This window comes from Musca vetustissima, unplaced genomic scaffold (genome assembly GCF_032173495.1).
Source record: "Musca vetustissima isolate MV318-11 ecotype Yass unplaced genomic scaffold, APGP_CSIRO_Mvet_v1 utg47811, whole genome shotgun sequence".
Lineage (NCBI taxonomy): Eukaryota > Metazoa > Arthropoda > Insecta > Diptera > Muscidae > Musca > Musca vetustissima.
In genome coordinates this window covers 100,431-244,609 of record NW_026879147.1, presented here as the reverse complement: position 1 = coordinate 244,609, position 144,179 = coordinate 100,431, and the positions used below count along the sequence as shown (strand labels likewise).

General features: G+C 34.9%; 7 protein-coding genes across 7 annotated transcripts; 2 read left to right on the top strand and 5 right to left on the bottom strand.

Moving 5' to 3' along the window:
• The first annotated feature begins 1,917 nt into the window (after window positions 1-1,917).
• Window positions 1,918-27,366, top strand: LOC133323948 (uncharacterized). Its single transcript, XM_061532848.1, has 3 exons — window positions 1,918-2,002; window positions 22,704-22,877; window positions 27,149-27,366. Exons 1-3 carry the CDS (start codon window positions 1,948-1,950, stop codon window positions 27,361-27,363), a joined length of 444 nt encoding a protein of 147 aa, XP_061388832.1. The 5' UTR covers window positions 1,918-1,947; the 3' UTR covers window positions 27,364-27,366.
• A 4,796-nt stretch (window positions 27,367-32,162) lies between these two features.
• Window positions 32,163-33,329, bottom strand: LOC133323958 (coiled-coil domain-containing protein 97). Its single transcript, XM_061532859.1, has one exon. It carries the CDS (start codon window positions 33,327-33,329, stop codon window positions 32,163-32,165), a length of 1,167 nt encoding a protein of 388 aa, XP_061388843.1.
• A 1,123-nt stretch (window positions 33,330-34,452) lies between these two features.
• On the bottom strand, window positions 34,453-41,329 carry LOC133323957 (tetratricopeptide repeat protein 7B; the record flags this gene model as incomplete). The annotated part of the gene is made up of 9 exons (XM_061532858.1): window positions 34,453-34,585; window positions 34,644-34,840; window positions 35,508-35,621; window positions 35,700-35,827; window positions 39,078-39,626; window positions 39,694-40,621; window positions 40,685-40,796; window positions 40,860-41,139; window positions 41,206-41,329. Coding segments are annotated over 9 exons (2,565 nt in total), but the record flags the coding sequence as incomplete, so codon positions are not given.
• A 2,405-nt stretch (window positions 41,330-43,734) lies between these two features.
• Window positions 43,735-51,699, top strand: LOC133323956 (ATP-binding cassette sub-family C member 10). Its single transcript, XM_061532857.1, has 10 exons — window positions 43,735-44,095; window positions 44,319-45,038; window positions 45,102-45,820; window positions 45,882-46,073; window positions 48,728-48,845; window positions 48,909-49,148; window positions 49,225-49,367; window positions 49,436-49,615; window positions 49,682-50,092; window positions 50,248-51,699. Exons 1-10 carry the CDS (start codon window positions 43,735-43,737, stop codon window positions 51,697-51,699), a joined length of 4,536 nt encoding a protein of 1,511 aa, XP_061388841.1.
• A 7,979-nt stretch (window positions 51,700-59,678) lies between these two features.
• Window positions 59,679-64,481, bottom strand: LOC133323955 (regulator of G-protein signaling loco). The gene has a single exon (XM_061532855.1). The coding sequence runs from the start codon at window positions 64,479-64,481 to the stop codon at window positions 59,679-59,681; it is 4,803 nt and encodes a 1,600-aa protein (XP_061388839.1).
• Window positions 64,482-68,196: 3,715 nt separating this feature from the next.
• Window positions 68,197-72,709, bottom strand: LOC133323954 (protein mitoshell). Its single transcript, XM_061532854.1, has 7 exons — window positions 72,682-72,709; window positions 72,183-72,455; window positions 70,825-71,265; window positions 70,541-70,586; window positions 69,287-70,472; window positions 68,264-68,416; window positions 68,197-68,205 (listed from the first exon to the last, which is right to left on the bottom strand). The coding sequence occupies exons 1-7, from the start codon at window positions 72,707-72,709 to the stop codon at window positions 68,197-68,199; spliced, it is 2,136 nt and encodes a 711-aa protein (XP_061388838.1).
• Window positions 72,710-78,155: 5,446 nt separating this feature from the next.
• Window positions 78,156-104,990, bottom strand: LOC133323953 (ATP-binding cassette sub-family G member 1-like). Its single transcript, XM_061532853.1, has 11 exons — window positions 104,884-104,990; window positions 86,936-87,053; window positions 86,672-86,852; window positions 84,864-85,009; window positions 82,139-82,377; window positions 81,779-82,068; window positions 81,554-81,722; window positions 81,389-81,489; window positions 81,161-81,316; window positions 78,360-78,568; window positions 78,156-78,294 (listed from the first exon to the last, which is right to left on the bottom strand). The coding sequence occupies exons 1-11, from the start codon at window positions 104,978-104,980 to the stop codon at window positions 78,156-78,158; spliced, it is 1,845 nt and encodes a 614-aa protein (XP_061388837.1). The 5' UTR covers window positions 104,981-104,990.
• Window positions 104,991-144,179: the final 39,189 nt, after the last annotated feature.

The following is a 144,179-nucleotide window of genomic DNA, read 5'->3' as shown; positions in this document are numbered from 1 at the left end:
GGTCTGCTCATATTTATTTGCCGTCGGAGCATGGGCGAACTTCGCTTTTATACGGATTATAGCAATTCGCTTTTCTACTGAAATGAAACGAGGTTTTTATTGTCCTGTTAAACATAAATCCGCAGCCAAATTCATGTATCCTTTCATGTCAGCTGTAATACAGTGCGTAATCGTCTGATTTACTTACGCATCGCATTTCCTGTAAGGCAATAATATCGGCTTTGTACTTCTTGAATACATCCACCAAAGCGTGCACATTCGCAGATCGTGATTTTCGGTTTTCTTTTTCTTTGCTTTTTCATAATAGGTGGAGACGCCTCAACTCATTTTTTCATAGTTCTTATGGGTAAACTGATTTTGAATTATCATTATGTCAATATTGGGCCAGGGTTTCAGGTAGTTCACATATATTTGTACCCCGCATTAGTCGATATTTGGGTTGCTTTGGAGACGTTTTTCTACCGAAATAGCTTTAGTTTAGTATTATGGGATTTCATTGGTTAGAAAATTTTCCTACCAAAGATCTTCAGTATGGCTCAGTATATAGTTGTAATTTGGTATAGAGGGTTCTTAAAAGATGATATACATATGTACAGAAAATTATCATAATAGAATTTTGCATTCCGGGACCTTTCATATAACCCCTACATAAAGGTACCGCTCCGTTTTCAGTAATATTAAATTTTTAAGCCAATTTTCTCAGCATAGTGGATTGCTATATAGGTCCACAGTTTGATAAATTCACACATAAAAGTCCCGCCCCATTTTCCCCGCCCATATTAAAATTGTTTCCAATTGTTCTTATCGAAGTGGCTATATTTGACATTTCGGATTACTGGTGAATTAAACACGTATTTGAACATTATTCAACATAAGCCCCCATACAAATGCCCATTTAATTATCGGTATATTGAAGTTTCTACCCAATTTATCAAACTGAGTGTCTCTGTAACATGGAACATTATTTTTTAGAGCATAAATAATCCATGTCAACGTAATGGAGCGATATAGTCCCCATATAAATGTACAACTCATGGCGGAGTGTATAAAAAGTTTGGTTCGATCGAACCTAACTACATTTATACTTGCTTATTTAAAAGAAACATCTCATCTCAATTTAGTCGAATTTCCTACCGGGATATTCTAATATAAATAATATCATATACTAACACCAAACAAAAAATGTCCAGAAGCTTTCAAAAGCTTTCCATTCATTAATGTCGCACACAATAATTATAAGCTTCACTCTCGCTCGCACTTTGAACTTCTCCAGTTTTTTGAGAGGAAATATAAAAAAATTCCCATGCATCTAACAATTTGCTTCTTCTAAGACCAATAGAGAGTGGGTGCAGGTGCGTATCTGTGTGTGCGGCGTACTCATCTATACGCGTGTGTTTGTGAGTGTGCATGTCAATGAGTGATAGTCTCAGTCTCATGAGATGGGATTTTATACCCGAATTGGAATTGGGAAAATTTTCGTTTGTAATTTCACTTTGTCATCTGAACATTTAACATCGCGTGTCACGGCGGCGGTGGTGCTCGAAATTTTGGAATCTCTAAAAACCAATAGAACAAAAAATAAAATTGCAAACTGAAATTGTTTGAAAAAAAGGGAACCGAACGCACACACACAAACACAATTCACACAAAATCGTTTGATTTTTTTGGTTTAGAGAAGCGAATAAAAAAAGAATTGAAATTGTATTTGAAATAATCACAGCGAAAACGAACGAAACCCATTTGAAATCCATATTTAATTTTCAAAAGTGGTACTGAGAACATAAAAAAGAAAACAATTTATTAATATTGAGGAAATTAAGATAAATTGTGAAAAATAAATTGAAAGATATCAACGAAAATTTTTAAATAAAAAAAAAATTAATTTTAATTGAAAAAATTAAAAAAATTTCATAACCCCCAAAAAAAGGAGTCATAACCCATACCAAAATGCAGTCACTAATCATTGCCAGTGTCATGGTGCTAATGTTAGCCGTACAACAAGGTAAGGTCAATCATTGATGAAGAAAAAAACTGAACTGAAAAACTAAAAATTGAAATTCAAATCCGTTTGCCTTCACTTCCATGCACTTCGAGTCAAAGGTCATGGGGTAACAAAAAAGCCTTTTGCCTAACATCGTAACGTTATTACGTTATTACATAATAATAAAAAACGCTTATGGAAGTCCGACCCTACTCCCCTTCCTTACCATAGCACACCAGCAATACTAACTACTCCCCATTAACTAACAATAGGACCAAGGAATACACACATACACTCACCCACACTTAAAGTCCTTTATTTTTTCGCAATAAATGACCGTTTACTTTAATAAATCGTTTTGCTAAATTCAAATATTTTTTCCACACAAAAGGGACAGAGGACACACTTCCAAAAAAAAAAAAATCACAGATAATCCTCCCCTCACACCCTCTCCAAAAAATAAAAAAAAGAAAATCCAAAAAGGAAATTCCTAAATGTAATCCTATTTGCCTTGATAACCAGTGACAAGCGGGAAGGGCAGGCAAAGACATCAGCAAACCGTTTGACTGCCAAAAAGCTAAGCTGCAAAGGACAGACAACAACAACGACGACGACAACATCCTAGCCCACCCAAGCAAACCAACTGTTCTTGGGTACACAATTTGCAGAATTATCACCGCCAAACCATCACTGGCCATGGTTCTTGTTGTTGTTGTTTTTGCAAGGAATATTTTTCTCTCTTCCAAACTTCTTACTCTCAGCAGCAGCTCTTCTTTTTTTGGTTACAACAACAAAATTCTTATCATTTCCGTTATTTTTTGGATTCGCAAACTTTTACATATACACTGAGGGGGGTTTTCTTCTTTTGGTGTACATATGTGCGTAAACAGTGATGCCAACATTGAAGGCAATAAAAAAACGTCGAAATGCTGAAAAATCGCCAAATTATGAATCGCCACATATGGTAAACAGTTAAGGAAAAAAATTGAAGGCGAATATGAGAATAAAATTTAATCAAATAAAAGGAAAAAATTGAAGGCGAATATGATAGGATGTAGATTTGACGCATCGCATTTTTATACCCTAAACAGATAAAAATGTCGTTAAGTTTGGGCGGGCCGAACTGTTTATATACCCTCACCATTTATTGCACATAAATTCGTTATAACGTTCGGAACATTTATATGAAGACTACGTCATATGCTAGAAGATTGTGTTAAAAAGCTAGGTGAGCTGGAGGTATTCTTCTACAAGTAGCTGCAAGTATTTTTCTTCCTGTAAAAGAACTGCAAGTTTTTTTCTACCTGTGGAAGAGCTGCAGGTATTATTCGTCCTATAGGAGAGCTGCAGGTATTCTTCTTCTTATGGAAGAGCTGGAGGTATTCTTCTTTCTGTGGAAGAGCTGCAAGTATTTTTCGTCCTGTGGAAGAGCTGAAGGTATTATTTTTCCTACTGGAGAGCTGCAGGTATTTGTCCTGTGGAAGAACTGGAGGTATTCTCCGTATAGAAGAGCTGCAATTATTTTTCTTTAAGTGGAAGAGCTGAAGGTATTATTCTTCCTATAGAAGAGCAGGTCCTAGTAAGAAGTCCCCCTCAATGTCATCAGGATAGTTCCTAGAGAACTTCATAATGAGTTTGAAGTTCCTCTTAATTATCAGGAACTCCTTCCCCGTGATAGAGTCGCTGTCCCGTCCGATGTATCGTTTACAGTAGTATACTGCTCTCCGATACATTTGGCAGCGATCTCCTTGGCATCGGCGTGTCTAGTAGATACTGGTACTGATGAGTCATCCATCTTAACGATGGGATTCTCATCAGCATCCCTTTCGACAGCCAACTGCCTGAGTAGTCTCGCGACATCACTGCAAGTCGTGGAGATCGAGTCCAGATCCTCAACCTCGCCAGGGTTTACTTCCCTACTCAGCAACTGGGAGGACCCTCCTTGCTTCGGAGCAGACACCATGGTTGCTGCTGTGTTTATCACCGTAGTTCTGATCACCGCAGTTTCCATGATGTCATCCTCGTCCGACAAGGGCGAGTCATCCCAGAGCTGATTAGGGATGCTCTCCTGACTAAGGCGGAAGGAGCCGGTTTCCTCTAGAAGATTGAGGAGAAGATCCGACTGCTTCTCCAGGCTTGCATTAACGTCGTCGAGATTAGGCCAGGTGGCTAAAGAGAGGTCCAGGAGGATGGCTTGGGTCGTCAACACTTGAGGGGGTTCATTGATATCTGACCTTGTAGAGTTCGAGACTGAGGGTGCCAAGGCAGCCACACCAGCATCAGTCGAAAAATCGCATAAATTGTTTTTGTTTTTTGGGGTGGGAGGTATTGAAAGTTGGCTCCATAGAAGTGCTGTGAGTGAGGGTTTGAGGTCGACCATAGCATAGCCTCTTACCATGGTAAGGACATGGCAACTAAGCCTGAAAATCTTGTTGAGGCGCCCAGGTATCAACATGGCTCCGTTCTAATACAGTCGGGACCCTGACTGCAAACCGTGGAACGCTGATAAGCATGAGGTCGCATGGCACCCCAGCGTTAGGGGAGATACTGTAAGAAGGTAGTGTCCCAGACCTTTGAGATGGATATAAAAAACGGACGCCATTCTCGCCTTGTCGGCTCAGGGATCATAGACACTCGGTCATTTCCTCCGAGACTCTCCCCCTGAGCCCGCTGATTGTCCTCGACTTTTTATTTCTTATTCACTGTTACCCAACAAATGGTGTTGGGCTTCCCACTATCCGCAACCTGTGGACGCGTCCGTTAGCATTCAGCTCTGCTCCCCGTAGGGAGCAGCTTTACACAGTTTCAACAGTGAGTTTGTTCTCTTGGTTGACAGAGTCGGCAAGATAGATCTTGATACATACATACATCTAGGTTCATTATGCCAGGCTCGTTCGTCGAAGAACGCATCAAAGTTCCGAAAGAAGTGACATATGGGTGGTTTGATTGAGCCATTGATTGCTAGATCTGTAGACTGAGATCCGCGTCTAGCTAATTCGTCTGTTTTTATCAAACCCTTCATATACGGAAATGGCGCCCAATTAGAATAATTACGAAAGAGCTTTGCAATTTAATAGAGACCTTTGGATTGCTTTTAAAATCATTATAGGCTCAGTCTAAATGATACTGACGGAATACATACACCTTCATACCAGGCCAAGAATCATCCAAAATGACTTTTTCTTAGAATAGGTTTTTTTTAATATCGATATGACATTAATACCTCGTAATATTTTTGCCAAACAGTAATCGTGTTAGGGAGAAGGATGCTGTCGGTGTACATGTTCTGTTTCCTACATTCGCGAAGCTAAAACTTATGACTAATATGTTTATACCCTTAGCTTCATGGCTAATGATTAACCTTTGCCTCACTGAAATATCTGTTTTAGAACCCAAGTTTCTTTGGAGACAATTTAAAAATGTCCCTTCGTCTGTCCATCTGGCTAATTGCAAAAATCCCAAGAATTTTAAAAAATAATATGAAATTTCTGTATTTTAAATGAAAATAAAAAATTTAATAACGAATAAAAATTCTGTCCCTTCCTATCTCGAAAAAAAAAATCAAAATGTCGAAAAATATATGGATTGTCAAGAATATAGTCTGTTAATTACATACCCTTCGGCGGGAAACACGACCATCAAAATATTTAAAAATAGAGTCCTGAATCCGGAATGACAAATCATAGCTCTTTCGGCGTTCTCCAGATCAATAATATATATATATATATATCCTTTTGAAAATATGCATAGAATCACTTACTAAGTCGATTTATGCATGTCCGTCCGCCTGTCAGTCTCTCTGTCCATGTTAAATTGTAAACAAAGTACAGGTCGCATTAATGATCCGAATTGGATGAAATTTGGCACAGCTCATTTATTTGGCCCAAGGACGAACCCTATTGAAATTGGAAAAAATCGGTTAAAATTTAGATATAGCTCCCATATATATTTTCGCCCGATTTAATGTAAACCGATTGTAGCGATGGATAATTAATCCACACACCTACAATTTCTTCCATGGTATGCCCATGTTTTTGCGCAACCGTTTTAGATGTGTGTTGATGGCTCAGAACGTTAAGTAGTCTGGCAACATTGTGTTGCTCCGAGGACCTAGGTTCGAGCCCTAGCCGTGCTCAGCTGAAATAATTTTTTGTGTTATTTGAATTTCGCCTTGTAAGGGCAGTGATCATTTCAAAGTAATTTTAAAGTAATTTAAATTTTAAAGTAATTTAAAATTACTTTGAAATGATCACTGCCCTTACAAGGCAAAATTCAAATAACAAAAAGAGCTGAATTAAGTTTAGACTGATGTGTGCTAAGTTTCGTGAAAATTGGTTCTGATTTAGATTTAGATATTTTAGTATGATTTTATGTAAACGGTGCACCAAACTCCAAATGTTTGTTCGATTGACACGAAATTTTTCCGAACGCATTAAATTGAGACTGCAGATGCAGACATAGCTTCCATATATAATTCGAATGGGTGTCTGAGTGAGAGTAAATGTTGAATAGTGCGGCATACCGAATAGCGTGTTTCAAGTAGGATATTAATCGATATAAATTAATTTGTCCCATTGTACACAAATTACTCTAAAAGTGGTGAAAGGTATCATATGGTCGGCCCAGCCCGATTATTGATTATCATTGAGTAGAAAATCTTCCCACAGAAATGATCAATATTGTCCCAAGTTACCGGGTTGGACCGATATTCCCCATCTTCGAATTTGAACTAAGTTTGGAATAAATAATAATAAGGGCAAAGTTTGAATGAAATCTAAATTTTCTGAAACGTATTTGGTACAAAGAAACATGGGGTCTAGAACCAATATTTCGATGAGACACATTTTCACGGTGTTAAAGTGTATACACACTCATCAGCCATAAGTCTGAGGGTATAATTATCTATTAAAAATTTCTGAAATTTGTATTATGGTTGACATAACCCGTTTTTAGAAATGTCGGTATAGGTCAACGTTTTGGTATGTTCCCTATATTTTCATTTCTAGTACCTATCAGTATATCCAATACCCTGTCAGGGTATCCAAAGTTCGGCCCGGCCGAACTTAACATTTTTTTATTTATTATTATTTGTTTTAATATTTCTTTCAACCGTAAAATTGTGTGTAATCATTGAATAGCAGATATTCCTGAGGTGGTCGGTCCATCCCATCAGAGATTTGAGGAAAAATGTCCAATTAGTTTTTGCATAAGAAATCTCTGGTGTTATCTGGGCTACTATGATTCATATATGCTATTATATTCATTGGCACACGTCTGGACCAAAAGGTCTTAAAGGTCAAATATTATTGATAATCAAGCTATAAATAAGCTAGGTGTCTGATTTTATTCATGATGAATATTTTATTAATATTAATCTCTGAAATATAAACTGAAACAACAACTACATCTTTTCTATTTATAAAAAAAACCTTAATTTATAATTTTAAAAAAAAATTACAAAACACAAAAAAATTAAACGTATGCAAAAATTTATTGTATGTACGTCTTAAAGCTTTTTATTCCCAAGGAAAATGAATAACTTGACATGGCTCTGTATGTATGTATACAATAAACTCACACACAATGTAAACATTCTTCGCCGTTTTTGGTCCTTCAGTGATTTTTTCTTCTTCTACTTCTCTGATTTTATTTCATAACCAAAAAATTCCTTTACATATTCTCAGTTCTCCTATGCACACACACACACACTTTCAACCACATTGTTTGCGAACTTTTTTTTGCTTCTCTCTTTTACCAACTTTGGGTTTATTTTCCCCACTTTCTTTTTGTTGTTGTAATTATTTTTTGTCTTGTTCGTTGTTGTTATTGCTTTTACATGCTAGTCACACACACACACGCATAGAGTTCGGGTGTGTATGTACATGTAAATAAATGTCCTGTTTGTTGCCTTCGTTTGTTTCAAGGAAAAATATATGTACAAGTATGTACATGGACTTTGTTTAAACCGATTTGTTTACAGAGATACACATATATTTACAAGCAAACAAACTTTTTGAGGTTATGTTATTGTAATCGTATACGAAATGCGATACCCGTTTAAAAAACTGAATTAGCAATTTGTGGTTTGAATTTTATTTATTTAAGTAGTTAGGATTTTTTATAAATATAATCGATTTTTTTTCACTCCCCAATTTAAAATTTCTTAATAAGACCGAGTCCTTTATATGAAAACGATGGTAAATGTATATATATATATATATATATATCGGACGAAATTATATATGGGAGCTGTATCTAAATCTGAAACGATTCCAACAAAACTTGACACACGGTATGTTGTAGTAACTTCAGTACGTTGTGTAAAATTTTGTCCTAATCGGCTTAACTTTGGGTCTTTGGTGCACCATTTACCTTAAATCGGACGAAAATATATATGGGAGCTATATCTAAATCTGAATCGATTTTCTCGAAACTTTACACACATCATTCTAGGCTCAAATCAGAACGCTATGCCAAATTTCGTGCAAATCGAAAGCTATATAGGGTCTTTGCTGCATTATTTACCTTAAATCGGACGAAAATATATATGGGAGCTTTATCTAAATCTGAACCGATTTTCCAAAAATTACCACACATCATTCTAGACTTAATTCCGTACGCTGTGCCAAATTTCGTGCAAATCGAAAGATATATAGGGACTTTGGTGCACCATTTATATAAAATCGGACGAAAATATATATGGGAGCTATATCTAAATCTGAACCGATTTTCACGAAACTTAACACACATCATTCTAAGCTCAATTCAGTACGCAATGCTAAATTTCGTGCAAATCGAAAGATATATAGCGACTTTAATGCACCATTTACCTTAAATCGGACGAAAATATATATTGGAGCTATATCTAAATCTGAACCGATTTGCACGAAACTTAACACACATCATTCTAGACTTGATTTAGGTACGTTATGCCAAATTTCGTGTAAATTAAAAAATATATAGGGACTTTGGTACTCAATTTACATTAAATCGGACGAAAATGTATAAGGGAGCTATATCTAAATTTGAACCGATTTTCATGAAACGTAACACACATCATTCTAGACTTAATTCAGTACGCTATGCAACATTTTGTGCAAATCGAAATATATATAGCGACTTTGGTGAACCATTAACCTTAAATCGGACGAAAATATATATGGGAGCTATATCTAAATTTAAACCGATTTTCCCAATTTCAATAGGGTTCGTCCTTGGGCCAAATCAATGAGTTGTACCAAATTTCATCAAAATCGGGTAATAAATGCGACCTGTACTTTGTTTACAATTTAACATGGACAGACAGACGGACGGAAGAACATGCATAAATCGACTTAGTAAGTGATTATATGCATATTCTCAAAAGGAACCCTGTGTCTATATCGTACCACAGTGCCTGTACCACAGTGTGGAGAAGGAGAAGGGTATACAAAACTGGAAAGCATTTTGTATGCTCCAGGAATTTCAAATGCCAAATTACAGCTATTTCGATGTAAAAATGGGACTAAAACCTACATCGAAATTCCCTATATATATATATATATATATATATTAAATATTAGGTTTAGGAAAAAGCAAAAAATCTACCATACAACTGTTTTAAACCATTTAAACAAAGCAGGATTGAAAAAGAAGCTCGATTATTGGGCGCCAAATCTCCAAATCTAAATATTTTGTAATGGCAATATTCCCTCAATCTTACATTAGTGAGGATATAAAAAAATCCCTTTCTAACCCACTGTGTCATCTGTTTCTACCCACAATTGTCGTCAGTATGTATTTCTAAAAAAAATCATCTGATATATTTATCGTTTGCGAATCGTTTGATTAACTTTGATGAGTATTCTTCTTTTTCTCGAATTTTGGTTCGTTTGTGAAAATTTAATAAATTTAATGGAAATGAAGAAAAATTGCCGATTTCATTCATGCATTCATTTCAATGTGATTGGATCGGCATAACTACGTTCGCAAGCTGGTTATTAGAGAGAGCCGACAGACGGACACACAGATACAAATAAATAAATCCGAGAGAGCAATCAAAATACACAATGTATTGTTGTAGTTATTAATGATACAGATACACAAATAAACCTACAAAATCATAAATTCAAATTTATTAGAGTGGGTAAGAGATGGATCTTAAAGAAAGTGTATAGGGAAATTAAAAATTTTAACAAAAGCTCTTATATAATAGGCCCAGCTTTAATCGATTTACCAGGTGGAAAGATTTGTTCTGCAATCTAACATTTTTTTTTTAATTTGAATTTTTGTTGTCTCCCACAATCATTCATATATCTCGACTCTATATTTTTTTATCCTGATACCAATCCTAAGAAACCACAGCCGAACATTTTATATGCATTACACATATGTATACATAGATATGTAGCTGCGTTTGTATGTATCAGTTTTCTATGTTTATTGCAATTCTGATGACTTTGTGACCATATACATTTATACAATCACAACAACTAACAACCACACTTTTGCAAATGTGAATGACATTGATTTGACTTATCATCATCATCATCCGCAAGTCAGTATTGACTGAAAAAATTCCAATCAAAATTGATTTCTTTGTGGTTATCATATTTATTTTCATAAGTCTTCTTCTTCTACTTCATAGAGGAATCATATCAAAAAATATATTACCTAGCTCGTATTTATATAATTACGAAAAATGGGCATTGCCAATTTGAAACATAAAAATATATGCTACAAATTTTATTTGATAGAAGATCATTAAGGTAGAGCAGATTCTTGTAATAGAAATCATTCGATTTGTAGCTCTTCAATAGGTACTCTAGAGTATTACCTTTGAATATCAAAACCAATTCACATTTTTTCACGAATCAGCATTTTGAGACAACAAGGTGCGGATAGGAGGTCAATTCGGAACGTTTTTTATACAAGCAATATGTTTTTATCAACGAGTTTTCGGAGTTAATTTTGATCAAATCGGCTATTCAATTCGCTTCAAAATAAATTTAAATATTGATGTACCAGAAGGAAAGGCCCAAAGGAGTGATCCAATTGGTCGGACTTCATCTAGGCTTGGCAAAAATAATAGGTTGTGCAAAATTTGGCTCAAATCGGATAGTCCGATCACATGATATTATAACATTAATTTTCAACACAATTTTGACCATTTTGTGGGGGAAGTACTAGAAGAAGTGGGCCAATATTCCTCATTTTCGAACTTGAACTAAGGTTGGGAATAATATTACGATACAAGAGGCTTCCTATATAAAACGCCAAAGCATTCTAGGTATTTTGAAGATCCCAACCCCATTTCATACAAGGATAGCCCCCAAGTTAGTGCTTCATATTTGGGATTTTCGGATTTGTCGGATTGTCCAACCGGGATGAAAGTAATTTCGCACAACTGGTTCAGAGTTATAGAGTTTTTTTTTTGGCAAAGAAGCTGTATTTTGGACCACATTTTGCAATCATCTGAAGGTCCTAGCCGCATTTGCAGAACTGGATGTAACGGGTCATAACCGATTATCATACTCTAAACAATTTCGAGAAGCAGATTTGTACGATTTTAAGGATTTCGATGCCTCCAACCAAAATGACTGTAATTTAGCAATTTCGGAATGCCAAAGGTAAAAAAAGAATCTTTTCGAAGAAACAAAGCTCCTAGTTTTGACATCGATTCTTGCCAATTTTTTCAGACGAGTGGAATTAAACGTTCAGGGCAAAATAGTTTTCCGTGTAAATGTATTCCGTTTTTAGGTATTTTGCAGGTTCTAAGGAATTTTTTGTTAATAATTAAGCAGTCAATAACAATAATAATAGTTCCTCTCATTAAATTTTTTTAGCCATTTTTAAGGTTTTAGCAACATTTTTCAGAACGAAGTGGTTGGAAGAAAATTCGCATTAAAAATTTCAATTTCGCACTTCGCCAACTCTGAAGTTTAAACATATTCTCTCAATACAGATTCTAGTTTTGATACAGATGTCATATAAAAGTCTCACTCAATATTTCAATAATTTGGTATTAAGGGTTCAGAGCAAAAAACGTATATAGGTCCATAGTTTAACAAGCTCCATATTAGATATTTTGAAGGTCCTATGTATTATTTTTCTGAACGCTGTGCAATGGTGGATCATTTTTATACCGTTCACCAAACTGTGGTACAGGGTATTATGTCTTTGTGCATATGTTTGTAACAGGCAAAATGAAACGAAATAGACACATGTTTCCTTTTGAGAATATGCATAGAATCACTTTCTAAGTCGATCTATGCCTGTCAGTCCGTCTGTCTGTCCATGTTAAATTGTTAACAAAGTACAGGACGCATTTATGATTCGAATTGGAAAAAATTTGGCACAGCTCATTTATTTGGCCCAAGGACGAAACCTATTGAAATTGGGAAAAATCGGTTCAGATTTATTTATATAGCTCCCATATATATTTTCGTCCCATTTAAGGTAAATGGTGCACCAAAGTCTCAATATATCTTTCGATTTGCACGAAATTTGGCACAGTGTACTGAATTAAGCCTAGAATGATGTGCGCTAAGTTTCGTGAAAATAGGTTTAGGTTTAGATATAGATCCCATATATATGTTCGTCCGATTTTATGTAAATGGTGTACTGATGTCCTTATATATCATTCGATGTTCACGAAATTTGGCATATCGTACTGAATTATTTCTAGAAATAGATGTGTTAAATTTTGTGAAAATCGGTTCAGATTTAGATATAGCTCCCATATATTTTTTCGTCCGATTTAATGTAAATGGTGTACCAAAGTCCCTATATATCCTTCGATTTGCACGAAATTTGGCATAGCGTAATGATTTAGGTCTAGACTGATGTGTGTCAAGTTTCCTGAATATCGGTCCAGATTTAGATATAGCTTCCATATATATTTTCGTCCGATTTAATGTAAATGGTGACCCAAATTACTTATATATCTTTCGATTTGAACGAAATTTGGTACAGTGTACTGAATTTGTTCTAGAATGATGTGTGTTAAGTTTCCTGAAAATCGGTCCAGATTAGGTCTAGAATGATGTCATATATATATACTATATCTATAGCAACTCTATATCAGACCAACTGAAAAATTTAGTATAGGTTGCAGAATGACATGTTTATGAATCCCTTTTCATGTTTAAGGTCCTTCAACTACCCAAAGTGGTGAAGGGTATCATATAGTCGGCCCCGTCCGACATTACTACTTTCCTTACTGGCTTATACAATGAGTACGTTTTTATCAAAGAGTTTTCAGAGTTAATTTTTATCAAATCGGTTAAGAATTTTTTCTTACTTTCACTTCTACCAATAACAGTCCTGTAAATGGTCTACTATCCATAGAGGATCCGTAAAAGGTCGTATACCTATAGAAGATCTGTAAGAACTTCCAATCACTGAAACATTATTTACTGTTCCTCTTAAGCTATAACAGCTTTCATATTCCCTTTAAAGGTCTCCCTATTTTTTCTGAAAGCCTTTCTCGGGTAATTTTTTTCTTCCAAAATCTCCATAAAACAAATCTTGCCATACACCAAATAAAACAGCAAAACCTAAATTTGTATGTATGTATATCATTGCGAGTAACATGATTATCTCGCACTTGGATAAAAAAAACTCGCACATAATCGTGATCGCCATCATTATCATCATCAGCATCATAATAATCATCAATTTCGGTGTGATATTTCAATTTGAACCGCGCCAAAGACGGTCGGTCGACGATCATTCAGAACACCATCTGATTTGTCAGGGCATCTTGGAATATTTGTGAGTGAACGAACGAACGACTGCATTATTTTGTTTGTTTGATAATTGTATTGTCGTCATCAGAATTGTCCGAATCCATCCATCTATCTGTGTGTTCAGTTTGGCATTGGATTCAATTAGTGCAAAGAGAATTATTTTAAAGCGAGGCGAATAATGGAGGCAGGCAGACAGACAGATACTACTGACATACCGACCGACCAGCTATGGATTCAAACAATTCCCCTTAACAACAACAAAAAATACATCACTCATAATCATTTAATGTTTAGTGGAAAAAATCACACTTCAAAAATTTTCCAAATCTATGTAAATTGTTTTGGGGCATAAATCGTGTGTGTGTGTGCGAGCACAGTGGGAGATTTTTTCGTGTGTGGTTGGTTAATATATTTATTAATGGTTAAGTATTAATCAGTATTTTTTCATAAATTAGATATTAGATGTGGAAAAAAGGTTCGCCTTTATTAGAAGGTTTATTGTACTATAGCAAGTTCGGGGAGATATAGCTTCCACCCACCCACTTCCACGCAATCAAATTTTTTTCTTCACAGTTTTTGTATCTGCATAACAATTTTGAAATATAATGACATGTAATTTAATGAAATTAAATTAATTTAATGAAATTCAATATTATTACCTCCCACATTCCTCATCACCAACAATATATATAATAACTACCCTTTCCCCTGGCGTAGGCGTAATATCTCCCACCCTTTATGTTACCCTATATTATATTTCTCCTACAAGAGTTTACCCATTTCACCCAGGGAGAAACCGCTTCTCCATGTACAACACTTGTAAATATGCTTCTCTTGTAAGACATGAACTTTGACTTGACCCAAAAAATTCTACTTCCGTTAAATATTCCAAGCAGGATGTTGTTGTTGTTGAGGAAAAAGGACATGTTTTCTTGTTTTATTAAATATACTGGGGTATGAAAAATGTAGTGGCTGTGGCCCAGAATAAATAACTTAAAAATGTTGGTTGATGGTGGGTGTATGGAACATATATATATACACAAATTATGTTATATTGTATATATGTGTGTGGTATTTCCATTTATGTTACAACTGTTATTCCACTTCTTCTAAATTTACATGGAAATAGGCTTTGGGTTTTATGTAAGAAAATGTTGAGAAAGGATATTCATGAGTGATGCAGAAGTGGTTGGAATGGATGGACGGGAACAAAAATTTCTCATAGTTTTTTAACTATAGTTTTAATAAAAACATTACTGAATAATAAAATGGATGATTAGAACGGATATCACACTACTTAAAATTTCTCCAAATAAAAGCAAAAAGGGGAATACCGGACAATGGACATCCATTACTTCTATTCTATGATTTTTCCATAAGCCATATAGCCATTTTCCTATTATCCTTTTTATCACCTGCCTTTCTTCAATAGAATAAAAAAATAAATGTTTTATGTTGCTCCAAATTGTCGGCGTTCTCCTTTTCCCTTCTTCTTCTCAATCCACCATATTTTGCTGACTTTAAGCCATTAGTATGGACAAAGTATTCTAAACCATCAATAGGAAAATCTATCCTTTGATTATGATAAAACTAATTAAAATGAAATATTTTTAGCAGGTAAAAACCACACATGCCGAACTTTTTATTCCCCCTACATGTGATGTGCATTCAAAATTCCTTAAATCGGTCAGAGCATTTAGAAGAAGAATAAATTGCTACTAATTTGATAACTGGACTAGGAACTTCAAAATACCGCAAATTAAGTGGGCCCTTCGTAAGGGGGGCTGTAATAAAAATGGTCATATACCGATCAATTTTTCCGGAAAGAAAGTCACTATGCCACTCCAAATTGTTTCAAACTATACTGAATTCAATTTCTGAAAATATGTTTTTCATCCTTTATACACCTGGAATGCCAAATCCCAGTCAGTTCGCTTGGGAGTGGCACTAAAGCTTCAAAATAGCAAAAATTGGCCGGACTTTCATATTAAAAAATATGGAAAAAGTTTTACAAAGTCCTTTAATGTCCTTCAAAAACCCACAATGACAAATTAATGCACTCCGGTAAGAAAATGTAGTTAATACCTTCAAAATATCGAAAATAGAGCGGTTCATTTATAGGTGGTCTATGTTCTAAATAAAGATCACAAATGAATTTCTCGACCCCAAAACCCCCCATATATATATAAAAAGTTAATATAACGATGAATAAAAATCGAATTTTGAATCAAAATGATGTTATAGGGAAAATCATATTTTGGAAAGTGTGAGTTTCGAAAATCGAGATAGACCTATGGTTCCCTGACCAAAGTTGCTTAGAATTGTCCATAGAATCATCCTAGGGGCAGGTTTTAATCGAATTTTTCGGCTCCAAACAAATACCAATAATAGAGCAGTATTGATATATGGAAACTATGTAATACAATTAACCGATACTCATTGAAAACTCAGAATATCAAATTAAAGAAAATGTGGTAAGAAAACATATCCAATATCTACAAAATACTAAAACATAAGAGGTACCGGTTTAAAAAAAACCCCCTAACAATGGCGATCTCTTTATATGCGAGATACCCCGAAACATTGGTCAATATTTATTTTATACCCCCATGATGGTATATACTCTTTGATACGATGAAAATGTGCTTCATCGAAATATTGGTTTTAGACCCCATGTTGGAGTCGATTTACAAATGTTCGTATGTCTGACTGGCAGGCTGCTCCAAACTTTGCACATCTTAATATTTCTTCCAAACTTAGATGGGGAATATCGGTCCACTCCTTCTGGTGCTTCCCCCACAAAATGGTCAAAATTGTGTAAAAAAATAATTTTAAGTTATATCATGCGAACGGACTATCCGATTTGAACCAAACTTTGTACAACCTTTCATCTTAACCAAGCCTAGATCAAATAGGCAAATGGGACTCATTGGTCCTTTCCTTCTGGTACATCAATATTAGGCGAAAGAAATATCCGATTGGAAACAAACATTGGTCATCTTAATATTTCTTCCAAACTTAGTTTAAGTTCGATGTTGGTCAAAAAAGAGTCAAAATTGTGCTAAAAATATTATTTTAGAATAACATGCAAACGGAATATCCGATTTGAACCAAACTTTGTACAACCTATTGTATTTACTAAGCCAAGTCACAATTTTCAATATTTGTAAATCCAATTTCAGATGATGAATGTTCGATTAGAACCAAACTTTTCACAACTTATTATCATTGCAAAACCTGGATCAAATAGAAAGATGGGACCAATTAGTCCACTTCTTTGGTACATCCCCCACAAAAATCTATTTTTAAATTTAATTTTCCCCAATCCAATATTTATAAATTCAATTTCAAGTGAACGGAATATTCGATTTGAACCAAACCTTGCACAACGTATTACCTTTTCCAAAGCTAGATTAAGTCCGAAGATGGGGCCTATTGGTAAACTCCATCTGGTACCACCCTCACAAATGGTAAAAATTGTCAATATTTTTAAATCCAATATTAGGCGATTCTATTATCTTTACAAAGCCTAGATCAAGTCCTCCCCCAGGAAGGGTCTATATTTTTTATAAACCTGTAAAATTTATTAAATTTAAACAAATTGAATAACTGATTTGATCAACAATAAATCTTAAGCCTCTTAGATAAATATATATTTTATCTAAAGGGAATAATGAAACCTGTGTGTATATCTGACCACCTCTGCAAACCATTGGCTGAGGGTATATCTGTCGGCAACACCGACTGGCCCAATGAGAACCTAATACATAATATTACAGCCAAGTTGGTTAAGAAACGTTCCGAAAGTCCCCGAATAATGGAGGATGCCATTATATGGGGACACTAGCCACAAACATGGGCAAATATTGATAATTTTTTATATTAAGACTTTATACTCAATGTGTCTTTTGTGTCCTCATGGCAGAACTGGAGGACGAGGTTATGACGATCCTATCATCCATCAACCCAACAACATTTCATATATTTTGTAACTGTTCGAATGTTACTACGGGTAATGTATTAAGGACAAAGTTCCCCCACACAGGCACACCAGGATAAATCTTCATGGTGGTATCATTAATATTATTAAGATCATTTCAGGTCTGTTAGTCAGATCTAAAAAGTATCCAGACAGTAAAACAATACCAATTCATATCAGCAGAAGAATGCCAGCTGCTAAGACGAACATCAGTAGCCTTGGCATAGCTACTAGTCCAATTCATCTACCATCGATTCACTCTGAACTTGGCAAATACGGCTTTCGGAATTTGACAGAATAGTCGGACATGGATTAAGAAAAAATAACTGTATAATTATGTACCTCAGATGCTACAACAGCAAAACCCACACGCCAAAAATTTGCATATACCGTATTCTCCAGATATGGCCCGCAGTGACTATCTCCTGTTCTAAGATCCCACAAAAAGGCCTTACGGGGTTTACATTTTTAAAAGTAGAAGCCTTTATGGAGTCTTCTGTCAATATAATACTCGGAAGTTGTCTCTGCATGGTCTCATATCATCTAATAGGTATCTTAAAATCATAAATCCTCTATCTCTAGACGTCCCTTGTAGGGTACACAACATTCAAATCTAACTCTTTTTTCTTACCATGGTTTTAACCCCCCTTCATAACCTCTATCATGTATCTTAAAATAATTCCCTCTATATGCCCTCTATAGATGTCCCTTGTAGGGTACACATTATTCAACTCACCCAAATTTAACACTTTTTTCTTGCCATGATTTTAACCTACAAAAAAACTCTAAAGCACTTCTTTTAAATATTCCCTCATGTGTCTTTGTGCTCGTGTTTTGTTTCTCTTCTTATTGTCCTTATTCGTTTGTATTGTATTTTTAAAATCATCCTTTTTTCGTTAACTTCTATGTCTCCTTCTTTCTTTACGGATTTCTTGGAAAACAATGCCCGTTTTTTTTCTTTTCTTCATTTGAGTGAGACAATGGATGAGTAGGCATCCATTAGTGGTTACTTTTGTTTTTGGGTTAAAGCTGTAGCATGTCGGAACATTTAGTTTTCTGCATTTACTTAAAATGTTTAAATTATAAAAGCTTAGACTTAGAATATAAATAATAAAAATTCGGATAGTATATCTTCCATAATTTTGCTATCGAAGTCATTATAATGTACTAATGTCCTAATGACTATAGTTCATAAAGATTTAAAAAAATACCTCCACCCTGAAATGGTATAATCATATAATCATGGCTTACATATAACGATTTTCCGATAGATCGTAACCCCTATTTTCAAACCAAATGGCTTCAGACTGCAAATTTGGCTATCAAAATATAAATATAACGATTTTCCGATAGATCGTAACCCCTATTTTCAAACCAAATGGCTTCAGACTGCAAATTTGGCTATCAAAATATAAATATAGAAGTTCCGCTCGATTTTTGGTATTTTTAAGGATTTTTTTCAACAATTCTAATTGATTGACCCCAATATAACGGTTCGTCAAATTCTCAGTATGTTGAAAGTTGTAAAGTGCCGCTTGACTATCGATAAATATAAACACCGGTGCCGAGTCACTTATACACAGTTGCTTGACTAATCCGTTGCTTTCAGAATTGCTAAAATCTCTGCTTGAAAAACGCTACAATCAATATTTATTTCTTCATAGAAAATTCCCGAACATGTACCTTCTTCCGTCTTTGAACCGTTTGTATATATATTGAAAAACCATCAAGAGGAGGAAGCTCATCCGTCCTGGACACTCCGCTTGGCATTGTTATCTTGAATTCCTCGAAATTACGGAACAGTTGCATTCCTAATGTTCGCAGTCTCCTATAAAGTGTAGGACATTTGCGTGCCCATAGTGTGAAGTTCGCCATGTCCCTATATCCTTCGTTCTAAAAACGCTTCTGAATGGCTGCAAACGAGTTAGTAAATCAAATGGCTGATGCTTTATTATTGTAAGAATATTAAGGACAACTGCATCATAACACCAGTGTACGATGGGCGGTAACAGTCCTCAGTCTTTTCCCTCTTGAGTTCTTGCAAAAGTGCAGTGATATTAGACCGCTTCCGTTGAGGAAGAGGAGCGTATAACATCCTAGACCAGGATGTTGCCGAGGTATTTGACCTCCAAAGAGAGTTCGACAGCTAAGCCATCTATTGTAGGTAGAGAGAACATTTGAATTTTGAGCTTTTTAGTGAATATTGTCCATTCTGTATTCGCGGGGTTGACTCTAATAACCTTTCAAATTGTTTTCAAGAGAAAGAAAGAAAGTCTAATCAGTCTGTAGTTTTTCGGTAAAGTGTATTAGCAGATTCATTTTTATATATATGACCGTCCGTCTGTCCCTCTGTTGTAATCACGCTATCTACTGAAAGGTTGTCTTTTGTCTGCAGGCAGGTCAAGTTCGAAGATGGGATATATCTGTCCACGTTTAGGCATAGCACCCATATAAAGGTACTATTTTGTATTTTTAGGGTTTTGATCGTATTTTTCCACCGAATTGGCTGTAATTTAGTATTTTGAGTTCTTAATAGGTTCCAAATCTATCCACAAAAAAAAATATGAACATAGGTACATTTTTTTCGGGTAGCCCCCATAAAAGGGTACCCCCAATTTTCGATATTTTGGGGTTCTTGAGTGCGTTTTTCAACCGAATTCGCTGCAAACAGGTAGCAAATCTCTCCACCAAAAATATTCGCCCCCTTGTTGGGGTAGTCCCCATATAACCCCATTTTTTATATTAAAATAGTTATCTAATTTGTTCCGTGTTTTGGATTTGGTTCTAAGACTCTGTTGTAATCTTTTCACCTGGGAGAAATGATCGGCATTAAAAATTGACCACTACTCTAGACCACACACATCTACAGTGACTCATCAGAAACTTCCGGAGCTTGGTTGGGAAGTTTTAATGCATCCGCCATACATTCCGGACTTGGCGCCAATCGATTGTCATATTTTTCTTGCATTGCAAAATTTCTTTAATGACAAAAAATTGGTATCTAGTGAGGATTGTGAAAATCGACTACTAGAGCTTTTTGCAAATAGAGAGCAAGACTTCTATGAGAGAGGCATTATTTGGCCCAAATCGGACATTCCGAAGCATTTTAAATAAAGTCCTATAGTTCATTTAAAAATAATGGATTTATTTTTCCTCAAACTAATATTTTGATTCGGTAGCAAATCTTCCTAATTTTTAGGGTACCTCCGAAACTTCAATTGACGGTACCCCCTATTATTCCGTATTCATGGGATTTTTGGATCGATGTTCAATCTAATTAGATCTAATTGGATATTTTTCGTTGTCATGGCAAATATAAATACCCGAATTTTCCATATAATAGACCCAAACAATTATTGTATGTCCACCTTATGGTATTAAGAATTCGACCCGAATTCGTTTTTACTTGTTATTTCACAACCATACTCCCCTAAATCTCTCCAAGTCTTCATTAAATGACGGAAATTCTTAAACAATTTGTTGCGGCTAATTGTCACATTAAGTTTCTAAATTATTTCCGGTTAGTTACACTTCGTCTATGCCAAATGGCGTTAACGACAATATTCACACTTTAGAAGATAATAATAATACATCGCAATATCAAAAGATAATCTTCTACACATTCACAACAACAAACTTTAGGGATGGCCATCTCGAAACTCCAATTTAAAATTAAGAAAAATTAACATTTTCCCAGAAACTGTCGAAATTTGAAAAAAACCCCTAGGTTTTTTAAAAGTTCTACAAACGATTTCTTAAGCCTATTTCCCATTTTACATTCCTTAATTCAAAGCCCTAAAATCTACTCATTTTTCGAGTGCCTTACAGGATAGACAAATCCCAAGAGACATTAGAAGCCTCCCAACTTTCACCCACCACACACTTTTTCTTCTTATTGCAATGCCTAATCACGTCAAGTTGATTTCCGTCTTTTTGTCCTGCGGTTTATTATGATGAGCATTTCATCGTGATTTTATGAATGTCTTGTCATGGGTGTTTATGTATGTTGGTGAGAGGGCATAGACTCCCCTATTGGTGTCTGTCTAGCTAGCTAGTTGGCAGCCTCTATGGGTGGCCAGGCATATAGACAAAGTAGCGAATCTCATTCAAAGAATTTCTTCAAGTGTTATTTTTTCTCATGTCTGAAGTGGATGCAAATTGTGTTATTTTGAGTACAATAACAAGAGCAGTAACAGCAACAACAATAACAACAACACTTTGAACTCGTGGTTAAAAGAGAATACAAGAAAAATTAAATCTTTTTAGAAATGCAGCTTAATTTGCATGAAAATGGGTTCCTTTTTTTATTGGCATATTGAATTTTAGATTAAAGCAATAAAACAAATTAGGTGTTTAAAAAATTAAATATTAAATTTTAAGGACATAATTTAATTTTGGTTCAGAGAATATTTTGAAAATATATATATTCTAAATTTTCTTTAATCCACGCCTTGGCTGAACTATGAAAAAATATTTTTAATCCACCCCTTGGCTGAACTATGAAAAAATATTTTTAATCCACGCCTTGGCTGAACTATGAAAAAATATTTTTAATCCACGCCTTGGCTGAACTATGAAAAAATATTTTTAATCCACGCCTTGTCTAATCTTTGAAAAAATATTTTTTAATAAATCCACGCCTTGGCTGGTCTATGAAAAAAATATTCTTTTAATAAATCCAGGTTTTTAGCATTTCAATAATTAATAAATTTTAATATAAATAAATACATTTTATACCTCACCTGCAGTAGGTGACCTACCTTACATTCCTCCACCAGTAAAGCAATTTCCTCACCCTATTATAAAATGTATTATCGCATAGTCGTCATGTCATAATAATGTCAATACACATTACAATCTCAATAGCTGCCGAAGAGGTCCTTCTCAAGATAAGATATAATTTCTAAAGACCTAGAAAAGGCAGACGCCATAACACCTGTTGATATCATTTTTCCCCTGTTTTCCATTACTCGATAAGATGTCTAATTTGTGTTTTCTTTTCTTTTTTCTATAGGTTCAGCAATTAAGTGCTATGTTTGTAACAGCCACAAAGATGCCAATTGTGCATTGGACATACCACCAGATAATCTACTAAAGGACTGTGAAGAACTCTATTCAACAAGAGGACGTGGTCTTTCGACATATTGTCGTAAAATATCACAAATTATTGAATTTTCTGTAAATAACTGTAAGTAGACAAATAATAATTAAAAAATATATTAAATATGCTTTAAAAAATCCACGCCTTGTTTGGACCCCAAAAAATTATTCCTTAAAAAATCCATGCCTTGTTTGGACCCCAAAAAATTATTCCTTAAAAAATCCATGCCTTGTTTGGACCCCAAAAAATTATTCCTTAAAAAATCCACGCCTTGTTTGGACCCCAAAAAATTATTCCTTAAAAAATCCACGCCTTGTTTGGACCCCCAAAAATTATTCCTTAAAAAATCCACGCCTTGTTTGGACCCCCAAAAATTATTCCTTAAAAAATCCACGCCTTGTTTGGAGCCCCAAAATTAGTCTTTAAAAAATCCAGGCCTTTTTTTGGAGTCCCAAAATTATTCTTTAAAAAATCCAGGCCTTGTTTAGAGCCCCAAAATTATTCTTTAAAATATCCAGGCCTTGTTTAGAGACCCAAAATTATTCTTTAAAAAATCCACGCCTTGTTTGGAGCCCCAAAATTATTCTTAAAAAAATATAGGCCTTGTTTGGACCCCCAAAAATATTCTTTAAAAAATCCACGCCTTGTTTGGACCCCCAAAAAATATTCTTTAAAAAATCTACGCCTTGTTTGGACCCCCAAAAAATATTCTTTAAAAAATCCACGCCTTGTTTACTTACTTACTTAGCTGGTTTGTGGCAGAACTGTCGTTCCATAAGCCGAGCTTAAAAAAAATTTCCAGGCGCGTCGGTCTTTTGCGCAGTTTTTTTTCAATTTGAAATACCATATTCGGAAATGTTGTCTTCCACTTGGTCTTTCCATCTTATCCGTGGCCTTCCCCTTCTGCGTGAACCATCAGTTGGTTCGCTTTTACATGCCTTCTGGGCTGGGGCATTCTCATTCATTCGCACAACAAGACCTAGGCAACTTAGTCGCTGCAGCTCAATACGTCTAACAATGTCGATGTCCGAGAATAGCTTGTACAACTCATGATTCATTCGACGACGATATTCACCGTCAACGCAGATCAGCCCACAGATCTTTCGGAGAATTTTTCTCTCAAACACTCCAAGAGCTGCCTCATCTGCTTGCGCAAGTACCCATGCTTCAGATCCATATAACAGCACGGCTAGTATCAGCGTCTTGTAGAATGAGAGTTTGGTTATTTGCTCAGACCATAGTAGTATCTGTTGGCCATCACTATCCTTCCCCGAATTTCAAAACTGATGTCATTCGTTTTGTTTATGGCGGTACCAAGGTATATAAAATCTTTGACTACCTCGAAGCTGTAGTTCACAAGTTCCACAGTTGGTCCGAGTCTACTAGATGTCTTGCGCGTTGATACAATCAGCTTGATATTCTCGCCGTTTACTGCCAGACCCACTTTGGCTGACTCCTTCTCAATGTGTTTAAAGGTGGCTGTTACTGCTCTCAGTGTTCGACCCATTATGTCGATGTCATCGGCGTAGGCGAGTAACATGTGTTGTTTGGTGTACGGAGTGTCATTTCTGTTCACTATTGCCTCTCGTATGACCTTTTCCAGCAGGATGTTAAAAAGATCATACGACATACTTTCACCTTGTCTGAATCCTCGTTCGGTATTAAAGGACTCCGAAAAGTCCTTTCCGACTTTAACTGCTGATCTTGTGCTAGTTAAAGATATCCTGCATAGCCGTATTAATTTTGCATCAATGCCAAACGCAGACATGGCTTTATACACCTCTGAATGGATAGGGCTGTCGAATGCGGCTTTATAGTCGACGAATAGGCGGAATGTGTCGATGTGTTTTTCGTGAGTTGTTTCCAGGATTTGGCGCAGAGTGAAAATCTGGTGGATTTGCCAGGTCTGAAGCCGCATTGGTATGGTTCAATAATGTCATTGACCATTGGCTTCAATCGTTCACACAGCACACTGGATAGCACTTTATAAGGAGACTTATTCCTCCGTAGTTGGCACATATCTTCTTGTATCCTTTTTTGTGCACGAGACACAGGATGCTGAGGTTCCAATCATTGGGCATGCATTCTTCTAGCCAAATTGTACTAATCAGCTGGCGCATGGTGCATTCTCCTTACCAGCATCTGACCACCAGTCTTCAATAGTTCGGCTTGTTGCCCATCGGCACCTGCTGCTTTATTATTCTTCAGCCGATTGATTACTATTCTCTATTCTGACTTAATCTTGGCTTGGTGGTATACACTCTATACCGTCATCTATTATTGGTTCTGAGGTATCCTCTTCACCGCTACTATTTGATACCAGAAGTTTTTCAAAATGCTCCTTCCAGATCCTCAGCACGCTGTCTGTATCTGTCAGTAGCATTACGACACTCCTGATCGTACCACGGATTTCTTGATGGTGGTCTTTGGTACCCAAGTGTTGCTTTTGTTGCAGTTTGTAGGGAGTGGGCAATTCTCTGCCATTATGCTTCTATATTATTATCGGGATAAGGGGTGCTTTCGTCAATCAGTTGGGTAAGTTGAGCGGAGTAGGCTTCTCCTATCTGTTGTGTTTGCAGCTTTTCGACATCAAATTTCCGTGTTGCATTAGATCGCACCTTTGCTGCTACATTAAGACGGGTGCGTACCTTGGCTGCCACAAGGTAATGGTCCGAATCGATATTCGCTCCTCGGACCGATCGGACGTCTAAAACACTGGATGAATGCCTTCCGTCTATCACAACATGATCGATTTGATTTCTCGTTGTTCGATCGGGAGAAATCCTGCTAACTACCATGTTTTTTTGCTGCCACGAAGTCAATCAACCTCATGCTGATGTGTCTTCATGGAGGCAGATTTTTCCGTCGGTGTGGCCAAAGATATTTTCCCTTCCGATTTTTGCATTAAAATCTCCTAGGTTTGTACTTCTTGAGTACATCCGCCAAAGCGAACACTGCGCCTGTTCTGTACAACGTGCGCACATTCCAGTGCAGATTCGCAGATCGTGGTCCTTTTTACGTTTGCGGGGGTCGTCTACATTAGGTGGGTTTGGTTTTCTTTTTCTTTGCTTTTTCATAGTAGGTTCGGTTTTCCGAGTGTGGGCAACTAACCCGACGCCTCACCCCATTTTTTATAGTTCTTTTGGGTGAACTCGCGGCACATATTAGCTCAATATTTCATCGGTTAATGGAAATAGCTACCCCAGGTGGCACCACGGGGAGGTCAGTGTCCACAATTGAGATGATAGAGGGACCAAGATAAACCTGGACTTCGCCATCTTAAAGCCAATCAGAGCCGTTGCTTGGTATCTATCATCCCCTACTCCAAGCACCCGCCACCCTAGTTTGGGTCCCTCAAAAAATATTCATTAAAAAATCCACGCCTTGTTTGGGTCCCTCAAAAAATATTCATTAAAAAATCCACGCCTTGTTTGGGTCCCTCAAAAAATATTCATTAAAAAATCCACGCCTTGTTTGGGTCCCTCAAAAAATATTCATTAAAAAATCCACGCCTTGTTTGGGTCCCTCAAAAAATATTCATTAAAAAATCCACGCCTTGTTTGGGTCCCTCAAAAAATATTCATTAAAAAATCCACGCCTTGTTTGGGTCCCTCAAAAAATATTCATTAAAAAATCCACGCCTTGTTTGGGTCCCTCAAAAAATATTCATTAAAAAATCCACGCCTTGTTTGGGTCCCTCAAAAAATATTCATTAAAAAATCCACGCCTTGTTTGGGTCCCTCAAAAAATATTCATTAAAAAATCCACGCCTTGTTTGGGTCCCTCAAAAAATATTCATTAAAAAATCCACGCCTTGTTTGGGTCCCTCAAAAAATATTCATTAAAAAATCCACGCCTTGTTTGGGTCCCTCAAAAAATATTCATTAAAAAATCCACGCCTTGTTTGGGTCCCTCAAAAAATATTCATTAAAAAATCCACGCCTTGTTTGGGTCCCTCAAAAAATATTCTTTAAAAAATCCACGCCTTGTTTGGGTCCCTCAAAAAATATTCTTTAAAAAATCCACGCCTTGTTTGGGTCCCTCAAAAAATATTCTTTAAAAAATCCACGCCTTGTTTGGGTCCCTCAAAAAATATTCTTTAAAAAATCCACGCCTTGTTTGGGTCCCTCCAAAAATATTCTTTAAAAAATCCACGCCTTGTTTGGGTCCCTCAAAAAATATTCTTTAAAAAATCCACGCCTTGTTTGGGTCCCTCAAAAAAAATATTTAAAAATCAACGCCCCAAAAAATAGTCTATAAAAATTCCATGACTTGTTTGGGTCTTTGAAAAATTATGCTTTTTAAAATATGTATTTACTCACCTAAGAAAATATTTTTTTTTTTTGTTTTCTTTCCAGTACCCCCCGATAGCCGTGTCATTCGTACCTGTGGTTTCCAAAATCAAACCAGCTACCAAAGCTGTTATACCCGTGCCGGTTTTGGCGGTCGTCAAGTTGTCTGCTCCTGCACTGAAGATAATTGCAACACAGCTGCTGGTCTCGGCGTGTCTTCTATGGCCATGGCCACATCGCTGTTCTTCGCCTTGGCATTTTTGCTGAAAAGATTTGTTTAATTTGAATTTTTATTTAGATTTTAGACAAAACAGCATAACGATTGCTTTTGTTTAAATCTTATTATTGTTTTTTCATTGTTGTTGTTTTAGTTTCCTGTTAAATTATTTCATAAACTATTTAAAAAAACACATTAACTCACTAATTTTTATTAAGTTTTAAGAAATTTATAAAATTTTTAAATTCGATTTGAATTATTAAGCAATTGAGGTGAGTTAGTAAAAAGATTTTGAAAGATGTTTTGAAATCTAATAACAGTTTTCTTTTATATTTTTTCAGAACTGGATAATTTGAATGTAACACTAAAATTTCCTAAGCCATCCCGCCTCAATAGATGAAATTGTGTACCGAAACATAGAAATATAAAGGTTCGTTGGGAATTTCTTACAACGCTATCAAATCTCGGTCTCTCCACAACCTCATTGAGATAATAGAGGTTCGATTAGAATAATATTTTAACGACTTTGTAAAGAACTTCTTGAAGGTATTTTTATAAACGAGTTACAGGGCCTTCGAATAGGAGAGCTTTTCGATTTTATTAAATACTATTTTATTTAAGACCTATTGCTCTCAGAGAAGAGCAAATGAGTTTTCATTTAAGGGCTCTAAAGTATTTTTATATTAAAATATCCTTCCGACCACCTTTCGATAACCCCTTCCTCGGGACCTTTATATATCTGATAGTAAAACCAAAGTTAAAATAAAATAAGTTCTAATTAAATTGTTAACAATTATTATAATTTTTCAGCATTATCTCTTAATAACAATACAAATAAACCAACAACAACAACTTCAACACTTCACTTCCTTCCTCCCTCTCTCAAATGAAAGTATTATTGAATGTGAATTTTTACAACAAAAAAAAGATAGCAAAGTATCTGTAGCCTACCGTTACCACATTTTTTAAAAAACTTAAGTCAAAATAACAACGTTTTTTGGTCCTCTCTTTTTTTAGAAAGATTTTGAATAAAAAAATACAAAAAACAAAAAATATATATTAAAACAAAGAAAAAAACTAATAAATTTGTTAAAATAAATAATACAAATAATAAAAATAAATAAAAACAAACAATAGGTTATAAGTTAAAATAAAAGAAAAAAATCCAAAAACTAAGAGGTGTGCAAAACCCAACATGCAGCTAATACCAAAAAACAATCTCGAATATATTTACTTTAAATTTTCAATGGAAAGTTTTAAGTGAAAATTCCCAATTGAAATTTTAGGAAGCTTGAAATGCTTTACAACAAAAAAGTAATAGGAAGAACAACAAACATTTGAGAGTCATAAAAAATAAAATTACAACAACTACACCTGGAAATATTGAAAGGGGAATCAGTTCAGACCAATAATTGAATAGCTAGTTAGCGATATTACATGATTTAGGACTACAGACATACAAAAAAAAACAATACGAACCGTTTAAGGAGTCATGGTCCTGGAAGGCGATCTTAAAGGAGAAAAAGTCAAATCCCGGAATTAAGTTTCTCTAATGTATAGTAGTGGAATTTCGAGTTAGATCGTTTCGGAACGAACTAGTTCATTGGAATTATTACAAGAAAGGAACAATCGGAACTATACCCAGCTTTTTAGTTCCTTGAGTTTACTAAGTTCCTTTTTCTGAGCTCAATCAAGATTCAAATAAACTATCTAGGAATATGAACTATAAGGAGCGAAGAAGCTAGTTCCTTTCTAGAAAAGGAACGAGAAATAACGATCAGTTCCCTGAACATGATGAGCCAAATCTATACAATAGATTCTTTCCAAATTCGATTGCATCCAAAGTTCAATAATTCAATAGATAAATTACATATTGAAAGGGAATCCAAAAAAAAAAAAAAAACAACAAACCGTTCAGACCAATAATTGAATAGCTAGTTAGCGTTTTTACATGATATAGGACTACAGACATACAAAAAGTAATACGAACCCATAAAGGATCCATGGTCCAGTAAGGCGATCTTAAAGGAGGCAAAACCAAGCGCCATGTTTTAGTTGTTCTCATGGAAGAAATTACTAGACTTAATAGTTGATTCGTTCCGAAATAAATTAGTTTAATTGGAACTAATCTGAGAACGAAGTGATCGGAGCTAGGATTAGTTCTTAAGGTCTTTTCTGAGTTCATACATTTTTCAGTTCTCAATTAAGATTCAATTCAACTATATGGGAGTGGGGACTATATGGAGCAAAGGAACTAGTTCCTTTGTAGAAAATGAAGGAGATCGATCAGTTCTGTAAACGATATGATCAAAACCCCAAAGTTCAAATACAAAAAATATACACCTAGAAGGAGACATAGATAAAGTCAAGTCGAAAACGACCCATCCCATATAAGGAACTGAGATCTCCTCTAAGTAGCCTAGCTGCAAATAATTCTAATGAAAGACCCATGCGATTTAAAGTCAATTCGAACCCAATTTTAAGGTTTTCCCTTTCCATATAAGGAATTGAGATCTCCTCGAAGTAACCTGTCTGCAAAGAATGCTAATGAAAGACTTGAGTCATTTCAGGGTTTTCTAATAAAAACACGAGGGTCTTCTCAAAGTCTACAAAGCTTACTTCTGAAAATGTCAGAATTGGCAGAGAATGGTTCAATGTCTTCTTCATATAGAAAACTTCATCGATTTACTTGAAAAAGTCTTCTTAGCCCGATCCCATACGAGGCAAAGTAAATCCAACCATATTTTAAGATTTTCTCATAGAAGACACTAGGGACCCATAGAAGGAACTGAGATCTACTCAAAGTAGCCTGACAATATGTCATTCTTAAAACCAACCAATTCAGGGCCTGGATGACCTTATTAATAGACCTTGATTATACCATTGAAGAAGTAATGGTTTCCTCTTCGAATATGTCAAGATCACCTCATAGAAAAACCTTCTATATTAAGATCTTCTAATAGAAGATTTCAAGGAATTCTAATAGAAGATTTCAAGGTCTTCTTGTAGGTACGATTTCAAGGTCTTCCAATAGAAGACTTTAAGGCTTTAAATAGAAGATTTCAAGGTCTTCTAATAAAAGATTTGAAGGTATTCTAATAGAATACTTTAAATTGCCTTCCTGCCTTATAAAAGACTTCACTCTCGTCTTGTAGAAGACTACACGTTCTCCATACAGAAGATTATAAACATTTCTTCAAAAGTCTTTAAAATAATCTCCTTTTAATGATTTTAATTAACCTCAAAAAAATTCCAAAATCTTAGGCCATGACTCCCTTCACTCAGCTGAGTATTGTTGCCGCACCAAGTAAATTGTTGTAATTTTCTTTTTCGAAATCGTGCAGTAGAAATTCATTAGAAATCACAGACACACAATACACCGTCACATTACTGACCAACTGCCAAAACAAAGAAACATAGAAGTTAAAGCTAGACAAGAAGCTTCAAATACAAAACAATTGAAAATAAATTTAAAAAACCAATAACAAAACACAAGATGTAGGTGTAATTCTTATCCAGACCCCAAATCGCAGACACACTCAAACCAACATACTATGTAGAACTAAAAAAACTATTTAGAAGAAAAGAAAAAAATTAAAAAAACATTTCAAATCCTGACATAATTACATAAAAACCAAAATTTTGAATTTCCCTTGAGTTCTTGTTCATAAAACATACATTTTTTAATTGATTTTATTAAAAAAATCCAAAGCAAAAAATTATCTCTTCTTCTCCTCCAATTCCTACAAGAACCTATTAAATTTGTAAGCTTCAAATGTAAACCAAATTTTTTTAGCAATACCAAACAAAAAATATAACATTAATTGTAGGACAAAACATACCTTGAGAAATTCAAAACCTGATACACAGTCCTTACAAAACAAAATAACAAAATAGATGTAATTTGTTAACGAAAAAAACATTTTGAAAATCATTTATTATAAAAAAAACAACACAATTAAGAATTAACAAAGAAAATGCAAACAAACGAAGAACAACAAACAAAACAAATTATGTATTTCTTTTAGTAAAAACTTGTAAAAGCTGATTAAAATTGTCATAAATGGAAAACTAAATAAAAACAAACGTATTGAATAAAGATTTAATAAAAATAAAACAAAACGAGTATTTTCAAAAAAATATGAAATGGATCTACAAATAAGGTAAGTAAAAATGTGTCCTTAATAAATCAAAGCCTTGTATAGTCGTTGAAAAAATGGTCCCTAAAAACTAATCTTTAAAAAATCAAAGCCTTGTACAGTCGTTGAAAAAAATGTCATTTTTAAAAAATCAAAGCCTTGTATAACAGTTGAAAAATGAATTTTAAAAAATCAAAGCCTTGTATAGTCGTTGAAAAAAATGGTCCCTAAAAACTAATATTTAAAAAATCAAAGCCTTGTATAGTCGTTGAAAAAAATGGTCCCTAAAAACTAATCTTTAAAAAATCTACGCCTTGTATTGGTCTCTAAAAACTAATCTTTAAAAAATCTACGCCTTGTATTGGTCTCTGAAAACTAATCTTTAAAAATCTTTTTTTGGTCCTCAAAAAATATTCTTTAAAAAATCCACGCCTTGTTTTGGTCCCTCAAAAAATATTCTTTAAAAAATCCACGGCCTTGAAAAAAAAAACATTCTTTAAAAAATCCTATAGGGCGTGGCATTGAAAAAAATATTCTTAAAAAAATAAGTTTTTAATTAATAATTTAATTTAAAATTTGAGCTTTTACTTACCCATATATCTGGAAATTTGGTATCATTTTTAATAATAAAATCATCTAACAAAAAAAAAAAAAATTTACTAACTAAAAATTAATTAAATTTACGACTTCTTAAATTACCCAAAGACAAAAACATCCATTGCGATTATTTTTGTAAACTAAAATGTTTATTTAAATGATTCATATAGACATCTAATTCATCTTCCGATTCACTTTGTTCCATTGTACCGGTATCATTTGCTTTCCCGTCCCCACCATCATCCTCCTCATCACTATCCTCTTCAAAGTACTTATCCTCCCGATCTTGATTGAGAGTTTCCAAATCATCATATTGGGTATTATCATCTACGGTGGCATAATCAAAATCACTATCCTGACCATTCAGAAAGGATTCATGCATTTGACTGATGAATTCCTGTCGTAAAAGTTCCCGCTCATCGGCTGTGATTAGATTCTTTAAAGGTATGATTTTGTTTGTCACCTCCGGCTTCTTCTTCGCCTTTTTCTTTTCTATTTTACTTGAGGAGCAGGCCTGTTGTTCATTATCAAAATTACCCCACTGCTGTTGGAAATTTTGTGGTACCACCGAATCGATTTCATCAAAGATAGTATCTTTGGGATTACTTCCCTCATTAATTTCTGTAATGGATATGGGTGAATTTGTACTTTCCCGCGATTCATCGGACTGCGTTTCTATCGCCTTCTTCTCTGCTTCTTCCATTATTTTGGTAATTTCATCACGTTCCATATTGTGCATTAGGATCCCAGAAAATGTGGTATTTTTAACATCATAGCTATCCCGCAGTTGTCGTTCTTCTTTACTTAAATGCTGGCCAACAAGTTCATGATATAGTTCCGGTGACCGTTTCATCATTTCCTGTTCACTGAAATATTCCCCACCCTCTATCAGTCGTTGCAGGGCCACATATCTACGATTCTTTACATCCTGAGCGCGGGTTTTCAGTTTCCTTTGATATTCACTAACCATCGAATGCATTTCTTCATCGCTGTCGGCAATCGAGAGCCGAGCGAAATCTTCCAAATGTTTCTGCTGCATATAACTGCCAAAACGTATTAAAAACGTTTGCGGATTCCGTTGATACACATCTTTGGCCAGTTGAATTTTTTCCGATTGCAGCAGTTCCGGATCACCTCTTTGTTGAGATTTGAAAACAATTTTGCTGTTTTCACTTAAATCTTTTAAGATTTCCATAATTTCCTGGGGCAAAGGTTTTTGGTTCTCCTTTGTATTGTCAATTGTTGTGAGTTTTTGATTGTCTCCTGGGTGTATCTCTTCTGTATCCGCTGTCATAATGAGAATATACTTTATTTTCTTCTCACTGAAAGGAGACTCAAGGAGATGAATTCACTTCCTGATGACTTCCAGCAAGGATGAACAGGCTCCTAATCCGACCGACTTGTCTCAACAAAATAAACTTTAACGATATACTCTAGTAACTCCCACCAGAAATTAAACAGCTGTTTTAGGGATACCACAATCGATTTATTTTGTTTACAAAAGGTAGGGTATTATAGGTACGAGCAGTAGCTATTTGGTATAGAACATCTGGAAGTGATAAATCCAATAAATCCACGCCTTGGATAGTCTTAAAAAATTAATTTTATTTAATTCAGTCCTTGGATAGTCTTAAAAAAATACATTTTATTTAATTCACTTCTTGGATAGTCTTTAAAAAATTCTACTTTAAAAAATCCACGCCTTGGATAGTCTTTAAAAAATCCACGCCTTGGATAGTCTTTAAAAAATCCACGCCTTGGATAGTCTTTAAAAAATCCACGCCTTGGATAGTCTTTAAAAAATTCTACTTTAATAAATCCACGCCTTGGATAGTCTTTAAAAAATTATACTTTAATAAATCCACGCCTTGGATAGTCTTTAAAAAATTCTACTTTAATAAATCGCCTCGGATAGTCTTTAAAAAATTCTACTTTAATAAATCGCCTCGGATAGTCTTTAAAAAATTGTACTTTAATAAATCGCCTCGGATAGTCTTTAAAAAATTCTACTTAAATAAATCCACGCCTTGGATAGTCTTTAAAAAATATTTAAATAAAACCACGCCTTTGGTAGTCTATAAAAAATTCTACTTTAATAAATCCGCGCCTTAAAAAGTCTTTGAAAAAAGTACAAATAAATAAATCCACGCCTTCATTTGTATGGAACCATTTTTGCCATTAGTATATATTTTTATATATATCGTTCGTAAATTGCATTTAACCAAAGACAAATAAAACACCAAAATTACACACTATAAAGACATAACGAGGAAACAACATACATACACACTTAATCATAATAGTAGTAACACATTTATCTTTCTAGTAATTAAAAACAAAATAGCCTTCCACTTTAGTTAATACTGTTGTGGACAGAGGACTTCGTTTTTCTCGGTTGGGGAATTTGTGAAACGAATTTAATCAAATGTTAATGCTATTGAGGTAAATGGAAGTATAGGACATGTTGGTTCCAATTGTAATGCGGTGGCCATGCAATCAGCAGATGCTGTATATTCACCCAGACTTTCGAGTACTTTGCCCAAAGCGAACCTGAAAAAAAAACGATAAAAAATATGTCTTTATAGTAAAATAAATTTCAAGAATTTACCAAATTTTGGGACAATTTGGATCCAGTTTTGCAGCATCTTTAAGTAGTTTTTCGGCCAAACGAGGCTCACCCAAAATATGATGGGTCTCACCCAATGCTCTTAAAGCTTCTGTGTGATTGGGATTGGCTGCCACAGCATTCAAAAAACACTGCTTAGCTTCATTCCATTGCTCCTGATAGACGCAGACTAATCCTCGCTGAAAATGAATGGAAATTTTAAATGAAATATCTCATTTTTATATTTGAAAAAAAAGGTCTTTATAGGGACCTTTGGTCTCTATACAGCCCAGCTGGTCTATATATAAAGACGTTTGGTCTCTATACAGCCCAGCGGGTCTATATATAAAGACGTTTGGTCTCTATACAGCCCAGCGGGTCCATATATAAAGACCTTTGGTCTCTATACAGCCCAGCGGGTCTATATATAAAGACCTTTGGTCTCTATACAGCCCAGCTGGTCTATATATAAAGACCTTTGGTCTCTATACAGCCCAGCTGGTCTATATATAAAGACCTTTGGTCTCTATACAGCCCAGCTGGTCTATATATAAAGACCTTTGGTCTCTATACAGCCCAGCTGGTCTATATATAAAGACCTTTGGTCTCTATACAGCCCAGCGGGTCTATATATAAAGACCTTTGGTCTCTATACAGCCCAGCTGGTCTATATATAAAGACCTTTGGTCTCTATACAGCCCAGCTGGGCTGTAAAGACCTTTGGTCCCTATACAGCCCAGCTGGTCTATATATAAAGACCTTTGGTCTCTATACAGCCCAGCTGGTCTATATATAAAGACCTTTGGTCTCTATACAGCCCAGCTGGTCTTAAACCAATTGATCGGATTCCGATCGTTGCGTACTTACCATATACATAATTTGATGTGACAATGGATAGATTTGTGATGCCTCATGTATGCAATTCAATGCCTCGGCAGGTTGTTCAATGGACAAATAGACATCGGCCAAAAGTAACCAGATCTAAAATAATAATAAATTTTAAAATTTTTTGGTTAGAATACAAAAAAATAAAAATCTTCTCCCTTCCTCCCTCTTTACCTTAATTTGTATCATCCATGGTCGTTGTGGCCCAGGTTTGGGAGTAAACGAGCTAAGAGAACTGGCCGCCTCACTTAAAGCTTGTTCCACACGTGATACTGCCGCCAGAGAAGCCGCATAAACAGAATCTTAAAATTAAATTTCAGGATATAACAAAGATAAAAATTAACTACCAAAGCATAGCGCAAATGTGAATGAAAAATGCCAGAAAAATAAAACAAATACGTGTACATAATTATATCTCTAGATAATAAAAAAGAAAATGCATAAAACTTGTAGGAAGAATAAAACGGCAACAACAACAGCATACAAATTACAAGAAAACAAATTGTATTTGATTAGAGAAAGTGATTTAGAAAGAGAGAAAGAGAGAGTAAGATAAAGCTTTTAATTGCTTAAACAATTTTTTGTTTATGGTGAGTAAATTCCTTTGGCGTACAAAATGTCCTTTAATTTGTTGGGGGATTACACAATTGGCTTGTTTAGCATTTCGAATTAAAAGCAACAACAATTAAGAAGTGTGTACGATTTTTTGTTTAGCATTTCTTTTATGGTAATTCTTTAAAAAATAAAAAAAAACAATTTTTATTAGAAAAAAATTATTAAAAGTGATTATAGGATAGTATTAAAAAACAAACAAATGAATTTTAGTTTAGTACGTAAACAAAGTGAAACTCAATAAAACGGGAAAGAATATTTAACAAAATCTTTTTATAACCATTAAAACTTACAGTATATTATTTTATTTGAATTGGAATTATCCGAAAATAAATGTTGAAAAAATATATATTTACATATATTTTGAAATTAATGTGTTTCAAAAAGAAAATAAAAAATAGGTATTAATATTTGGCACAAGGATTTTAAGTTATTACGCGAAATTAGTAAAATGTTGGGTGGCGAGGGAAATTGCGGGATTTAAAAATATTGAAATTTCCTATAAAAATTGTAGGTTTATAATTTTAAATGAGAGTATGATGTACAAAGTATTAAATTTTAAATGCAAAGTTTTTAAATATATGTCCCTCGGATGAAAAGACACACAGAAAATTGCATAATACAATTTCAGCGATATGAGTTATAGGGGCAGACAAAAAAATGTAGGATGATGTGTGGATTTTTGAAAAATAATTTTCCAAGTTTTATCAAAGAATGGATTTTTATTAGAATAGTTTGCAAAACATAGATTTTATTTTAATTTAAAGATCGATTCATAGAAATATTTGATCTAATTTTCATCCTTTACCGTATCGTAGACACGAACCAATAGTGTTACAGCTAACAATGATGTAGACTTAAGCTTCTTGAGTTATGGCTTTACTAACAATCACAGGGTGGTAATTTCATTTCTGGTAAATGGTTCGTGTCTTCACATGAACCATTTACTCATCCATCTAGTGGAAAATATGTGAACCATAAACTATGTAATTTAATCCTGTTTTGTACGCAGTTCCATATTTACTCTACTAGCATAGATTTTAAAAGAATATTTTGGAAAGGACTACTAAACCTATAAATACCATTTATTTTTAAGGCAGCTATAATCGGGAGTTAAAGCATTTTTATCCATTTGTTTTAAGAATTCTTTTGCAAGGACTATCAAACAACAATTGTAAAGTGTATTTTTTATATAATAATTTTTGAGGTCAGAAATAAACGAATAAATATTTTTTCAAGGACTAGGTAATGTTGGGGACGTGCAGTCACTAATGTGGGGGGATAGAGAGAGTTGAGAAGCTTACAAGAAAATGTAAGAAGGCAAGTTTGAAATAGTATCGATGGCTATAGAGATCGGACAGAAGATATATTACGTGTCATGGTTGCACATTCCAAACCACTTTAGGTTTCTAATGATGCTGTAGATTAGAGCAGGTTCCGTTGTTGAGAAGAAACTAAGACTCGGTAGAAAATGAGCACCCACTAGTCTGTGCCGGCAGTAGGCCAGGACTGGGCAGCGACACACGAGATACTCAATTGTCTCCGTCTCCTCCTCGTCAACGCTGAGTCTATAGTAATATGTTGCATTATGGTCCCATTTACTGGTAAAGGCCCTAATATTGCAATAACCAATAATGATTCCGGTCATTACTCTTATTTCAGCTTTGCTCAGGTTCAACAGTGAGTGTGTCCTTTTGGTAGATAGAGTCGGCCAAATAGAGCTTGACACATTTCACCTAGGTTCGTTGTGCCAACGTTCCGATATAGATGATGGGTGGTTTGATTGAGCCATCAATTGCTAGACCGGAAGGTTGAGAACCTCGTCTAGCAAATTCGTCAGCTCTTTCATCACCCATGATGTCGCGGTGTCCTGGTACCAAACACAACCGATCGCTGTAAGTTATTCCAAAAGTGTTCTACACTTGAGGACGGTCTCAGATTTGACGTAAGAGGATTGGATGGCTTTAAGAGCCACAAAGATAGTCACCGGCTCTGCATCCAGACTTTTTATCAATTCCGCTGCCTTCCAAATCGCGAAGTTTTCTGCTTGGAAAACACTACAGTTGCTATCCAACTTGTATGTAAGCTCAATACCTAGCCTTTAACAGTAGACGCCAGCCCCTGTACCTTCTCCCATCTTGGATCCGTCTGTATAGAACGCCAGACTCAACAGCCTTTGGAAATTATTCCATTAGCTTTGAAAAATATTTCTTTTAAAAACCTACGCCTTTATTCCTTATAAAAATCTAACTCTAAATGGACCTTGAAAAAATATTCCTTTTAAAAATCCGCGCATACATGAACTTTGGAAAAATATTCCTTATAAAAATCTACGTCTAAATGGACCATGGAAAAATATTCTTCATAAAAATGGAGCTTTGCAAAACATATATCTTATAAAAATGTACTAAAAATAAAAAATAGTTTTTAAAAAAATCTACGCCGGTGCTTAGAAAAAATATTCATAAAAAGGCTACGCGGTCATTGGAAAAATTTATGTAAAAAAGGCAACGCGGTGTTTGGAAAAATTTACTTAAAAAACAACGAGGTCTTTGGAAAAATATTCCCTGAATATATTCTAAAAAAATTGGACTCAACTGCCTTCGGAAATTATTCCATTAGCCTTAAGGCTAAAACGACCAAAAATGTTCTTTATCGCCTTTAGACTTCGTCATTAGGCCAAATGGATTTCAGACAGCCTGGTGGGCTGATGCGCGCATGAAATTATTTTCATACGTTGATATGTTCGGAGTTAGTCCAACTATTTGATCCAATCATTGCAGATTTTTGTACAAAACGTTTGACGTCGTATTCAATCTATTGTTTAGACATATTGACTCCACAATAAAGATTCCTCTATCTTTATTGTATACCTTTATAGCTTCCCAAACCCTAAGTAAATTCTCTGTAAAAAAATTATTATTTCACCACACTACTTACTTGAATCCTTATCGGACATTTGTGACGATGGCACATGCAGTATTAAACTCTTTGTATCCGAATGTTTTTCTTCCTCAACGTTGACTTGACCCTCATATAGTTCACGCCATATTGCCAACATACGTTGTACTGTGACCAATGCAATTTCAGCATCTTGTAAATGTAATTGAAGATGAGCCTTAACATGTAGAAGATTTAAATTATCTGGAAATTCCTCCAAAGCATCTTCGGTGACAACCAATGCTTCGCGTGGACGTCTTGATGCGGTTAAAAGTAATGCAAATAAATGTAAACTTGGTGCATGTTCGGTACGTAAGGCCAAGGCGAAACGTATGTGGGTCAATGCTTCTGGAATGTTATTGAGTAGGGCGTATTGTAATGACAGATAATATTCACACAGGTGATCATTGCCATCGTTTTGTACGGCCTTTTCCAAGGCATCCAATGCCAATTTGTTGTAGTTTTCTCTTTCTAATTTCAGGGTGCTTTGTATGGCCAATTGTTGATAACCAATGCCGACGTAAAGTTGAGCTCGTGATGGTCGTAAACCTGTTGGTAAAAAAAAGAAATAAAATTTGATATGTATTGGAAAAATTAATTCTAAAAAATTTCCTACCTTTGGTCTCCCTTTTCAAAGCCTGATGGGCATAATCCAAACCCTCTTTTATCAAGCCCAATGACTCATAGCATAGCTTGGCAGCCAAGAGGCATGGCAGTGGATCCCCGGGATTAAGTTTCATGGATTCCTGTAATACCCTTAGAGCATGCATATGTTTGCCAGCAGCCATCAGCGATATACCATATTGACGCCAAACATGTTGCTCTCCAAATGAGAATTTCAATGCCTTTTCAAAGGATTCATTGAGTAGCTGTACCAAACCCCAGCGCACCGTGGCCAAAGTTAGTAAATCATATACCGCAGTGGCATTACCCATTGCATGGGTACGTGCCACTTTAAATTCAGGACTTTGTGAGAGTACGGTATCCCTAACAGCCAAGGCTTCAGCTATTAAAAGTAACAAAATGGTCTCTTCTTGTTGATTGCGTGGTACAAATTGGTTCCGCGCAGCATACTTCCTAGGTTTCCACAGCTTTTTCGATGTACCACTTGTCTTGAGAGTCGATGCGGTGCCTTGTTTCTTTTGGAAGGGCGCGGTATATATTGTACCAGAAACTCCTCGCAATAAAACCTCAGCCAATTGCCTGGCTAAGGTTAGACGTAGGGACTGAGTCGTTTTAGTTTCAATTGCATTCAACATAATACGATAACGATCAATTGCCTCTTGAAGTTTACCAGCCTTAATTAGGACAATGGGTGCTCTCTGCAATGCAGTTTCTAAAATGGTACCCATGCGCCGATTTAATTCTAGGGGATTTGCAGGAATTGTAGAACTAATGGCCATATTGCTGGCCGATTGCTGGACACTGGCATTAATGGCCAATGTTGAACCACCCGTATTATTGGCCGATGTGGCATAGGCAGCAATGTCCTGCTCTTGAAGATAGAGTAAACCCAAATCGGTAGCCCGTTCAAAGCAAGAAATCTAAGGGGAAAGGGAGAAAACATCGATAACATTTATTTTATAATGGTAAATTAAAACCCTTACCATCTCTGCCTCCTTTTCAGCCTTCTTGAATTTAGATGAAGGCTTCGAGGTTTGATTTTCCAAACACAGACCCTTAATGGCATATGACTCAGCCAGTATCTTTAAGCTTCTCCTGTAAACAAATAACCCATTGAAATCATTCTAAAAATGCCCACCCTTTCCCTACTAAACTTACAAAGTTAATTCCTTCTCGGCCAATGTGTTCAATTCCGCCTTTACAAAATTCTCCAAACTCTTCTCATACTCGCCGCAGGCATAACACAATTTGGCCAGCAGTAGATAGGCATCCAATGCAATGCCAGCTGTTTTGCCATTTTCCCCAGTTACCAAATTCAGGCTACGGCGGGCATCACTCAGGCCACTCTTGGCTTTGGCAAAATTACTTTCAATGGGCGGATTTTCTTCCAAATACGATTCTAAACGGGCCTCACCCACCAAGAAATGAGCTAAACACTCTGGAAAAAAAATGAATCACAAAGTAATACATTTCGTAATCCTATTGGCCTTGATTTGTCACCTACCATTGTTGGGAGACCCTGTCTTCAGTTCATCGGTTAAATCAATCACCTTCTGCCATTTGCCCTCGCTGCGACAGGTCTCAATTAGTGTCTCAACCTTCGATGTATTACGCATCCTCCTGTCCAATCAATTCCTAATATTTGTTTTGGGTGTTGTTGGGGATTCCAATGTTTTCTACACTAGATTTTAGGGATATTCTCTCCTTTATTTTACATTCCAATTAACGATTGAAATGGAAACAATTCCAATTGGGATACGACTAATGCCAACTTTTATGATTTTATGATTAAATTGGATTTTATCTAAAAATATTCCACAATTCGGAAAAAATCTAATCGATTTGATATTACTCTGCTCTTCTTCTTCTCTGTTTAAGTTCAAATAAATGATTCAGTGAAATGATAGGAACCATTCTCAACTGGAACCATCAGTTCATGTTGTTGAATAATGCACTTTGCTCAGTCTATTCATTCTTTGGGGCCTTTTTGATTTTTTGGAGGATTTTATAAAAATAAAAAACTGAAGTACCATTTCCCTCAACTCTCTCACCTACAAACTACCTATGACAGATCCGCCGACGGGGAGCAGAACTAAATTCTATCGGAAATGACTGAGTGCCTATGGTTCCATGATCAACGAGGAAAAAATCATTCTAATGTCACCTCGTGTTCATCAGTGTTTTACAGTTTTCAGTCTGTAACCGAATGGAGCATTGGGCACCTTAATATTTTGTTCAGACTTAGAGTGTTATGGTGTTTTTACACGATATGTATTTTACATATGTGCTGTCATTTTTTTACATATGGAAATCGAACTCGTCATGTGAAACATACGGAAATTTTTTTAAACAATGTTTCAAAACGATATGCAATTACATATGTATTTTTTTCCTTTATATCAAAGTTTTTCGCGCTTCTATTTTCGTATGTGAAACATAAGGAAATCAGCTGTTTTTTGAAACAATTTTTGGAAGAAAATATTTCAATTGCAAGTCAAAGAAAAGGATGAAAAGGCAACAATTACAAATTATTATTTCGTTTGTAGGTGTTTAATAAAAAAAATTATGTTGATTTAAGAAAAAATAAAAGTGTTTCTTTGTTTATAGGTTATGTCATATGTAAAATACATATGCCGATTTGAACACAAAAATAAATTTTTTGTGTACGCTGCTAATTTTGACACACATAAGGAATTACATATGGATGAAATAAGTGACAGCACATATGTAAAATACATATCGTGTAAAAACACCATTAGAGGAAATAACCATGATCGGCGAAGTGAAATTGGCACTCCTAAATAACCGATCGGTAGGCCTTAGGTAAGCTCCTTCCTAAAGTGACCCCTAACCACTGTATTTAAATGCTGCTTTGGAGCGCCGTAAACAAATTATTCAGACTTAGTGTCTCAGAGGGAATTGTCAATACCTACGAGGTGGAAATGGCGCCCTAAATAACCAATCCCTAGGTCTTTGGTAAGCTTCTTTTTAAAGTGACCTACCTAGCGCTTGGGTTTTAGTGCTCATCAGTACTGTATGAAGCCTCGTTGATACTTGAGCGACTCAACAAGTATTCAGACTAGAGGCCCATAAGAAATGACTAAGATCGACGTGGCGAAATTGGTGTCCCTAAGTAAAATGCCTAACATTCTTCAAGTAACCTCCCTTACGTTGGGATTTTAGTGGGCATCGTGCTCATACGTATGTATATTAGAATGTAAACATGGGCGCATCTACAAAATATTTAGACTTAGAGTCTCGTAGGAAATGTCTAAGATCAACGAGATGAAATTTTCGACCAATTCCTAGGTCTGGGGTCTAAGGCCTATTTCAGTCCGACTGTGTTCAAATGGAGCATTGTTGATACTTGGGCGGCTCAGCAAGTAATTCAGACTTTGGCGAACTCTCATGGAACTTCAAAACTCCCTATCTAAAAAAAATATATCGAATTTTTTTAGCTCGTCTTATGGAACGAAAGTTCTGTCACAAGCCAGCTAAGTAAGACGGCATTCCGACCGATATTTCCTAGCTGGTTTATAAACAACTCCGTTTAGAGTCCCATTTTTATATTTTTATTCGACAAGTTCAATTATTTTTAATAGCCCTAATATATTGCTATTTAATGTGACAGCGGCAACTCTGTATCATATTTGCCGCAGTTAGTGCATGACGTATTCGCGTACGTAATGACAGTTGTGAAATCAATGTTTACCTTTTGTTGTGGTTTGTTTTCATTTTTGTTGTGTGTGGGGTTTAAGGAAACGAAGGGACCGTATTTGATATTAGTCACAACAATTTGTTATCAAATTTCCATGATCCATCGTGCAATGGACAATCAATACATTCATCAATTGCTGAAACAATAATTTAGGAAAAGGAAGTCAAAAAGCGATCACACACAGAAAGAAGAAGAAGGAGGAGAAGGAAGGAATTCAAGGTAAACATAGAGATCTTCCGGTATTGAAATGGAAATGGGTGTTTCCATAGACCAACGAAAAATACAATTTTTGTTTTTTTTTCAGGCTCGTCCATCATGTCATCGGAAATGGGTTGGAATTTCGCCTGGAATTGGTCGGAGTTTTGTTCGACGGGCGTTAAACCATTTGCTGCCGGCTCCAATGATTTGCTGCCATGTTTCCAAGAGATTGTTCTGCAATTTCCCATCTATACAATATTTGCAGCAATATCGGCATATAATTTTGGTGCATTTTCCCGGAATGTTGCACGAAATCGTACCCAGTTGCTGGCAATAAATTGTAGAGTTTTAATCTCGTTAATGCTGGCCGCATTACCCGTATTGAAAATATTTCTATTTTATCGTATGGGTGTAAAATTGTATGCTGCCGATGTTTTGATTGTATGTGCGGAGTGTGTTATGTGGGTAGTGCATGGAGGTAAGGAAGGACGGACGGAAGTAAATCAATCTTCATATTTTATTTTTTCAATTCTTATCACTTGTTTGTGTTTTATCGATTTGTACATGGTAGGCTCATAGTATGTTGTGGGGAGTGTGAGTTAAGAAAAAGTAGTAGGGGTGGGTTCTTTTGAAAAAAATCCCCTATTTTGCAATGATTTTGTTTTAAGTTGTATGTATGTTTGTGTTCTTTCTAATTCCAGGCTATTTATTATCATCACGCAACTTTGGCCATGTAAATCACCGTGGACCGCTGGTGATGACTGTAATGTGGCTGGCTGTATTTGTTTTGGATGCGGTATGGTTACGCTCAAGTCGCCATTATGATTGGTGGCCATGGAGTTTGGCCACTTTGTTATTAGATCTATGTTATGTTGTTACCCTACTGCCCAAGGGCAATGCCGTATATTCAGCACAACGGATGCCTCATCAGGATAGCCTATCGGAAACCACATCATTGTTATCGCAACGTTATACCCATTTCCATTTTGATTTTAATGAAGTTCATTTGGGTCATGCTCAAGATGAGGCGAATTTTGGTTCCCGTCTACTGTTCCATTGGGTTGGACCTCTAATATCAAAAGGGCTGGCTGGCAATTTAAAACGAATTGAAGATCTTTTTGATCTACCAGAGGCTTTAAATATATCACGTATTAGTGAAAAACTGCAAACTAGCATATCAAGGTCGAAGAATTTGGTATGGGCCTTACACAAGGCCTTTGGCAAGGAGTTTTATTCCATAGGTATTTTAAGATTTATAGCAGATACCACCAGCTTTGCTGGGCCCCTATTACTAGGCGGCTTATTAAGTCAAGCCACGGGTTCAAACAACAACAATAATAGTAATGGAGATGAGGAAAATGAGGAAACAAACTGGAAACCCTATATTTATGCATTGGGTTTGTTGGGAACGCAATTGGTGTGTAAGTAAAATATTGAAAAAAATATATATTTAGAGATTCGAATTAATCGTGATTGTATTACAGATGCATTTTGCTCGTGTCATTTTATGTGGCGCATGTCGTTGATTGGCATGAAAATGCGAATTGGTGTGGTCAGTGCCATATATCGCAAAGCATTGGAGGCCCGCGGCCTCAAGGATGCAACCCCCGAAGTATTAAATCTCATGTCCACCGATACAGATCGTATTGTCAACTCCTGTATATCCTTCCATTCATTTTGGAGTATACCATTTCAATTGTTTACAACTCTCTATTTGCTCTACACGCAGTTGGGTGCAGCCTTTTTAGCTGGTGTTGTCTTCGCCACCGCTCTTATACCCATCAATCGTTGGTTAGCCAAACGTATTGCCTACTATTCACAGGGTCTGATGACTGCGAAAGATGCTCGCCTCTCGGCAACAAGTGAAACTATGTCGGGAGCGAAACAGATTAAACTCAATGCCTGGGAAGATGTTTTCATAAAAAAGATTTTAAATCTACGCAAAGAAGAAGTTAAATTTTTGGGTAAACGTAAATATTTAGATGCATGGTGTGTTTATTTTTGGGCCACCACCCCGGTGCTCATGTGTTTTCTAACCTTCGGGGTTTCGGTATGGATGGGTAATCCATTAATTGCCTCAACAACATATACAAGTGTGGCTTTGTTAAATTTACTTATTGGCCCGCTAAATGCTTTTCCATGGGTATTAAATGGTTTGGTGGAGGCATGGATTTCGGTGAAACGGGTTCAGGAACTTATTGATGTATGTGTGGCCATTTTTCTCCTATAAAAAATATATTTATTTTTTTTAATTCCTTTCCTAGCTCCAAGATTTAGATTTTTCCTCATACTATAATCCCATTATGAAAGCCAGTTCCATATCATCCACGGTGGATGAACCCATTACTGTTTTACAGCTAAAAGATGCCACATTTGAATATGAAGCTGAGGCTATTGAAAATGACTTACAAATTACCACATTCCGTTTGGAACAAATCAATATGGAAGTGAAGAAGGTAAGTAGAGAAAATTTTGTAAAAAAATTATAACAAAAAATCTATTGAAAAAAAAATAAATTAAAAATATTTAAAAAACTTTTATCAAAAAAGAATTTTTTATAGTCTTGTTTGAATACTTTTTTACATATACTTTTTTCATTCATGCATTTTAAAATACATACTATCAGATTATTCTTTGATATCCTATTTATTAAAAGATTTTATATATATATTTTTAGATTATTGATTTTTTAATGTTTTTAACATTTCGTTCATTTGCTGCAAGACATGCATAACTCAAAAACGTGATTTTCGAGTTAATGATGCACGATTGTTCGCTATAATATACCTCATGCTGTGTCAAAAATTCATATGAATATCTCTTACACACTCTAATTGAGAAGCTGTAGAAGTTCCTCTGTCCCATATAAAGTGTGAGTAAATTGAAAACTTAAAACGAATTTTCTGCAAAATCGTCTTTTTGAGTTTTGCCTGTCTTGCAGCAAATGAACGATACGTATATTATTATAAAACAAAATTATTTTTTGAAAAAAATAGTTATTTTTTAAATTCTTCAAATTTTATTATTATTTATTATTCTGTGTTTTTTTTTTCTAATATTCGTGAAACATATTTTTTAACCCTTTTTCAAAATGTTTGTTATTAAACCCTAAACCTAAAATATAAACATGTTTTAGGTATTTAAATACTTAAAAACATATTTCAATAAATCCAAAAATAATTCTTAAAAAAGTATTTAAAAACAATATAGAAGTGTTTCAAAAATTTTAAAAACTATATATGTATAAAATAAAGTTAATTAAAAGTATTTGGGTTTAAAATATATAAATAATAAAATTCAAATATTTTTCTAGTAACTAGTAAATATTTAAATTTTATTAAATACTAGCAAAACTGCATATGTCATAAAAACTAAGCAATCCCCACATTAATATCGACCGTCAATTTAATTTGAGTACCAAATTTCATAATTCGAGCTCTAAAGGTTCACCCAAATCAAAAATTTTAGTTCCATTTAGCACACATTATTTCCATAAGTACCCTCCTCAACCATCCAACAAAACTTACTGCATACCCCGATCCTATACCACCACAATAATTTCAAATTCAAATTATACCAAATTTAGTACACAGTTGTACGAATTTCAAAAACCTTCTTACCCCAAACCTACACCGTGATCCGAAATCCTAGTTTCAGGATTCCAACTCTATCGGTTCACCCACAATTCAAATTGTACTAAATTTAGTACACAGTAGTACGAATTTCCAAAACTTCCTACTTAACCCAAACCTTCACCCCAAAGTGATTCTAAATCCAAGTTTCAGGATTCCACCTCTATCTGTTCACCCACAATTCACATTGTACTAAATTTAATACACAATAGTACGAATTTCCAAAACTTCCTACATACCCCAATCCTACACCTCCTCGGTGTTCCTAAATCAAAATCTCAGGATTCCAATTCTATCGGTTCACCCACAATTCAAATTGCACCAAATTTAGTACACATTAGGCAAATTTCTAAAACTTCCTACATATCTCGATCTTACACTCCAATAGTGATCCTGTCTCCAAATGTCATGATTCTAGCTCTATTGGTTCATCTAAAATTTAAATTGTACCAAAATTAGTACTATTTAGGACCCATAGGTATTAATTTCTTAAACTGAATCCTGATACTAATCCTACACCCCTACAATAATCCTGACTCAAAATTTCATCGTTCCCGCTCTATCGGTTCACCCAAATCCAAATTGTACCAATTATAGTATGATTTAGTACTTTTCGTACACATAATTAAAAAAAATTCCAAAACTACGTACATATCCTAATCCTACACTCCGAATTTAAGGACTCCAGCTCGATTTGTACCTCCGAATTAAATTTGTACCAAATATAGTACCATATATTACTTTTCGTAACATGAGTACACGCTTTCAAAAACCATCTCCCTAAATATACCCTTTATCTCAACCCTAATTCGGATTCGAAATTGCATGTTTTAAGCTCTATCTATTCACATGCGATGAAATTGTACAAAATTTGGTACATTTTAGTACTTATCGCTTACTCTTAGTCCGAATGTCCAAAACCCTTTGCTATATCTATTCTACACTCCATCAGTGACCCTCATTTAAAATTTAAGAGTTCTAGCTCTACCGGTTCACCAAATACAAATGGTATCACATTTATGTTGTACTTTCGTACCGTTCTAGTACGAATTTCCAAAAACCCAGCCTTATCTGTCACCTTTGGACCAAGAGTTACCCTCACCCAAAAATTCAAGATTCTAGCTTCATCCGTTTCGTCTGGGCGTTGATGAATCGTAAAGACAGTCAGTAAATCACTTTACTCATTTATTGGTATCGATAATCTTTTTTTTATTTTTTCTAAAAATCGATTAAAAAAATTGACATAAATTTAAAAAATGTTAAACTTTTTTAAATTCAGATATATATACTATTTTGTATTTTCGTGCAAATATAATTTTTTTACAAATTAACAAAAATATATTTTTTTCAAAATACATTTTTTAATAATATAGATTTTTTAAATACTTAAAAAATAACATAAATATTTTAATTATTTAAAATATTTTTTTTCTATTTTTTATTTCATTTTTATAATATTTGATTTTTTTCTATTACAGGGTGAACTTGTTTGCATTGAAGGCCCCGTGGGTTCGGGTAAAAGCAGTCTAATAGCCGCCATTGTGGCTGGTATTAACTGTATTGAAGGTTCAATTTGTATACATGATTTGACATCGGGTATGTAAACATTTTCAACTGAAAATTTTGAATAAAAATTATTTTATTATTTTCCTCTAAAAGGTTTTGGTTATGTACCCCAAACCCCATGGCTTCAACGTGGCACGATACGTGACAATATTATTTGGGGTGGGGTGTTCGATGAACAATGGTACAAATCAGTATTATTTGCATGTGCCTTAAATGAGGATATCACAGCGCTCGGTGGTGATTTGGTGGGTATTGGAGAAAATGGTCGCACCCTGTCGGGTGGACAACGGGCCCGGGTGGCCTTAGCCAGAGCTGTTTATCAGGATAAAAAGTGTATGAAATATGGACTACTTCTTTTTAATTGAGTTCATTGGAATAAAATGGTTTCTTTTTCTTTCCGTTTTTACAGTTTACTTATTGGATGACATTTTGGCATCCCTAGATGCCCATGTAGCCAAACATATTGTTAAACATTGTGTTTTAAATTTATTAAAAGATAAAACGCGAATAATTATAACACGAAATACTACGCTATTTTATCATGCCAATCAGGTGAGGAGGCAATACGATTTTATTCTTTAAAAAAATTGAAATTAATTGTATTTCCCAATTTTTTTTAGATTCTACATTTAGAAAATGGTAAGTTGACAATGAGCGAATACATGACCGAGAGCATTGACTTGAGTTTAGAGGACTCAAATGATGAGGCTGATATGATGGAAAAACGGCGGGCATCGATAAATTTGGATGAACTGCAAAAAGATGGTGACAATAATAGTGTAGATAGTATAATGTTGGAGGTAAATTTGCGATACAAAAATACTATACAATAAACCAATTTATTAATGTCTCCTTTACAAATCCAGGAATCCCGAGAATATGGCCATCTGGCAATGAATGTCTTCGCCTGCTATTGGAAAGCAGTTTCATCACCCTTGGCAATTTTAGTTTTATTCTCAGTGGTATTTATGCAAATAACAAGAAATTTATCCGATGCCTGGTTGGCCCATTGGGTAACGGATACCACACTGGATGGCAATTCGAATGATACAGCGAATGATACAAATCTATTGCTGCATGTTATTAAGCCTGTACAATTGTTTTCAAATGATTCGGATAATACGGAAACACATACCACGGGTTATTATTTGGGTGTATATGCTTCCTTGACCATTACCAATTCTTTGGTAACAATGGCAAGATCTTTTTTGTTTGCCTATGCTGGTTTAAAGGCGGCGAAATTTATTCACGATAAATTGCTACACAAAGTTATGTATGTAAGTATAATGTTTCCAAAGAATTTATTTTGGTATATAATAAAAAAATGTTTTTTTTCTAAAAATGGATTCAAAAAATATTTTAAGCTTGGATTAAAAAAAAACAAAATTTCATAAACACATTTTCTTTTTTCTCTCTTTCTGTCTCACTTCAGGCCAAATTCAGTTTCTTCGACATCACATCGGTGGGACGTATTTTGAATCGTTTTTCCTCGGACACATACACCGTCGACGATTCATTGCCATTTATTTTAAATATTTTACTTGCCCAAGTTGTGGGTCTGATCGGCGCCATAGTTATCAGTCTTTATGCCATGCCTTGGTTGGGTCTAGTTATTGTACCCATGGTACCGATATATCTTAGCTTACAGCATCGGTATCGTCATGCATCGCGTGATATTAAAAGGCTGTCTAGTAACGCTCTGTCACCGCTTTACACCCATTTCACCGAAACTCTGCAAGGTTTAAACACCATTCGAACAATGCGTGCCAGTTCAAGGTTTCAGCGAGATTTTCACGCCAAATTGGAAGAGAGCATCAAGGCCCAGTTAACATCTTCGGCAGCACAAAATTGGCTTAGCATGCGTTTACAGTTATTGGGTGCGGTATTGGTTGGTGGAGCCGGCATTTTGGCAGCTGTGACTTCCGCCCATGCAAGTAATCCGGGTCTAGTGGGTTTGGCCATCTCATATGCTCTCAGTGTAACCCACATTTTGGGTGGTGTACTAAATGCTGTTGCTGAGACAGAACAAGAATTAGTGGCTGTCGAACGTATCGAACAATATTTACAAATTGAAGGAGAAGATAATGCCGATGGTAGCGTGAATCCACCATTTGGTTGGCCTGCTCAAGGTTCAATCGATTTTCGTAAAGTTGAGCTCCGCTATAGGGAGCATTTAACGCCGGCGCTGCATGACATCAACTTTAAAACAGAGGCCTTTGAACGTTTGGCAATAGTTGGGCGTACGGGGGCGGGAAAATCTTCAATACTGGCTGCCCTGATGCGTGTGGCACCCATAACAAGGGGAGAAATTCTCTTAGATTGTGTTAATTTGAAAACCTTATCTCTCTTCACTCTACGCGATCGTATTGGCATCATTCCCCAGGAACCCTTCCTTTTCGAGGGTACGGTACGAGAAAATCTTGATCCTCGTGGAGCTCATTACGATTCCGAAATATGGCATGCCATAACAAATTGTAATGCTGTCACTTGTTTGGTACAATCCATGGGCGGTTTAGATGGTAAATTAGAGAGAGGTGGTATCAATCTCTCCGCGGGACAAAAACAATTACTTTGTTTAGCCCGAGCCCTGTTGAAAAATTCCAAAGTTGTTTGTATCGATGAGGGTACCTCAAATTTAGATGAAGATTCGGAATTTGCAATGCATCAAGCCATAAAGACATCCTTTAAAAGTTCTACAATTATTTTCATAGCACATCGTTTGCAGGGTCTACACAATATGGATCGTATTATTGTCGTCGATCAGGGTCAGATACGGGAGCAGGGTACACCTCAGGCATTGGCCCAAGATAGTAATTCCTTGTTTTATAGTATGCTGCAGGCTCAACACATTGACAAGCAACAATTTTGTCAAAGTGATAATTGAGTGGGGAAATTGTAAGACTTTTTATTTGTAATTTTAAAATTTAATTTTTATTTAATTTTTTTTAATAATATAATATAATATAATATATATCAATATATGTATGTTTTATTTATGTTATCACATTTAATACTGTCCCCAAAAAACATTAGAGAAAAATATTTTTAATTGTTAAATGAAAAAACAAATTTATAAAGGAAACAATGTATATAATCAAATTACAACATTTGTAGTTATTTTAAAATAATGAAAATGCTATGTTTTGTTTTAGGAATATCTAATTATTAATACACAATAATAAAATATTTAAATTTAGAAATGTTTGTTTCTTTTTTAAATAAATGGAAATCTTAATTAAAAAATAATAGACCAGAAAAAAATAAAACCTTTTATTTGTTTTGTTCTTATTTTATAGACACGTCTTGGCTAGCCTTTGAAAAATTAATTTTTAATATATCCAAACCAAGACCATCTTTGTATAGTCTATCAATTTATTTATTTTTTTCAAATCTGTCTTTCTTTAAAGGACCAAAATGTCTTCTTAACCCTTTGTGGCCCAATGTTGCCCACAGGCAACAAAATGTTTTAGAGCTTATATTATATATGCAGCTAGTAGATATATATTATTTGGATTTCATATGTCAAGACCTGATTATGGACGACACATATCAAAAGAAAAATCAAAAAAATTCAACATTTTGGTAAAGTTATGAGCTTTTCAATATAGAGAAGAAGGTAAATTTGTGTACAGTACTAATTTGTGTATACAGTCCAAATAATTTAAATCGCTTCGTATTCAAAGTTTACGAATTCTGTCATTAGAATTATTTTTGTTTCCTGTAAAAATGAATATAGAGAATAATTTAAAATGATTTTTCTGTCGATGTTGCATTTGGTTTTCTTGATATTGGACTTTAATTTTTCCGAAAGAATACTATATCTCCCGAATGCAAGGATGTAACAATATCAAATTTTGTTCATATCCTATATAGGATAGTTGCATTAAATCTGTGAACATAAATTTGTTCTAATACTGCGGAAAAAAATTCGGGGCTCAAAGGGTTAATGAAGACGATGACTAATAATGATTACGTCTTGCACTTGCTCTAGTTTGCCTTTCTAAGAATATCAAAAAACTCTCTTTTAGAAGGTCAAACGACCTTCTTAATGAATACAAACATGGATACTTATAAACGGCAACGATTATGATTCCGAGTTGCTCCAGCCACTCTAAAAAGTCCGAAACGTCCTCTAGTATAAGGCCAAAAGGTATTCTTTTTAAAGGAGGCAAAAAGGTCTTCTAATAGAAGGCCAAAAAGGGCTCTTACAGAACACTAATCCCCGACAATGAACTTGCTCAATTTAACACCTTATTTTTATAAATATAGGGCTCATGAGCAGAGCGACATTAATGTTGGTAGAGGGGAGAAGTAAATCTGGAAAAGATATTAGAAACCAGTTAGCGGTGCAGTATAGTCGGACGGGGCCGACCATACGATACCCTACACAACTACCACGTAACTCTAACTTTCTGCGGAGTTTTATTACGAGCCTGGGCAATATTTCGTAATAGCTGCACTCTCTTGCCTGATTAGAGGTCAACAGCATCTCTTCCTTACACTGACATATTTTCCGAATATTTCCAATATTCAGTACGGCCCTTCTAATTACTTATACAGGTTCCCTTCACAGTGGGTTGTGTTGTGATGTTCGGCTTTTGGCAATTGATCGACTCGAAAAACACACAAAAAAATTAAGTTTTCGGTCCACTTCATCCCAAAATTATTATCTGATCATCGCCGAAAATTATAGGCGTTGACCTTGACCATAACTGGAACCTCAGCGCTATATTTGCGCCCTCCAGTGGGGTAATGGGTTACTAAATAATATCTGAATAAGTAAGCATCTGTAAATATTTAAGTGTAACTCCCACATATAATTGGTATCAATTTAAAGGCCAACCACTCCTCTTGAATATACTATCAACTCCTCGCGCCTATGTCCTTCAGGAGTAAATATATACGCTATAGAATACAAATTTTGTAATTTTTCACACAAAAGTCAGGGTCCATTTGACCCGCCAAATATTGACCGATCCTTATCAAAACAGGCATGCTTATTCGTTGGCCCGATCCCCTTCTCCATGCAAAAATTCGCGGTGTTTGGGCCATAATTGCGGCCTCTGCAGCGACCAAAAAAACCGACAAAAATAAAGTTTTTGGTCCATTTCATCCCCTAAATATTAACCGATCTTTTCCAAAAACAATAGGGGTCTTCATTGGCCAGAACCCATCCTACTTGCAAAATTTCGTAAAGATTGGTCCATAACTGTGGCCTGTAACGTGTTTACAAATTATAATGGACAGACGGAAGGACGGACGGACAAACATGTCTAGATCGACTCAGCTAGTCGAGATATGACGATCGGTATACTTAAAGGTGGGTCTAGGACCAATATTTCGCGGCGATACAAACTCTTGGGGCTGCACAAAGCTATAATACCCTAACAACATAGTTGTGTAGGGTATAAAAATGTAAACGATATCATCTTGCGATCCGAAAAAGAACATTCTTAAGAAACAACCCAATTTAAAACTTCGTCGCTGTTCACAAGTGTAAGAATGATGTCTATGACATCAATCCTTCATCTACTTACAAAAATATTACATTATTGCTTTTGGAGAGATAATTGTTTAGAATGAAATAGAAAACCGACTCACCTCTGAAGTTCGTATCACTGCTTCCTCAGTTCGCATTACATCGTAGGATTAGTATGCTTGCGTTCCCACATCCTCGACCAACTTACGTAATAAAATACGTGATGTGTCAGACTTCTGGTATGGAAGATATACTGAGATGTTTTCGTTGTCACGAGTCCAACCACACGGGGAGAATCCAATTTACGTCCTGTTTCTGTAAAATTCGAATCGAACCAATTCCAACGAATTACGACCAAAACTTTATGTAAAAAATGTTTTTTAATTATTTTTCTTAGCTTGTTCTCGTTAGCGGTCTTGGAGACTGTAAAGTTACTGAAGATGTGGAAATTACACAGAGGTGACCATACCATGCGTAATTTCTTGACTGGCTTCTTAATAGGGGTTGAGTTTATTTACTGCGGACGTCGTTAAATACCTTATTCCCGCAGTTTTTAACCGTGAACCCCTTAAATAGGTTTATCCCACCAAACTGTAAACTTCGATGGTCGGCCGAGAAGATACACAACAAGGCAATAAGAATTGATGATACGCTCATCGTTATTAATCTTCTTGTTTGGTGGTTTATTTCATGTGTAGCATTACCACTTGATTCATACGTGGTTCTCATTCGATCTCATCTTTATGCCCTTCACTACACTGTGGTACAGGGTATTATGTCTTTGTGCATATGTTTGTAACAGACAAAAGGAAACGAGATAGACACATGGTTCCATTCGAGAATACGCATAGAATCACTTTCTGGGTCGATTTATGCATGTCCGTCTGACTGTCTTTCCATGTTAAATTGTAAACAAAATACAGGTCGCATTTACGATCCGAATTGGCTCAAGGACGAACCCTATTGAAATTGGAAAAAATCGGTTTGAAATAAGTCTACAATGATATGTGTTAAGTTAGATATAGCTCCCATATATATTTTCGTCTGATTTAATGTAAATGGTACACCAAAGTCCCTGTATATCTTTCGATTTACACGAAATTTTGAATAGTGTACTGACTTAGTCTTCACATTGGTAGAGGTTTAGACAGGGATACCAACTGTATACGAAGTGGGAATTGTAATAGTACCCTTGAGTCGTTATTGCATTATTCTTTTTTTGCTTCCTTAAGGTGTAAGAATACCAATTCGTTTATGAACTAGGATTATTATCAACATTCGTAGGCAATATAATATCGTCCTTCTTTTGTCATACCCTTATTTGTATTTCGAACTTTTGCCATTTGCATCCCTGTCTGACACTCCGATTACGTCCATATTACAGTTATCATCCTCGCCTTTCATTGGGTTGGGTATTGTCCTATATATAAACTGGAATACTTCCCTGGATCAGTACAAAGAGGGACTCATTCTGTCTAGAAAAGAAGACAAGAATTGTACACAGGGCTTTAGTATACCTACTTGTGCTGAAGCCTAAACTTCTGTTTTTTTTTTGATTTTCATTAAAGGGATTTAGCATCCATATGTCATCGAGAACTGGAGTATATAATGTATTCAAGGACTTGGTACTATTATTAATATTATACTGAGGCGCCCAGGTATCTGATTGCAAACATTTAAACACTGGTAGGCACGTTGCTTCGTAAGGTTTTAAGGAGTCGTCCTTCAAGGTAGACTGTACATTCCAACGACGAATATATTCCAAACAGCACCACATCGGATCGATATAATCCAGTAGATTCTTATAGTAAACTAGAAAACTTAAACAACATTTTTTATAGGAAAAAAACAGCCAAATAATTTTCGAATTGAACAAAAATTAAAATATATTTTTTAAGTATGTAGTCTATGAATTCAATTCCACAACAATTACAAATTAAAAATATTTTTTAAATTCTAAACTGAATATTTAATTGCTTTTAGAACATAAACATTAACACAAGTTTATAGACATACGATTAACAACATTAATAAGTGAGAGATTTTTTGTTTTGTAATCCAAATACATTGTTTTTAACAAACCATTGTATAAATTTTGTATTTTATAATTAGCACTTAAAAACTACTTCATAACTTATAATTTAAAAAAATTAACATACAGTGGATATTTTTCAAAATGAACATACAACTTTAATTTGATATAGAATTGTTGAGGTTACTTCAATTTTAAATTAACTTTAAAAATATGTAATGTGATTATATTCGAATGCATTGTTATTAATAAATTATTTAATTAATAAAACTTTAATTTGATATATAATTTTTGGAGAACTTAAATTTGTTTGATGGTTTAGAAAATAATTTCATTTAAAAAATTATTTGTATTTGTAAAATTATTTGTTTTGTAAAATAATTTGTATTTTTATTAATAAAAACTTGTGGCAATAAATGTTTATAACGTTAAAATATATATAAAAATTAAAACAATTTATTATGATTTTTTAAATTTTTAAATTGTAAAATATATAAAAATAATTAAGCCCTAATAATTATTGAAAATTTATCAACATCTTAATGCTAATAATACTTGCTTGATTTTCCATTGAATCTGTGTGTGTGAATTATTTTAGAATTTCTGTTCAGAAATTATTTTATTAAATTCTGCTTCAAATTTATTAATTGCTTTTTCAAATTTGTCATCGTTTTTAGTCTAATGAGATGAGATGAAAACAAAAAAGATAAGGAAAATAAAAATATTAGGGTAAACATAAAAGAAGGCATAACAAATTAGGTAATATTCCGATATATAGGGACTGAAGATATTTGATTCACCAGGAATCCGCAATGCTAAATTAAAGCCACGTCTGTGGGATTGGAAGGAATACAATGTTGATTTTCTTAAAAATTAAGAAAAATATGAGTTTTTATTTTTTTTAGAAATTATTTTATGGGGGTACAAAATTCCGTCGAAGTGGATATTGTGGTGGGCTTTTGAATGTATTGCCCAACTCATAATCAACGTAACCTGACGTAAATTTCAGAGCTCTACTAATTTAATTTAATTCAATTCAATTTATTTCATGAACGAGAATCTAGCCCAAAGGCCAAAAGCGATTCAAAGAACAACAAAACATAAACTACTCCAAAAGCTTAAAACTAACAATGTATTATCTTAATGATATCTTAGCGTCTATTCTGTTGGAGAGGTTCAGAACCATTGTACTTTAAAAACATGTTTATTATTATAATTCCATTATTTGATGTAGCGACCTAACACATAGGGTCAAGGACTTCAATATTATATCCACTCTCTAATATGTAGGCTAACAGTACACACAGCGGCAACTGCCTCCAATTCAACGTACACGTATGAAACGACCAATTTTGGCACCCGAATCGCCGAGGTGAGACATGGTTATAATGGTTTTGGTTTTACCATATCCGGCCAACAGCCATGTCGTTTGTCATGCATTATTGCAAATTCACCAGCCGATCAGGCGGGTCTACGTGCTGGATGTTTTCTAATCTCCGTAAATGGTTTGATTCGGAAGTGGTACAATTGATTCGGAATTCTTTCGGTAGTATTCGCATGCAAATTTCCGAACATTATTCGGATAGTACGGATGAAGAGAATACAGTGGCTGCTGGCGGAGGTGGTGGTATGTCAACAATTCCTCTCGTTATATTTATCATAAGTCAAAGCAACAAAGGCTGCGGCACCAATTGCCACAAACAAGCATGACTCTTCGATTGTAGCAGTGCCGTCGTCTAGGCCAAGCTCTACTGGCCAGCCATTAAAAAAATTGCCTCAACTTTTGATGAAATCAATTTCAATGGATGCTGCCTCAATAAACAACAGTGATCGTAGATCGATTAAGAAAAAAAAAACGAACCGATTCTAAAACCAATACGAAAAAGGGTCTCACTTTCTGCAGTACATCCACTGAAATACTACTTGCATGAATTTCTAAAACTCGAGTATGCTATTGAAAATAAGATCACTAGGTCTTCTCACAGATGTCCATAAGGTCTTCTTATAGATGACCTATAGGTCGTTTCATAGATAACCAATAGGTCGTCACATAGAATACCAAAATGGGTTTTCATATCAGACCGATTTTTTTTTTTTTAAATACCAAAAGGTCTTCTTATAGATGTCCAAAAAGGTGTTCTTATTGAAGACGAAATGGTCTTCTTATGTAGATGACTTCAAAAGTCTTCCTATAGAAGACTTAAAAGGTCTTCTTATAGAAGGCTTAAAAGGTCTTGTTATACTTTCTTAGCTGTCTTGCGACAGAACGTTAGTTCCATAAGCCGAGTTTATACCAGTAAGGAAAGTAGTAAAGTCGGACTGGGCCGACTATATGATACTCTTCACCAGTATGGGTATATTGTACAAATGCATCTGTACCAATTTCAACAAAACCCAATGACGTCAATCAAGTCTCAATTTTATACGTTGTGCAAAATTAAACATTAGAAGTTTGGTGCACCATTTATGTAAAATCGGACGAAAATGTATTGGGAGCTATATCTAAATCTGAGCGGATCTTCACCAAACATAGCACACATCATTCTAGACTTAATTCAGTACGCTATGCCAAATTTCGTGCAAATCGAAGAACATATAGGGTCTTCGGTGCACCATTTACATTAAATCGGACGAAAATATATATGTGAGCTATATCTAAATCTGAACCGATTTTTACGAAACTTAGCACACATCATTCTAGGATCAATTCAGTATGCCGTGCCAAATTTACCATAACCATTTTACCATTTACCATAAATCGGACGAAAATATATATGGGATATATTTCTAAATCTGAACCAATTTTTCCCAATTTGAATGGGGTTCGTCCTTGGGCTGAATAAATGAGTTAAATTTCATTCAATTCGGATCATAAATGCGATGGGTCGCTTTTATATGCCTTTTGAGCATGCATAGCAGGCAGCGTTGTCGCTGCAGCTAGATACGTCTATGTCGATGTCCAAGAATAGATGGCCAAAAAATGTTCTTATAGAAGCCCAAGAAGTATTCTTATAGAAGACCTAGATGCCTTCTTTTTAGAATACCCAATATTCTTTTTATAGGAAACCCAAAGATCTTATGAAGACTCTTCCCATATTAAAACATCACATCCACAACATTTCAATATAATTTGTTATTTATTTAAGTCTTTTTTTCTTTTCCCATGTGATTATTATAAAATTGGATATATAAATAAATGTATTTAAATAATATATATCTATATATTTTTTTCTTTTTAATATATAAATATACAAAAATACATTTAATTTAATGTATACAAAAAAGTCATTGAGGAGTTAAAATAATTAAAAATACATTACGACGGAATGGACAAAACAATTGTTGTTGTTGTTTAAACAAAACTACTACTAGGTTGATCCAAATAGGCGCAACGACCATTTGGACTGGAATTTGATGAAGTGGCGGGAACAGCAACAACATTTACATTTGTCAATTGGGGTGATGCGATGGAGGGTGTGGGCGATGGTTGGAGAGGTGGTGGTGGTGTTGTCGGCGACATTTGCTTGAGTTGGGCAATGTTGACACCCCAATTTGAGGGTTTTATGGGCAGAACTTTCGGTTTGGGTGGTAAAGGTGGTGGACCCTTTGCGGGAGTATTAAAATTATCCAATTGTTCTGATTTGTTATCAATTGCTGAATCGCCACCGGTTTTTATGGGAGATGTGGGTGTGGTAATTGTTTTCGACTTATTACTAATGGAATGTCGAGGTGCCGGCTGTGGTGGCCTCTCAATTGGTGTTTCTGGTTTTTGTTCTTCATTCGAGTTCACATTTTCTCCACTATTATTCGATTTGTTTAGTTGATTCGTCGTGGTATCGTTGTTTTTCAGAAATTCCGGTAATTCAAAATTTATTTCCGTGCCCCGTTGATCTTCCAAGCGGGCCAATTGAGCCCGTTTTAAATCTTCCAGTAGATCATCTTGTTTATCAACCCCTTTTAAGGGTAGCGGAAGCTTTATTCCCGTTTTTATTAATTTATTCGGAATGATTTTATTTTCACCAACCAATTGTGATGATGGTAGAATGTTCAACTTTTTCGATGTTTTATTGTTACGCGATGCTCCTGCTGCCGCGGATGCTGTTCCTGAAACTGCTACCGCATTGTTATTCATTGAATCTCTTTTGTGTTTACGTATCTTAAAGAATGACGATGAACTTTCCGAGGGGCATTCTTCGGATTTTGTTGAGCATTGATCGAATTTGGGTTTCATTGCTGCCCCACCGCCAGCCTCCTCCTGACTCTGTTTGACTTGCATTAGATCACTGAAAACCTTATTGGTAATTGCATCCAATGTGGTCTGTGTGCTCTGCAGACCCTCGGCTATTGAATTTTTCGTTATGGTGGGAGCCTTACGATGATATGCCATCTCTTTTTTATAAACCACCTGGAGACGTTGTTCATTGACGGACGTCACCAATTGTGTCAGATCCACCTTTGTTTGGCTATCACGCATTAACACCTCCACCAGTTCCGGATTTATGTGATATCTTTGTAGTATGGGTCGCACCACTTCATACAGTTGTTTCCGGGGTTTACTTTTCACCGATATAACCTTTGGTATGGGTAGATCCAGTTTGAAAGCAACTCGTTGTTCGATTTCCACCTCTTTGTTGGCCAACTCTTTGGCCAGAGATTTCAGATCCACTGATTTGCTGGGTGGCCCTTTAATGGTCACATCGAAAAACTGATAGCGTATACTACGTTTTTCCATTAGACGTTCCACCAATTCGGCCACCGTTTCCTGCGTCTTCAGCTGTACCATGGTAGTAGCACCATCTGGAAATTTGATACGACACAAATCATTGGGGGCCATGTTATTGTTAAATGTCAAGGCATCAAAGGATGTCAGCGACGAAGCAGAACCATGTATGGCATTCGGCTTAAGCCCATGGGAGCTTTGAGATTTTGAATTCGATGATTCCTTGTTATTATCCTGGGCTATCTGATCACGTGATTTACTCCTAGTTTTGCGATGCCATGGCAATAGACTTCTACGTGGGCGCCCCTCTTCGGCGTTGCTTGCCGATTTCTTTAACTTTAATGAGGCACTTTCTGAAAAATTTGTCGTCTTGAGCAGATCATCCAAGTTATCACCCGAATAGGGTAATGATTTACCCTTCTTCTCGGCTTGCAGACATTGTTTGTATAGTTCCGAACGCAGGAAACGTTGATAGCTATCGAATTTCATTAAATTAAAAATTTGTTTTTGCGCCGGATGAAACAAGTCCGGTCCGGCTAGGGGTAAATTACGTTCCACCAAACCGCGAGCCTGTGAATCCACATTGACCGGTTCCATTGAACCACTGGACAAATGTTTTTTGAAAATTTCCAGCGCCTGATCACGCCGTTCCGTTTCCGATTCGATATGGCGATAGCGTTCACAGGCTGTCCAAAAATAAATATTTTCAGCAGCATATTCAAGTTTTAGAAATTCGGCAAAGGTCTTCAGCCCCGCTGGATCGGCAAGCAGTATTTCAATAGATGTACCCCAGGAAGTGGGACCCTTCTTTACGTTGCTCTTAGAATCGCTTAGTTTTTTCTTAAACGAGCTACGTTCACCGTTGTTCATTGAGGCCGATCTACTGAGGCTGGGACTTTTATAGTGTTTTTGTAAATCCAACTGGTCTTGGCTATCATCGTCCTCGGGATTTGGTGCTGACAAATGTATGGTGTGTTTATCTGCCCGAGGTGTCCGCAAAGAGCTTTGTATCCAACCTCTTTCAAAGGTGGATAAACCATCGGGAAAATCTGTTCGCGATAAATCGGGTGTACTTGCTAGTTTACTTGTTGTTGTATTTAGGGGAGAGGTGGTCGTATCACTGATATCTGTTAGATTTTGTAAACTATTTGAGTTGGGAATTTTTAGATTCAGGGATTTCCTTCTACCTTCATTAGAATGTCTCGAATTCTTCTCATTATCAGCTTTTGTTAGAGTTATATGAAGGGGATTTACGTTATCAGGCTTCGTAGATCTGCTTATCACAATTTTATCCTCATTTTCCATGGAGGCTGTATGCAGGGATATATCATCCATTGAGGCATAACATTGTTGAAATGGCACCACCGATGTTAGTGGATCTAAATTGTGTCCATCATCCGCATCGGGTTCTTGTTCAATTAAATTCAAAACATCATCACAGGAACGGGATACCATTAATGATCGCCCCGGACTATTGTAGTTAATTTTAGATTCTGTGGCAACCATTCGATGTGGGTTTGGAATGTGATGCTTGCTGCTGGAGGGTATCTCATCGGAATTTATATTTTGTTCACAAATATTTTGTGGCCGTTTGGGTGAAATAATTACATTATGATTGCCTGCGGCAGCTCCTCCACCACCAGATGGGGCTCTCACACCACCACCACCTCGAGCTCCTGCATTGTGCAGTGAAAAATCCACCAAAACTATGCGATCCGTTACATTGGAACAATCATTATTGTAACCAATGCCAGAATCAGAATTCGATGTTGTTGTCGATACCTCACTGTGATTACTCGGCTGCGGGGAGTGGGCAATATTATCATTACGCCCTGCGCCACCACCATGCATTGTGGGATCATCGGATATGGATCGCTGTGTTATGGGCGGTACAATACGCATGGTGTACATGCTGCGTATTAAATTTACCACATATTCCGAATTATTGGGAAATTCTAGACATAAATTCGATATGGGATCTTTGGTACATTCTATGCAAAATTCTTGGGCTTTGGCTAAGTGTTGTTGATGTTCACAGAGTTTGGTATCGACCACAAAGACATGACACGAATTCGAGATGATGACATTACTGTCGACACTTGACGAAGTGGTTAGGTTTGGTGGTGCCGGTGGTCTTCGGGAATTTTGTTGTTCATCTGCAGCATTGTCACCATTGTGATTTCTGCTCCTTTCACCCTGCAGCTCTTCCGGATCCCCTTCTTCCTCGTCATCATCATCAACATCATCCAGCTGAGGACTATAGACAGCACTGGTAACCAAACCAAAGAACCGATTTTCACTTTCCGACGAAGAGCTAACATAATTTAAACGGGCCGAGGGATATGTGGCCAAGATTTTACCATTATTGGCTTGCAGTTTCAGGCAATCGGGTAATATAATCATCAGGACGACTGTGGGTTGGCGTTTTTCTTGCCTCAGCTTGCGTATGCAGGATCGTACGGTTTGCAGTTTACTGCTGTTGGCAATTTGTTTGGGCATTTCAATGGTACCCAAATAGCCAACAATGGCGCGATACTCCAGGGCGGCACTGGTGGGTCCACGCATAACTAAGGCTCGGAAATTTGCGGCAGCCTGTTGTTGTTGATGTTGCAAGTGGGATTGAGAGCCACCACCAGCAGCAGCAGGAGGTGCTAACTCCTCCGAAGTAACCAATTTCTCATTTACGAAACGTTTGCTGGCCGCAGCAGCATCCATAGAAATTGATTTCATCAAAGGTTGAGGCAATTTTTTCAACGGCTGGCCAGTAGTGTTGCTGGTCCTAGACGACGACGGCACTGCTACACTCGAAGAATCAAAATATTTCTTTGTCTGTGGCAATTGATGCCGCAGCCTTTGTTGTTTCGTCTTATGATAGATATAACGTGGTCGAGAGGGTCCCATATGGGGCATTGTTGGCATAACACCAGCCGCCACTGCATTCTCTTCATCCGTACTATCCGAATAATAATGTTCGGCAATTTGCATGCGAATACTACCAAAAGAATTTCCAATCAATTGTACCACTGTCTCATGCGGCAATTTGGAGACATTCAAACCATTTACGGAGATGAGAAAATCTCCAGCACGTAGACCCGCCTGATCGGCTGGTGAATTTGCAATAATGCATGACAAACGACATGGCTGTTGGCCGGATATGGTAAAACCAAAACCATTATAACCACGTCGCACCTCAACGGTTCGGGTGCCATAATTGGGACGTTTCTTACGTCGGCGATGAGTGGGTGGCTGTTGTTGTTGTGGTGGCGGAGGTTGTGTACTGCTGGTTGTGGTACTTGCAGCTTGTTGTAATGGTATGGCTAATGATGTTGTTGTTGCACCTACGGCCGGTGTATTGGAATTTGTTGAAGACTTCGATGTTGTTGTTGTTGCTCCGGGTGCAGCAACAGCTGGGGGATGGGGATGATGGTGATGCATATTTCACTGCTTTCTTTTGGGGGGCGGATGTTCGATCTTCAAATAATTTTTTTCTATTTCTGCTATACAATTTAACAACTTATACGCTGGACCTAACAATCTGCAAAGGTAGCCATTGTAATTATCTATTTGAAAATTATTGAAATTATGGTAATTATCACACACTCAATATTTTCTTCTTTGTTGTAATTTTTTTTTTAAACTTCTTTTTTTTCAAAAGTTATTAGGGCACACGCATCTTACACATCAGCTTGATGTTGGCTACATACATATATGTTTGCACGTATGTTTGTTTGTAATTGCGATTGGTTGTTCATCTAGCCGTCGCCGTGGAAGCTTGAAACTGATCTTTACTAGTCGTCAATGATGGCCCTGGTTGGCTATTGTGGTCGATTGGTTGGTTTGTCGATTCGATTGGTTTTATTTTTTCTTTATGGTATGTTGTTGGTAATCCAGTTTCAATTGCAAATTCTGTTTTTTTATTCGTTTTCAATTACAAGTTGCAACATTTTTTATTCCGATGCCCAATAAGATATTTTCAGATATCACTTTTTAACTCCGTGTTTCTTTTTTAGCAAGATAAATTCGTATAAGAATCTTATGTATAGGAATAGATATATTTATTTGTTAATAACTTTTCGTATTATTTCGTTTTAATTTAATCTTTAGTAGACCACCAATCGATCAATAACGGAGTGTGGATGAAAAAATATGCCAACGCCTCAACGCCTCTTAATTGTTATTTTTGTTTTTTAGCCACAAATATTAACAATGATGTCAACGCAACTGGTTTTGGATATTACTTCGCTAAAGAAATGCAAATACATTTTCGCGATATCTGATTTTTTTTATAAATAAACAAAATATTTGAGGTAATTTTCCCCTGAACAAAAGGGATCGATCATAACCTCAGAACATATCCCCTAAGTTTCATTATGGATGGACACAGATTTTCATTAAATTATATTACTATCAGTGAAGAATATATTTCTAATTTATATCGATATAATGAACACCAATTTTTAAGAAATTAAATTGTCCCCAAATCTCTCATTCTCTCTCTCATAACTCTTAACTCAAGGGCAAGGAAAAAAATGGCATCATTTACTCCTTTAAAAAAAGCACCAAGAATCATCTACAGACTCTGATCATAAGCAATAATAAGGTCTACAGAATTTATATTTGTAGGCCTTTATTCCAATTAGGTTTTCTATAATAAAAATATATGTAAAAAATAAACTTCCTTTTTTATGAAATTAAATTGTCCCTAACTCATTCACCCAAAGGGAACCAATATAAAAATCATATATATTTGTTACTCCTTTAAAAAACCATCAAGGAATCAACTCTAAACTCTGATCATAATCAATAATAAGGTCTTCAGAATTAATATTTTGTAGATAGTTAGGTTTTTATGTGCTTCTTAGGTTTATCTATAATAAACATAAACGTATCTCACTATTTTATCTCAATTATTTATATAGTTTAATATTAAATCATTTTCAAAACTCTATTTAAGTTCCCAATCATATTCCATATAAATCCCTCTTGGGTTTATCTATAATAAAAAAAGCGTTACTCCTTATTTGATCTCAATTATTTATCTATTTTAATATTAAATAATTTTCAAACTCTATTCTATTTAATTTCATATTCCATATAAAACCCTAATCTTTATTACAACATATGTTTTTTTTTTTTGAGTAGATCATACAACAAAATACGCTATCAGAATATCGAATTCCGCCACAATAACAACACAACACAAATTTATCCAAAGAAATGATTACTAACTACCAACTACTTAACTCGTTGAAGCTCTAAAAGATCACTGAAAATTAATGTAGTGGAATGATAGAAATCGTAAAAAAATGTTTCTATTGAGAAGTAATAATGATAAAATACTTAAAAATTTAAATAGTATATCATTTATTAAACAATTTCGATTTTTTAAGTCTTAAACCCCTACCGAAAAATAACTGGGGAAGGAATTTCCACGTACTAAGAATTAAACGGGATATTTCTGTTAACTCAGGTATAATGAATAGTTTCTGAAAATATGTTTTTTTTACCAGGAAACCGATATGTCAAATTATAGCTATTTCAACGAGAAAATTATTCACTATAGGTCCCCTACATAAAGGTACCGACAAATTTCAGTATTAAATCAATTTGCTCGAGAACAATTTTTGTTTTTTGTTTACAAAACATAACAAAACAGCTGATTAAATATCAGCTGATGGTACAAGACAATTCTTACTGAGTACATTTTTCCTTGTAAGAATTTGCAAATACTCAGTAACACACCTCTTAAATCTACTCTCTCAATTCACCCGTTTTTACTGGACTTTTGGGTAAACGAATTTTTACAAATTATTGAGTAAACGAACCTAATTTTAAAAAGGGAATTGATGAAATGATATAAAAAAGATTACAAATATATGAATGTCAGGCAGAACTTTAATGAAGAGAAAGATTTATCCCATATTTTGATTTTTATTTAAATTTCTGAAAAGTATCATATTTTCTGTCCATTTTCGAATGTTTATTTAGAGTTTTTTTTCGAAAATGTTGCAGAAAAATGAGAATTGCATAAAAATATCCCTTATACGAAAAGCTCTATGAGTATATTAAAACTGTCTACTCCAATTTCGGACGGCTCACAAGAAAGACGCAGGGTTAATCACGTCTACGGGCTAAAAAAAATACAAAATGGCGCTGTGTTAAGCTTTCGCTTAACTTGCCACGTGTTATATTATCGAACTAACGAAAAATATTAGAAAATCTCGTTTATCTCGTACATATGGTTTATGGTCTTATACCTTCTATTCTAATAGTGAACTAGCTGGAGGAGGAACTGCCTCCAGTTTTTAAAGAGATAAAAAAACTGTCTACTCTAGATGTTGGACCATTTTGAGTTTTAGTCAATCAAATTGGCTATAATTTGGTACGTTGAGTGTTCATTGGGTGACACAGCTTTCTAACAAAACTTCAAGATGGTTAAATTTCTTACGATAAATCCTGTATCCCCCCATTATTCGGTAATATAATGGTACCACCCCATTATTCGGTAATACAATAGTATCCCCTATTATTCGGTAACCAAATCAGCTATAATTTAGTATTTTGAATTCTCATTGGGTAACAAATTATCATATTATTATTATCAAAATTTACAATGTCATAACCCGACATATCTATAAGGTACTAAACGATTACAGGTTTTATAAATGAATCTGCTTCTAATTCCATTTCAAATTCGTTACATTTAGAAGACTAGAATTATGAAGTGTTGTATTTGGATTTTTATCTCCAAGGAACGCGGAAATGGTATTTAACCTTCAAGAACCCGGATGAGAAATTTAATACATACACACCTTTATGGAGTATGACATAAATATGTATACATGTGTATATAGGGTTGGCTTAATATATTTTTAAGTAGATTCTAAGTGTAAAAAAAAGAAAGTAAATATCAGAAATACACTATTATCAATAAAAAAAACTGATAGATTCTGATAAGCCCATAAAAATATGTGATTAACGGTGAATTCCTTTTGGAGCTTCGAGTTTTCAGATTATAAAGTAATATTTCGAAGAAAACGAGTTTAAATTAATAATTTTAGTTCACAGTGGACTCTTGATGTTGAACACCGCTCATTTCTCGAACAAAATGGTTCCAATAGACTTAAAAATAATAAAGGTGGCATTTCTATCATTCTAACTGTTAACATAATATACTGTTCAAATTGTTATACTAAATGTCTACATATGTTGCTTACCTTCAAAAATTCTTTACCAGTATTTATAATTTTCATAACATCATTAACAATTTCCGTAACATTTTGATAACCATTTTTCGGGTCTTCACATTTTAAAATAATTGCGCGTATATCCATTAAGTCATTTTGATATTTGCTAATAAAATCTGGAAACTAAATTTTAAATTTTTTACACATTTATAAATAAATTTCAAAACTATATATGCAGTAGAATCTTAGAAATTAGAATACGTCCATTCATTGGAATTTTAGAAGTATTATATTTGTAAAAAAAATATATAAAGAAGCCAAGAGAACTATTATAGCCTATTGGAGATATTAGTTTGTAGACGAGGAAGATATATCTAAATCTGAACTGATTTCAATGAAACTTTAAACACTCTATCCTGAAATTATTTCTATACGTTATGCCAAATTTTGTTTCAATATGGGAGCTATATCTAAATCTTAACCGATTTTCATGAAACTTTGCACACATCATTCTAGACTCAGTTTGATACGCTATGTACAATTTCGTGTAAATCAAAAGAAATAAAGTGGCTTTTGTGTACCATTTACATAAAATCGAAAATATATATAGGAGCTATATCTAATTCTGAAACAATATTCACCAATTTCAATAGGGTTCGTCCTTGGGCCAAATAAATGAGCTGTGCTAAAATACAGCTCATTTGGTTTATAAATGCTACCTGTACTTTGTTTCAAATTTAACATGGGCAGACAGACAGATGGGCGGAAGTGCATAAATCGACTCAAAGTGCTTCTATGCATATTCTCATAAAGAACCATAGATCGTTCTCGTTTATTTTTGCCTGTTACAAACATATGCCGAAAGACATAAAACCCTGTACCACAGTGTGGTGAAGGGTATACAAATCCATCCATCTTTATTTTGTTACAATTTCCAATTTGAACCTTTCTAATTTCTGAGATGTTACTGTATTATTAAAGATATTATTCTAAAAATAAATATCAGTTAATAGCCTGATTTATAATTCGTCATATGAATTACATTAAACTTACATAATTTTTCGTAAATTGAAATTTAAAAAACATATCGGCATTTTGCATTGACATAATACAATCTTTGAGGTTATGTACCTTTGATTCTTGGCCATTAGTTTTGCTTACTTGAGGATTATTCACAATCTGATTTTGACTGTGTACTCCAGTGAAATTTTCTTCAAATGCATGCAAATCATAATTTAAACCATTATTTTCTTTGGTCTTTAAAAATTCCAATGTTGCCAAAGGTGTATCCGTAGCCTGATAATTTCCATTTAAATTTGGGCAGTAATCTAATATTTGATTATTAAAATAATTTTGAAATGGTACAATGCTATCCGAGGCGATAATATTTGTAGCTGGTAGTTGAGTTATGGATGGAATCAAATTCTCACCATTATTATTGGCTATTAATGGCGCTAATGGTTCCGTGGTAAGTAGCTCATCTTTTTTAATTGGATTATAGGTACCAGTTTTAAAATAGGTGCCATTCACTGTGGCCTGACGTTGACTATCTTCCGAGTCTTCGACCATTGTATAAATATAATTTCTATTTAAGTAATTGCCATTTTGATCCAAGGCGTTGTCATCCAGTAAAATATTTGGTGTGGTCGATAAAAGTTTAATGGGTGAGGAGTTACTGGTATTTAGGCAACCCCCAGCACCACCACCACCGTTTGTTGATATATCCGATTTTTGATAGGCATTCTTTTGTGATTGCACTAGGTTATCCAAGTTGACAAATGATTTGATGAGACTTTCAATGAAATCCATAGTTGTATCTTGCCATGCGGCAAAGGCTAAAGCAAAATCTGGACTGAGAGCCGCCTTAACTTTATTCAAACCCTCGGGGGTATTGTAAACATAACCCTTAATTATTATCCATGCATTTATAATGCGCGTAAAAACGAATATAAAGTCCTTGACAGCCCATGCAATTCCTTGAGAATTAATATTGGGCAATACACCATCGGGACGTATTAGATCTTGCTTCAAACGGGCACAAAGACTATCGATTTTCTTAAAACATGGACGATTTCGATGAGTTTTAGCTAAATTTTCAGCAATGTCACTGCCTCTAAGGGCCAAACGTCTTAAATCGTTGAAACGGGCCTGAGAAAGATAAACCTCATTGCCGGCGGCTTGAGAGCTATTCGTTCGCATAAAATTCATCGTGGAGGCATCTCCGCCAGCTGCGCTGTCACTGTGGATAATTGAAATATGAGAAAGAAATTTTTTCCATTATAAAAAGTATAATTTCAAACTACTTACTCAGCATGCAAAGGTATGGGTGAATTGCATAAAGAAGCATTGGAATCTAAAAGAAAGGGAAATATTAGTATTTTTATGTCCTTCCTTAATTTACGAATTGAATTGTTTGGGTTTCAATCACACAATGACAACTGAGTATTTTCATGTTCAGTTTTCATCTTTCATCTTGAATAAAATTCTTTTTTATTTAGTGCAATAACAACTGACTATTATAAGGCTCAGTTTTCATTATCTTCTTAAACCCAATACGTTTCAATTTCTAATAATTTTTTAATCCATCTTACCCTTACTATCCTTCTCGCCGGCCTTCTGGCATGCGGTTGAATAGCAAAATTTACCCAAATTCAATTTATTTGCCGAATCATAAATCGTATTTAAATTCATAGGGGAATTTTGTGAGACGCATTGAATTTGAATATTAATTTTATTGGAATCATTTAAAGATGTATTTTGACCACTATTGGTGCCTCCTGCATTTAAATTACGTTCTGGTTGTTGTTGTTGTGGCATTTGAATTTGTTGACTGCCGGCTGCCGATGATGAGGAGCTGCTTGGAAAGCTAGAAAGTGGTGAACCAATATTACACTGTTGAGTGCCCTGGAAAATGGGTACTGTTGCCGTGGCATAGGGTCCAGTTGCAATTGCAGCATATGGTAGGGCCACATTGGCTGGTATCATTGGCGAGAGGAATGTGGTTGTGCCAAAGGGCCAAAGAGCATGCATTTCTAGAAGAAAAATTTAAAGAAAAAATAATGACAAAATATTTTTAAAAATGTTAATGTAAATATAATAAATAAATAATTTTTAAACATATTTTTGTCCGATTTTAGGTAAATAGTGCACTAAAGTAACTTTATATCCCTCGATTTTCAGGAAATTTGGCATAGCGTACTGAATTGAGTCTAGAATGATGTGTGTTAAGTTTCGTGATTATCGGGTCAGATTTAGATATAGCTCCCATATATATTTTCTACACTAATATTTTTCTTACACTAATATTTCTACAAAATATTTGTAAAAATTCTAACCCTGGTGGTAATAAAGAAATATTAACAATCGCTTTTAAAAAATCTTATCTTAAAAACAATTTTTTAAATATTGTTTTAGAATTTTTAATTTTTTTAATTCTAAACTTATTGATAATCCTAAATATATTCTTAAAATTTCTAGCGCTGGGGATAATAGTTGCAACAATCTTAAAAAATTGTTTTTTAAAATTCTACTCCTGTGGATAATCCTAAAAAACATTAATTGTTTTTGAAAGCCTATTTTGAAATCCCACTCTGGTGAATGTCATTAAAAAATATTTCTTTTCAAATTTCACTCTTATGAAGGTCCTTAAAATTTATATTTAAAAATAAAATGTATCCTCGAACTGATTTTTTTTCTTTCATGGTTCAAAAAATATAAAAAAATAACATTTAAAAAAATGCTTATTAATGGTGTTTTAAACACCACACTGTTTGAAGGCATTAAAAAGATGTTTTTCTTTTCAAAATTCATTCTTATCGGTTCTTGAAATCTATTTTTTTATAAAAAATACTACCCCATGCAAATACTCACATATCTCCATTTCCATCCATTAACCCACCTTTGACATCATTGACATTTTCAGGTGTCCCATTCCCAAAAATATACTCACCTTGACTTATAATTGGCAATCTTAAATGATCCATAGTTTGTTGCTGCTGTTTCAGTGGTGTCGTGGAATTAAATGCTGGGATCGAATTACACAAATTTATATTGGAATATTGAATATCTCCTTCACCGTTCGCAAAGAATGATGATGGATATTGAGGCTGTCGCTGCTGCTGTTTTTGGTTGTAGTCTGGGCTTAGAGTTGCATTTGCATTATTATCCAATTGTGGCTGCTGTCCTTCTGATGTTGAACTTCCGTTGCCCAATATTTTGCGTACTGGATGAAAATGAAAATTAAATATTAAAACAAAAATTAATGGTGTATTTGTGCCTTTGTATTTGTAACGTAACAATACCAAAGCCTACTTGTAACCAAAAAAAAAAAAATAGTTTCATTCTAACCTAAAAGCAGTTGAGGCCTACACTGTAATGCTACTGGGAAATAAGTTATTTGCAAGCAAATATTATTTAATTCTAATCCAATTAGAAAATTAACAACTTACATTTAATATTTCCATTTTGTTGAGACATATTCAATTTATTTGTCTTTAAAGAATATGCAAACACACATTTGCGCCAATTCCAAAGGAAAGGGAAATTATCTGTTGTTGTTTCTACACACAATGCAACCGTGTTTGCTGTTGGTAGCACCAAGGGGAATTGTTGTTTGCTCTCAATTGTTTATTTCCTTTTACTTTCAATAGTTGGATACAATAAAACGGTGGCTTTATTGTTGAATTTATAGTTTTTTCTTAAATAAACCACGAATAAATTAAATATAAAAACAAGGAAACACAAAAAAATGAACTTAAAAAAATATGAGCGTCCCTTGCCGTTTGAAGAGAGCCAGTTGTTATTTTCTTTTATCCAGTCACTATTGTGAATTATCACGGATGTTGGCCGGCAGAGTTGCATAAATGTGGTTTCATTCATTTCACTGCTGTGTTAACCATTCATAGTGATTAGTAGTGTTCAAGCAGTAGATTGTTATTGGTTGTTATTTTTTAAATCGTTTGGTTTATCTGTAATTTTCAATAGAAATAAATACTGGTATTTCCAAAAAAAGAGGTATTATTGTGATATTCGAAATGGTTGCTACGGAAATACCACATAGTTAAAAAAAACACCTTTTGTTGTTAACACCAATGTATTAGTTTGGTTCAATAATTGGAAATATGTAAACATAATTTTTTATTATACAATTTGCCAACATACTTTGTTGTATTCTAAATAAGATATATTTGTTAATTATGAAAATATAATACAAGAATCGTCAATAAAAATTCTAGAATTTTAAATAAATCAATCACAATAGTGACAATATAAAATGAAATTGATACAAAAACTATATTTATGAGGATTATATGTATATTAGCGTTATGACTTTTTTTCTCAAAAAGATTTTCGGTAGCAGGAATAAGTGAATCTCCCCATAATAAACGGCATGCATATTAGAAGTATTTTTTGCCGTTTTAATCTACTTTCTAAGGATTTATTTGGCAATATATCATTCGTTATAATGGGTTTTGCTGCTTATTTTTTAATTTATTATTGGATGTTTTTAATAATTTTTTTCCATACAATCTTGGATTTTTGGGTTTGCTTTTCAAAATCGAGTTGGAGATATGCTTTATGTATTGATTCATTTACAAATCACACATTTCTTTTTACGAATGTTGTAAAATTCAACTTCAAACAAATCGATTTTCGAATATAGTCACACATTTTGCATATGACTTTGGCATAACAAGCCACAGTATGACAAAATTGTTATTTATAAGTTGTTATGGCCTACCTTGAACCATTTTCTAAATATTTCACTGACATTTCATAAAATTTATTTATTATTTTGTTTTAATTTACAAAAATAAATATCGATTGATTGGTGACAGACTATATAAATAGATGACAGATAGAGGACATAAATTTTGTAAATGGTAGCTAGTGAAAATATATTATTTTCCTTTAAAAAAGGGGGCGTATTGTCACCCTAATATTGTTAAATATTCTTGTGTTTATTTTTGTAAATATTTATTTATAATATTTCATTTTTAAAACAGTTAACATATAGCATTTTTTAGAATTAAAAAAGTGACCACTTTTTAATAATAAATAAAACTTTATGTGTTATTTTCAATTACCCTGTATTTCGGTAGCAAACAATTTCGAATACCACAACAACACCTTTTATTGGAAAAAACAGTATTTATTTTGAAAGTTAAAGATAAACAAATCGGTTTAAAAAATAACATACCAATATATCAATTTACTGATAAAGCACCAATCACTATGAATTGTTAACACAGCAGTCAAATGAATGAAAGCAAATTTATGCAACCCTGCTTGCCAACATCTGTGATCATTCACAATAGTAAAAAGATAAAAGAAAATAACAACTAGCTCTCTTCAAAAGTCCCTTCAAAGGAACGGCCATTATTTAACTTAATTTTTAGTGTTTCCCTGTTTTGTTTTAATTTAATTGTCATTTATTTAAAAAATAATAATAATAATAAATTCAACAATAGAAAGCAAGAAGAACAAAGGGAGAGCAAACACCAATTCCCCCTTGTTACCACAACAACAAACAAGGTTACAATGTGTGTGTGGAAACAACAACAGATAATTTCCCTTTCCTTTGGAATTGGCGCAAATGTGTGTTCACAATTTATTTAACGACATTGCAATAATAACATGTCTCAACAAAATTTTAAATGTAATGTAATTGGAAATATTAAATGTAAGTTGTAAATTTTCTAATTAGAATTGAAACAAATACCAGCTTTGCAAATTATCTATTTCGCATTAGCCCTCAACTGATTAGGTTAGAATGAGACACAAAAACATCAAAGACCACAGCCGCAATATCCATCATCATCATTTTTTGTGAACGCTGAGGTATTCAATACTCCAATATACATTTGTGTAATTCGATTCCTGTATTACATTCCATGACACCACTGAAACAACAACAGCAGTAACAAACTATGGATCATTTAAGGTTGCCAATTATAAGTCAAGGTGAGTATATTTTGGGAACGGGGCACAGAACATGTCATGATGGCAAAAGTGGGTTTTATGGATATGAATGGAGATATGTGAGCTCCTACATAGGGGAGCATTTATTATTTACAAATACATTTCAGAGACCTTCATAAGAGGGAATTTTTCCGTAATCCGTCCACTTTTTAATAAGAGATTGGTGCGTGAGCTTTTTTTAGCAATCTATAAAAGCTAATTTAAAAAATATATATTTTAAAGGCCACTAACAGTGATTAAAAAATACAAATAAATAAATATTTTTATTACCATTTATTTTTATGACAGCCACAATCATAGATTAAAAAAATAGAGACTTTTTTCAGATGCCGATTTTTTTTAAATTACACTGTGCGACAAATTTGAATTTGAATGAGTCGGTTGAGGGTTGAAGTTGCTGACCAAAATATTCCTCGATATTTTATCAGTAATATTGCCGAAGACACTATATACCTAAAATGCAAGGATTTCAAGAAATCATAATTCGAAAATGATCAATATTCTTGAAAAGGGGGAATATTGCCCCGCCTTTTTTGGTTACCTCCCGACGTAAACTTTCAAAACGCCGATACACATGTCTTCTTTTTTTAGCCCCTATTTCATAATCTGTTGGAATTTCGCGGTAATTATTTTTTGTGTTGGACAGTGTTATTTTATTCAAGGTAATCTGTTACCTTGAATTTTTTTCAAGACCATTTTCGGCTTGAATATTTTTGGTTACTTTTAAAAAATAATCTATGTGGTTTAACAACACGGCGTGGAACTTATAGAATGAATAGCAGACCGATGCGTAGTTTTTTTTTTTAAATCGTACGACACTACGCCCATGCGTGTCGTACTATGAAATTAAAGACAATTTTCTAAGATAATTAAAAAATATATTTTAAAACCCACTATGGATTAAAATATATACAAAAAAAAAAAAAAAACTATTTCATGATCATTCACAATTGACGATATTTTAAATAATATGTTTCAAGGACATCCCAAAATCGTAGATTTAAAATAGAAAATTAGAGACCTTGTTTAGTTGCCGATTTTTTACAATATTTAATTCAAGGTCTTCTGCTAGCTTAGATTTTTTTTTAACACAACACAAAAAGCCAATGTTTTTTTATTTACACAACATTTGCCCAAGCGTATTGAATTGAGTGTGGAATGTTGTGTTTTAATTCTTCGTGAAAATCGGTTCAGATTTAGATATAGCTACCATATATATGTTTGTCCGATTTTATGTAAATGGTGCACCAAACTACCAAGCTTACTCCAATTGAAAAGAAATTTCGCAAAGCGTATTGAGTCAAGTACAGATTGACGTATGTGAAGTTTTGTTGAAATCGGCTAAGATTTAGATATTGCTACCATATACATTCATGTCCGATTTTATGTAAATGGTGCACCAAACTCCCAATATGTGTCCGATTAATACATAATTTTGCACAGAGTTCTGAAATAGGTCCACATTAATGTATGCGAAGTTTTGTTGAAATCCGTTCTAATTTTGATATAGCTCCCATATATATTTTCGTCAGATTTTACGTAATTGGTGCACCAATGAGCCTATGACTGTTTGATTTACACGAAATATTGCACATCGTATTGAATTGAGCCTGGAATGTAATTTCGTCCGATTTTGTGAAAATGGTGCTCTAAACTCCCATTATTTGTCCGATTAAGATGAAATTTGGAATACCATAGCGTATTGAGTCTATAATGACGTGAGTTAAGTTTCGTGAAGATCGGTTCAGTTTTAGATATCGTTCCCATATATATTCGTCCGATTTTACGTAAAGTGTGCATAAAAGCCATTACATTTCTTTTCACTTATACGAAATTGTGCATGGCGTATTACATTCTGCCATGGTACCTGATTTAAATTTTTTATAATGTTATATTTTTTTGTTATAAGTAAAACAATAATTTATTTTGCATATAATGCTATATATTTATTTTTTTCTCATTCGATCATTGGTTATATTGTGCATTATTCGCAGTGTGTTGGTGGTTTCTCTTATCTTATATTTTACAAAAATCATCATTTATAAGTACATTTAACTTAATTATATACACCTATATACCATATGTATACAGGTATATAATTTGTTCTAAATAATATTTTATCACAATCCAAAAAACTAAGAATATAATTATAATTAAATACATATCGCAACCCTAGGGGGTCATACATTATCTTCGAACGATGGGAATACCTCTTTTTTTGGACAAAAGTCAGTCCAGTCCAGTTGCGATATGTATGATTATTCTAATACCTATAAAAGCCCTCAATTACAATAACATTCTACAATATACATTTTGACTAATTTATTTTTTTTATTTGTCTTTTTTTGTTATCTTTGAGATTTCTACAATAACTAGACTTAGAAATTTATATAAAAAAAAAATATTTGAGAAAAAACACCATTTCGAAATGTCTGCAAAACAAATTAAATAAACAAGCCAATCATGTGAATTAAATTAGAATATTTTTTTTCAGATTTTAAATTTAACAATCTTTCATTTCAGTTTCGAAAATAAGGCACTTCTATTAATATAAGGTCCTGAGTACTGATGTCAAATTTAACTCATATGGAAAGCCAACAACAAATAATATTAAACATAGTGTCTACTATTAAAAAATATATATTCGAAATTATTTCTAATCTAGATTCAGATAAATAGTCTCTTTTTCGAATTTTAAAATTTTGTGTTCAAAGTAAAATTTGTTCGCCAATTTGTTCTATATACTAAATCTTAAAAACTAAATTTATAATTAAAACACATACATACATTCATATATATATATATATATATATATAAATTATTTTATATACATATGTCTATTAATACTAATTTGTGGCATTGTTAATTGTGCGGACTCCTCACACCAAACAATCGAAAACATATTCTAAAAAACAAAAAATATAACAGCTAACTCCAAACCCTATTGACGTTTAACCTGACGCTTTAGGGTAAAATAGGCACATGATTTATATATGACCAGCTGTAGTACCAATATACCCAAATTCATACCATAATTGCCATTTTCCATGCCAAAACTTTTCAATACCGTTGCAGCATTTCTAGAAAAAAATAATCGATTACAATTAGTATTTGGAAGCGTATTTTTTATTTAAAAAACACTCACTTGAAATGACAATATAGAACATCATCGGGACATATGGTATCCTGTCGATTATTCGAGTACATAGCCAGCACCATATTTTCCAAGCCGTAACGTATGGGCGAAACATACGATATCATTCGCATAAAATCGGACATGTGTGTTAGTAAAATCAAGAAGCCGGAAAAGATCATCATAAAGCAGGTGGTAACAGCTCCGACAAAGGTGCCATTCTGAAATGAAATGAAGTCAACAGAATAATTAGTTGGGTATATAAAAAAGGGAAAGTCTGGGTCGTAATTGTCAGTTCCTGTACACAAAAAGTGGTAAAACTTTTCAAATTTATAAGGAAAATATCGAAAAATGTCGATAATTTGGAGATTATTGGAGGTGTTAGAACAGTGCTAATGTTATGGTATTATTTATCTGATATTCATATATGATATTGTACAGGGTATAATGTTTCAGCCTAGATAAAAATAAGAACGTCCTGATTTGCCTTGGCAGTTGCATATTTTTTTCGAAAAATGGTGAATAGAGTACTAAATCGCTCTCGTTTGTCTAGGCAGCTGTCGTTCTTTTGCTGCTGGAGGTAGTGGGTGGACTCCAAGAACTGCATTCAAGTGGTATTGGTCCATTGCCTGTGTGAATGCTGCTAATTTCTGCTCGATAAGCCAGTTAATACAGAACCCCTGGACCTCTCTCTTTAGATTATGTAGGTCTCTCCTTACATGCTTACTGTGTGGGGGAATCCTGTCCATAAGGTGATGCTATGGATGATTCCGGCGATAACACCCAAGCAGGTACTGTATCGACAACATCCTGTTGTGACGATGTACGGGTAAGATAATTGGTCCACTGGTGTCATAAGGATGCACCCTAACGCAGTTCTCAGGGCGACATTCTGACAGGTTTGAATGTTCTTCCAATGCGTATCGCTTACATTAGGTCTTTAGGGGTCGTAGGACGGAGCTCATCACGCTCATTGGCCAATACCGTTGTCTCTGCTTGAAAGTTTGGTCTTATTTCAGGTATTCGACTAGCAGATATGTATCGAGCGGCAGCAATAGCAAAGACTTTACGGAAATTTCTCTCAGCTACCCGAAGATTTGGGGGAATGCTCTCTGAAGCGGCTATTGTTAAACTCTCTGAAACAAGGCCAATTAGCTTTCCATGGTAAGAAAAGTGCTGCTTTCAGATGTTATGAAGTCGGGTGGCCTGTTGACGTAGACGATGATAGGAAGGTGGTCTGAGCCGAGTGAAATGACGGGTTGCTAGAATACGTCATTTATCAGACCCGGTGCTACAATGGTGATGTCTGGCGAACTGTGGCAATCTCTCCTCGTGGGACATACTCATTAACCGTGCAAAATGTTGAGCTATCAATTTTCTCGGCCAGTGCTGTACCCCTCTGGACATTACCTAGACCGGAATGCCATAGCTCATGGTGGGCATTGAAATCCCCTAGTACCTTCTAAACAAATACACTAAGCACAACCTCAACAAATACATGTTCGTGTGCATCACTACTCATCGCTATTGGTGACAAAAGTCTGCCTTTAGTAGCGCGACCACCCTGTCTATGGACAAATTGAGGACTTGGGTTAGGTACTCAACTCCGGGATCGTCTAGCTGTTTCAATTGAACCATGAATATTCCTTCAGGGGCCAACACTTTAGATGACTTTGCGCTTCGGATGCACATGCAACATCACCCATTGCAAAATTGGTGGTATCTCCTCTTCGGGAAGAGATCTTATATGATGTAGTACTCGTCGCTTCGCTCTGCCGGTCTCGGTATGCTCGACAAACTGTCTTTGCTGGGAATCGGGTATTCGACCAGCAGGTATGATGCAATGATGCCCAGGAATGTCTTTCTGTTATCCGTGCATCATAAGGAATGGAAAGTTCTTTGAAGCGCTGGTTGCTGAACTGTTTGAATCCTTGCCAGTTGTCTTTCCTACTGTTAAGAAAATTGCGGCGTCCAGAGGTTACATCGGGTGGTCTGCTCATGGAGACGATTATGGGAAGGTGGTCTGAGCCAATGTAAATGAAGGGCGACTTAAATATCAGAAGGAATGGAAGGTTCTTTGAAGCTCTTGTTGTTGAACTCTCGGAATCTTTGCCAGCTGGTTTTCTTACTGCCAGTTAAGAAATCGGGCGATCCGTTCAGAATGTAGTGCTATAGCCTAGGCCCTCCACTTCTACCTTGTAACCATCACACCGCGGTAGGTTACCATTTTTATTAAGCTTGGTTTCCTGTACCGCCGCGACCAAGATATTCTTCCGATTCATGATATAAACAATCTCGTCTATTTTTCTTCGAAGACCGTTGCAATTAAATGTAGAAATTATGCACTATCAGGAGTAGGAATATCAACGTGCAGGGTAAAAGTGCTGGATATTGAACTGCTGATGAGGAGACTGTGGTGGAGTTCCGTACCCCGGTCAACCCGGTATCGTAGAACCCGATGCCTTAGAATCGAAAGAGTTTGGTAAATGAAAGATGCGACACTTTACTTAAAGTAATGCACAACCTAAGTTCAATCGATCATTGAACGAATGAACCAAAAGAAACTGGCTAAACGAGAGCAAATATAAACTAAAGAGGCGAACATCACAGCTCTAGTAGATGAAAATGTAATTGTTTTTTTCTCAAGTCTAATGTCAATAATTTGGACGTTGTTTGCGTTTTCACTAAAATGGATTTTGACAGCAAACTTGTGAAGCAGCTGGTCTCCATAGATGGTCTTATTAATAGGCCTTGTTTCAACCCAAGCTCTAGTATATTTATTTTCAGGTATATCTTTAATTACAATTACTTACCACAGGATTCAATATCGTTCCCAAAAATATACCCAAACCATCCGCACATATGGTTACCATCATACTTGATAAGATCACTTTAACGAAACGATCGACTTCCAGGGGCTGATCGGTCATAAAATAGGTAATAGTGATATAAACCGTTGAGAGAATAATCTGAAAAAAAAAATTGAAACAAAATCAATTTCGAACGGAACTTCTCTTAAAGTCACTTGAAAAAAGACTTACATGGACCGGTGTAGAGGTTATCAGCGAGGCCAAATAAAATGTGCGCAATTTATACCAATTGTTGAACGACTCCTTTTTGATAATGGCGATTTCTTGGGGAACTACAAAATGAGGAGCAAAAATTAAAATTTATATATCAATGTTAGAGGTTGTCCTTGCACCTACATCTTAAAACACTGGGCATTATGGTGGTATACCATAGATAAAGTGTATGCACCAAATATGAACCGAAATTCGATAATTGTTTATCAGCATTTGAACCCGAATCACCAAAGAGCAGACCAATCATAATGGCGCAGAGAATGTGCATTAACAATTTTATGTGGGTTAGGGACTGAAAAAAGAAAATTACTAATTTTTTCTAGTTGCACATTTAGGTTATGCACTCACCCAATCCCGAAATATTTGTACATGACAGCGGCCAATCAGCAGCCACAGACGCACCCATTCCGGTGGTGGATAGAAATGACTACTACTGCGATTACTAAAAGCATCCGTTGCGGAATGTAAAAGTTTACCATTGCTGGGTACACTGACGCCGGTATTGGCCTCAACAATTTTATCACTGGCCATAATTGCAGACCGACTGCGATTATAGTTATGACGCCATTCGGGTTTTTGTGCCGCCTCAGCCAATGCCATGGTGTAGTCGCCATAATCGCCGTTAACACATTCTAGTACTGAAATGAAATCAATATGTTTTTATTTATTTATTACAGAAGAAGATATCTCCTCAAGTATAATACTTACAAAAATCGGCCGGATTGTGATAGGCGGGACATTCCAAACCCAACGACTTAAAATAGTCCACTGTTCGATCTGGTGTTCCCTGATAGGTGCAATAACCCTGACTCATCACATAAATCTGATTGAAGAGACTGTAAATATTCGAGGACGGCTGATGTATAGTACAGACAATTGTGCGACCGTGACTGGCCAATTTTTGTAGAAGTTTGATTGTATCAAAGGAACTGGAGCTGTCGAGACCTCTGTAAGAAATGAAAGAACAAGTTTTTATGAATATATACAATTTTTATGTATTTCTCTTTGCAGGATGCCCTCAACGGAATAAGGAGAATGTCACAACTGGCCAGGTCTCCAATATCGCTGCGATTTAGAAAACTTTTTTATGAAAAAGGATCGTATCAGAAGCGAAGGTAGGTATCTTGCATTCTTAAACCACCACTCTGTTCTGTACAGATCTATCCTGCTTAAGCTAGTTTCTAGTGACCCATCGAGTGAAAGAATGAGGGTAGAAGTCATGTGACTTCGGATATTGGACCATCTTTAGAAGTTAATAACCCTGTCCGATGTCGTTGCGATGTCGATGTCGTTGCGAAACTTTATTACGTCGGAACATCTTTGCAATGGTTACAAATGTGTGAAGAAGGGTCGTATCAGAAGTGATGGTAGGGAACATGCATTCTTATTACACCACTCTGTTCAGTACAGATCAATCCTGCTTGAGCTAGTCTCTAGTGAACCATCGAACGAAAGAATGGAGCTTGCAGTCAATTGGGAAACTGTCGAGTAGATATACCTCATGAGGTGATCGAACACATTGGGAAGAATATGGAGAATTCCGGTTGCATATTGACTGTGTTCCTCGATATCGGCTTATTACAGGACGGGCTTAAAAAAAGTTTTCCAAGCGCGTCTGTCTTGTGCGCATCTCATTCAATTTGAAAGACCATTTTTTGAGATGTTGTCTTATACTTTATATTTCCATCGGATTCGAGGTCTTCCCATTCTGCGTGAACCATCTCTTGGCTCGCTTTTATATTCCTTTTGAGCTGCGGCATCTTCACCTATTCTCACAACATGGCTTAGTCAACGTAGTCGCTGCAGCTCGATAGTCTGACTATGTCAATGTCCGAGAATAGATGGATAGATGTCATTCGACGGCAATATTCACTGTCGACGCAGATCGGCCCATAGATCTTCCTCAGCATATTTTTCTTAAACACTCCAAGAACTGCCACATCTGCTTGTGAGTACTTGCGCTTCAGATCCATACAACTGCACGGGTAATATCAGCGTCTTGTTGAGTGTGAGTTTGGTCTGGCGAGAGGTGGCCTTGCTTTTGAGTTGTTTATTCAGACCATAGTAACATCTGTTGGCCAACATTATTCTTCTCCGGATTTCAAAGTTGATGTTATTAACTTTGTTTATGGCGGTATACAATTGTTCACTACCTCGACGCTGTAGTTTTCAAGTTCCACAGTTGGTACGAGTTTACTGGACGTGTTGCGCGTTGATACCGCCAGCTTGGTCTTTTCGCCATTTACTGCAAGACCCACTTAGACAAACACATTCTCACTTCGTTTAAAGGTGGCTGTTACCGGTCGCAATGTATGCCCTATTATGTACGATGTCGTCGGCGTATGCTGTTTGGTGTACATAGAGCCATTTCTGTTCCACCAGGATGTTAAAAAGGTCATACGAAAAACAGTCACCTTATCCCAATGCGGCTTTATAGTCGACGAATAGGTGAAATGTGTCGATGTATTTTTCGTTGTTCTTTTCCAGCATCTGGGGCAGAGTGAAAATGTGGTCAATGGTGGATTTGCCAGGCCGGAAGACGCATTGGTATGGTCCAATAATGTTATTGACCATTGGCTTCAGTCGTTCACACAGCACGCTGGATAGCACTCCTCTGCTCACGTGTTAAATGAGATACTGGTAAAATTCGACCATCTTAAGATAATGGTTAGTCAGCGGAAAATGTCTGCCATTATTTCCGATAAAATGCAGGGTGTCTTATCAACTCTGTCCATCTTTAGGTGGAGTAACCACAACCCTTTCCATAGAAGAAAATACATAGGGACAGTTTTTAACATCAGCTAACGTATAAACGGAATGTTGAGGAATGCTCTAAGAAATCTTCGTATACAGATAGTCAACAATGTGCAAAATAGGCCTCATTAGTCAATATCATTTTCACATGTTATTTCTGATATATTTTTTATCGTACTTTAAGGTTTAGAACCCGTGTTCATAGTATATCACCCAGCACTTTCATGAATTTACTGGAATCTAATTTCAAATAATTACTCCTCGAGTTGTACCACAAGTTATTATTTTCCAAATGTTGTAAATGTCGAACAAATAACCATACATTGTCCATTTAAATACCTCCGAGTCCGGTTCAAAAAAGAAACAAGCTTCCGTCTTGTTATACAGGTTAATAAATAGCAATCAATGTCGTCGATAAGCTGTAAAATTCTTAACGAGCTGAAATCACTGGGTGGGTATTTATTAACCAATTATAGGCTATTAAATTTTATGACAGAGATTATTACGTTTTCAATATTTAACTATAGTCAATAATACATCGGGTGATTATAGGTTTTCAATTGTTAGAAGAGTGGAATGGAGGACAGAAGTCTGATAATTAGATGCAAGTATAAACTACTTGGAACAATACTTCTATGGATAACAAGACGAATTATGAATATATATTTTATGGACTTACGTTGTTGGTTCATCTAAAAATAATACGGCAGGATTATCAATAAGTTCCAAGGCAATCGATAGACGTTTCTTTTGGCCACCGGATAATCGACTGCAGCGTGTGTGCTTTGTTTTTGTTAATTTTAGCGTTTCCAAAATTTGTTCGATCTGAAAATAATAAAGAAAAAAATTTTAAAATAATATTCCCTAAAAAATGTGAAAGGAAAAGGCAAATTTCAGATCGGGGTCGGCTATATAATTCCCTAAACCGCTCTCAAGATTTTTGTCCCCTCTAATAATTTTAGTAAAGTGCAGTGGTACTTAAGTGTATGGCAGATTATAAACCAAAATGTTCCCCGGTTGAAATCCCAATAGGGGAGGAAGACTTATTTCAGCGAGGGTTTCGTATATTTTGTAAAAATAAGCCTTCATGACATTATTGTAACTCCAATCTCGCCATAATCATAAGTACATGAAAATAACACAAAAATAATAATGAGTAGTGTGGGGCGCCACCCAGAGGAAAATGGCAACACCAAATAAGCATGGACCCCAACCAGTGCGCAAAATTCAAGGACGCATTGTTTCTAGGCAACGAGTGTACCAGACTATAAACCGATGAATTTCGAGTTTCAAATTTTTCGAATTTATTGAAAAAATGAAGCCCTTATGACATTCTAATAACCCCATCCTCGGCGTCATCATCTGCACATGGAAATAACATAAACATAGAAATGTTTCTTGGCAACGATAGATGGCATCCTCATCACTTAGGACAGGCTACAGCAGACCGGTCATCTACTGAAATAAGAAAAAAGTAATGATTACAAAACTAACCGAAGGACTTATCGAGTGTACCGGACTAAAAACTGATTAATATCGGGTTGAAATCCCAACGGATGAAAACAAAAATGTTTTCGAATATTTGTAAAAAGCGGCTTCCAGATATAATAAATCTGAAGCGCCCTGATATTCTATAACACCAATCTTACCACGAGGTTAACACAAAAAATCGGAATGATGGGCAATTGCACCACCCAGGTTATCATCTGGGGAAAATGAAAATATCCGCCAAAAATCCGAAGCCAAACTGTTCACCACTTGAACTGCTTTTAACAGATTCCGACCTCCAATTACCTCAAGAAATTGTGTGTAACGTTCGACAGCCTTTTTATGTCGTGTGAGCAAGTCACTGGAATTTGATATAATTTGCGAAGTAGATTTTCGGCGCCAGTGTGGTTAGCGAATGTAAGTGATACGCAGTGGAAGAATATACAGATCTGCTAGAATGCAGCCCCGTGAACTGCTACAGGATTTCCACTCATGTCATTGATGGGTCATCTTCATGAGGAGACGAAGACCATATAAACATTCATAGCCTTACGGACAGGCTTCGGCCGCCCAGCTCTCTGGAGGAATCTTCATGTTCTAAAGGGGAGAAAGATCCCAAGGTAAAGGCGTAGATCTCTGGTTCAACAGGCCTGAATAGCATACATACAGATGTAGTCGCCGAGGCAGTAGAATAATGCTGTATGAATGCTATACTCGGAGATCACCAATAGTAACCAAGTGGGCAAGAATCGATGATAACTAACACATGCCCAAAAGTGCAGAAGAAAACATAATTTGGATGTATATCTACACTATCTTGACAATCGTGGGCCCTTCTTAACTTGAACCGACATATGTCGTTCGACAATCTATTCAAAATTTAATGTCTATTGGGCAGAATTAGGTATTTTCCACCCTTTTATATGAAATTGTTTGAAAATATATGATTCTATGTCTATCCTCAAAAATAACATTAGATCAATTACGCTATTTACTTACCAATAATTTCCTATCACGTATATGCATCGATTCATTCGATATTTTTAAACTGGCCGCCAACATCATTGTCTCCTCAACGGTAAACCAGGCATAGAAATGATCATCCTGCATAATGTAACAGCATAATTTGCGGGCCTTTGGTGCATCTCCGAATTTGATAGTGCCCGTAACGCCAGTTTTTCTGAAATTTCAAATGAAATTATTTTATAATGTGTATGTTCTGAATTGACGGGCAAGGCTGTGAAAGATGGTTTAAAAACGTACGTAAATCCCGTTAAAATATTCATTAAACTTGATTTGCCAGCACCAGAGGGTCCCATAATTGCCGTCAGCTCACCAGGTAAAAATGTCCCCGATATGCCTTTAAGTACAGTTTTCTTTTCTAAAAAATAAAGAAGGGAAAATAATGATCAGTATTTAAATTAAACTTAAGTATAATATTTGAAAGGTATAAAAATGTACAGATACTTGAATTAAAGATTTAAAAGTCACTGCGATCCAAGAAACCATGCTAAGCGAGAAAATATATTAACCCAATTTTTAAAAGTAATATGCGCCTGGTACTAGATACTGGATTTCTATGTCCATTATACAGATGTAGTCGCCCAGGAGACCATCCTGCATCTATAGCTGCAGATGAGAGTAGATTTAGCAAAGCTAATAACAATGCAACCACCAATCACCAACATCATAACATTTGCCGGTAGAAAATAATATTTTGTGATTCCCAATTTAAATTATTGTTCTCTCATGCTTTTGGGGCATGTTCACATATGTGGGATGATTGTCACGTGTTGGATATTCCCAGTATGCAGTTACCCATTGTTATGTTTTTAATACTTCGTTACAAAATTTTCATTAAATCCACACTCCCAACGAATTCATCCTCTAAGATCGTGTCAGAATATATTTTATTTATTAATTTTTGTTAATCATTGTTATTGAAATTTAATAATAATAATAATAATTATATTATTATAGTATATATTCACTGCAGTCATATTGCATAATGACACACATAGTAAATAGCTAATCTTTTTCACTGGAAAATAAAATGACAGTGCATTTGATGGTAATCGCTAGCAGAGTATTTCCCCAATGTTTTTTAGGTACCCTCCATTATGAGTGGCAGTGTATATTAAATTTGGCATTCCGTTGGAAACACCACGAAATATTAATCGGAGATCCCATAAAGTGTATATTAAAAATATTTTTCATGGCCTATAAGTGGTGTGGATTTATTGAAAAATATTTTTCATGACCTTTATTATTTATTAAAAATGTCCATGTTCGTCCGTCTGTTAAAGTCAAGATAGAGCTCGCAATATATAACAGATAGAGCTTTGAAATTTTGCATATATATTACTACTACTTCCCAGATGTTTGGTATTCATTGGAACATCTCTCTACCAAATATTATCAATATTGACCAATGTTTCCGGGTAGATCCCATATAATGGTAACGCTCATTATTCGGTATTTTAGAGGGCGACCCCGAACTATTTTTAGAAATTTTTAATGCTCACCTAGTGGTGAAGGGTATATAAAAGTTCGTCACGGGCGAACCTAATTACATTTTTACTTGTAATTTTTGATGTTTGTATAGTTGTACACTTTGTGTAAAACTGGCTAATCATCCGATTAATAAATAACAAAGGGATTTCTATTATATTCTGCGCATCGTGAAATTTTAGACTTAAAGTGTAGTTCAATTGTGATCACAATTACTTTAGGTGAGACATTTATTTGTAGATATTTCTTTGCAATAGAATATATATTTTTTTAAATAAAAATAAGATCGATAAAAAGTTTTAAGGAACGTGTATGCTAATCAAGATTTCTAGATCTTAATTTTAATAAACGTGTTTCAAAACATTTTAATCTAATTTATATTACGTACAAGGGTGACATCATTTGCATTATAGGTAATCTGATTTTATAGATTTATCTCAGATAATGCATCACTACAATTGGCCGAACGACTCTTTATATATGTACGACAATGCGGGTAATGCTTTCTGAAATACCGGTTATTGATCGAACACATTCACATTAGAATATCGCGTGTGGCACTGATATTTAGCAATCTTAAAATTTGTTATCTCCAAGTTGAAAAAGTCAAAACACATCGTTAAGTCAAGTTCATCTTTTTTTTTGATATGGCTTCCAAAGTGACCAGAAAAATTAACAAAAGTCAAGATGTTGGTCCATTCCATCCTCTATATATTAACCGATTGCTGGAAAAAAAACTATTAATGTGGTTGTTGGCAAGAACCGAAAGTACATACAAAATTTCTTAACGACGAACTAACGGCCTGAACTTTGATTACAAATTGTAATTAATAGACGGTTATATATAGCTAGATCGATTCAGATAGTCGAAATAAGACATACAAAATAAAAAGAATAATAATAATTCTTGTTCAGACAGTGTTGCCAAAGTCCATATTTCTGCATTTTATGTATGCAATTCATAAAACTTGAAATACAGGTTTCTTGTCCAATAAAGTGAAAAGCAATTTTGGAGTCCGATTTTCTATGGCGTATAAACTCTTTATTTTTATACCCTTCACCACACTGTGGTACAGGGTATTATGTCTTTGTGCATATGTTTGTAACAGGCAAAAGGAAACGAGATAGACAAATGGTTCCTTTTGAGAACCATGAGAATTAGGTCTAGAATGATATGTGTTAAGTTTCCTGGAAATCGGTTCAGATTTAGATATAGCTCGCATATATATTTAATCTAAATGGTCAACCAAAGTCCCTATATATCTTTCGATATGCACGGAATTTGGCATAGCGTAATGAATTAGGTCTAGAATGATATGTATTAAGTTTCCTGAAATCGGTTCAGATTTAGATATAGACTATATCTGACCAAATGAAAAATTTAGTATCGGTTGCAGAATGACATGTTTATTGATCCAATTTCATTTTACTGGTCCTTTAATGCGACGTCTGTTAGGATTCATCTGTTAAGTATACCCAAAGTGGTGAAGGGTATCACATCCCTACAGTTATCCTAAATCAAAGTTTCAGGATTCCAATTCTATCAGTTTACCAACAATTCAAATACTACCAAATTTAGTACACAGTACCACTGATCCTAATTCAAGATCCAAAACTTCCTACGTACCCCAAACCTACACCCCTACAGTGATTTAAATACAAGTTTCAGGATTAGTATTCTATGGGTTCACCCACAATTCAAATTGTACCAAATTTAGTACACAGTAGTAGGGGAGACTGGGGCACCTTCGGCACTTTTTTTTTAGAGCTCTATATCTCAGTACATATTCAACATATATAACAACTTTATGGCTGATTATTGTCCTCTGACACTTAATTATGAAAAATAGTACCAAAAAGATATATAAAAATAGTATTAGTTAAAAAATTTTACAGTTTTGTAAAAAAAGTCAAATTCGCCGAATGTGCCCCAACCCGGGGTAGCTTCGGCATTTGATGGGGCACATTCGGCACCATAGTCATAGCCGGGTAATTGTCATCGCTATCAGTCTGGTTGAAATTCTGATTATCTAAAGGCTCTATTTGGTTTTAATACGCCACACAATGTTTGAATTATAGGGCTTTATTTTCTAGCGGCGGACGTTTACATCTCAAGGTCGCACACACCATCAGAAATAGGGGTTTTCTATCGCATTTTCGTCAATATAAGCACGTTTGATCTTTTATATGCAATTTCGAGCCATATTAAAGGATTAGTTTTAAAGAAAAACTCAAAAACATTTTAAGGAAATAATATTGCACAACCTGTATATGGCCGAATGTGCCCCAATTTAAAATGCCGAATGTGCCCCGAATGTACTTTTTGTAGTTTTTTTCATTTTTTTCGATCAGTTTTGTAAAAATATTATATTTTTAAATATTTCTATAATAATACACATCGTAGTTAACCACTTTTTAATAATATTGTCTTAAAAATTTAAAAAAGTTTTATACACGAAATACTTACGAAATGGAATTGAAATATTACAGAAACATCCATAAAAATACAAAAACCTATGTATCTAAATAAGCTTATTAGCTAGAAATTTCAAACTTTGTGTAAGTTATTTATTTCGATATTCGATACCTATGTATCGAAACTAGTGATGTACGGTGAGAGCTTCATATCGAAAACGCGATTGCCGAAGGTGCCCCGATGCCGAAGGTGCCCCAGTCTCCCCTACCAATTTCCAAACTTCCTACATACCCCAATCCCACACCTCCACAGTGATCCATAATCAAAATTTCAGGATTCCAACTCTACACTCCACAACTCTACACTCCAATCCTACACCTCCACAGTGATCCATAATAAAAAATTTCAGGATTCTAACTCTATCGGTTCACCCACAAATAAAATTGTACTAAATTTAGTACATAATAGTACCAATTTCCAAACCTTCCTACATACCCCAATCCTACACCTTCGCAGTGATCCTAAATCAAAATTTCAGGATTCCAACTCTATCGATTCATCCACAATTCAAATTGTACCAAATTTAGTTCACAGTAGTAACAATTTCCAAAACTTCCTACATACCCCAATGCTACGCCCCCACAATGATTCTAAATTCAAGTTTCAGGATTCCAAATCTATCGATTCATCCACAATTCAAATTGTACCAAATTTCCAAAATGTTCTATATACACCAATCCCACACTCCCACAGTGATCATAAATCCAAGTTTCAGTATTTCAATTCTATAGCTTAACCCACAATTCAAATTGTACCAAATTTAGTACACATTAGTATATATTTGTAAAACATTCTACATATCTCAATCTTACACCTCAACAGTGATCCTGACTCCAAATTTCATGATTCTAGCTCTATTGGTTCACCTAAAATTGAAATTGTACCAAATTTAGTACCACTTATTACCCATAAGTATTATTTTCTTAAACTGAATCCTGTCCCCAATCCCAAACCGCTACAGTGATCCTGACTCCAAATTTCATTGTTCCCGCTCTATAAGATCACCAAAATCCAAACTGTAACGATTATAGTACGATTTAGTACTTTTCGTACACATAAGTAACAAATTTCCAAAACTACGTTCATATCCCAATCCTACACTCCGACGGTATTTAAATTTAACCCTTTGAGCCCCGAAATTTTTTCCGTAATCATAGAACAATTTTCTGTTCACAGATTTAATGCAACTATCTTAGATAGGATATGGACAAATTTTGACATCGCTACGTCCTTGCATTCGGGAGATACAGTACATTCTTTCTGAAAAATAAAAGCCCAATATCAAGAAAACCAAATGCAAAATCGACGAAAAAATAATTTTAAATTATTCTCTATATTCTGTTTTACACGAATCAAAAATAATTCTGACGGCAGAGTTCGTATATTTCAAATACGAAGCGATTTAAATAATATGGGCTGTATACACAAATTAGTACTGTACACATTTTTGCCCTTTCTCCATATTAAAAAGCTCATAACTTTACCAAAAATTTGAATTTTTTAGATTTTTCTTGTGATATGTGTCGTCCATAATCAGGCCTTGACGTATGCAATCTAAAGAATATATATCTACTACCAGTATATTAAATATTAGCTCTAAAACATTTTGTTGCCTGTGGGCAACATTGGGCCACATAGGGTTAAATACCGGTAAATTAAATTCAAATTCCAGGATTCCAGCTCGATTTGTATCTGCAAATTAAATTTGTACCAAATATAGTACCATATAGTACTTTTCGTTCACATGAGTACACGCTTTCAAAACCATCTCCTTAAATGGACCCTACTTCTCAACCTTAATTCACACTCCAAATTTCAAGATTTTAACGCTATCCGTTCACATGCTACAGAATTGTACCAAATTTAGTACATTTTCGTACTTTACGGATAGTTACAGTTCGAATTTCCAAAAACCCTTTGGTACATCTATCCTACACTCCATCAACGACCACCAAACCAGAATTCTAGCTCTACCGGTTCGCCAAATACAAATGATATCACATTTAGTACTTTTCGTGCCGTTCTAGTACGAATTTCCAAAAACCCAACCTTATCTGTCACATTTGGACCAAGAGTGACCTCACCCAAAAATTTCAAGATTCTAGCTTCAGCCGTTTCATCTGGGTGTTGATGAATTGTCGGTCAAACACTTTACTTTTTTATTTGTATAGATACTCATCTTCCATCTTGTTTCCTTTTGCCTGTAAGAAACATATGTATAAAACACAGTGTTGTATTGGGTATAACAAATTCCGAATATAATGATTACAATTCAATGACGCACAACATCTAATTATTTTCTTATTACAAATGTACAATTATTATTTTTTTCTTTTAATTGTTGAACTTTTCATTGTCTCGTTACAGTTAATAAAAAACAATATTAAAAATTCAAAAATGTCTATCCTTCGACAAAAGTGTGTCTGGTGTCAATTAGGTCAATCTAAACTGTGATTTTCCACAAACAATAAATAAATGAAATTTGGCATAAATATTAATAAAAAAATATTTTTTCAGGTCTACATTTTACTTTTCAAAATCAATTATTGAATATTTGCCAATAATTGGTTCTGGAAGCTCTGGCTTTAATTGACAACTAATTACAAAAGAAATATATAATTTTCCTAACTGTTCGATATTAAACCTAAGCTGATAGTTGTTATTATTATTAGTTAAATCCAGACGACCTTCTAGAGTACGACGACAAGTGGGATTCTACTTGGAAGACCGACAAGTGTTTGTAATAATTATTTTAAACAAATTGTTTACTACAGGCACATATTTGCAGACAAACATTCTATAGGTCTTCTAGAAATGATAAAGGATATTTTATGGTTCTTTGAAAATCGCCTGTCCATGAGCTTATATATGAAGAAAATATGTATAGTGTGTAATATTATCAAAATGCTGGATTTTCCATCCGTCACTCACCAAACCCTTTGTGGGCGTATACCCTTCATGGTCTATTCTATTTTAAATAATTTGTTCATGGTCTATATAAGGCGTGGATTTTATAAATATTTTTTTCGTAGTCTATATATAATCTATACTGATAAAAGAGTGAATTGATTGACTGACCGATTTAACGATCCATCAACGCCCAGACGAAACGGCTGAAGCTAGAACCTTGAAATTTTGGGTGAGGGTCACTCTTGGTCCAAAGGTGACAGATACGGTACGAAAAGTACGAAATGTGACAACTTTTTTATTTGGCGAACCGGTAGAGTTAGAACTCTTAAATTTTAAATGAGGGTTACTGATGGAGGGTAGAATAGATATAACAAAGTGTTTTAAGGACATTCGAACTATAAGATTGCGAAAAGTACTTAAATGTACTAAATTTAGTACAATTTCCTAGCATGTGAATGGATAGAGCTAAAAACTTGAAATTTGGAATGAGAATAAGGGTTGAGATGTAGGGTATATTTAAGGAGATGGCTTTTAAAGCGTGTACTCATGTGTACGAAAAGTACTATATGGTACTATATTTGGTACAAATTTAATTTTGAAATGCAAATCGAGTTGGAATTCTGAAAAGTGAAATTAACATTACCGTCGGAGTGTAGGATTGGGATATGAACGTAGTTTTGGAAATTTGTTACTTATGTGTACGAAAAGTACTAAATTGTACTATAATCGGTACAGTTTGGATTTAGGTGAACCGATAGAGCGGATAGCATTAGGGTCAGGATTCAGTTTAAGAAATAAATACTTATGAGTACTAAATGGTACTGAATTTGGTACAATTTGAATTTTAGGTGAATCAATAGAGCTAGAATCATGAAATTTGGAGTCAGGATCACTGTTGAGGTGTAAGATTGAGATATGTAAAAGTTTTAAAAAATTGTACTAAATTTGGTACAATTTGAATTGTGAGTGAACCGATAGTGTTGGAATCCTGAAATTTTGATTTAGGATCACTGCGAAGGTGCAGGATTGTGGTATGTAGGAAGGTTTGGAAATTGGTACTACTGTGTACTAAATTTGGTACAATTTGAATTGTGAGTGAAACGATAAAGTTGGAATCCTGAAATTTTGATTATGGATCACTGTGGAGGTGTAGAATTGGGGTATGTAGGAAGTTTTGGAAATTGGTACTACTGTGTACTAAATTTGGTACAATTTGAATTGTGAGTGAAACGATAGACTTGGAATCCTGAAGCTTGGTTATGGGAGCAATGTGGGGGATGGGATATTTAGGAAGTTTTAGAAATTTCTACTAAGTGTACTAAATTTATTTTGTGGGTGAAGCGATAGATATGGAATCCTGTAATTTTGATTTAGGATACATACCCCAATCCTACACATCAACAGTGATCCTTAAGTTTCAAGGATTCCAACTCTATCGGTTTGGAAATTGGTACTACTGTGTACTAAATTTAGTACAATTTGATTTGTGGGTGAACCGATAGAGTTGGAATCCTGAAATTTTGATTTAGGAGGTGTAGGATTGGGATATGTAGGACGTTTTGGAAATTGGTACTACTATGTACTAAATTTGGTACAATTTGAATTGTGGGTGAACCTGAAACTTGGATTTAGGATCACAGTGGGGTGACGGTTTGGGTTAAGTAGGAAGTTTTGGATATTCGTACTACTGTGTACTATATTTGGTACAATTTGAATTGTGGGTGAACCGATAGAGTTGGAATCTTGAAATTTTTATTTAGGAACACTGTGGAGGTGAGGATTGGAATATGTAGGACGTTTTAAAAATTGGTATTACTGTGTACTAAATTTGGTACAATTTGAATTGTGGGTGAACCTGAAACTTGGATTTAGAATCACATTAGGGAGTGTTGGTTTGGGTTAAGTTTTGGAAATTCGTACTACTGTGTACTAAATTCGGTACAATTTGAATTGTGGGTGAACCGATAGAGTTGGAATCCTTAAACTTGGATTTAGGATCACAATGGGGGTGTAGGTTTGTGGTAAGAAGAAGGTTTTAGAAATTCGTACTACTGTTTACTAAATTTGGTATAATTTGAATTGTGGATGAACCTGTAGTGTTGGAATCCTGAAACTTGGATTTAGGATCACTATGGGGGTGTAGGTTTATGGTAAGGAGTTTTTAGAAATTCGTACTACTGTTTACTAAATTTGGTACAAATTGAATTTTGGGTGAACCAATAGAGTTGAAATCCTGAAATTTGAATTTGGAATCATTGTTGGGGTGTAGGATCGATGTATGCAGGAAGTTTTAGCGCTCTCAAGAACCCCAAAGTACCCTTATGCTATACCTAAAAGTGGACTGATATTCAAACTTGACCTGCCTGCAGACAAAAGACGATTCTATGCAAATTTTGGCGATCTATCTCAATTACTTCAGAAGAAAACGTGATTACAACAGACGGACGGACATGGCTAGATCGTCTTAGAATTTAACCTGATCAAGAATATATATACTTTATAGGGTCGGAAAGGAGTATTTCGATGAGTTACAAACGGAATGACAAAATTAATATACCCTCCATACTATGGTGGAGGGTATAAAAATTCCTGAACGGAATAAACGAAACCAAAATTGCACATAATTGGAACCATAAACACCGTTCAAAATGTTAGGCACTTGGCTTGCATTTTCGCCTTCCTCAAAGTATAACTTTAAAATGTACCGAATTTTCTCTTTGTTCACTTTCATTTTTAACACCCTCAAAGGGGGCGCTCAAGGGGGAGTTTGTTTACCCTTATATGAGGCATATGCCTAAACGTGGACCGATATAGTTCATCTTCGATCTTGACCTGCCTGCAGACAAAAGACAAGTCTATTCCAAAATTTGGCGATCTTTCTCAATTCAAGGGGGAGGGGGTTTACCCTTATACGAGGCCTATGCCTAAACGTGGACCGATATAGCTCATCTTCGAACTTGACCTGCCTGCAGACAAAAGACAAGTCTATCCCAAAACTTGGCGGTCTATCTCAATTCATTTAGAGGCTAGAGTGATTACAACAGACAGACGGGCAAATGGATTTATAATTACGCTGATCAAGTATATACATACTTTATAGGGTCGGAAATGATTATTTCGTTGAGTTATAAACGTAAAAACAAACATAATATACCATCCATACTATGGTGGAGGGTATAAAAAGCTACAAATGTACTTGGTTATTGATCGTAGGGTTAAGTCGGTTCACATATAGACACAGATCACATATGAATTTAGTTCAATTTCATGTCTATGCTCCTTCAAAAAATGCGAGGTATGTTAGGATGCATCTTTTGAATATAGCCAAAGTGGTAAAGGGTATCATATAGTCGGTCTCGTTTGACTTTACTACTTTCTTTACTGGTTTTTCTTGTGGGACGCACTCCTCCCCCAACACAAAATTTTCAACAACATGCTCAACTTACAGCTAAAAAAGATGACTTGACAGAATACGTATGTATGGATATGAATGACAACGAAGACACTTGATAAGATTAAATAAAAAAATGCTAATGCGATTACAAAATTGATCCGATTCACGCGAATTAGCAATACCTGGCACACATACAATCACACACACACAACCATACCTATTACAATATGTATGAATATGCAAATCGACTATAGAACAACACAACAAAAAGGGAAAGTAAAAAACAACAACAACAAATCCATATTCAATTTACTTCGAACTAAACAATATTTTGCTATTATCGTTCGTTGTTATTGAGGTTTCATTATTCTGAAGATATGCACTCGCCGGGCGTTCTAAACAATACGCTGCTAATACGCTGAAAACTAAGCTCACAAGTTCAAAGCGAACTATGCAAATTTGTTGCTATTGTTTTTGTTTTTCTCCGCACCACCTGTCGCGGCTGTCAATCGGAAGCAGGCAGTTGTTACAGAAAAAACAGAGAAAAACGTCACGTTAGTGTCCTACTTTACGTTATGTGAATACAAAAACAAAAAAAGTAAATGCAAGGCGTTTGGAATGAAGCCATCTTTGGTTAAGGAGAGGCAATAATGACAGTTGTGGTTGTAAACGTCATTAGAGGTTTTTTGTTTGTTTGTTTTCATAATGTCACTGACCTGGGTATTTCCATTTTAGTTGAATATCGATGGTCAGGTATTGGCGGTAACGTAATAGAAATGATAAATTTTAAAGGTGTCATAGGTAATCTATAGATACTCGTAAAAGACCTTCAATAAGTGTTCTCTAGACAGAAGTTCATAAATAGTAAACATTATACAGGGTTTCTACCTTCTTTGGGTCTTCCATTGTCCAGTCAGAAAAAATATAAAGAAGATCTTGTATATGCCTTCTATAGATCGAAGTACATTAAGGGGCATGTTTCTGATTAGAAAATGTTTATTAAAAACTGACACTTAGGGCACTGTTTTCGAATGAACGTTTTTTATAAAAAAAACAGGAATCGATTTCTTATAGGAAAATATGTTCTGGCTCTGTTAGTCATTTAAATATACAAATCTAGTAATCTGTTTCTAATTGGAAACCAGTTGGAATCAGTTTCCAATATGTTAAAAAATTAACGCATAGAAATGTTTCCATTTACAAAAATATCCTTTAAAAAAGTATCCCTATACAAGCCCCTAATTAGAAAATGTAAATAAAAATCACATGTTTCTGATTGGAAAAATATTCCTTCAAAAATGCAAACCATGGGATATGTTTCAAATTAAAAAATATATTTGTTTAATCTACAATGCCTGAGTTTTGTAAGAAAAATATTTTTCTTATTAGAAATATATTCTTAAAAAACACACGTTTGTCAATTAGAAAATATTCTTTAAAAAGGTCATGACATGAATATTCTTTAAAAAATCATTTTCTGATCGGAAAAATATTCTCAAGAAATTAACGCCAGGGATTTGTTCGATCTGTTTCTAACTCAAGTCGGAAAATGTGTCTAATTGGAAAAGAATATTTTTTTTTAAATCTCGCCTAGTGATATTTTTCTAATTGGGAAAAAACAAAACCTTAGGATATTTCCAACTCAAGTCTCGAAATGTTAAAAAACTCACGCTGGAAAAGTATTTTTAAAAGAATTGGAAAATTTTATTTAAAAATACCATGACTTGATTTCTTCGAAGAATATATCTCAACTTGAAAGTATATTTTTTAAAAAATCAAGTTGGTAAACGACTCTAATTTATAAAATATAAAAAATTCCACGTTTCTGATTGGAGAAACATTCTAAAGAAATTTACAACAGGGATTCGTTCTAATTGGATCTGTTTCTAAATCAAGTCGTTTCTAATTGGAAAAATACTCTTTTTTTAAATAAAAATACTTTTTTTTAATTCACGCATAGGGATATTTTTCTAATTGGAATTTTTTTTCTTTAAAAGGGGCAAAGCCTTGGTATTTTTATACCCTTCCCCACATTGTGGTACAGGGTATTATGTCTTTGTGCGTATATTTGTTCGATTGAGACAACATTTTGAACAGAGTATTGAATTTGGCCCAGATTGATGTATGCATTTTTTTAAATTGGTTCAGATTTAGATATAGCTCCCATATATAGTTTCGTCCGATTTTATGTAAACGAAGCACCAAACTCCCAATATTTGTCCGATGGAGAGAAAATTTTGCACGGAGTACTGAATTAAGTCTAGATTAATACATGTCAAGTTTTAGATTTTTTTTTTTTTTTTTTTTTTTTATAATTATTCCAAATTTATTAAATATTATAAAAACATTTACAATGTGGCCCGCGCCAAAATTGACATAATTGGGCCAGTTGGCAACAAAGGAATTAAGCCATTAAATATCAAATAATGTTAAAATTACTAATATTTACATATGAAAAAAAAAAATTAAATATAGCAAAGTGTCAGAGAAGCATTCCCAAATTAGATAACAGATAATCTTTTAAACGACTCTTAAAAATGGATAAAGTATTACTATGTTTTATAAACACAGGCAATTTATTAAATTCAACACTGCCCGCATATTCAATGCGTTGTCTAGTAACTTCTAGTCTACATCTTGGAATTTTTAAATTTGACGAGTTTCTGGTATTAAAGACGTTTGTATTTTCATTGAACGTTATTGCTCTATTACCTATATTGTTGACTGATTTGTACACATATACTAGTAAATGTTTCCTATATAAGCCTCGAATTGGCAATATGTTTTTTCCGTAATCTTTATACAACGACATTGTATTGTACCGATTTGGCAAATTATAGACACAGCGCAAAGCTTTATTTTGCAATTTCTGTAAAGATGTTAATTCACTTGTTACTTTATGCGCGTACACAATGACCAAATGTTCAAGGCGAGAATGAATTAACGCTTTGTAAATCAAAAGTCTTGTATCCACATTCAATTTCCTCCTTAGTTTAAATAAAACTCCAATGGCACTAGCAATTTTCCGTTTAATATAATGAATGTGGTCATTCCACTTCAAATTGCTCTTCATTTGTATACCTAAGTATTTAATTTCATTTGCCTCCTGCACAAGACTACCCTCAAGAAAAAATTCAAAGTCATATATATATCATCTGAGGAAAATCTGGTCTAAATCTTAAAAGTCTGGTCTTGTTTTTATTTAAAACCAGCCTATTAATTCTAGCAAACTCGGCAACTAGAGAAGAATCTCTCTCCAATTGCACCCGTAGCACTTTTTCATGTGCATAGGGATAAAAAATTGCAATATCATCGGCAAACATCACTATTGACCCCACAAGCCCAAGATTATTAATATCATTGATGTACAGCTTGAACAACAGCGGTCCCAAAATACTACCCAGAGGAACTCCGCTTTTAATAGATCGTACGGAACTCCTGCTACCTCCCACCTGTACAAATTGTGTTCTATTGTCGAAGTAACTCCTAATTAGTTCAAGCTCTCTACCTCTGATGCCGAAGTAAGTTAGCTTATTAAGTAAAACATAATGATCGACCAGATCAAACGCCTTACTGAAGTCATAGAATAATCCTGCAACTCCAGCATATCCGTGATCAAGTCCATCACATATTATATTAATCACCTTAACAATAGCCATGTCCGTGCCACCCCCTTTTACGTAAGCAAACTGGGAACGATATATTAAAGACTCCCCTTCTAAATAGCCCATTAATTGTTTATGCATAATTCTCTCAATTATTTTATCCAGTGACGATAGAATTGCTATTGGTCTAAATTGATCAAAACTTTCAGGATTAGGTACCTTTGGAATAGCAATAATTTTGTGATGTTTTAATATATAGGGATACTTAGATTCTGTGATCATACAGTTAAAGATACGCGCTATTAATGGGGACAATATCTCAGAAAATCTTTTTATAAACCCAATGGATATATTATCATCACCGGGACATTTTGTTGTGTTCATATCATAAATAGCCATCTTTACATCATCTATAGTTATCCTTTGAAAATGAAAACACCCACTAAACCTTCTTAATGTTCGCAACAAATTAGGATTGTCATTTGGATATTTTGTTATATTTTCTCTCAAACTGGTAACTGAATTAACGAAATATTCATTGAAAGTTTCAGATAACACTTGTTCATCATGTATGACATCACCGTCCTCAGTAGTCACACACATAACCTTTTTAGAACTTTTACCCAAAGTTTTGTTTAGGAATCTCCAACACTTCTTAGGATCACCGTTAAATTTTCGGACATTATCATCATAATAAGTATTCATACATGCTCTGGTTGACATTTTTATTATTCGACTGATTCGTTTCAAACGTTCTGTAATTGTTTTATCATTACGATATCTTCTCCTTAATTTTAAAAGTTTGTCTTTTTCATCCATTAAACCCCTTAAATTTCTATTTACCCAAGGCGAAACATCATGTTTCCTAAGCCGAGTTTCAGAAACAATAGACGTGCATTCATTTACGACATTCGTTATAAGATTTACTAGCTCACTTGACATAACAGAAGGGTCCGATGACGCGTGTAGTTCTGAAATGCCCTCAACTAACAACCTTTTTACTTTTCCGTAGTCACAGTATTTCCTTTTAATATTATAACAACTATTGTCAAGTTCATCATTTTTTAATCTACAAAAAACCATGTTATGATCACTCAAATCAACTTCTACCGACTCAATTTCCATACCTACATTAATATTGGAAAATATATTGTCAATACTAGTGCCACTTTGAGGCCTAGTGATTAAATTGTGACAGCTGTGGTGATCAAATGTTTTAAACAATTGCAAAATATCTTTAGCATAAGGGCCATTTAAATCGATATTTGAATCCCCCAATACAATTGAAGAGCAAGTATCAGTACCTTCTAACCTTTCTCCCATTATATCAAAAAAATCCGTCATGTTACACTTTTGGGATCTATAATAAGATAAAACATGCAGAGCTTTCCCTCCAAACTTGAGGTTATGAAATTTTATGTGAGCCAAATTGACAAAATTAACACTCTCACAAGAAATAATTGTGTATTTCAAACAATTATTAACGTACAATGACGTTCCACCGTAGCCATCACTACGGCAACTGTGCACCGCGCTAAAATGCGGAATAGTATATAGCTCGGTGTAGTCATCAGAAAACCAAGTTTCATTAACAGCTAGAATGTCAGGCAATGTAGGTAGATTGGCAATAACGTCTTTAAACTGATGTAGCTCCCATATATAGTTTCATCCGATTTTATGTAAATGGAGCACAATACTAACAATATTTGTCCGATTGAGACGACATTTTGCACAGAGTATTGAATTAGACCCAGATTGATGTATGTCAAGTTTTGTTGGAATCGGCGTACTGAAGTAGGTCCAAATGTATGTACCCGAAGTTTTGTTGAAATCTGTTCAGATTTAGATATAGCTCCCATATATAGTTTCCTCTGATTTTATATAAATGGTTCACCATACTATAGATGTTTGTCCGATTGAGACAACATTTTGCACAGAGTACGGAATTAGGTCTAGATTGATGCATATCAAGTTTTTTTATTATTATGTATCTAATTAGAAACATATTAACAAATTTTTACGCTTTTGATTGGAAGTATAAAATTGAAAAAAAAATATTCTTAAAAGAACACACATGTTTTAAACAAAAATAATTTTCTAATGGAAAAACCAGTGAGCGGAGCAGTATAGTCGGACGGGGCCGACCATACGATACCCTACACAACTACCACGAACTCTAACTTTCTGAGGATGTTTATTCCGAGTCTGAGTAGTATTTCGTGATATTTGCCCCCTCTTGTCCGATTAGAGGTCAACAACACCTCTTTCTTACTTTTTTCGAATATTCAGTACAGTCCTTCTAATTACTTGTCCAGATTACCTTCACGGTGGGTTGTGTTGTGATTTTCGGATTATACTCTACTCGAAAACACACAAAAAATTATGTTTTCCGTCCATTTCATCCCAAAATTGTATCCTGATCATCACCGAAAATTGTAGGCGTTGTTCTTGACTATAACTGGAACTTCATGAAAAAAAGCCATCAGCGCGATATTTCTCCCTCTAATGTGGTAATGGATTACTAAATAATATCTGAATACGTAAGCACCTGTAAATATTTGACTGTAACTCCCACATCTGAGTAGATACATCACTATATTTGGTATCAATTTAAAGGCCAACCACTCCTCTTGGATATGCTATTAACTCCTGGGGTCTACATCCTCCAGGAGTAAATATATATGCCATAGAATACAAATTTTGTCATTTTTCACAAAAAAGTCAGGGTTAATTTGACCCGCTAAATATTGACCGATCTTTATCAAAACATGCATGCTTATTCTCTGGCCCGGTCCCCTTCTCCGTGCAAAAATTCGCGGTGCTTGGGCCATAATTGCGGCCTCTGGAGCGACCAGAAAAACCGACAAAAATTTAGTATTTGGTCCATTTCATCCCCTAAATATTAACCGATCTTTTCCAAAAACAATAGGGGTCTTCATTGACCAGAACCCATCCTACATGCAAAATTTCGTGAAGATTGGTCCATAACTGTGGCCTGTATCGTGTTTACAAATTATAATGGACAGACGGACGGACGGACACACATGTCTAGATCGACTCAGCTGGTCGAGATATGACGATCGGTATACTTAAAGGTGGGTCTAGGACCAATATTTCGCGGCGTTACAAACATTTGGGGCTGCACAAAGCTATAATACCCTGACAACATAGTTGTGTAGGGTATAAATATTATGGTATAATATGGTATATGTATCTAATTGGAAAATTTTCTTTAAAAAGATCATAACTTTAAACTTTAGAAAGAAATTTTTTGTAACTGAAAGAATTTTATTAAAAACGTTTAATAAATGTAAAATTTTCTATAAATAAACCGAGGCTAGGTATCTTCTTATAACTGGAAAAAATATTCTTAAATGTTTCGAATGTTCGAATGTTTCTAATTGGAAAATAAGCTTTTTTAAATACCGCCTAGAGATACTACTAAAATATTATATTATATAGATTTAGGTAACTTTTATAAAGTCAATAGAAGTAATTTTATTTTGTAGACCTCAAGAATATTTGTTATAGTTCAAGAGATCTCTAGAGAGTGTCTATAGCCAGGAATTCACATAAGGGTCTTATATCTATAAATAACCGTCTAGACATTCTATAGTTGTTTTGAAATCCATTATAGGTTTATTATATATGGACAGCCCTATAGAGATCATATACGGTAAGATGACCTGTGCAGGTCATAGAAAACCTATAAAAGGTTTTTTTTTATAGACGATAGCTAGACATTCGACCTATATCTGTGACATCCAGAAGCTATGCAAATTGGGAAAAATATCCACCATCACATCTGTCTCATACTCTCCAGAAACCTACTCTCCCCTTAAAAATACATCTGTTAAACGTGTGGTCCAATGGCAAAAAGGCCTAGCCAATGGCCTTGAAAAAATATTCTCTAAGAAACATGGCCTAAGGCTCTGCAATGCCTTGAAAAAGTTTTTAAAAAAATCCAAGCATAAGGCTCTACTGTTGATTGAAAAAATCCACGTCTAAGGCTCTGCTGGTCCATAAAACAATCTTTAAAAATTCCAGGCCTAAGGCTCTGCTATTGATCAAAAAATATTCTTTAAAGCATACATGCCAAAGGTTCAGCTATGCCTGATTTAAAAATATTTGTTTTCAAAAATATAATGCTGGTTGGTCTTAGTTCTTCTATCTTCACAATCTACCCCTAAAGCTCTGCTGGTCCATTATTTTTTAAACCACATCTAACTCATTACTGGTCCATTGAAAACATTTAGGGCTCTGCTGGGCCTACAAAATAATTTATATTATGAAAATTTGTGGTCTGTATATTTACCTTTTTGCTTTGGCACTTTAACTTGATAGGTGAGATCTGTAAATTCGATGGGTATACTGCGCACTGCACTGTTTTTCAGCATTTTACTCGTTTCCATTTCCAGTTCCATCTCGAAGTCGTTTCTTTTGTTCTTTCGTTAATCTGAATCACAGTTATAAGCAATAATTTTAATATCTCAACTATTTGCTACCGCACGCGGTCGGATTATGATTTCAAAACGCCGACCGTCGACCACGTTGTCACTCGAGAGATTGCGTTGTAATATCAGTGCATATCACAGATAAATTTCGAAACTGAAAGAAACAGAAACAAAAAGAGGAAATATAAATGGCAATTCATCTCAAGTTTATAATAATTATTACAAAAATACAACAAAGTTCAAGTAGCAAAAACAACAACAATAACAATAAAAATACAACAACTCATTCAATTCGAAACAAGTTAATTCTAAATTAAAACATAAGAAAATAACTGCTGCCTGCTGCTGTTGCTATTAAAACGAAATAATTAATGTAAATTTGTCTCCGACATAAATGCCTCAAATAGTTTCACTTGACCTCAACATTGAAATCTGGATAGCTGCTATGCAGGGTAGAGGTATGTATGTAGCTCGAAAAAAAAACGTGAGCTTACTAATTGATCAAGCTTAAACGGTGTGTCTGTGTATGTCTGTTTTGTGACCGCAGTAGATTATAATTGTTTTCTAATGGACAGTGGCTCCAAGGTGTGGATTTTTTAACAAATATTTTTCCAAGCATAGCCTTAGGCATGGATTTTTTAAAGAATATTTTTTTCAAGCATAGCCTTAGTCGTGGATTTTTAGAAGAATATTTTTTCAAGCATAGCCTTAGGCGTGGATTCTTTAAGCATAGCCTTAGGCGTGGATTTTTTAAGCATAGCCTTAGGCGTGGATTTTTTAAAGAATATTTTTTAAGCATAGCCTTAGGCGTAGATTTTTTAAGCATAGCCTTAGGCGTGGATTTTTTAAAGAATATTTTTTAAGCATAGCCTTAGGCGTAGATTTTTTTTAAGAATATTTTTTTAAGCATAGCCTTAGGCGTGGATTTTTTAAACAATATTTTTTTAAGCATAGCCTTAGGCGTGGATTTTTTAAACAATATTTTTTAAGCATAGCCTTTAAACAATATTTTTTTAAGCATAGCCTTAGGCGTGGATTTTTTAAACAATATTTTTTTAAGCATAGCCTTAGGCGTGGATTTTTTAAACAATATTTTTTTAAGCATAGCCTTAGGCGTGGATCTTTTAAAGAATATTTTTTTAAGCATAGCCTTAGGCGTGGATTTTTTAAACAATATTTTTTTAAGCATAGCCTTAGGCGTGGATTTTTTAAACAATATTTTTTTAAGCATAGCCTTAGGCGTGGATTTTTTAAACAATATTTTTTTAAGCATAGCCTTAGGCGTGGATTTTTTAAACAATATTTTTGTAAGCATAGCCTTAGGCGTGGATTTTTTAAACAATATTTTTTTAAGCATAGCCTTAGGCGTGGATTTTTTAAACAATATTTTTGTAAGCATAGCCTTAGGCGTGGATCTTTTAAACAATATTTTTTTAAGCATAGCATATCCTTAGGCTTGGATTTTTTAAAGAATATTTTTTTAAGCATAGCATAGCCTTAGGCTTGGATTTTTTAAAGAATATTTTTTTAAGCATAGCATAGCCCTAGGCGTGATTTTTTTTTTTTTTTGAATTCATTTAATTGCTGTACTCACTGTAAACGGTCATTTGTGGTCATTTGCCCAAAGCACGTACAACAAAATCACTTGTTGTATTTGAAACGGTTAGTCAGTCAGCCAGTCTGTCATTAGGTCTAGTTCACTATTCCACTTCAGTTCAGTAGTTGCTGTTTGTTTTGCCAAAATAACTGAAAATTTTTTGTTTGTTTGATTATCGCAAGTTCAAAATCAAATCCAAAAGTGCTTTAAAAGTTAACACATAGTATAATACGCATGTATTTATGTATAATCGTATATGTGTGAACATTTATTACAAATGGGTTCAATTGGGTCCAAGCCAATCATTAGCACCTCATCATCATTTGCTAATGAAATTCTTTTCGAAAATGCGTCACAGGCAAAAAAAATACTTCTATGAATAGATAATGGTGAAGATTTTTCTGGATTTATCTGATAGATAAATCCATATCCAATTGAATTTTTTGTTGGCATAAAAATAATAGAAGTAATGAAAAGAATATATTTAGAAAGTGAGACGACCTAAATACAAATGAGATTGGGATTGCAGATGAAAATAGTAGGCGAAGCTTCCAATAAGGTGAAATTTTAAAGAATATTTTTCTTGGGGTATAAACATGGCATAGATTCTTAAAATAATATTTTCCAGGGTCTGGACAAGACGCGATTTTTTTAAAGTCTAAACAGGGCGTGGATTTTTTAAAGAATATTTTTTTCGATCCCCTAATAGCGTGGATTTTTGGAAGGCGTGGATTTTTTAAAGAATATTTTTTTCGATCCCCTAATAGCGTGGATTTTTGGAAGGCGTAAATTTTTTAAAAAAATATTTTTTGAGGTCCTAACAAGGCGTCGATTTTTTAAAGAATATTTTTTCGAGGGCTTAACAAGGCGTGGATTTTTTAAAGAATATTTTTTCGAGGGCTTAACAAGGCGTGGATTTTTTAAAGAATATTTTTTCGAGGGCTTAACAAGGCGTGGATTTTTTAAAGAATATTTTTTCGAGGGCTTAACAAGGCGTGGATTTTTTAAAGAATATTTTTTGAGGTCTTAACAAGGCGTGGATTTTTTTAAAGAATATTTTTGAGGTCTTAACAAGGCGTGGATTTTTTAAAGAATATTTTTGAGGTCTTAACAAGGCGTGGATTTTTTAAAGAATATTTTTGAGGTCTTAACAAGGCGTGGATTTTTTAAAGAATATTTTTGAGGTCTTAACAAGGCGTGGATTTTTTAAAGAATATTTTTTCAAGGATCCATACAAGGCGTGGATTTTTTAAAGAATATTTTTTCGAGGGCTTAACAAGGCGTGGATTTTTTAAATAATATTTTTTCGAGGTCTTAACAAGGCATGGATTTTTTAAATAATATTTTTTCGGGGGCTTAACAGGGCCTGGATTTTTTAAATAATATTTTTTCGGGGGCTTAACAGGGCCTGGATTTTTTAAAGAATATTTTTGCGAGGGCTTAACAAGTCCTGGATTTTTTAAAGAATATTTTTCGAGGGCTTAACAAGGCCTGGATTTTTTAAAGAATATTTTTCGAGGGCTTAACAAGGCGTGGATTATTTAAAGAATATTTTTTTGGGTCCTAACAAGGTGTGGATTTTTTAAAGAATATTTTTTGGGGTCCTAACAAGGCGTCGATTTTTTTAAAAAATATTTTTTGGGATCCCAACAAGGCGTCGATTTTTTTAAGAATATTTTTTGGGGTCCTAACAAGGTGTGGATTTTTTAAAGAATATTTGTTGGGGTCCTAACAAGGCGTCGATTTTTTTAAAGAATATTTTTTTGGGGTCCTAACAAGGCGTCGATTTTTTAAAAAATATTTTTTTTGTGGTCCTAACAAGGCGTCGATTTTTTAAAAAATATTTTTTGGGGTCCTAATAAGGCGTCGATTTTTTAAAAAATATTTTTTTTTGGGTCCTAACAAGGCGTCGATTTTTTAAAAAATATTTTTTGGGGTCCTAATAAGGCGTCGATTTTTTAAAAAATATTTTTTTGGGGTCCTAACAAGGCGTCGATTTTTTAAAGAATATTTTTTTGGGCTCCTAACAAGGCTTCGATTTTTTAAAGAATATTTTTAGGGACTCATAGAAGGAGTGGATTATTTTAAATATTTGGCTTAACATGGGTTTTGGTCCCCCTAAAAGTCGAAATTGATAGACCACAATTTCCAAAATGGTGCGATATGTGGCTGTATCTGTTTTGGACCAAAAGATATGGGCCTTAGAACCCTACAAAAACTAAGAAATTCTGTCGCGTAGCCGATGTTGGTATCTGTACATAGGATAAAATCTTAAATCCCCGGCCGAAGACAGGTCACGCAAAAAAACTATTATATTTAACAAGAGATTCTGTCGATTAGCCGATGTTGGTATCTGTCCATAGGAGAAAGTCTTAAATCCCAGGCCGAAGGCCGGCTACACAAACAAATATTCCATTTAAAAGGAGTTTCCGTCGCGTAGCCGGTGTATGTATCTGTCCATAGGTGATTAAAAAAAATAAAAAACACGCTATTTAAAAGGAGATTCGGTCATGTAAAAAGATTTTCCTTGTTTTTGTAGGGTTCTAAGGATCCACAACAGATACGTTGGAATGGGCAAATTGTGATCTATCATATGAGAGGGACTATAACGGACCCAAGTTTGACTTTTAAGGAGTTTTTCAAAAAAAAATCGGGGACCAAAACCCTATTTTTTGACTGTATCTCCAAAACGGTTTCAGATAACCCCTCAATGGAAATGTATTTTAATAACCTTTAAAATGATACCAATATAACCGGGTACTCGTACCCGAGCTTTTGGGGTCAAATAACCGGGTAACCGGGTATGGCTCCCAAGAAAAAATGATATCCCCATAATTAGGGTAAAAATACCTACCTCTGGAAAAATTTTCAGAAAAATCTGATAGTTTTTACTAAAGAGGCCCATAAAAGGCGAGGATTTTTAAAGAATATTTTTAGAGACCCATAAAAGGCGTAGATTTTATAGCTCCATATATACTTTAGTCCGATTTTATGTAAATGGTACACCAAACTCCCAATATTGGTCCGATTGAGACAAAATTTTGCACAGAGTACTATATTGGGTCGAGATTGATACATGCCAAGGCCATTATAGGCGTGGATTTGTTAAAAACATTTTTTAGAGGCCATTATAGGCGTGGATTTTTATACTCTTCACCAAAGTACAGGTCGCATTTATGATCCGATTTGGATGAAATTTGGCACAGTTCACTTATTTGGCCCAAGGACGAACCCTATTGAAATTGGAGAAAATCGGTTCAGATTTAGATATATCTCCCATATATAGTTTCGTCCGATTTTAGGTAAATGGTGCACCAAACTTCCAATATTGGTCCCATTGAGACAAAATTTTGCACAGAGTACTATATTGGGTCAAGATTGATATATGCCAAGTTTTGTTGAAATCGGTTCAGATTTAGATATAGCTCCCATATATAGTTTCGTCCGATTTTATGTAGATTCACCACCAAAGTAGTGAAGGGTATCATATAGTCGGTCTCGTCCGACTTTTTAACTTTCCTTACTGGTTTAAAAAATATTTTTATTGATCTAAACAAGGCGTGAATTATTTAAAAAATATTTTTTAAGTATCTAAACAAGGCCTGGATTTTTTTAAGGTATATTAAGTAACCCTTCAATATTAAGTAACCCTTATGAATTTTGCTTCTACAAAAAATTCAAATGTTGCATTACTAAGTAACTGTCAGTTGTTTTTTGTTTTTTGCTTTTGTTGTTGTATGACATTGCAGTTAAGATTTGTCAACAATTTTATGATAATGACAGGGCAAATTTTTAATATGTTTGTTTTCATTTTGTAAGTAGAAACCACAAAAAACAACAACAATAGTGAACAAGGTTTCACTTTTCACTTGCGAGAAGTTAGGGTCTGAGGAAAATTTCGTCTGACACGCAAAACCGAACAGTGTTCCTCCCAGATGTTGCAAAACATGGAGATATTTCCGTCATGTGGAAAATGTAGTAACAAATTATGAATATGTAACATATTTATGTAGATACATATTGTTTATTACATACATACAACATGACGCTACAACATGACCTGACCTTTAAAACAGAAAACAAACTGAAATTGGAGCAAGTATTGCAGACTAGAGCAAAATATATGAAATTTTAAAGACATACATAAATATGTATATTTATGTAAGGTTTTTTATACTTATATTAAGTCATAATGTATATACATATGTAAGTACATACATAACTATAAGTATGACAATTTAATATGACCTCCCCATGACTCTGTTTTGAAATAAGTTATGGCCCAAGAAACCCTGGGAAAATATACCAAATGGGGGTTTTATTGAATGGTTGGATGAATGGCAGGTTGGTTGGCGGAATTGTCCATTTGTCAGAAACCATTTCTAAGTGTTGGGGTTTTCCATTGGAAATGAGAAGGTAAAATGTAATAAACCAAGTTACCCGAAGACAACACTGGACAACTCAATTCAATTTGTTGTTAATTAATGGGGAGGGGAGGGAGGGAGGGTGTGTCAATAAAGATTGACTGTACTACCCAGCGCATGATCCCATTCCATGCATGTCAATGAATTCTAAATTAATTAGAGTGCATTTCAGTTTTTTTTATTTTATTTGTTTTTTCATTTCTTTTTAATATTCTTGTTTTGCAATCACTTCATAATTGCTTACAAACGCATTATATTCACGTCTGTATGTAATTTTATTATATTTGTTTTAATTTTTCTTTTCATTTGCATTATAATGTCAAAAATAAAATTAAAAAAATAAAAAATTATATGTTAATAAGTAAAAGTGGCGATATATTTTGTTATTTTTCCTTCGGATCGAAGGTTAGCCATAAGTCTGGTTTATTCGTCAGACGTCAAAAGGCAAAGAACTAATAACTCAACCCAGTAAACAATGTGACAAAATATTTAAGCCTACGGCCAATAACCAAAAAAGTAAAAAAGAGGTAATCTAACTAATGAAATATGATGAAAAAATAAAAAAAAATAATTCTACCTATTAAAATTTGGCGTTGTAGTTCATTAAAAAATGGGACTATCATGCGAATTTTTTTGTTGATTGGTCTATAGGAAAATGATCTCGATGTGGTGATTCCTCAATGTTTGATGCAAATTATTCCCTTATTATCAATCAAAATATTGTGAAATATCTATAAAAGGCTTGTGGATGTACTATGTCCACAAAAGATATCGAGATATTTTATACCCTACACCACAGTGTGTTCAAGAACGATAACTACTGAATGTGATATGTTGTAGAGATCCGTGAGAATCTGTTCAGATTTAGATAAAAAATTAACAATCACAAAAACACCTATATTTGTCCGATTGACCCGAAGTAAAAACGTGGTTATTTTCGTTTGGGCTGAATTGTTTATACCCTGTATCATGTGGTGTGCATTTAATATTTCTTAAATCGGTCGGGATATTTATATATTACTGCATTATGTGGTAGAAGGTTGTTCATGTTCTCAAAAAATAATTTTCCAAATTACAGATACGTGGGATGAGAAACTAAAGTAGGTAGGAACTTCAACATTCCGAAAATGACACAGTACAAATATCCTGGGATTATTTCAAAAGATTAACCCATACTGAATAATTTTGGGAGTCAGAAATCAGATATGCTGTTTTCGAATATTAGCATATGCCCGCTACTTCCTTAGCGAATAAGTATTTTATTCAGTTTTGACAGAGAACTGTATCTGACAGAAGAACTAATCAACATACACACCAATATTGACCACAATTACAATTTTAGTACCATTTAGTTCCTTTGTTTTCTTATAGTACGTATTTCTAAAACTACATGCATATATATACAAATTCTCACCTCAACAAAAATCTAGCTTGATGCTTTTTTGGGTATCATATATTAGCTTTGCTACTCTTGTAGTACTTATTTCCAAAATAAATTCCAAATTTCTTGATTAGAGCTCTGTAGTTTCACCCAAATCTTAATTTAACCAATTTTAGTACCATTTAGTACACATTATTATAAATCCAATAGAAATAATATTTCCCAATTTCAGGATTCCAGCCCGATTGCTTCACCATAATATAATTGTACTAAATGTAGTAGCAATTTCCAAAACTTCTTACATATCCCCATTCTACACCCCAACAGTGATCCAATCTTCAAATTTCAAGATTTCAGCTCAATAGGTTCAGCCAAATCCACATTTGGTACCATTTAGAACTCATTAGTACAAATTTGACAAAAAAAAAATCCTACAGACCCCAATCTTGAACCCAAATTATCTTTACTACAAATTTCAGGATCCCAGATCAGTTCACTCGAATTGTACAAAATTTAGTACAAGTATGAATTTCCAAAACTACATCCAAACCCCAATCATACACTCCAACAGTAACCTTATTACCAATTTGCAGTGTTCTAACTCTATCGGTTCGACCAAATGGTACCATTTAGTACAGATTAGTACAAATTTCCAAATCTTCATCCATATCCCAATGCTACACCCCAACAGTGACCTTGCATCAAAATTTCAGGATTCCAGCTCACGCAAAATTTAAATTGTACCAAATTTAGTACACATTAGTACGAATTTCCAAAACTTCCTACATAGCTCAATTCTCAACTCTAAAAGTTAAAATATTTTTAAGTCTGTTAAAGCTAGGACGATCTCTAGAAGTCTTCCATAATTGCTTCGTATATGTTCTTAAGTTCTAAGAGCTTTTAGAACGCCTTCTATAACGCAATTCTACACCCCAACAGTGTTCCTTACTCTAAATTTAAAGATTCCAATTCGATGGGTTCACCAAAATTCACATTTTCTACCGCTTTGTACACATTAGTGCAATTTTCCAAAACTTGTTACATAACCCCATCTTAAACTCCAACAGTGATCCTATTTCCAAATTTCAGGATTACAGCTCTATCAGTTCACCCAAAATTCAAATTGTACCAAATTTAATACCATTTAGTACCTTTCATACTCATAGGTACAAATTTCCAAAACTACCTACATATCGCTATTCAGGATTGCAACTTCATTTGTTTCACCAAAATGCAAATTGTACAAAATTTGGTACAGTTTAGTATTTTTCGTATACATGAGTACACGCTTTCAAACCACCTCCCTAGATCGACCCTATTTCTCAACCTTAATGCGCATTCTCAATTTTTAGCTCTATCCATTCATATGCTATGAAATGGTAACAAATTTAGTTACTTACTAATTTCCAAAAACCCAGCCTTATCCGACACCTTTGGACCAAGAGTGATCACAACATTCAGCCATTTCGTCTGGATGTTGATGAATCGTTAAGTCAGTCAAGCACTCTACTCTTTTATCAGTATAGATTATTTACGTTATCCAACATGATTTTATCGCAAATGATTGTAAAGCCTGAGATGTTTGATTGCTCTGCATCGTATAATTAATGTCAATACTCATACGCAATGAAGTTCCAGTTGTTTACGTATTGAACCTACTTTATAAAGGATTTTCGACGATATCGTCCTATTTTATGAACATTCTGTGGTTTTGAGGAATAGCTTTGTTTTTAGTCGGACATGCTTTTTAAGTATATTTCTTTGGAAATTCGGAGGAGAATAGTGTTGGCCAATATATGCTACTATGGTGTAAGTAAGCAGTTTAGAAACAAGACCACCTCCCGCCAGACCAAGCTCACACTCTACAAGTCGCTGATACTACCCGTGCTGTTATATTCGCAAGCAGATGACGAAGCTCTTGGGGTGAGAAAGTTCTCCTGAAGTTCTATGAGCCGATCTGGTTCGACGGTGAATATCGCCGTCGAATGAATTATAAACTATACCATCTATTCTCGGACATCGACATAGTCAGACAGATCGAGCTGCAGCGACTACGTTGGCTAGGTCTTGCTGTGAGAATGGATGAGGATTCCATTCATAAGGCATATAAAAGCGAGCCAAGTGATGGTTCACGCAGAAGGGGAAGGCCATGAATCCGATGGAAAGATCAAGAAAAAGATAATATCTCGGAAAATGGTCTTTCAAATTGGATGAGATGCGCACAAGACCGACGCGCTTGGAAATCATTTTTAAGCTCGGCTTATGGAACAACCGTTCTGTCACAAGCCAGCTAAGTAATGAGATGTTATGCCAGATGAGAGTAAAACTTGAGGTTACACTCGTTCGTATAATTAGTGTCAATACTCATGAAATTTCCTGAGCTTCTGTCGATAGCTTCTAGAATAATTTTTGAATGTAACTGCTTTTAATCCATGACAAAGTTTACTGGTATTAACGTATAATTTTTTTATGAGGTCTTCCTAGTCTCATATACAAAATGTTTTTAACCAGAATAATTTTTTTAAATGTTACATATAGTAATTTTTTATTTTGATGCTTTCCCAGTTTTTGTAATGTTTGAGAGTGCACGGTTTCGTATAATTAGTGTCACTACTCATACGCAACCATGTTTTACAGTTGTTAACATTTTAAGACCATTTTTTCGTAGTTTCATGTTAATCCACGCCTAAATTTTGGATGTTAGTCACTGGAATATTTTATATCTGTTTAGTCGGTCCATGATCCCTTGAGCCTCTATGAAATATGTCGTTCATTTACTGTATACACTTAAAAAATATTCAATTTTAATTTATGTTTAATTGTTTCTGTAATGAGTATATTGTAAAAACCGAGTGCGAGGGTTAAAGGATCGTATAATTAATGTCAACACTCATACCACTTTCCACAATTGTTAACCTTTTGAGATTATTTATTAAAGGACTGATGGCTTTATCATCCAATTTGTATTTTCGATTTTCTTATATATTTTTGAAAGTTAATACACTTTCAATGGAGTTAATAGCATTAACGTTTAATCCAAGTTTGAGCTTCGTTGATACGAACATTTATTAATATTCCATCTCTCTGGTATGTATGTAATGTAGCTTTGTAGAGTCATCTTTAGGTGCCCTTGAGTCCCTATAAATTCTGTCTTGTCATTTATTCTAACCATATGAAAAAACAAAAATATTTTTATCCAGTAGACCGACCTTTCACTTCAAAATTTTAATTGCAAAATTAACCTTCCCTTTCTAAATAATAATTAACAGTATCATATGTATAGGGGTCATTGTAACTCATTTCAGTGTTATCAAGTGTTGCAATTCTCGTGCCCAAAATGATAGGTGGCAATAAACATATTTTGTTAACATTATAATAAAATAATTACTATAACGTTTATTTTTAATTTTTTCATTTATTTGCAAATGTGTGCATGACAGTTGAGATGACTGGTGGTGGTGACCACAATGTCACAATGAATTCCACACAAAACCACAAACTACCGTATTGAATTTTTTCGTTGTCGACACATTTTTCTTTTGTTTTTTTTTTCATTTTTTAATTTTTCATTGTAGACTTTTTTCCATTTGCGTTGAGAACTTAAATAGTTATTGGAATTTGTGTAAATATAAATAAATTATGATTGAAAATCTAGAGATAAAATATTTCCGATCAAAGATAACGTCAATTCAATTAAATGCTATATAGAATTTAATTAATTAATCGTTTATGGCAATTTTATATTTAATTGCATGGAATTTGATTTTAACAGAAATATGAAAAGGCACTTTAAGGTAGTTGATAATTAGGTTCAGAGAGTTAACAAGATGTAGATAATAATTTGAAGTAATAGTTATTCTCCCCTCTCAGAATGTTGGCGATTAGTGGGAAAATTTTTCCCTTAACAACTGCGCCAGGCTTAGAATTGTATTACAATCTTATGGAATTGGGAAAAGCCAAGAAGACAGCTCAAAATAGGCCAAGTAGTGCTTCAACGGTCGATCTTCAAAGACTATCTAGAAGAAATCGAAATTTGGTACTAAATGGGTCAAATCGTTCTTATGGATGTGGCGGCAAGCGCTTGACAAACGAATATCATTGACCAAACTTGCGGTCTTAAAGTTAACTTCATAATACCTCTCTCATAGAAGTCCTGCTCCCAATTTGCCAAAAAAAATCTAGTAGTCGATTTTTCACAATCCTCCCTAGATACCAATTTTTTTTATAAACATTTGCAATGCAATAATAGAGCATACTCGCTTGGTGCCAAGTCCGAACTATATGGCGGATGCATTAAAACTTCCCAACCAATCTCCCGAAGTTTCTGGAGAGTCACTGAAGATGTGTGTGGCCTAGCGTTGTCCTGGTGGGACACGATACCTCTCCTGTTGGCCAATTCTGGCAGTTGCTATCTACAAATGGTCCAGTTGTTGACATTACAGATCAGAATTTAGCGTTTGGCCACATGGAAGCAACTCATAACAAATAATCCCCTACCAGTCCCACCAAATGCATAGCAGAACCTTCCTAGCCTTTAGTCCTGGTTTGGCCACCGTTTGAGGTGCTTCACCACTCTTTGACAATTATCGTTTTCGCACAGGGTTATCGTATGTAATCCATTGCTCATCTCCAATATCCATCCGTTTAAGATCATTCCGTTTGACCAAGGCTTCGCAGATGGAAGTTCGATCCATCCAATTTTTTTTTTTTTTTGTTAATTAGTGTGGTACCCTATCAACGAGCTTCTTTTTGAATCTAGCTTTGTGTAAATAGTTTAAAACAGTTTTATGGTAGCCACCATGCATCTCACCCATTTCCCAACAATTGTTCCACACGCCTGCTAGTTCGAGAATGGTCCCCCATTCACGTTTTCGTAGCCGAAACTACTATAATTTGAACTAATAGCTGCAGGCTATCCACAATGGAATAACCGTTGAATAGGGATGAAAAGCAGGGGCAAAACCAACACCTCTCGATGCCAATTTCCACACCTCTGCCATCCGCAAGCCTGCTCTAAATTCATATTCACAATAGATCTCTTTAAAATACTTAACAATCTGAAAAAAATCTGTTATTGTTAAGTTGATATTACCCTTCCTATTGTATGGATATGAAGCATGGGTACTTGCGCAGGCAGATGAGGCAGCTCTTGGAGTGTTTGAGAAAAAATTCTCGGAAGATCCATAGTCCGATCTGCGACGATGGTGAATATCGCCGTCGAATGAACCATGAGCTATACAATCTATTGTCAGACATTGACATAGTCAGACGGATCGAGCTGCAGGGACTACGATGGCTAGGCCATCTTGTGAGAATCGATGAAGATGTCCAGTTCAAAAGGCAAATAAAATCACGCAGAAGGGAAAGACCACGAATTCGCTGGAAATATCAACATTTCAGAACATGGTATTTGAAATTGGAAGAGCCGACGCGCCTGGACATATTTTTAAAGCTCGGCTTATGGAACAAATGTTCTGTCTCAAGCCAGCTAGTGTTACCGATACAACAATCGTGAACACCGGCAAAAATATGGAAGTTGTAGCTCGACTACAGACTTTCATGACCAATTATGATCAATTGAAAACGACCTTCAGCAATGGCAAAATGACGGCTAGAGAGACATGACATGAATATTCATTTCCACATCAACCTGTAGCCACTTCAGTGAGAGTGAGATGTGAGGAATGAGAACCCTTATGTAGGGATCAAACAGATCCCAAAAGTCCGCTGTGCACTCGGAAATTCCCATACCATTCATTCTTTTCTTTCATTTATACTAAAGCCTGAAACCCGGAAGAGTTTACGTAAAATCTGTTCATTCATTTCTGACTCTTATTATTTCGATGAACTGTCTGTGTCTCTGAATGACTACCCAAAAACTCTCAAATGCTTGAATGCTCTCTATAAAAATTATGAACAACCACCAATGTGATATCGGGATATGAGGTTAACTCAAGCATAGACTAATGAAGATATAGACGACGAAATACTCAAAAAATGTGCAGTCAAGTGAATCAAAATAAAAAATCAAAAATTTTTAAATATTTAATGTTTTTATCTGAGGATATAGTTTTTGCTTAAAACTAACTATATTTAGTGGCATTCCAAATTAAAAGGTTCAAACATTTAAGTAAATCAGCATTTAAAATTGAGTTGCGCATTCAGCAGACTCAATTCAGAGAGGATTGGTGAGAGCATTTTGTCGTCTATACTTTATTTAATCTATGGCTCAAGCATACCACATTAACATTCTACAAGAAGACGATTTTTAACTAAATTCTCCTTCCATCAGACAAGACACCCACATCAAGACATTCGTTATTTTTTTTAAAAATAATTGCATGTTCGCTATTGTTGGGCAATCTAGTTCACAGAGCGGATCGATCATTCGAGTTTTTTTTTAAGGAACTAGTTCCTTAATACAGCTTCTTTGATCCATATGATTACGACTCCAATGTAGTTCCTCTCTTTCATCGTACTTTTCTCGCTCCCATAATTCTGTGTTGATTCGTTGATGGATGAAAAAATGTGAGAGATCACAAAAAGGAACTGTAGGAACTAAAGACATGAACCTAGTTCCTATCGTTCTTTAAATAGTTCCAATGAACTAGTTCGTTCCGAAACTACCCACCTCTAATGTTACCTACGTTATTTATATTACATAATTCGGTTATCAAAGTAAATATTTGTTCCTTCTAGAAATATGTCTTCAATTAGACACAGTACATTTTATGTAATATAACTGGTTTTTAATACTTCGGAAATGCTTACATTTCAATTTGATATCCTACTTCAATAATCCGCAAACGAGAATATGTAATATGTTACGTACTTACGTCACGGACACCCGATCCAAACCAATAACGCATTAAAATTATTATTCTCTATTACCGCTGATAGGTAATAAACAAAACTTGTTCCTTTAGGTTTACATCGACTATAATTATCAATTAAAATCTTAAGATAATCCATTTGATTGACAATTAAAAAATAAACAAATAAAGTTGTTTTTATTACCAGGGCGGGCTATTAAATATGTGAAGAAATTTCTGTAATGAAAAAATAGCTGTGTTTCGATAAACTTTGATTTGTTTACAACAAAGGCGGGGAGGAGGTAATAAATATATTTCAATCACTTTTAATGAATTAATTTATTTTGTGGTGAACAACAGAGATGGACAGTTGATGGGGGAAAATAAATATATAATAGATACGTTACAGAACTTAAAAGAACAAATTTACAATTTTGGTAATTTTTAGCTTTATTTTTTATTCCAAAAAAACTTGGCCAACCAACAATTTAAATTGCCAGTTTTCTGTTCCGTTCATCATGTAGGAACTAGTTCGAGGAACTATTCATCAAAAGGAACAATAGGTACTAGTTCTCTTTTCTCCAGCCGTTCCTTTTTTATCTCGTTCATCTAGAGCTTCCTTGTATTGACCAAATGAACTGACTTACACTAAAAAGAACTATGGAACTAATTGAATGACTTAGTTATTTTTGTGAAGTTCAGGAACGAGATTGCCAAGCTCTAGTTTTACTACTAAAAAGAACGCAGATTTTATTGTTATATTTACTTAGCTGGATTGTGACAGAACGGTTGTTCCATAAGCTGAGCGTAAAAAAGATTCCCAGGCACGTCGGTCTTGGGCGCAGCTCTTCCAATTTGAAAGACCATGCTCCGAGATGTTTTCTTCCACTTGATCTTTCTCTCTAATTCGTGGCCTTCCCCTTCTGCGTGGACCATCAGTTGGATCGCTTTTATATACCTTTTGTGCTGGGGCATTCTCATCCATTCGCAAAAGATGACTTAGCCAACGTAGTCGCTGCAGCTCGATACGTCTGACTATGTCGATGTCCGAGAATAGATGATACAACTCATGGTTCATTTGACGGCGACATTCACCGTCGACGCAGGTCAGCCTATAGATATTTCGGAGAAATTTTCTCTCAAACACTCCATGAACTACCTCATCTGCTTGTGCAAGTACCCATGATTGAGATCCATACAACAACACGGGTAGTATCAGCGTCTTGTAGAGTGTGAGTTTGATCAGGGGAGAGGTGACCTTATTTTTAAATCGTTTACTTAGACCATAATAGCATCTGTTGGCCAACACTATCTTTCTCCGAATTTCAAAACTGATGTCATTAGTTTTATTTATGGCGGAACCATTGACTAACTCGAAGGTATAGTTCTCAAGTTTTACAGTTGGTCCGAGTCTACTGGAGGTCTTGCGCTTTGTTACCATCACCTTGGTTTTCTCGCCGTTTAATGCCAGACCCTCTTTGGCAGCCTCTTTATCAATTTGTTCAAAGGTGGCTGTTACCGCTCTCAATGTTCGACCCATTATATCGATATCATCGGCGTAGGAGAGTAATAAGTATTGTTTGGTGTACAGAGTGCAATTTCTGTTCACCTTTGCCTATCGTATGACCTTTTTCAGCTGCATTTTAAACAGATCACATGACAAACTGCCACCTTGTCTAAATCCTCGTTCGGTATTAAAGGACTCCGAGAGGTCCTTTTTGAATTTAACTGCTGATCACGTGCCTGGTTAAATTATCCTGCATAGCCGTATTAATTTTGCAGGCATGCCGAACGCAGACATCACATTAAACACCTATGAACGGATAGGGCTGTCGAATACGGCTTTATAGTCGACGAATAGATGGAATGTGTCTATGTGTTTTTCGTAGATCTTTTTCAGGACTTAGCGCAGAGTCAAAATCTGGTCTATAATGAAGTTGCCAGGTATGAAGCCGCATTGATAAGATCCAATAATACCATTGACTACAGTCTTTCAAACAGCACGCTGGATAGGACTTTATATGTGATGGGAAGGAGACTTATTCCTCTATATTTGGCACATATCGTATTGTCTCCGTCTTTTTGTGCACGGGGCATAATATCCTGAGGTTCCAGTCATTGGGCATGCATTCCTCTACCCAAATTGTACTAATCAGTTGGTGCATACTCCTGATCACCGTCTGACCACCGGCCTTGAATAGCTCGGCTGGCAATCCATCAACACCTGCTGCTTTATTATTCTTCAGCCGATTAGTTTCTATTCTGACCTCATCTTGGGTAGGTGGTATACAATCTATAACGTCATATTTTATTGGTTCTGGGGTATCATCTTCACCCCCACTATTTGGTACGAGAAGCTTTTCAAAGTGCTCTCTCCAGATCCCCAACACGATGTCTGTATCTGTCACCAGGTTTCCTTCTTCATCTCTACATAAGGAAGACCACCGAAGGTGGTGCAGGCACCCGCTCACGTTTTTATTGTTCTTTCTTCTTTCGTTTGAAAATACGTTTCTCCTCTCTCCCGATAATTCTCCTTCGCATTTCGTGTTGCTACTGTTTGCAGGGTTTATTGTTGTACATTTGAAGAAGAAATTGGTCGAAAATAGTTAAAACTTTCCTATTCATATTTGAAAATCCAATATTGAATCAAGTCGAAACTACTGTACTCTCACTATTCTTTTTACCACAATTTCTTTTTGGTTAAGTCAGTACGTAATCTAACCAAATATTTTGTGTTTGAATTTTTTCTTTCAATAAATACTGGTTCGAATGCAGGCAGCCAGCCAGACAGGTATGTAGGCATTCTGCAGTGTACGAGTATCATTGAATTTGGCCAATGGAATGAACGAAAACAAAAACAAATTCACCTTTCTTCTACTACGTAAAGACGTCATGTGTTACGTTAAAACTGAGTGCGGAAGCACTAATGCAAAGCAAAAACATATTTGCTGCGAACAAAAAACCGGACTAGACCCATTGCAGACATGATTCGCTTGTTAACGATCAAATAATGAAATTGAAAAGAAAAAACACGGAGGATGGTATGCCAGGTGTAGATTCCCGATATTCAGAAGAAATGGAAGAGAAATGTGTATTACCGGGCACACATTGTATTATCACTATGAATATGAGAGGTGTTTATCACAGGGAGATCTCTTCTCGTTCCTAAAGCGGCTCTCTATGCAGAAGGAACATTTAGTTCCATTGTTTATTTCAGTTCAATCGTTCATTGACACACGTCACGCTAGGTTAGTTCGGTCAATGAACGAGAAGAACAAACTGAACAATTCAATCTTTAAAATGAACAAGGCGGAGTAACTAGATGAACGAAAGTACCGAACCTAGGTCCGATAATTCAAAAGGAACTAGGTGAAAGAGAGCAGAAAAGAAGGACCGGAACAAAAGAAACTAAATGAACAAAAGGGTGGGATCGTACCATTTGTAGAATAGGTTAGGGATAAGTAAATCGATTTGTCTAAAGTCGATTTACTTATCCCTAACCTGACTCGGTTCTAGTGAGGTTATTTAACAGCAACAGGGAAAGTATTTTGTGTGACCTGATGAAGCGTTCAAAAGCCATTTCGACCATTTCTGTCACACTACAGATTTAATACTCTAAAATGTCACTGACACTACATTCAAATGGCGCCCAACTACATTAATATGCCAATGCATACTTTTCTAATCAGTAGAGGCATTTTATTGCGGAAAACTTCCCTTTTTTGATATTTTTACTATTCAATATCACATCTTTTCATTTCAAGATGTAGGGGACTCTTCGTCCGTGAATTGTAGAACTAAAAACAAAGAGAAAAAACATCAGCCAGTTGTAGGTAATAATAAAAACCGAAAATTTAATTTAAAAACAAGTATGCGTGCCGAACGTATTTGTAAAACACGATGCACGTGTACCCTAACAACTGGTAATGGAACAGAATGCCACCAAAAATTAGAAATATCAGCTAAAGTGATTATTAGAATATTGTTACGATGCAGAGCCTAAAAATCTCAGTCCCGGCGAGTTGATTTGCCCACGAGTTACGACCCGTTGTAATCCTGCGATCATGTATGTAAACATATCCTACAAATGTGGGAGCCTTGGCAGGCAAGGGTATCTTAGTTCTAGAACCACCGTTGAAGATTAATATATACCCAACCTACCAAAAACAAGCGGGTCTTCGAACTCAAATTTCGATTCTGAACAAGAAAGTAAGACCTACATGATCATCTTAGAATGCCGGAGAAGCGAAGAGGCTGATAAGATAGTGGAAGAGTAAGTAAGGATGTTGCTAACGAAAGAAGCAACTATATGAAGCACAAAGGCGGAAACTGGCCAGAATGAACCGGAGAAAGAAGACCGATCAGCAGACTGATCTTACCTTCACTTCCTCGGAAGCGACAAAGAGGAAATTTAACCTCCCGTCAGCAAATACAGAGATAAAGCAGAGCCATCCAAAAGTTAAAGGCGGCTGCCATGAGAATCCATCAACTAATGTGGCAAATCTGGCTATGGTATCCAGAAGACGAGTGCTGAATCGCAATATTCCGTAAATAAGGTGAACTCCAATATAACTAAACGGACTGTACGAAAGAGGAAAATGACAGCAAAAACTGGTGAGGAGCCCGTTGGCGGCTTACGAAGGTTGAAAGGAGACGTCATAGAGACGAATTTTGCTACGCAGAGATCCACGAAAATAGTTCGTCCAAGAAACTAAAAAAAGAGACCCATAAGGAAGTTATGGATGAGGTCAACAACGAGGTCATTGATCATCTGCTGTAAGTAGGGGTTCCCACCGATTTTCAGGGAACTTAACATACATCATTCTAGACCTAATTCATTACGCTGTGCCAAATTTCGTGCAAACCGAAAGATATTAAGGGACTTTGGTACACCATTTATCTTAAATCGGACGAAAATATATATGGGAGCTATATCTAAATCTGAACCGATTTTCACAAAACATACCCAAATCATTCTAGCCCTAATTAGTGTATAGAGACTTTGGTGCACCATTTATATATAATAGGACGAAAATATATATGGGAGCTATATCTAAATCTGAACCGATTTTCACGAAACTTAACACACATCATTCTAGACCTAATTCATTACGCTGTGCCAAATTTCGTGCAAATCGAATGATATATAAGGACTTGGTTCACCATTTACATTAAATCGGACGAAAATATATATGGGAACTATATCTGAATCTGAACCGATTTTCAGGAACCTTAACACAAATAATTCTAGACGTAATTCATTACGCTGTGCCAAATTTCGTGCAAATCGAAAGATATATAGGGACTTGGTGCACCATTTACCTTAAATCGGACGAAAATATATATGGGAGCTATTTCTAAATCTCAATCGATTTTTCCGAATTTCAATAGGGTTCGTCCTTGCAGCAAGTAAGTGACCTATGTCAAATTTCATCCAAATGGGATCATAAATGCGATCTGTACTTTGTTCACAAAAATACGTAGAAGGACAGACAGACAGACATGAGTAATTCGACTCAGAAAGTGATTCTATGCATATTCTCAAAAGGAACCATGGGTCTATCTCGTTTCCTTTTGCCTGTTACAAACATATGCACAAAGACATAATACCCTGTACCACAGTGTGATGAAGGGTATAAAAAATCAAAAACTGAAGTAGTAAAATATTAGGTTGTCCCATAAGTTTCTTCCGCGTCACGGTATAAATGAGACAGACTGGCTATGATTATATAAATTTATATGCAGGCTTATCTCTTAGCCGTTTATGGCATCGGTTTAAGACGTCCCAGAGCTCTTTCAAAGTAAGTTTCGCAGGTGACAAAGCCACTTTTAAATTTTTCTGCCCCGTTCAATATGGAGAACCAATAGAAGTATTTACGGCATGTTATGCCTCACTGCTTTAAAAAAGACGATAGTGCAAAGGACACTGCAGACGAGATTTGCACCATTTACGGGAGTGGTACTACGACCATTAGGACCGTCCGCAATTGATTTAAGAAATTTAGAGCTGGTAAATTTTGATTTGCAAAATGAAGACCGTAGCGGCCGCCCAGTATAGTGTGCGCGAGATAGTGGATGACACTTACATTCCCAAGACAACGGTGCATAGGCATTTGATCAAGATGGGATATGAAAATCGGTATGAAAAGGTAAGAAACTTATGTGACAACCTAATACTAAATGTAGCAGTTCATTATAGGGTTCGTAATATCTCTGGCTTTGTTTTCATGAAAAGAAAATGGAAATGTTCAAAATTGGTTGCTTTTGATTAGAACTTCTAAATCAAATATATGATTAATTCGTTCCGACCCATATACGTTAGTGACTCAGCTTATGTCTAACTACTGATAAGAAAGTTTCATAACAGAAGTTATAAAATTGGCAGGGATCATGTTTTGTGTAACGTTGACTCATCCCATTGCTTCGGACATCTTCCAATTGCAATTAATCTTTAAACCCCCCATTTATATAAACGTATGTGATTGCAATAATTTTATTTATTTATAACTAATTGTGTTTCAATAAAAATACAAAAACAAAACAAAATAGTTATCTCAAATACTTTTAGCGTGTTTTTGTTTATGACAGACAGAACGTATAATTAATAATAAAATAATTACTAATTAAAATAATTATATTTATTTATCATAGGAAATCTCTCGAAAAATCTCCAGACTGAAAAAAATAGTTTATTGTTTTAGGATTATACTAATGAAAGCAATACAGTAACGAGTACAAACGTGCAAATTAGCATCTGTTCAAAATAACAGTAAAGTGCAGCTGACCTTTTTAATAGATCTCAATATCTACCATGACACACAAAATAGGTACTCGAGTGCAGCTGACTATTCGATTAACTGTTAAAATTCGTTGTTTCTAATTTAATTCGATGTTCAAGATAGACTTGGGAAAAAGACTTGAAAGAAAGTACATGCGATTTAATCGGGCTCCAGGAGTTAAACGCTTTATGCAGGTTTTTGTGAGAAGAATACCCTTCCGGACAGTAGATCTACTAAAGGAGTTGATAAATATTATTAAAAACGAATTGGAAGAACTGAAACAAATTGCATCCGAAATTAGGGATGAGCAAATAAATTCAGAATAGGGATAAGTATTCGAGAGCAAAAGTCGACTTTTAGACTTTTGGATTTTTGTCCCGAACAAAAATTCGATTTTTAGACTTTTCGATTTTTGCATCTGACTAAAAAGTCGACTTTTCGATATTTTAATTTTGTCAAACTTGAGCAAAATCGACTAAAACTTTTATTTTTTATATGAATTGTTGTCAACAGTAGGAATAAAGTTCTGGAATGTGTAATTTTTGGGAAGTTTGGGCTTTATGACAATAAACCAAATATTAATAAAGAAAATCGAAAAACGATCATGAAAAGTCGACTTTCCCATTTCCTCAAATATCAAAAATCGACTTCGACTTTTAGTTTTTTCTATATAAAAAGTCGATTAATCGATTAGTCGAAAATCGATTTATTTATCCCTAATTCAGAACTGAACGGGATTATAAAGAATGTGGATGGCATAAAGCGGGATTAGATGGAATTCTATTTTCCAATCTTCGCCAATATGTCTAGAATGTACGATTTTGCATTAGAGAAAATCTATAATGAAATAGTGGCGGTGATGAAGATACCTCAGAACCAATAAGAGTGTTCAGGCACTGATCAGGAGCATGCACCAGCTGATTAGTACAATTTGCCTAGAGGAATGCATGCCCAATGAAAGCAACCTCAGCATGCCGTGTCCCGTGCACAAAAAAGGAGACAAGACAATATCTGCCAACGATCGCATATAAAGTGCTATGCAGCCTGCTGTGTGAACGACTGAAGTCAGTGCCCTTATTGGTTCTTATCTATGTGGCTTCAGACCTGACAAATCCACCATAGACCAGATATTCACACTGCGCTAAATCATGGGAAAGACCCACGAAAAATACATCGACGCATTCCATCTATTCATCGACTACAAAGCCACATTCGACAGTCCTATCCGTTCAGAAGTGTTTAAAGTCATGTCTGCGTTCGGCATTCCTGCATAATTAATACGGCTATGCAGGATAACTTTAAGTGGCACAGTGGCAGCAGTTAAAGACGGAAAGGACCTCTCGGAGCCCTTCAATACCAAACGAGGATTAATATATAGTGCCAGTTTATCGTGTGACCTTTTTAACATCCTGCTGAAAATGGTCATACGAGAGGCAAAGGTCAACAGAAATGGCACTCTGTGCACCAAATTATATATGTTACTCGGCTACGCCGATGACATTGATAATGGGTCAAATTGAGAAGGAATCTGTCAAAGTGGCAATAACTGCCAACCTATGCTACTGTGGTCGAAGTAAACAGTTTAGAAACAAGTCCACCTCCCGTCAGACTAAATTCACACTATACAAGACGCTGATACTATCCGAGCTTTTATTTGGATTTGAAGCAAGCAGATGAGACAGCTTGAGAGAAAATTTCTCCGAAATATCTATGGGTTGATCTGCGTCGACAGAAAATATCCCCGTCGAATGAACCATGAGTTGTACCATATATTTTCGGACATCGACATAGTCAGACGGTTTCTAGGGATTACGGTTTCTAGGTTATGTTGTGAGAATGGATGAGGATGCCCCAGCACAAAAGGTATATAAAAGTGAGCCAACTGATGGTTCAAGCAGAAGGGGAAGACCACTAATTCGATGGAAAGATGATGTGGAAGACAACATTTCCCAATACAGTCTTTCAAATTGGAAGAACTGACCGATGCGCCTGGAAATCTTTTTTAAGCTCGGCTTATGGAACAAATGTTCTGTCACAAGCCAGCTAAGTAAGTATGCCAAATATTAACAAGACCTAAGACAATTCTGAAAAATGTACGCCAGTTTTTTTACCAAGGCCACAATGCACTAAGAATACCATCAAAACGCAGAACGGGAAGTCAAAAAAAAAAACCAAAAACAGAATTGGCGATGCAAAACACGTTAACACTTAACGAACAAAATGTGATGATATGGCTACGTGTAGACCGACTATTATGACTGCAAAAAGCAGCAACAACAAGACAGCGAAAAAAACGCAAGCCAAACAAACAGCCTCTAAAGATTGGCTTAAAGACCCAGTAATCAAGAGGTAAGAAAACAATGAAAGAAAAACTGAAAACAAAAACAATGTGACTCACAACCACAGAAAATATAAAATAAAAAACAACAAAAAACACCAACAAAAATATTTTTGTAAAACAAAACAGATAAGCAGATTTTCAAGTTTACTCCCAAAGCATAATTTGTGTTTAGTTTCGATGCCGGAACATTAGTGGCTTGGTAGCAGGCTGGTCAGTGCGTAATTTGTCGTTGTTTTCGCTTACATTGATCGAGAACAAGTTAAGCTAGATAGACAGACATACTAATTGACATATAGCCAGTTAGCCAGCGAGTCAACTAGTCAGTCACACGGAACCGGTCGGCCATTAAACCCAAAATAAAAAACATAAACACTTGGGCGCCAAATCAAACAGTTGATATCAAAAGTGTTTGAAGGAGGGGGATGTGGGGGATCGTTGTCGTTTTTTTTTTTGAGATTCATAATTTATGAATTCTGATATGAATTATGTTTATTTGTTTAGTTTTATTGTTTGACCTTCTTTTACAGTATTTTCGTCTAGCTGATTAGAAGCCGGCACCCAAGGTAATATTTTTTTAAAAGCCACTTCTAAATACGGTTTTTTTTAATTTGATATTTTCAAAGCCATGGTTTTTAAGTACGGCTGTCTATCTATCGTCTAGGTGTGTAGGTTTGTTTGTATTTTTGGCAAATCATGGCTAACTGTGAAGTTCAAAGTCTTAGCCAATGACAAGTGGTTTTTTGTTTTGTTTTTTTTTTTTTAGACAATGAAACCGAAAAAAATGAATAATTTAGCCGCTAAGCGTGGTATCGAATACATTCATACATATTTTTTGGATTTTTTAAAATTAATTTTTCTGAGACCAGTCAAGGCGTGGATTTTTTAAAATTATTTTTTTTTGGAACCGCCAAGGCTTGGATTTTTTAAAATTATTTTTTTGGGACCCACCAAGGCTTGGATTTTTTAAATTATTTTTTAGAGACCTTCTGTAGATCTATTTTTATCTACGACCTTACACAACAGAAATATACTATTAAAACTTAATATATAAACACTATAACTCACCTGATAATGTCACTCAATCGTGCTTAGCAATGTTACTTAAGATTTTGAAGGGAGCTTGTGTTATTTTTATTTTCAGAAAAAAATAGAAATAATAAAAATACCCCTGTCATGTTTTATGTCATGTCATTTGACGACTTAATCACAGCCTTAGCAAAGTTGCACTTTTGGAATTTACAAAACGGCGGTTACATATCCGAATAACGGCTGACGGACAGACAGCCGGCTATTGTGTTGGGCATGATGAGAAATCAATGTGTCAAGTGGAGGTGCAATGAAAAAATAAAAACTAAATTTCTAATTTGTTACCCTACCTTGATTGATATGGCATTAATCTGGAAGAAAATAAATATGACTAATTGGCTGGGTTATTATTACAATTATTGGCGATAGAATTGCGTGTCGGAAATGTCGAGTAACAAAATGTGTGTGCAGTGTTTACACAATAAACATGAACACATGTGTAAGTAGTTATGGAGGGGGCAAAATCGATTTTCCCGCCGGGGACTTTAGAACAAACATTTTTTTTAGAGGATTTTTAAAAAATCGTTTTTAGAGACCTTTAAATTTTAAGAGACCATCATAGGCGTCGGTGTGACGTAGGGGATGATAGATACCAAACAACGGCTCTGACTGGCTTTAACATGGCGAAGTCCAGGCTTATCTTGGTTCCTCTTTCATCTCAATTGTGGACACTGACATCCCCGCGGTGCCACCTGGGGAGCTATTTTCATCACCCGATGAAATAGTCAGCTAATATGTGCCGCGAGTTCACCCATAAGAACTATAAACAAAATGGGTTGAGGCGTCGGGTTAGTTGCTCACTCTCGGAAAACCCAACCTACTATAAAAAAGAAAATGAAAACCAAACCCACCTAATGATGACGACCCCCGCAAACGTATAAAGAACCACGATCTGGGAATCGGCACTTGGAATGTGCGCACGTTGTACAGAACAGGCGCAGTTTTCGCTTTGGCGGATGTACTCAAGAAGTACAAAGCCGATATTATTGCCTTACAGAAATGCGATGAAAAGGGACTGGCGTAAGTAAATCAGATGATTACGTCCTGTATTATAGCTGCCATGAAGCGAGACATGAATTTGGACAGTAGCAACACGTAATGACATGGGGAACTATCGGGAGAAAAGGAGAGAGGAGAAACGTATTTTCAGAGAGAACAAGAAAAACGTGAGCAAATCGAGATGTACAGGAGTCAGATTGAAGTCCGATAATTCTACCAACGGGTAAAACATCAAACCGAAGGAGGAAGGAGATAAAGAAGGAAACCTGGTGACAGATACAGACAGCGTGCTGGGAACTACCGTGCTGTTATATGGACCTGAAGCATGGGTACTTGCGCAAGCAGATGAGGCAGCTCTTGGAGTGTTTGGGAAAAAAATGTCCGAAAGATCTATGGGTCGATCTGCGTTGACGGTGAATATCACCGTCGAATGAATCATGAGTTGTACCAGCTCTTCTCTGACATTGACATTGTTAGACGTATTGATCTGTAGTGACTACGTCGGTTAGGTCATGTTGTGAGAATGGATGGGGCATCTTCATCCATCTTATATGCCCAGAAGGCATATAAAAGCGAACCAGCTGATGGTTCACGCAGAAGGGGAAGGCCAAGAATACGATGGAAAGATCGAAGTCGAAGACAAAATTGCCGAAAATGGTCTTTTAGAAATTGGAAAAACTGCGCAAAATACCAACGCGCCTGGAAATCTTTTCTAAGTTCGGCTTATGGAACGAAAGTTCTGCCACATGCCAGCTAAGTAAGTAAATATCATAGGAGTGGATTTTTTAAAAATTATTTTCTAGAGACCATCCAAGGCGTGAATTTTTAAAAATTATTTTCTAGAGACCATCTAAGGCGTGGATTTTTAAACATTTTTTTCTAGAGACCATCCAAGGCGTGGATTTTTAAAATTTATTTCAAGGATAGGCGTGGATTTTTAAAATTTTTTTCTAGGGACCATCTAAGGCGTGGATTTTAAAAAATTTTTTTCTAGGGACCATCCAAGGCGTGGATTTTTAAAAATTTTTTTCTAGAGACCATCCAAGGCGTGGATTTTTAAAATTTTTTTTCTAGAGACCATCCAAGGCTTGGATTTTTTAAAAATTATTTTATAGAGACCATCCAAGGCGTGGATTTTTTAAAAATTATTTTATAGAGACCATCCAAGGCGTGGATTTTTAAAAATTATTTTCTAGAGACCATCCAAGGCGTGGATTTTTAAAAATTATTTTATAGAGACCATCCAAGGCGTGGATTTTTTTAAAATTATTTTATAGAGACCATCCAAGGCGTGGATTTTTTAAAAATTATTTTATAGAGACCATCCAAGGCGTGGATTTTTAAAAATTATTTTCTAGAGACCATCCAAGGCGTGGATTTTTAAAAATTATTTTCTAGAGACCATCCAAGGCGTGGATTTTTAAAAATTATTTTCTAGAGACCATCCAAGGCGTGGATTTTTAAAAATTATTTTCTAGAGACCATCCAAGGCGTGGATTTTTAAAAATTATTTTCTAGAAACCATCCAGGGCGTGGATTTTTAAAAGTTATTTTCAAGAGACCATCCAAGGCGTGGATTTTTAAAAATTATTTTCTAGAGACCATCCAAGGCGTGAATTTTTAAAAAATATTTTCTAGAGACCACCCAAGTCGTGAATTTTTAAAAAATATTTTCTAGAGACCATTCAAGGCGTGAATTTTTAAAAAAATATTTTCTAGAGACCATCCAAGGCGTGAATTTTTAAAAAATATTTTCTAGAGACCATCCAAGGCGTGAATTTTTAAAAAAAATATTTTCTAGAGACCATCCAAGGCGTGAATTTTTAAAAAAAATATTTTCTAGAGACCAACCAAGGCGTGAATTTTTAAAAAATATTTTCTAGAGACCATCCAAGGCGTGAATTTTTAAAAAAAATATTTTCTAGAGACCAACCAAGGCGTGAATTTTTAAAAAATATTTTCTAGAGACCATCCAAGGCGTGAATTTTTAAAAATAATTCAAAAACAGACTACTCTTAAATTAAAACTTAAATTAATTACTTCATAACATTGACGTGTATATTTTTTAATCACCTTAAATAATTACAGAGATAGGGAAAGAGAGTAGAGTGTGCAATCAGTTGTCAGCAATTGACATAGCATATCATTTATTTATGAAATTCCAAATCTTCCGTCACTCTGACGATTTCAAATAAATAACTAAATAACTGACGACTAGAATAATCCATTGATCCCATTTTTATGATTTGTTCCGTTCCGAATTAAATGAAAATAAAAACTTTCCATTTACAATGAATTATTTTTAGAATCGAATAACTTACCTCAAGGTGGTGGGGGATGGGGGCCCCACCACCTTAGTTTATTTACACATTTCCAATACAACAACAGTTATTTCACCTTTAACAACAAAATATTCCACTAATTAGCCGCTGTTTTTAATGAATAATTCATATGCTGTCAGTTTTTATGTTCAGTGTTTTTTTTTTCCTCTCCCCATTTTATTACAACAATTAAAAATATTTTCCAACATCGTCAATTTGTTCTATTAAGAAATTATCGCAAAATGAAGTTTTTTTCTTTCATTTGATTTTTGATTGATTCTTTATCGGTATATCGGTGAGATTATAGTTAATGATATTAATTAATATAATTATTGTAATTGTTTATTTTTTATATAGATCGTATGTTTTTTTTAATATATTTAACAAACAACATGTTCCAATTTATATTACTACCACACGTGTGCATCGATCAAGCTGAACTTTAAAAAAAATGATGCCTTTTTTTTGTGGATAATTATTGTGACGGGATTTTCAAACACGTGAGAATTGAATATATTATAGTGCAATTTCATTTGGATTGGAAAATAATAGAAGGCACGTTGACATACTTAGTTTTTATGGGAAGTTTCTACTCGGAGACAAGATAAGAGACAAAAGGCCTTGAGCCACTATTTCATCATGTTACAAAGTTATAGACCTATGGAATTTTTTAAAACTAATTTTTTTAGAGAACATCCAAGGCTTGGATTTTAAAAATTTAATTTTTAGAGACCATCCAAGGCGTGATTTTTTTTAATTTCTATTTCTAGAGAGACCATTCAAGGCATGGATTTTTTTAAATTCATTTTATAGAGACCATCCAAGACGTGGATTTTAAAAATTAAATTTTTAGAGACCATACAAGGCGTGGATTTTAAAATTTTAATTTTTAAAGACAATACAAGGCGTGGATTTTAAAAATTTAATTTTTAAAGACAATAGAAGGCGTGGATTTTAAAAATTCAATTTTTAGAGTCCATTCAAGGCGTGGATTTTAAAAATTCAATTTTTAGAGTCCATTCAAGGCGTGGATTTTAAAAATTAAATTTTTAGAGACCATCCAAGGCGTGGATTTTAAAAATTAAATTTTTAGAGACCATTCAAGGCGTGGATTTTAAAAATTTAATTTTTAGATACCATTCAAGGCGTGGATTTAAAAATTAAATGTTTAGAGACCATCCAAGGCGTGGATTTTTTAAAAATAATTTTTAGAGACCATCCAAGGCGTGGATTTTTTAAAAATAATTTTTAGAGACCATCCAAGGCGTGGATTTATTAAAAATAATTTTTAGAGACCATCCAAGGCGTGGATTTTTTAAAAATAATTTTTAGAGACCATCCAAGGCGTGGATTTTTTAAAAATAATTTTTAGAGACCATCCAAGGCGTGGATTTATTAAAAATAATTTTTAGAGACCATCCAAGGCGTGGATTTTTTAAAAATAATTTTTAGAGACCATCCAAGGCGTGGATTTTTTAAAAATAATTTTTAGAGACCATCCAAGGCGTGGATTTTTTAAAAATAATTTTTAGAGACCATCCAAGGCGTGGATTTTTTAAAAATAATTTTTAGAGACCATCCAAGGCGTGGATTTTTTAAAAATAATTTTTAGAGACCATCCAAGGCGTGGATTTTTTAAAAATAATTTTTAGAGACCATCCAAGGCGTGGATTTTTTAAAAATAATTTTTGAAGCGCCATCATAAAGCTCCAAAGCTCCAAAATAAGGCGTGGATTTTTTAAAAATAATTTTTAGAGACCATCCAAGGCGTGGATTTTTTAAAAATAATTTTTAGAGACCATCCAAGGCGTGGATTTTTTAAAAATAATTTTTAGAGACCATCCAAGGCGTGGATTTTTTAAAAATAATTTTTAGAGACCATCCAAGGCGTGGATTTTTTAAAAATAATTTTTAGAGACCATCCAAGGCGTGGATTTTTTAAAAATAATTTTTAGAGACCATCCAAGGCGTGGATTTTTTAAAAATAATTTTTAGAGACCATCCAAGGCGTGGATTTTTTAAAAATAATTTTTAGAGACCATCCAAGGCGTGGATTTTTTAAAAATAATTTTTAGAGACCATCCAAGGCGTGGATTTTTATACCCTACACAACTATGTTGTCAGGGTATTATAGCTTTGTGCAGCCCCAAAAGTTTGTAACGCCGCGAAATATTGGTCCTAGACCCACCTTTAAGTATACCGATCGTCATATCTCGACTAGCTGAGTCGATCTAAACATGTGTATCCGTCCGTCGGTCTGTCCGTCTGCCCATTATAATTTGTAAACACGATACAGGCCGCAGTTATGGACCAATCTTCACGAAATTTTGCATGTAGGATGGGTTCTGCCCAATGAAGACCCCTATTATTTTTGGAAAAGATCGGTTAATATTTAGGGGATGAAATGGACCAAAAACTTTATTTTTGTCGGTTTTTCTGGTCGCTCCAGAGGCCGTAATTATGACCCAAACATTGCGAATTTTTGCGTGGAGAAGGAGATCGGGCCAAATAATAAGTATGTCTGTTTTGATAAAGAGTGGTCAATATTTAACGGGTCAAATGGACCCAGACTTTTGTGTGGAAAATGACAAAATTTGTATTCTATGGCGTATATATTTAATCCTGAAGGACATAGACCTGAGAAGTTGATAGTATATCCAAGAAGATTGGTTTACCTTTACATTGATACCAATTGCATTGTCGTGTGTACTCGTATGTAGGAGTTACACATAAATATTTACAGGTCCTTACGTATTCATATATTATTTAGTAACGCATTACCACACTAGAGGGCGGAAATATATCGCGGATCGCTTTGAAAATTTCCATGAGGATCCAGGTATGGTCATGGACAACGTCCATAATTTTCGGTGATGATCAGATAATAATATATATTATAAGTCGATTTATAGGCCACTATTAAAAGCCGGACATTACAACACAACCCACGGTGAAGGGGATCTGGACAAGTAATTAGAAATACAAATATTACTGAATATTAGTAATATTTGTAGACGTCTAGTCGGTCAAGGGGGTACAAATATCGCTAAATATTGCCCAAGCTCAGAATATCGAACCATAGAAAATTAGATTTTCGTGGAAGTTGTGTAGGGTATCATATGCTCGGCCCGGTCCGACTATACTGCTCCGCTCACTGGTTTAAAATTAAATTTTTAGAGACCATCCAAGGCGTAAATTTTAAAAATTAATTTTTTAGAGACTATCCAAGGCGTGGATTTGCAAAAAATATAAATTAGAGACCATCCACATTTCCCATCCGGCGCCAGAAACCTTTTAACCGTAATCATTAAGTGTCCCAGTCGTTTGATATATTACTATTTTTTATTTAATATTTGCTTATATATTGTTTTGATAAATTTCATTTCACTTTTCTACAATGTTTGAATTTTAAAACAAATCTTGTAACAGAAGGGTAGCATTAAGTATTCAGTTAATTTTTTATTTATTTTTTTTTTTTAATGTTCGACTGTGTACTAGAATGCGGTAACAAGATGTCATCAGTCCTAATTTAAAGCTTTTTTGTAATTTGTTGAGCAATAAAACCGTTAAAAACGTCATTACCATCATAACTTTGGCTAATTTATTGCCAAGTTGGCAAGTAATAAACAAAAACAACAAATAATCACTCATATACACAATATTTTGTAACGGATGTGTATGTGTGTGTATTTGCTGGGTAGGTGGAAAGGCACAAAAATAAAAAAAAAATAAAAAATACATTAAATTCATCTGGGAAGAGAATTGTGAAAACTTGGAAATTTGAATTTTGAAATTTTATGGATGCTAGAAGGTCTTTTAAAGACTCAAAGTATTTTATAGGTTTTCGGTACATAGAAAAGCTATCTCCAAGAGAGATTTGCGGGTTAACTATAGAAATAACATCCTGATCCTAATCGCACTTGCCAACCGTAATTTGACAGTACCGCCATAAACAAAAATAATTGCATCAACTTTGAAATCCGGAGGAGAATAGTGTTGGCCAACAGAGAATAGTGTTGGCGAACTATGATAAGTGTGTGAGTAAATGATATGGTAAGTTTATGAGTAAGATACTCAAAAACAAGGCCATCTCTCGCCAGACCAAACTCACACTCTACAAGACCCTGATATTACACGAGCTGTTAGGTTAGGGATGTAAGGTTGTTAGTAACAACCGTCCACTCGGAGACTCTTGTCCATTGTGATCATCCTTTTTACCTGCAAAGGGAAAGAGAAGGGAGTGTGGAAGAGCATATATTGAGAGAAGGAGAGCGTAGAGATGGTTATTTTAGTCATGTCAGATTTTTGACAAAGCCTAGGATCTGGTTGGGATCTACTTTAGAGAAGAAGGCTAGATTATCAATTTCATATATTCCAAACTGTTAATGACTTCTGCCAGTCAGCGATAGACATTTACAGAGGATATGTTCAATTTTCCAGCTCTTCTTCGTCCTCACATAGACGACAGTAATCCTCTCCGCCGGAGTCCCATTTCGAAGTGAGAGATCTAATCTTGTGGTGACATGTTATGATCCCCACAATGATTTTGATATCTCTCTTTTATTAGGTGCCAGCAGCGAAGAAGTTCTTTGGCGAGAGAATTCAGTCCATATAGCTTTTGAGATTCTGCAACCAGGTTCTCTCGACCATCTGTTACCGATTTCCTTGCCGTAGAACAAGCTCGTCGGCTATCTCGTTCCCTTCAATGTCACTATGTACCCGTGCTGTTATATGGATCTGAAGCAGCTCTTGGAGTGATTGAGAGAAAAATTCTTCGGAAGATCTATGGGCAGATCTGCGTCGACGATGAATATCGCCGTCGAATGAACCATGAACATTACTATATATTCTCAAACATCGACATAATCAGACGTATCGAGCTGCAGGGGATACGTTGGCTATGTCATGTTGTGAGAATGGATGAAGATGTCCCAGCTCAAAAGGCATATAACAGCGATTTACGCAGAAGGGTAAGATCACAAATCCGATGGAAAGATCAAGTGGAAGATAACATCTTGGAACATTGTCTCTCAATTTGAGAGACCGACGCGTCTTGAAATATTTTTTAAGCTCGGCTTATCGAACAAATGTCCTGTCACAAGGTCTCGACCCATTTAAGAAATTTTAGTGATCTGCGTTGACGTTGAATATCGTCGTCGAATGAACCATGAGCTATACCATCTATTCCAAACATCGACATAGTCAGACGTATCGAGCTGCAGGGGTTACGATGTCATTTTAAATACATTATATGCCTTGTGTAAGTCACGTATAAGTAGAAGGCCTTCTGTTAATATCAATTTTTTTATAGATTAAAAATGTTCAGTAGTTTTCCATCTGTAGAAAATTAGAATATATATATTTTTGTATTTTCATAATATATACAGCAACAACATGAAGTAATTTCAGAAAAAAAAAATCTTATCGTCTACTAGTCAGTCAGTCACTTAATCATAATAGTTTCCCCACTTTTCCCACAACTATGGCAGAACAAAAAACAACAGACATTTTCTTTAAATAAATTTAAATTGTGAATTGAACTTGAAACGATGTTCAGTTCACACACAAAAAATTATCTTCTATGCTAATTTTTTGTGAAGAAGAAGCATCAACCAAAAGATCAAAACTACTTCTCAATGGAAGTCACCTTTAGCCCTCGTGATACAATTAATACGACTCTTGTTTCAAATGTCGTTGTCGTTGGCGTCGTCAGCGTCATCTTGGTCTTAGAAGAAACTGAAACTGCTATGGCAATTCCAAATGCGAAGACGACAAAAAAAAATGCCCATCCTCAGTCGCAGTGTGTGACCAGCAAAATCAGTCAGTCAGTATGGCAGTCAGTCAGTACGTCATTCTTTCAATTGTTTAATAAATTCTATAGAATAATAAAAAAAAACTCATAATTGAATTTAACGATATTCACAATGAAACTATTCAACAAAGGGAAGGAGATAGACAGAAAGAGAGAACGAAAGAAATATAGATATAATGCAAGACACAAAAAAGCGGGTCACAAGAAATGCCACTAAGATGTGTGTATAAAAATAGAGCAAAGTTTCAATTTGATGTAATATTAGAATAAATGGGAATATGCATATTTAGATTTGCATATGTATGTTAGTATTTAGTTGGGCATAATTTAATACGAAGGTCGTATGTTAATAATGGTAGACCAAAACTGGTAGTTGTTAAGATAATTCGGTTGTAAACTGTAGGCAAGATTTTAGAAGACCATGGATTGATAGCTATTTCGGAAAAAGTATCTAATTTTGTATATGTCAAGTTATGGACCAATTGGTTTGAAAATATATATTAAAGGGAGATGTACCCAATTTATCTCAAAAATAGTGTGAGCTGGCACATCCATGGTTCTTAATGGACCACCTTGAAATCGGTATAGATCGATGTATTTTTTAGGGTGCACACCGAAATCGCATGCGCCTTAATGGCATATGGAGTTTTCGGAAAATATTTTTTCGATGGTGATCTTATATGATATTTCGGATATGAAATATACCGAAAACTTAATTTTTTGTCTGTTTTATTATATTTATAAGCCGAACATGTCAAATTTTCCGTGGGGAAGGCGATCTGGCTAACGAATTCGAAAGACTTCCATGATACTGAAGTTCAATATTTAGCCAGTCAAATGATGCCGCAGAGGAGCTGTTGACATCTAATCGGTCCTGATATTGCAAATATCGCGGAATATAGATCAGCAGAACTGATGATCGGCCTTGTCCAACTATACAGCTCCGCTCACTGTTTTTTAGTTCTATATTAAAATGCTGATGACATCCAAATAATTGGTCGAATATTGCGAGCGGCAACAGAGACCTTTGAATATATTTAGAAGTAACCTGCTTAAGTGGGCCAGGCAGTAAATGGCGAGAAGACCTAGCTGATGGTATCAACGCGCATGATGTCCAGTAGACTCGGACCAACTGTAGAACTTGAAAACTACAGCTTTGAGTTAGTGAACGATTTTATATACCTTGGTACCGCCATAAACAAAACTAATAACATCAGCTTTGAAATCCGAAGGAGAATAGTGTTTCCCAACAGATGCTACTATGGTCTGAGCAAACAACTCAAAAGCAAGACCACCTCTCGCCAGACCAAACTCACACTCTACAATATATTACCCGTGTTCTTGTATGGATCTAAAGCATGAGCACTTGCGCAATCAGATGAGGTAGCTCTTGGAGTGTTTGAGGGAAAAATTCTCCAAAAGATTTATGAGCCAATATGCGTCGACGGTAAATATTGCCGTCGAATAAACAATGGCCTGTACCAAATATTCTCGGACATCGACATAATCCGACGGATCGAGCTGCAGCGACTACGTTGTCTATGCCATGTTTTTTGAATGGATGATGATGCCCCAGCTCAAAAGGCATATAAAGCGCGCTAACAGAAAGAGAAGGCCATGAATCCGATGAAAATATGAAGTAGGAGACAACATCTCGGAAAATGGTATTTCAAATTGGATAATATACGCTAGGAAATCTTTTTTTAAACTCGGCTTATGGAACAACCAGCGAAGTAAGTAATATGTGATTCCAATTCAATTTTATTGAAGTAGATTTTTGTATGTATTTGTTTACAATTCTCAAAATAAAATCCAAATAATAATACCTTGATTCTCTACCCTTTTACAAAAATAATTCCGCTAATATTGAATGAAATTGCATTTACTTAGAAGAAATAGTAAAAAAATCCGTCGACGATGTCGACTACAAACGATAAAGAAAAAAAACACAAACCGAAAAATCAACATGTAATTTCCTTGAACTTGTTGCGCCAAAACGGCAACAAAGCCAAAAAATAATAATGACAACAACAACAAGCACAACGGCAGCAAAAAACACAAATCACTATTCGAATTACACACGTTGCTTAGGTTCGTACATTATAGCGATGTAGCTCTGTGTTTCGTTCGGGCTTATCTAAAGTGTTGGGATGTGTAGCCAAAAACACAACAAAAACAAAATTAATTGCCATGCTGGCAGGTCTTCGACGAATTTTAGATACCCCACAAGAATTGGGAACTAAGGAAGGAGATATTTGTAATAAGAATCGCTTGGGGATATTTCAGGATTTAAATACGGACTGATTTTTAGAAGATCTGCTATTGACAGGAGGTCTATAGAAGGGCTTCATTTTATTGAAATAAAATTTGTTTAAATTGTTTTAGGGTTTTAAATTGTTTTCAATAAAAAATATTGAAAAAATAAAAAAAAAACTCTGAGAATTTTTCACAACTGATATGACCCTATATAATATTCTACTTATAGAACCCTAAGTTTATTTTTAACAAAAACTCATGGTTACACTTCGTTTTTGAAATTCCATTCAACCCAAAAAAATAATCATTCTGCCTCTAAATTATGATTGAAATTTTTGTAGGTTATCACAAGGTCGTCTTGGCCAACAACATTAACCCATTTTTTATATTTTCTTTTGACTTGGTTTTTTGTTTATTTGTACCTCACAAAAATATTCGTTCGTAACCACAGCACGTTATTAATGTTACCTTTATTTAGATATTATTTTGTTGTTGTTCCTGCAGTTGTGTTCTCTTCCCTTGTTTTCAGTTTTTTGTTTATAAATGTTTACGTTTTTTTTTTTTGTTAATTTATCTATCTATTGTTATTTTTCCATTCTTTATCACCCTTTATTTTGATGTTTCTCCTTTTTTGTTTATATATTTGTTTATGCGATAAAAAATAATTAGATATTTGTTTATGTTTAAATTCCGAATTAGCAAAAAAATTCACGCCTTTCGATAGACTCCGAAAAAAAATTTAAAAATCCACGCTTTTCGATAGGCTCCGAAAAAAATATTAAAAAAAAGAAGATTTTTTCCAAGCATAGACTCAGGCGTGGATTTTTTAAAGAAGATATTTTCGAAGCATAGCCTCAGGCATGGATTTTTTAAAGAAGATTTTTTTTAAGCATATCCTAAGGCGTGGATTCTTTAAAGATTTTTTGAAGCATAGCCTCAGGCGTGGATTTTTTAAAGAAGATTTTTTCCAAGCATAGCCTCAGGCGTGGATTTTTTAAAGAAGATTTTTTCCAAGCATAGTCTCAGGCGTGGATTTTTTAAAGAAGATTTTTTCCAAGCATAGCCTCAGGCGTGGATTTTTTAAAGAAGATTTTTCCAAGCATAGCCTCAGGCGTGGATTTTTTAAAGAAGATTTTTTCCAAGCATAGCCTCAGGCGTGGATTTTTTAAAGAAGATTTTTTCCAAGCATAGCCTCAGGCGTGGATTTTTTAAAGAAGATTTTTTCCAAGCAAAGCCTCAAGCGTGGATTTTTTAAAGAAGATTTTTTCCAAGCAAAGCCTCAAGCGTGGATTTTTTAAAGAAGATTTTTTCCAAGCATAGCATAGCCTTAGGGGTGGATTTTTCATAGAAGATTTTTTCCAAGGCATATCATAGCCTTAGGCGTGGATTTTTTAAAGAAGATTTTTTCCAAGCAAAGCCTCAAGCGTGGATTTTTTAAAGAAGATTTTTTCCAAGCATAGCATAGCCTTAGGGGTGGATTTTTCATAGAAGATTTTTTCCAAGGCATATCATAGCCTTAGGCGTGGACTTTTTAAATAATATTTTTTCCAAGGCATATCATAGCCTTAGGAGTGGATATTTTTTTCAAGCCATAGCAGGTCTTAGGCGTGGACTTTTTAAAGAATATTTTTTCAAGCCATAGCAGGTCTAAGGTGTGGACTTTTTAAAGAATATTTTTTCAAGCCATAGCAGGTCTAAGGCGCGGACTTTTTAAAGAATATTTTTTTCAAACCATAGCAGTTCTAAGGCGTGGACTTTTTAAAGAATATTTTGTCAAGCCATAGCAGTTCTAAGGCGTGGACTTTTTAAAGAATATTTTTTCAAGCCATAGCAGTTCTAAGGCGTGGACTTTTTAAAGAATATTTTTTCAAGCCATAGCAGGTCTAAGGCGTGGACTTTTTAAAGAATATTTTTTCAAGCCATAGCAGTTCTAAGGCGTGGACTTTTTAAAGAATATTTTTTCAAGCCATAGCAGTTCTAAGGCGTGGACTTTTTAAAGAATATTTTTTCAAGCCATAGCAGGTCTAAGGCGTGGACTTTTTAAAGAATATTTTTTCAAGCCATAGCAGTTCTAAGGCGTGGACTTTTTAAAGAATATTTTTTCAAGCCATAGCAGTTTTGGATTTTTTAAAGAATATTTTTTCAAGACATAGCATAGCCTTAGGCGTGGATTTTTTAAGGAATATTTTTTCAGGCCATAGCATAGCCTTAGGCGTGGATTTTTTAAAGAATATTTTTTCAGGCCATAGCATAGCCTTAGGCGTGGATTTTTGTCAAGCTCTAGCATAGCCTTAGGAGTGGATTTTTTAAAGAAGATTTTTTCCAAGCATAGCCTTAGCTCAGCTGTGAAAAAATTTTATTCTTTAGAAATCCACGCCTAAATATATATATTCCCCTCAATTCTGCGATAGGTATCTTCACATGTTTCCTTCCCAAAATTTTCTTTGTTTGATGTGCACGCACACTCTAGCCAAAATCGTAATGACGTTTCATTGACATCTCTGTTTCGTTGTTGCTGTTTTTTTGTATTCCTTATTTAAATAACTACAAACATACCTGTTGAACATTTTCAAGGTAACGCCGCCGAATACAACAGAACTTCTTTGTCTAGGGACACACAGCACACACGAATCACACAAAAAAAATTGCTTCAATTCACTGTTTAGCACTTCGAGATTGGAATTCTTATTATGGGTTTTAAACAAATGAAGCTCAGATTATTTTATTCGCAAATTAAATAAAAATTTTATTTATTCTTTCAATAAAACTTCCTTAAACAAATTATTCGATTTTATTCATAACACACTGATGGACGTAATGATTTAAATTTCTTTGATTCAATTTTTAAATTTTTTGTATTCAAAAATCTCGCCTTATTTTTTTCTTATCTAGTTCCGTTGAACAAATTCACTTTTTGTTTTTATTTTTTATTTTTTCAAAAGTAACGTTCGCAAATAATTGAAACGAAAGAAAATTCAAATAAAAACACAAAATTTTGATATTTTTTAAATGCGGAAATTGTAGCCGGTCATCGACATGCTATTCATTAGAGAGCCGTTTGAAAACTGGCGCGAACCCACTTTTGATTTTTGCAATAAAGTACTACGCTATTTGAATGCTGGCGCTGTTCCGCAGCGCAGCGCCGCTGCTGCCGAACAGCAGTCCCACAATTGTGTGTAGCGAAAAAAATAATAAGCAACAGTTTTTTGAGCAACTCAGCTAGAAACCTAAACAGCAACAACAACTGTAACAACATACCAGACGTCGCAGAGTAACAACGTTGACGTTGGGCGCCACAGATAAACCCAACAAATGACCCAACTAGTAGAGTTGCCAACAAAACCCCCCC

What these genes read in the sequence shown, in the direction of transcription:
- LOC133323954 (XM_061532854.1), bottom strand. Translation starts at nt 72,709, where the DNA reads ATGTCTCAACAAAATGGAAATATTAAAT. An exon ending in ACAAAATGGAAATATTAAAT is followed by an intron (nt 72,456 to 72,681) that starts GTAAGTTGTTAA and finishes ATTTTCATCCAG; the next exon opens with TACGCAAAATATTGGGCAAC. An exon ending in CCCATACCTTTGCATGCTGA is followed by an intron (nt 70,473 to 70,540) that starts GTAAGTAGTTTG and finishes AATTATCCACAG; the next exon opens with TGACAGCGCAGCTGGCGGAG.
- LOC133323955 (XM_061532855.1), bottom strand. Translation starts at nt 64,481, where the DNA reads ATGCATCACCATCATCCCCATCCCCCAGCTGTTGCTGCACCCGGAGCA.
- LOC133323953 (XM_061532853.1), bottom strand. Translation starts at nt 104,980, where the DNA reads ATGGAAACGAGTAAAATGCTGAAAAACAGTGCAGTGCGCAGTATACCC. An exon ending in TCACAATCCGGCCGATTTTT is followed by an intron (nt 82,069 to 82,138) that starts GTAAGTATTATA and finishes ATTTCATTTCAG; the next exon opens with TACTAGAATGTGTTAACGGC. An exon ending in GTTCTATATTGTCATTTCAA is followed by an intron (nt 78,295 to 78,359) that starts GTGAGTGTTTTT and finishes ATTTTTTTCTAG; the next exon opens with AAATGCTGCAACGGTATTGA.
- LOC133323958 (XM_061532859.1), bottom strand. Translation starts at nt 33,329, where the DNA reads ATGACAGCGGATACAGAAGAGATACACCCAGGAGACAATCAAAAACTC.
- LOC133323948 (XM_061532848.1), top strand. Translation starts at nt 1,948, where the DNA reads ATGCAGTCACTAATCATTGCCAGTGTCATGGTGCTAATGTTAGCCGTA. An exon ending in AATGTTAGCCGTACAACAAG is followed by an intron (nt 2,003 to 22,703) that starts GTAAGGTCAATC and finishes TTTTTTCTATAG; the next exon opens with GTTCAGCAATTAAGTGCTAT. An exon ending in TGAATTTTCTGTAAATAACT is followed by an intron (nt 22,878 to 27,148) that starts GTAAGTAGACAA and finishes TTTTCTTTCCAG; the next exon opens with TACCCCCCGATAGCCGTGTC.
- LOC133323956 (XM_061532857.1), top strand. Translation starts at nt 43,735, where the DNA reads ATGTCATCGGAAATGGGTTGGAATTTCGCCTGGAATTGGTCGGAGTTT. An exon ending in TCAATATGGAAGTGAAGAAG is followed by an intron (nt 46,074 to 48,727) that starts GTAAGTAGAGAA and finishes TTTCTATTACAG; the next exon opens with GGTGAACTTGTTTGCATTGA. An exon ending in TAGATAGTATAATGTTGGAG is followed by an intron (nt 49,616 to 49,681) that starts GTAAATTTGCGA and finishes TTACAAATCCAG; the next exon opens with GAATCCCGAGAATATGGCCA.